General features: G+C 35.6%; 2 protein-coding genes and 1 non-coding gene across 3 annotated transcripts; 1 reads left to right on the top strand and 2 right to left on the bottom strand.

The window, feature by feature from the left end:
• The first annotated feature begins 19,585 nt into the window (after window positions 1-19,585).
• Zswim2 (zinc finger SWIM-type containing 2) lies at window positions 19,586-43,376 on the top strand. Its single transcript, XM_046447150.1, has 9 exons — window positions 19,586-19,750; window positions 20,917-20,993; window positions 22,761-22,801; window positions 25,669-25,876; window positions 26,927-27,178; window positions 29,012-29,096; window positions 29,770-29,885; window positions 41,545-41,698; window positions 42,567-43,376. The coding sequence occupies exons 1-9, from the start codon at window positions 19,586-19,588 to the stop codon at window positions 43,374-43,376; spliced, it is 1,908 nt and encodes a 635-aa protein (XP_046303106.1).
• A 24,453-nt stretch (window positions 43,377-67,829) lies between these two features.
• Fam171b (family with sequence similarity 171 member B) lies at window positions 67,830-130,365 on the bottom strand. The gene is made up of 8 exons (XM_046447637.2): window positions 130,031-130,365; window positions 90,662-90,895; window positions 84,416-84,508; window positions 81,642-81,800; window positions 77,548-77,718; window positions 76,384-76,500; window positions 70,401-70,524; window positions 67,830-70,181 (listed from the first exon to the last, which is right to left on the bottom strand). The coding sequence occupies exons 1-8, from the start codon at window positions 130,251-130,253 to the stop codon at window positions 68,837-68,839; spliced, it is 2,466 nt and encodes an 821-aa protein (XP_046303593.1). The 5' UTR covers window positions 130,254-130,365; the 3' UTR covers window positions 67,830-68,836.
• LOC124094721 (U6 spliceosomal RNA) lies at window positions 113,726-113,832 on the bottom strand. The gene has a single exon (XR_006852312.1). It is a non-coding gene; the product is annotated as a U6 spliceosomal RNA (small nuclear RNA).
• Window positions 130,366-144,179: the final 13,814 nt, after the last annotated feature.

Below are 144,179 nucleotides of genomic sequence, written 5' to 3'. Positions count from 1 at the left end.
TACTTAAGTGATCTTGGATAAACTTTTATGCACATTTCTATAAAACATATTAGCCATTAGTATAATGCTTAAATGAGAGCAGGGTTGGCTCAAAGGAGTGAATGCAGTAAACACTAAAATTAGATAACTTGTCTTAAAAATTTATAAATGAGTTTCTACAACAGTACTCTTTTTTTAATTAGTTACACATGACAGCACAATGTTCTCGACATATCATACAGGTGAATCAGATGGGATATAATTTCTCATTTTTCTGAGTGTACAGGTTGCAGAATTACATTGGTCATGCAGTCACGTATATACCCACAGCAATAATAATGTCTATTTTAGTACTCTTTCTTGATTTGGTTCACATGGCAGTGTTTTTGCGAAGTTAATAACATGCTAAGTAGACACAACAGTGAATTTCAATAGAATCAGGAACTTGAACATGTCTATAATTTTAAACCTCTTGACAAACATTTAAGTGTTTAAATATTTCTTCTTTGCTTCATCCAGATATTTTGGAATTTTACAGAAAAGTTAGGAATGAGAAATAATGAGACTAAAATACATCACTCAGAATTTTTATTTTAAGTAGGTTTTGAGAAACAGTCACTAGACATTTGAATGAATATTTGTGATTTTGAAATAATCGCCAATCTTCATTATCTATTCTAAATCTTGAGCAGCTATTTGCTACTGCTTTGCATGAATCTACTCCCTAAATGTGGTCACTCTTGAAAGGTCATATAGAGATCAAGAGTACCCCATTAGTTTAGCTTAGCTTTAAATTGCCTAGTAACTCCCAGGTTTCCCAAGCTTCCCTAGTTGAAGATTCAAACATAATACACTAACAAACACAGAGGTTCTGCTGAGTCACCAAACTTAACCTCTTTAAAACAAAGCATTTCTATTAAAATAACTTGTTTGGCACATCATTAGGGTTGTACTATTATTAGTTCCAAGCAAACAGATGTCTTCCTGGATAAAATCCAAGCAAGGCATCCTTTTTATTTTGGCAAGCTGGTAACGTGTTAAATTATACTTTTTCCAGCTTAGTAACTTTTTAGCATCAGAAAAAGATGCAATCTTGCAGTTCCATTAGAATTGAATTACTAACTTACCCTTTTACAGTAAATATTATAACAATTTTGATTCCTTACAAAAACAAGATAGTAAATTCCATCTTTCCTAAAGATGTAGATATATTACTAGACAATGGCATTAAAAGTATAAGACCACAATATTTGTAATTATTTCAATATCACAATTCCATTCTCTTAAAAATTAAAACTATGCTAATGTTCTTCCTAAAATGTGCCTAGATGTCAAATCTTGAAGCATTCCCTAACAGAGCCACCATATGCAAAGGACTCTAAAATCTACTGTATATACACACTGCAACATTTTTCTTTTAATCTAGAGCAGAAATTTCCTGTTTCATTTTCCCACATAAACACACATTTCAGCAGTGTTTTCTGTAGTAAAAGTATTTTTTTAATTTTCTACTTAAATGATTTTATATAAAAATTTAGAAGTATTGCTGAGACAACCATTTGTCCCAGGTACAATTGGACCTTCTTACTTTCAGTAACAGAACACCTCTGAACTCATGTGAATGCAGTTGCCCAACTAGATGTCATTCTCCTAGCCTCCGTTGCCAATATGAATGGTGATATGGCCATATTCTGGCCAATCAGATATGAAGGGAGGTGATGTGAGCAACTTCCCTATTCTTTCCATAAAGAGAAGTTACTCTCCCCACCCTTTCCTCCTTCTCAAGGGCTGCTGCCAAAAAGCTTGCTTCAGCCTTTGGTCATGGAGAATGCAAAGTTAAAATAACCTTAAATCCTGAAAAGCCACCTAAACTTCCAGAATGCTTCCCTATATCTAGAATATTCCTAGAGATACAGTCTAATATGAATCACCATATATTTCATTTTCTTTGCTACCTCTGCTTCATCGATTTTATGCATCAGTGTTTATAATATGGTTAATCAGTATAAACACAATATGTAAAAATGTTGCTTTATCGGCTAGCGATCCATTTGGGGTATTTTGAATCCTTGTGGTTCAGCTTGGGATGCCTCTGTCATCATTCAGTCATCCAAAATTAATGTTGAAATGTAAGCTTCAAAGCAATAGCATTAATAGGCAAAGTCTTTTGGAGGTGCAATTAAAAGTGATAATGGCTTCACCTTCATGGGGTTAGCATCCTTGTACAGGGGCTCCATGTTGAAGGGAGCACCATTCTGCCCTTCCCCACCTTCTGTAATGTCTCCCCCCTCCCCATGCTGCACCACATTCACCACCTTAGATGCAGGGAAAGTAAAGTTCACTGACACCAAACCCAAAAGCATCTTGATCTTGAACTTCCCAGCCTCCAGAACCATGACACTTAAGTTTCTATTTTGTAACAAATTAAAGTCTGTGGTAATTTGTTATAGCAGCACCAACAGGCTAAGACACCAACTTTTTCCACAGGAATACAAAGATCACAGTCTCTTCATTCAATACTACACTGCTCTATCATGAAGGATGACTGTTTCAAGCTGGACATGTGACCCACACCAGGCCAAAAAGCTCTCCTAGCTGTTTTTGCTAAAACTGCCAGGAAAAAAAAAATCATTTTCTCCATTGGAACTTTAAGGGTAAGTACCACACAAGTTTGGAGACTCTTAAGGCTCTTGACCATCAAATGGGGTAAGTCTGCCTAGAAATCAATGCAACACAATAGAAAATTGTTCTAGTCAACTTTCTTGCTGCTGTGACTAAAGGACCTGACCAAAACAATTGCAGAGGAGGAAAAGTTTATTTGAAGGCTCACAACTTCAGAGGTCTTAGTCCATAGAAGGCCAGCTCCATTCCTTGGTGCTTGAGGAGAGGCAGGACATCATGGCTGAAAAGTGTAGCAGAGGGAAGCAGTTCACATGGTGATCAGAAAGCACAGAGAGGGAGACTTACTTGCCTAATACAAATACATACCCCAAAAGCCATGCCCCCAATTAACAACTTCCTTCAGCCGCACCCCACCTGCCTCCATCACAACACAGTTAATCCCCATCAGAGATTGACCTACTGATTAGGTTAAGGCTATAACCCAATCATTTCTCCTCTGAACCTTCTTTCACTTCTCACACATGAACTTTTGGGGGACACCTCACATCCAAATCATAACAACAACAACAAAAAAAAAAAAACAAGAATGCAGGAAAGAACGTCCTCTGGATTTTATCTTTTAAACCTTTGCATTCTGCTATGCTAAAACTAGATTAGATGCTCCCTGGGTTTCCCAGTTTTATGGGCCAATTTTCATTTGGGCTAAAAACGAATTGAAACTGTGTGTGTGTGTGTGTGTGTGTGTGTGTGTGTGTTAACATACCATCAATTCATTCAACAGAAAATATCTGTGATCTTTATATTCCTGTGGAAAAGGCTGGTATCTTTGTCTGTTGGTGCTGCTATGACTAAGTACTGCAGATTGTAATTTATTACAAAATAGTATGCATATATACAAAATAGTGTATGTATGTGTGTGTGTGTGTATTCTCTCCATATATATACTTTATTTTTTTTAACCAGGGATTGAACCCAGGGACATTTAACCACTGAGAAATATCCTCCCCAGCCCATTTTTTTGTTTGTTTGGCTTTTTTCTGAGGCAGGTTTTCAAGAAGTTGCTTAAGAGCCTCCCTAAATTGCTGAGGCTGGCTTTGCACTTATGATTCTCCTGCCATAGCCTTCCTAGCTGCTGAGATTCCAGGTGTGCACAACCACAAAAAAACTGGATTTCTATAAATTGCAACTAAACAACTCTTCTTAATTTTTTTCCCTTTCCCTTTTTTTTTTTTTTGTTTGTTTTGTTTTCTGTGTGTGTGTGTGTGTGCGCACGCATGCATGCGTGTGATGCCAGGGATCAAACCCAGGACCTCATACCTATGCACATGCCAAGCAAGTACTCTACCACTGAATTATACCCCTAGTCCCTAAGAAACAGTTGACTATAAAATAGGTGCTAATTGTGATCATTTTAATGACCAGAAAATATCATTTTCTAATTTCTAAAAATAGTTCTTAACTTCAAAGTTATCCACATGTTTCCAAGAATGTCAGTTGAAGATTATTTCTGATCTTCTTAATTTACATGATCATTTGGGTCTATTAAAATCAAAATCTGGGAGAAATTTATCTTCATGATACCAAGTCTAATTAATGCTTTTAGCCTATTACTTCTCTGCTGTCAGTCAAACACACAAATACTCTTTTCCTTGACACACATTGACATAAACAAGTACTCTAGTATATAGAACTTAATTTAATTAATAGTATTATTTGAATTATAATGTTTTCCTCTTTCTCCTAACAATATATATCACCCCTATCTCTATATCTCTTTTTTGTTTTAACTAATGAAAGAGATGTGAAAACTTTCAAACACAATAAGCTTTATTCAAAATTGACCACTCAAATTAGTTCCACCAAGTAAAGACTCAGGAGTCTTTGGCTATTTCCAATGACTGTCAGTTCATTCAGCAGAAAATATCTGAGAAAACTGTGCCAATCAAAGTTTGAACATTGAGCATACAGCACTGAAGAAAGCCATCAAGCTCTTACTCCACGAGAAGATTGTTTTCTGAGATGTACTGAATTTCCTCCCACCACCTAATGAGAAGTTTCTTTTCAAGATGGATCTATTCCCAATCATTGTTGAATGACTTCCTAAAAGTTATGAATTCTGAAGGGAAACTAGTGTCACAGAGTTTGCTTCATTGGACAGCTAACATCACCTGAGGCCTCTGTCTACATCTGCTTAGTGCTCACAGACCTTGAGGCACTAATCCCATCCTGTCACTGTTCACCCAGGACAGCACCAACGCAAAAGTCCTACACTAACCTCTCCTCTCCCCTGTCCTCATTCCCACACACCAAACCCTCTTCTCTTTCCCAACACTTTCCTTTGTACCCTCTGGGGTTTCTTCTCTTTTGTCTTTTAATTTACTTATGTAGCAGTGAATAAATATTATTTATGTAGAAGACAGTGTTCAACATGAATTTAATTTCCGTTATACTGTTTTTATGAATACTGAGAAAAATTGTTCACATAACAATGTGGGATGGGACAAGTAAAAAGTTTGGTATTAGCAACATAATTCAACTATTGAACTTCTTTCACATTATATGTCACAAATAATCTACAGCTCTCATTATATCATAATCTATATCATATTATGTCATAATCTATCACAATCGATTACATCATAATCTATCAGTTCCCCCAATTGTTTTGAAAGCAAAGAATTAGAAAAACTCCAGAGTTTCCAAAAGGTTTCTTTCTGAGAATTAGATACATTCACTCCCTTAACATCGATAAATAATTTTCATTTTGTCTGGAGTCCCCATAAATTTATACCTTGAGGTGATGAATATCAGATTAGAGATAATATATAATTAGAGATGATATATAAGATCTTATAAAGTGATAGAAATGTGGTTGAAAAACTAAGTGGAAAAAAAAGAAATGCATGCTATTTTAACTGAAGTTCTCAGATTGGTTAATATTAGGAAAGAATGTACATAGGAAGTGAGGATTCAGACACTGAATCTCTTAAAATTATTCCAGGCTCAGGTACTTGGAAAAGTTTCTATGGACCTTAAGACATACACATATTTAAGTTTGAACACTGATGATCCACTGTCCCATAAAATTCCAACTTTGGAGTAGATTAGAAAACCATGAACCACCATATTCTTTTGCTCTTTTCCTTTAAATATCCATAATTCACCAAAATATATTATATATTCACTATTTTAACTTCCTCATCTTCTACTTGGTTCTCAATCATACTTAAACAGTAACGCATTCTTATAACTTCACTGAACCAGCTCTAGTAAGAGTCATCAGTAATTTCCTAACTCACAAATGCATGACTTTTCATTGCTCATGACTAGATTTCTTTATGGTATTTGATCCTGGTGACCATTCCACTTATCTTGAACTTCACTACTCTCTATGCTTATTGATTTATTCCTTCCTGTCTGCTTGTTTTCCAGGACCCTCCTTTGTTGTGCTCCTAAAATTTTCTTCGGCAAGGTTTCTTCTCTTGGCCTTTTTATTCTCCTCATTGAACAAATTCTGCCTGGATGTGTTCTCATCCACCTTTCTGGCCCTTTCTACATCATGATAACTTTTGTATCTCCAGCTCAAACATTTCCACTAAATGCACATGCTTTACAACAGTGTTTGTTAGACAGCTTCACTTTGGTGTCAGCTTGTAATGTCTTAAAATGCCAAAATAGGAATTCATTCTCTTTCCTGCCAAATTTTTGCCTGTTCCTCAGTCCCAACTAGTTATGAATGTCACCACCAAGGCTTCTAAATTAGAAAGCCCTAAGAGTCCTAATTCCTCAAACTTCTGCTTCAATAATTGACCAAGTCTTTTTAACTATTGCACAAAAACTCTATTTGTATCTTTAATTCATTCTTTTAACAAATATTATTGCATACCCATTATGTTTGGGGCATGATTAAAATTATAATAAATAGAGATTTAAAAGTAGGCATGCTCCTTATATCTTTAAATGTTTTGAATATGACTATGTATGTAGATGTACACATGCACATACATATATATTCTCCACCTTAGAATTATGCCATATAAAAGTTTTTCAATACAAATTTTTAAAAGATTGTTATATAAAAAAGAAGAGGATTTTTTAGATATATCTATTTGCCCAATATTTCTTTACACTTTTTCCTTACAGCCTGGAATAATCTAATCTCCCAAAATTTCTATAGTTTGTGTTGTTTAATATTGGCTTTATGTCACTTAACTGATTAATATTCTGAATATATTAACTTTTAAAATAATTTTTACTATGAGAAATAGCACTGTGAAGCATAATTTTTCTATAAGTTTTGAGAAGAAAATTCAAAGAAAAATTACAAGATTATAACTGACAATCATTAATGAGAGGCTCAAAATACTTCAGTAAACTCAGATTACCTTTCCATTGAATATCACTCTGTTCCTTTTCCTTGTGTCTTAAAACTTAAGATGTTGACCACCTTAAAAACAAGTGCCTAATATTGCATGTTTTAATACATTTTGATGTATTGTTAATTGAGAAATACTTCAGCATGTAATGTTTTCCTTTAAAAAGTAGTAAGAGTGTTATTAGGCAAAATGACAAATCTTATACATAATCAGGCAGACAGAAATGAATAGGAAACAACTTTCACAAACACTCATCTGTTTCTACCTGGTGAAAGTATGACTCTGGTCATGTTTGCCCTATTTAATTTAAGTGAAGCTTACCTTCAGAAGAATCAAGGTCAAGTCTACACAAAGCCAAAGCAAATGATGCTACTTGGAGTAGTGACAGGGGAAAGAAATAAGTTAAAAATATCTAGCTTATGAATTACCCAATGCATCCTCTTAACAAGAAAGCTTATCAGTCACCATGGCATTAAGCTACTCAATTATGGCTCATATCCTTTAAAGCATATTTATAAACTAGACAACAGAAGGTGGAAATGTTATACTTTTGATCTTCCCCGTCGGCCAAACGTCTTTCATAACCATTAAAGAAAAAAGCCACTGACTGAAAAACCCAAAATACAGATACAGGAAGCAAACCCATTACTGTTATTCCTGTGTTGTAGGAAATTGCTTTCTTTTTCTATTCTATTGATGTAGATTAGCCTCAAGACTTAATGAATTTAAGCAGCTGACATTATTCTGAATAGGTTAAAAAGTTGGGTAGACAATAATAGTTACAATGCACAGGACTATTGCATCATTGTATTTACATTTTATATCATCCTCCTTTGGAAAAAAAATAAAACCATGTTTATGTACAAGGAATGATTGAATAATTGTTAAGCCCAACAACATTCAGGTTCATAGTGATATACTGACACCTAGTGGAATAAAAATAGAATTCCAATGCTGCCAAGAAATCTGTTTTTAAGCTTTTCACACTTAACTTGTAGAATAAATAATATTCTCTCCCTCTCTCTCTCTCTCCATATATCACAAACATATGCAAAAACACAAGATGGCCTTGATGCCAATGAAGTATGAAATTACTTGAAAGCAGACACTATCAGATCTCAAAAACATCTCACCAAATTCTGAGAAGTGGCTTATTTAAAAGCAATCAGTATTCTTTATTTTTACTTTTGTTTTAATCAAAGTTTTTAACTAAAATAACTTAAAAAATCAATGTTTAAAACAAAAGTGTCCCTTGTCTTTCAATGCCTTATTGTCCCTTTGACAGTGGCAAATGTGTGTTAATGATTTTAGTTGATTCTTTTTATTTTTATTTTTTATTTTCTGGGCTGAGTGCTCCATTCTGCAGGACCATCTCCACAGTCTGTATATCAGGATAGTCTGGAGTGGGGGCAGGGAAACAATCTACCCACCACTTCCTGTTTTCCTCTAGTCTCCCAAGGACCTAAAATCCCCCAACATTTCCAAGCCCTGGTTTTACCAGGTTTAGAATGAAGATCCTGCTTTTGGAGCACCACCCTCAGCCCTCAGGCTGACAGCCACAGGTCACTTTGAGGAATGGGAGGCCAGAAACGCACAGCCTGGTGTAAGATGGGGTGCTAACAGTTTTCACTCACGTGAGATTGTCAGTCCTACTGCTTCTGGGATGATGCAAGTACCCAAAGGCCCCCAAAAGAGCTGTGGCCACGCTCATCTGAGGTAGTTTATAAGAGAGATGGAAGATAATTTTTTTTTCTTAATTTCAGTCTCTATCTCTGATTCAACGAGAATCTCTAAAAACTAAATCAAAAACATCATATAGTCTATCAGTTTCATCTTATTCAAGATAACAAATCTGTAATTTTCTCAACTGCTCCAGTCTGGGCTCTTCCACTGGTGCACAATAACTATCCTGGAGATTTCCCTCTGTCCATTTCTCCTGTATGATTCACTGTGTCCTATGTCCTCTTAGCGGTGTATCTCTATTTTGCTGGAGCACATACTCTAGTAGCTTCCTGAGGGAAGGTAAACAAAAGGGAAAAGAGATTGATGGGAGGTAAATATTTTAAAATGGTGTATGTCTGAAAATGGTTTTCATCTGCCTAATACTTAGTTTGGCTAAGAATAGAACTCTAGGGTAGAAATCATTTTCCTTAGAATTTTGGAGACATTACTTCAAAGTTGTTGACAAATGAAAAGCAATTCTGATTGCAGAACCTTGAGTCTCTCTCTCCTTATTTTCTCTGTCTCTCTCTCTCCATCTGTCTTCCCTCCTCCTCCTCCTCCACCTTCTCTTGTTCCTTTTCTTTCTCTCCATCCTCTTCCTCCATGGGCCTTGGCAATTCAAGTCCAGCTCACAGGTGTGTACTGCTGATCTCCAGTTATGCAAGCAGGGTGCTCCCCTGAGTGGTTCTCCTACCTATTTGCTCACATTCAACAGACAGATTAAACTTGAAGGGCAATTTTGGCTAGTTCTAGCAAATTTTTAAAAATTACTTATTTAAATTTCATCCCATTTCTTTTCTCTAGTCTCTTTTTGTAGTTTCTATATTCTAGATATTGAGCTCTAAGATTCTCTTACAATACTTTCTAACTTGAATTTTTCTGGGTTTTATTTTTTTTTTTTATTTATTTTTTTTTTTGGTGATATTGTTGATGGTAGTAGTGGTGAGGTTTAGCTAGGTTTTATTGTTTACTTTCTTTCATGGGGCAATTTCAACAACTCTTACAAAATTCTTGAGTTTTCTTTTGTCATAATTTAAATTGCTACAAACTCTTTTTCATCCTCTTAATACTTCTTTCTTATAGCATTCTATTCTTTTTTTTTTATGGGTTCAGTAGACATCTCTGAAAAGATGGTGCAAAACTTTTCATGTTTCTCTCACTGCAGAATCTCTTCCTCACAGATTTTTGCTTTCAGGAGTTGATCTCATTTAGGCTAAATTTCTAATCCTTAGTTTCCAGCTCATTCTTCAGAGGGGACAGTGAGAAAACCCCAGCATGAAACTACAGGCTCAGGTGCTTCGTGACTGTAATACTACAGATGATCTGGTCATCACCGAGCCCCTTTCATTACTGTTGTGAGCTGGGCAGATTGTCTGAAGAGTCTTCCTCTCTTCTTGGAAGGTAAATGCCTGACCACCAGAGCTACAGTTTGGGTGTTGAATGCCCCTGTGTTGAAGGCTTAGTCTGTACAGTACCACTATTGAGATACCATGATCCTTTAGGAGGTGGGAACTATTGGAAGGGCCTCAGATTATTGAGGTGAAGGCATATCCTCAAAGGGATTTTTGAACCCCATTCTCTTCCTTTTCCTCTTTCTCTCTTTCTTTGCTTTTCTTTTTTGTCATTCACCCCACCACCACCACTGCCCTTTAGCTTTATAGGCAAGAGGTGAGCAGTTTTACTCTACCCTGTCACTTCTATCCAGAATGCCCACCAGAGACCCTAAGTAGTGGGACTGTTTGCTCTTGGACTACAACCTCCAAAACTATGAGCCAAAATAAATCTTTTCTCTTTTTTAAAAAATATTTATTTGTTCTAATCAGTTATACATAACAGTAAAATGCTCTTCGATTCATTGTACACAAATGGAGCACAATTTTTTAATTCTTTGGTTGCAACCAAAGTAGGGTCACACCATTCATGCAATCATACATGTACCTAGGGTAATGATGTTTGTCTCATTCCACCATCTTTTCTACCCACATGCATATCTTTTCTCTTTATAAGTTAATTGTCTCATATATTTTGTTATAGTTATGGAAAGCTGAATAACAAAACCAGTGATCTAGTTACAGAGTAAAGTAAGTGGCTTAAATGCAACCTCTAAAATGCGTTATGTTGACTTCAGAACATTTTTTTCCAGTCTGATAGAACTACTTTCATTTATGCATGGTATCCTCCAATATAAAGCCCTTCTTTTCTACTTCCTGCAGAGAAAAAAATCTCTGCTGATTTTCCTGGGTGGAGGCAGTTGCGTAAATGTTCACAGTGGGAAATGGGAACTAAAGAATAACTCCTTCCTAAACAGCTTTCCATCAGCTTCCCTTATTTTAAAATATCATTCATGGCACTCTCTAACTGCCAATGGTAACTGTGCCAAATCTTTAGGTTCTTGGAAATCTTCAGAGTAAATGATTCTGTCTCACCTTCTCAATACAGAAGCTTTCACCAGATTGTTCTCATTTCTACCACTCTTCAGTCATTCCATTTTCCAAACTTATATAGCTATTGTCTCTATTCTGGTTCCTTTTGTACTTGTGGGAGTACTACACCCACATACATCCTCATGTGCACAAATATGCACATACACACACACACAAACACACACACACACACACACCCAACAATAACTTCCCTTCGTGTCTTAGTTCAGTTTCCAACAAATCCAGCCTACTAGGTCACCTTCGTGAAGCCATACCACCAAAATCAAACTGATCTATGAACCCTTGTTCAGTACATGTCCACTCCTAATCCACCTGACTATAATAGGAGGTGGTGATGCAGGCTGCCTCCTATCAACAAATATTGTAGAAGGAGAGAGTTACTGAGAGGCAGGCATGGATGTGCAGTAGAGCTCTCTCTTCTTTTCTTTGTCTTACTTACAGCAACATTATCCAGGCCTACATAGAACTATACCATTGGAGTGCAAGAAACAACTTTTGGAAACCAAAAGATAGGATAATATTCCCATAGGGATATTTACTTCAAGTCATCATCTCATTTTGAAATTTCTCCCAAGACTTAGGTCTAATTATCATACACTCTTCCTGAATCTGAAAACACATGCACACTATACACACAGAGATACACATTTCAAATCCTTTTGCCTAGGGAATGTCATATTTTTCTGTTTATAATCATATGTTATGGCCCTGTCCTGAGAATGGAAGGTGTTGTCACTTTTTACAAAGGCAATATTTGATAATATATTTAAACCACAGATCAGCTAAATTCAGTTCCTACTATGCAGATGAGCATAGTGCCAAAAATCACACCAGAAAAATCACCACCTGGATGGTAAAGAGAAAAGATAAACTAGATTTTTCCAGGTTAATGACTAATTGAGACAAAATAAGATGAAATTTTATTTAATATTAATTTAATTTTTTTATTTACATAGATCCTATATTGAATATTTACACTGGTGACATTCTGGCCCATGAAGTCTGCAAGAAAGATTCTCCAGTGAATAAGATACTCAAATTTACACATAGAATATTGAAAGTTGTACATCTATTTAGAGAACTCTCAAGATGTTTTTATTTGATTTTCTTTCAATATGGTAACTAAGATAATATTTCCCTATATTTATAAGAAGATTAATGAATGCTACTGAAAATTGTATAACAAATCTTAATTTAGACATAACATATATGTCTTCAATAAAACATGTTGAAGTTATCCTTCAATGACAAGTAACAAAGAAAATATTCTGTAACAACAAAAGGCTCACCTTTCAAGAGGCAGAGGAAGGATATTTTTAAAAAGACATTATAAATATTAGATTGCATATCTGCTTTATATGCTTGGTAAAATTCATGAAAATATGTTGTCTATTAAAAAAGGGGGAAATAGTGATATGATAACTGTCTGCAATGAAAAAAGTGCCTGAGATGAAAGGAAAATTATGTGAACAACAGGCATATAGCAAATGAACAATAAAGTGTTATAAAATAAACATGTCATGTAATAACTTTCAATGCATTAGAATGAAGAAAAATATTAAAAGCTCACTCGAAAGCAGAAGAAACAGAAAAAAACAAGAGACAATAACAGATAAATACAACCAAAAATTAACAAATTCAGCTATAAAACATAGCTATTTTGTGTCCCTTCAAACAATAACTGGAGGACTGGGGCTCAGTGGTAAAGCACTTTCTTCGCATGTGTGAGGCACTGGGTTTGATCCTCAGCACCACACAAAAATAAATAAAGATACTGTGTGTTCATCTACAACTAAAAAAAAACTTTAAAAAAAAAAGCAACGGAACAGAAGCCATAATCAACAACATCACAGATGAAGACATTGCACTGGCCAAATGCCAGGAAAATTTAATGAAAAACAACTTATGAAATGATCTTGCTTGGAATCTTACACACAAAGAACATACAAGCTTCCAGGAATAAAAGGGCTACCAATATATATAGATTGAAAATTCTGGTTTCAGACTTATACCCTGTATATTATGGCTCATTTGCCAAATATATAGCAATTATGTTTATGGTTAAAGAAAAAGGAGATGAATTTAAGTATTTTATAACCAAGTAAAATGTCATTCATCTGTGAAAACAATTTTGAGAAAATTTGGATTATTCAAGAATAGAAAAAGCATTTTCCCTGCAGAAATTATTCAAGAAGTTGTTCAGACCACTAAAAAAAATGAACCATATGTCACCATTTCAACATAAAAATAACAAGTCTGGTTTTTTCTAGTATAATTCTCTATTGTTTTAATCACTAATCACGAGTAGTAGATAAGCTTTCTGAATCCTACATGAATGAAAATAACTTTCTTTTGTCTTTATGTTAAATAACTTAGAAAGATATAAAATTCTTTTGTCAATTTTATTTTCTCTCAGAACATCTGCAAGACTTTTAGTATCATATAATTAAATGAAAATTCTAATACTTATCTAGTTTTGCCTTTTTGTACCTATTTTTGCATTCTGTGAATGGTCAGATTTTTTCTCTTTATCTTCAACATTCTGAAATTTCTCAGCCACTTATCTAGGTATGAACCATTATTTATTCATATTGCTTAGCACTTCATAAGCCCTTTCCATTTGAAAATATAGTTCTTCTAGTAAATTTCCTCTATTATAGAAAATTTCCTCACCATTTTCTTTTTTGAAATCATAATAATCTGAATTCATACATCTCAAATTAACCTTCCTCCTTTCTTTTAAATATTTTTTTCTTCCTTTTGGCTCTATATTTGGATCAATATCTTTCAATCTTTTATTGAACATTTTATTAGTCAATCATTTTAAAAATAAACTTTTCAAGCTCTTTCTTATTCTGATTATTCTTTTCTTTTAACCCATCTTCACCTTGTCACTAGTCAAATTGCTTTAGCCTCCTCATCTCTTCACCCCTTTTGGAAGCTCTCCAAATTTTTAACACCACCTTTCCATATTCCCCAAGGTTTTTTTTTTATCCTCCAGATTTAAATTCATAACTATCTTTTGCCAAGATTTGAAAGACATAGTGAAGCTCTAGAGAACATGAAGTCCAAATGCAATCATAGTTGTGAAGTCCTTTACATATTACACAGCAAAGATAATGGAGGTATGATGTTTCTTGAATGACTCAAATGTATTTGACTGGGAAAATCTGTTATGAGTGAACATTTCTCCTGAGTACCTCAGAGATCAAATTTTGTGGCCCTTCCTTTTACACTGTTGGTGACATTGTAAATTAGTACAACCATTATGGAAATCAGCATAGAAGTTCTTCAAAAGACCTTATGACCCAGCTATCCCATTCCTCAGTTTTATCCTAAAAAATTAAAGTCATCTTACTACCAATGATATATACATACCCATGTGTATAGCAGTACAATTTATAATAGCCAAACTCTGGAATCAGCCTAGGTGTCCATAAACAGATGAGTAGGTAAAGAAAATGTGATATATATATATATATATATATATATATATATATATATATATATATATATATATATATGTTTTATTCAGCCATAAAGAGAAATGAAATTATGTGATTTTCAGGAAAATGAATGGAATTAAACCATTATGTAAAGCAAAATAAGCCAAATTCACAAGGTTAAGGATCATATGTTTTCCCTGATAAATGGAAAGCAATGGCCTCATATCCACTTTTTGTTACTGTATAAGAAAATTACCAAAAACACAGTGCCTTTAAAAGAAAAGAAAAAGAAAGAAAGCCTGTTTCCTAATCTACAGGCCTGTAGGTCAAAAATCTAGGCAGGCTCATCTAGATTCTCCACTAGTGTCCCGAAAATTTGAAAATCAATTTGTCATTCAAATTGTGTTCTTATATAACAAATCTGTGCAATAATATACTTTTAAACCAAACCCATTTAGTTTGATGGAAGAAATCCAGATCCTTGCTGACATATATCTAAGGACCACCATGTTCTTGATCACTGTCAACCAGAGGCCCCAGAATTCCTTGTAATGTGACCTCTTCCATCTCCATCTTGATTACCAGCAAGGTAATAACTCTTCCATTCTTGTTTCTCTTTTTGCTACAAGCTAGATAAAACATCTCTGCCTTTAAAGGATTCTTAAAATTGGATTAGTCCAACACAAGTTATCTCTCTTTAACTCAAAACCAACTAAATTATAACATTTTCTTTAAAAATGTTTTAATTGGTGATTTTTTCAATGCGCTATGATTTTAACTCATACATAATAAATAATAAGACAAAAAACAACAACAACTGATTAATAACTTTAATCACATCTGCAATGGCTCTTTTGCCAGGTTACATTACATATGAATATGGGAAGAACTTATACAATGGCAAGTGACATTGGGTCAATTCAAAGAGTTCTGCATACTTCAGCCTTTTTAGTTCTCTTCATTGCAGTAGTTCAAATCTTTTTTTTTTAACTTGAAAAAAAGTGCCATTACCTATCCAGTTTGGCATCTTCAAATAAAAGCCCCAATCTCACTAGTAGCAAGTTGTTCATTTATTTATATTACACATAGTGGCACAAAAAGTTGAAGTGTGTTTTCTCCATAAATGATTAAATCATCTTTGGTACCCTCCACTATCCTTTATCACAAAAGAAAAAAAAAAAACTTAGTAAAGTATAATCTAGTCTGATTTAATAATTTAATTGTCTTCTTAAATAAGTGACATTTGTTATCAAAGAAAAATTGCATTATCTAGAGTTAAACAGGTTTTGTCAATACTATTGCACAAAGGGAGAGAGAGCAAACTCAACTTCAGTTAATAAAATACAAGTTTTTAAGCATTGAGATGAGCTAGTGGGAAAATACTGGAGGGCATTAGGGAGGAGGTTGGTCCATGTAAGTAAGCCATCTGCATTTGTTAATTGACACCTATTCAAGTTAGTCTCCCATATTGCCACAAAGTCCAGGATTTAGGAGCCCTAACTTTCTTGATGATTTCATTTCAAAGGGATGGCTCTAAGGTTCTTGCCAAAAAAAAAAAAAAAAAAAAAAAATCGCTGGGTTTTTCTACTGGCAAGAAACTTGGAGAATATTAGCACCTCAGTGAGAAAAAAAATTGAAAATTTTCTACACTCATATTCGAAGACCAGGAATCTACATTGAGGAAGGAGCTTTCTTTTTTTTAATATTTTTTTAGTTATAGTTGGACACAATACCTTTATTTTATTTATTTATTTTTATGTGGTGCCTAGGATCTAACCCAGTGCTGAGGATCTAACCCAGTGCCTTGTACGTGCTACGCGAGTGCTCTACAGCTGAGCCACAACCCCGGCACCAGGAAGGAGCTTTCTTAAAGTTTAGTAAAGTTAAATGGAATGTTAAGACTATCTTAATCAATACTAAGTATAAAATGCTTCAAATTCCAGATTTCCACACAATCTCTATTTCTCCCCAAATATGTATGTACAATATAAGAAAACTGAAGCTTCATAATCCTGTATCTGATAACAAAAAAAATGTCCCCTAGATTCTTGCTGGTCTCTTCTGCAATGTGGCCAATCTGAACTGGTCCCTGTTGGTAATTGACCCTATTTGACTTTTTTAAAAGTTGTCATATTGGCACCTCCCACTGGGGTCCTTGGTCATGACTACATGCTTTCAGTCTTGAAGTCAGTGAATTCCATATTTTTTTTTGTCAGACACCAGTATTCTGCTTTTCTTTGTACCCCTTCACTGGAGTTAAACACAAACTACTATATTCATGGCACGTCTTTAATCCTTGAGAACCAAGGCATTACATCCAGTTCATTTATCAGTCTTCCACAAGTAACTCTTGCCGCAGTCTGGGCCACCAATTGCCGCAGTCTGGCTGGGCATAAATCACGAGCCACTCAAGAGGAACAAACTTTATTTCTGAACTCCACCAGCACACTCCACACATGCTCCCCAGGAACTCTCCCGAACACCATGCGGCTCCTCCAGGAACCACCAACCAGAAATCCCTCCTCTGGCACTTTCCCAACCAATGCAAACTCTTCAGGAATCCCCGCGAGAGCTCAACCGGAAATCAACGGGAACTCCAAAAGTCATCATCTTAATGGCTCGCTGGCGTCACCTCTCAACCACTACTTCTGGCAAAAATGCCGACTCGGCTGTGGCCCTCAACAAACTCTGCCTATTGCTTACCATGTGTTAAACATAGCAAAAAGCTGAATATTCTTAGCAGATTACCTCTCCATAACTAAATTCCAGAAGTATGCTCCCCCCCCACACACACACCTCCCAGGTATTCTCAACCATCCCAAACCCACCTCAATCCATAACTCCACATAGTCACACCCAAACTTGTGCACATCTTTGTTGAACTTGGCAACTGACTTCTTCCACTGGCTTCTGTTACTCTTCTTTCCACCTTTCTAAAGTTAGTCTAACTTTTTACAACTTAAATTGGAGCTATAGTAATTTATTAATTTCTGTCTTTCACAATCAATTGTATTGCCAAAAAGGCTAAAAGTTAGTACACGAAATTCAAGTTTATCAATCCTAGAAACTCAGATATATTTGTTTCTAGCAGTGACCAGCTCTTTCTTCCCTCAGGCAATATGTCTCAAAATATACTTTGGAGGAGAAGATTATGAATTTAAGAAGAAAATTAACTCTCAAATTTAATATTTATAAAATATATCCTCTGTTGCACACTGTTAAAAGATAAAGCTAACATAAGGGATAGTCACCTGGCTATAAAAATGCTTCCAAAGTTTTTACTGACAGATATAAAAACAAATGTCTTAGAGCGAGACTGAAATTCTGTCTAGCAATCTGTGCCTTCTCCTAACTTTCATGAGGGCATGAATATTGTTATTTTATCAAGCCCCCAAAATGGAATTTATGAACCTATATTCAATTTATATAATGACTATTGTGTCTTAAGCACATGACTTTTTGGAAAAATGGTGTTTATCATTTACACATGGATCAAGTATCACTAATCTAAGTAAAACACAATGGCTTTAACAATTATTGTTATGCTGATTTTTAAATTCTTAACTATGTATCTATTTATATACTATATATGGCACATATTTGTGTATATAAATGCCGCATACACATATATATAACCATTTATATATATATTATACATACACACAGTGGAGAGGATGATGAACAGTGATTGAAGTGCCTTAACTATGAAACACAATTTATCTTTTTATACTGGAAATATGAATTATAATTTTAAGAATTCAAATAAATTAATAAGTATTAATATAGAAAATTAATTTAATTGATAATTTTTGTTCTCAGTATGAGATTTTTTTTCCAGTGTATTTTATTTTACTTTAACATCTAGTACCATTAAGTTGATGTTAATGTTGGAAGTACAGTAATATGCATATTAGTTGTTATTACTCGAATATAGGAGCAAAAACAATATTTGGTGGGTTAAAATGTTAGACCTAGGGCCAGATGGTGTTTATCCAGGTATCTCACACATGAAAGCTGCCATTTCCATCATCTATTTTAGTATTGTGGTTATCCATTTTCTTCTTTCCTGATCTCAACATAATGCAGTTGTGGCTTCCTCCCATGATAAAATAGAACAAATATCTGTGTCCTTGTCTGGGTCAGCAATTGATACTATCTCCTGCTTTTAATTTCTTAGATTCCAGCAACATGGCTTCTTTCTCGGTAATTATAGCTCAAATGTTGACCAGTACTTTATTACAGCTCTCCTTGTGGTATGTGATAGGAAAGCTCAGAGACGACTTACATGATTGGGTCAACCTTGCATACCCTGAAAATACTAGAGGCTTACAAACGTAAAGGGCATGTATCCATAAGTCAGCAGATTCTCTACTACCAGCCCCAAGTCCCAATCTCTATTCAAACATGAAATTTAGAGATTTCTCCTTGCTTTACAACACACATACATACACACATACACACACACACACACACACACACCACACCCCAACTTACAGCTCCCTAGGGGTTAGCCCTGCTTTCTACAGACCTGCCTATACACATTGTGAACACTAGGGAAATGTTTACGAAATATGGTTAAGTCCACAATTACTTCAGGCTTTCCAAGGAAGATGATGAATCACCATTCAGAGCCCAAACTGTTACTGGGCTTGCAACTGTCCTAATACACAAGATTTCATCAGCCCAGCAGAAGGAACGCAAGAGATTTGACAGATAGGCCTTTGAGGACCAGCTTTCAAGCCAGTCAGTTGGTTATTTGAAACACTTCTCAGTCAGGAGCCTCACTTCAGAAAGCAGCGCAGGTAAGGAACTGCAGAATCCACACCCTCCTGCACCCTAGTCTGGAGCTCCACCACAGCGCAAGGCACGCTGGGAGGCCATGGAAGCTAACCTCCATCACCAAGGCAACCGGCTCGCAGCACGCCATTGTCATGGAGACCCTAGGGCGCCTCCGAAAGCCTTGCCGAGAAGCCGCCCCCGCCTGCACCCAGGCAGGATGCTTCGCGGAGGCTACCGGCCCTCTGAAAGGCGAAGACTCTTGAATGACAGCCTCAGCTGGCAACAAGACCAGGCGTTGAACAGCAGCATCTACCTCCTACGACAGATGGGCCCCACCGGCTTCCTGCTGAGGGAGGAAGAGTCAGAAAACAGGGATTTCCGAGTAACTACCGCCCCCAATTCACCTTGCGTCCCCCCAGGCCCGCCCAATGAGTTTAGCCACTGCAGACACTCGCTGCCTGGCCCAAAAGGTGTATCCCTGCAAGTGTCCCAGACTAGAAATGTACAAATTACAGAAGGAAAAAATATTCATCAGATTAGTTTGTATATGGAAGTTAGGACCCCAAATTGCCTCCAACTCTTGTAAGGTAATGGCCCTTGATCTTCAGGCTGAAAATGTCTGGTTTTTATAGACACGTTCGTTTTGCATTTGTACGTTCTGTTATTAGAAATAACAGTAAATTAAGCAAAATGGAAATCCTAAAAATCATCTTAGGTAATGTAAATATTTACTAAATAAATAAAATCAGTTTCTCTTTAAAAATATAACAAGGCCTCGTTAAAGGATATTAATAAATGGTGGTGGTTTGGATAGATCTTAATGAATAAAAGTTATTTATTATTTTGCTGAGGGGCCCATTCTCACCAATCAGAATCCAGTCACCACACCACCTGCCAGGTGGTGAAATTTTTAACTTAAGGCTGAATATATTTTAGAGTACTGAATATAACTTATTAAGCTATTCTTGTCCAAAACACTTTTTTTTTACTGTTGCTTATAACGTTTGCTTTAATACTCTTCTGTCCAATAGTTTTGGTGAATAATATTAGTTCTCTTGAATAAAATGATATTCCAAATGCAAAATAAAAATGAACAAATAAAAATGGAAAGTAAACTACCTTACAGAGAGTTTTTAACTCCACTCCAGCTAGAATGTCCTTACAGTTAAGAAATTTATAGTTTCAGGGGGGTGGTGTTTGGTTTGGTTTTTTGTTTGGTTTGTTTTGGGGATTTTTTTTATTTCATTTTATTTTTATGATTTCAAACTTTATTTTCATTAGAGTACATATTACTTTTTTAAAAAACTGTCTTAATTCACACTAAGTCGTTAACTAAGACAAAGAATATGGAAGTGAAAAATTAGCCCATAATGAGGGGTCAAGAATTAAGATTTCCCAGTAGACTCAATTCAATAATAGACTGAGTTTGAAGTTACCTAAACCAAATTACCTCTTCAGATCTCTTTTAATCAAATTATATACCAACTCAGTTTTGCTCTCTCAAAATTACCTGGAATGTTTTAAAAGCATACCTTTCCTTTTTTAAAGGTTTTTCTAGGAAATCCTCATGTTTGTAACTGTTCCACATTTCTGAAAAAAGGGGAGCTTTGTAAGCATATATGCTGGTAAGTGACTTTTTAATGAAGATCATTCACAAAGGACCATCTTGAAAGATTACATATTTTATGATTTTTCATGGTTTAAATACAACAAAACCAAACAAATTTAGTGTTAAGGAAATGTAAAGATAAAATGTTCATACCTTTCTAATTTATTCTTTAATATTTCCTTTCATTCTGAAAACTAAGTTTAAATCGGCAAACATTTAATAATGTAATTATTTTAAATTTACAAAAACAATGTTTAGATTTTCATTCTGTGTATAAATGTAAACTCTTAACTACAAAATTGGGCGGGGGAGGGGGATGCCTGATTCACACCACTAATGATAACTATGGTTCATTTTGAGACATTACTATGCTTTAACAAATTTGTGTCTCCAAAAATACATTTTCTTAAAAATCAAAAGTGTTCTGTCTTCTTTACATAGACATAGGATTGGAAAATATTCACCCTTTTCATACTTGTATATGTTGGTCAAGTTTAATAAAGTTTTCCTGCTCAATGAACATTTAGTTATGAAGCCTTAACGATAGAAGTAGGACCCTATTGAAGATCATTTTTCTCAAATCTGAAATTTTTCTTTAAGTTAGGAACCTATTTGTAGGTTAATTGACCCCATAAATGGAAACAAAACAATCTCCATTTAGTTTAAATCCAATTCAATTCAATTTGTTTTGCCTGCCTATATTTTTATTAACAAATCATTAATTATAAATAATTTATAATTGATATTTGAGGGGGGAAATAAAACCAAAAAAATGAAACTCTGTATATCATATATCTAATGCTTTTCTTCACAGAAAAATAAAACAGTATATATCTTTTTTTTTTCTAATGCTTTTACTCACAAGTTTTTTGCTGTTTCATTTTGGTAAGTTTTTATTAAGTATGTAGTGACAGGTTATTTACGCCTGTTAACATGAAGATAAAAATATGATCCTTTTAACACTTGCAATTTGGTATGATTATTATACTTACAATAGGTTTTTACATTCTTATTTTATGTCCATTTTTATTTTATTTTTATATTCTGTTCTGATTTAATATTTGAAACTCATTTTGTACAGTATTTTAACCATAAACTAAATGGAAACATAATTCAATATTCAGTATGCAAAAGTATATTTAATATATTTAAATAAGAACTTAAAATGTATTTCCCACTTTTTAAAAAGTCACATTTCATTTGGTGAGACTTGAAAATATTTTTCTATTATCCATTAAAGTGGCATTTGTAGAAAAACAATTGCTTGACATTCTATCCAGAAAATTCCTTTGTTTCCAGGAAATTTTTAATTTTTAATTTTTTTTTGTAGTTATACATAGACAGCATACCTTTATTTTATTTTTTATTTTTAATGTGTGCTGAGGATAGAACCCAATGCCTCACATGTTCTAGGAAAGCACTCCACCACTGAACTACACTCCCAGCCCCTGTTTCCAGGGAATTTTAAAGGTAGTGTGATGAATATGTAAATTTGCTCACTCTCCTCTCTCTGAAGGACTGTATCTTATAAGAAACACATGGACTATCTAATAAATCTCTTCACTACAGATGTCTTTTGTTTCCATTAATCATACTTTTTCACATGTTTACTTTAAAATATAAATTTAACTACTAGGATAACAGAAATTTGATGAGCTTTAAATTTATTCATAACATTTTCAGCGGTGCAAATTCTGTAATGCTATTTCTATTTTAAATTTTTGAAAACTCTATGGTTTTGTCAAAAATAAATATTTTACTTTTTTCTACTTGTTAATATTAGGGTCTTATTGAAAAAATTCAAGCTTCCAAGGAATCATGAATGTAAGTGTTCCGTTTGTTGTTGTTGTTGTTGTTTTACTAATTTAAAATTAGCAAATAGAAGAATTTTTATTTAAGCATAATATAAACTTAGAAGCTTATTTTTCAGGAGAATCTGATACCTATTTGTAACCCAGCTTGTTACACTTAAAAAAGTTGGAACATTTTTCTTCTTTAGTAGAAAATGTAACTTTATATGACATTTCCAAAATTAAAGGCACTTAATTAAAAACAGGTAAAACAATGGCCAGTTATTTGATAGAAAATAACTTTCCTAATCCTAAGCAAAGATTCACAGTATGTTTGTACTGAAAGCTATTTTTATCACGAGAAATATAAAAATGCAGTTTTTCCAATCCTACAAATAGATAACATGACATATAATATCACTCAAAAAAGTAAACTAACTGAGCCGGGCACCGAGGCGCATGGTTGTAATCCCAGCGGCTCAGGACTGAAGTAGGAGATAGTGAGTTCAAATCCAGCCTCAGCAATAGCGAGGCACTAAGCAACTCAGTGAGACCCTGTCTGAATAAAATACAAATGGGGTGAGGATGTTGCTCAGTGGTTCAGTGCCCCAGAGTTCAATCCCCAGTACCAAAAAAAAAAAAAAAAAAGTAAACTAATTGAACTTGTTTTGAAAAAAAATATTTTAAAAAAGTAGTTTTCATGTCAGTACTTAAATAAGAGTTTAGAGTCAGGCATATAATTATATAATCTTAAATTTCAGAGTCCTCCAAATAAAAGAAAAAGAAATACAGTTACAGATCATTTAAATTTTTATATTTTATAATAAAGCTACTATCATTATGAAAGTTTTCTCTGCAATAGAGGAGTTGATTTATCTATACTAGACCCATCTAATTTAATAAATTTTAAAATTTATTAATAAATGTTCATAAAATCCCTAAAAAATTTAAATGGTAAACAGTTTTCACATTTTTTTCAATTCAAAGGTTCTATTTATACATACTCATGTCCCACCCCCTACTATTATAGAAAAATATGTTAAAATTATATTAGGAAATAATTTAGTATTAGTGTTTCACAAGGATTTTCTTTTGTAGTCTCACTTTACATGCTCTCTCAGATATTCAGTTGTACCTACTAAATTCTACATATCCTATTTCTCATATGTTCTAACATGGCTCAATCTTCTTCAGCCTTTAGTTATATTTCTGTGCAGCTTTACTGTTTTCAGTTCCTGAACTTTGTACCTCCTCCTTCACACTGTAGACAGAAAAAATATTTTTATAAAAATCTCACTCTGTCCTTAATTCTCCCTTTGAATCCCTTCATATGTGATAACTGGGTTGTTCAATTTCATACATATTTGCTCATCCATCCATACAAAGTTAAATGTTGACCGCCTCTCCAAAGGCTTAGTTATTCTTAACATTGTGTATCCAAATCATTTTCCCAAGCTTCTACACTGAGAGGGTTCCAAATAGAAATAAATATAAGATGAGCCAAATAAGTAATTTTATAGTCATTTGGTAAGAATTTAAAAGGAACAAGGAGGAAACAACTTTAATAACATTTTAACTTAATGTAATGTATCAAAATATTATCATGAGAGCATGTAATCAAAGTAAAGATTATGAGCCATGTTATTTTTGTTTCCACACTATCTTTTTGTTTTTATACTATCTTGTGTGTATGTTACACTTACAGTGCGTCTCTGCTCAGACACTATATTTTTATTGGAAATATTTTATCTGAATGGGGACTTCATAAACTTTTCAGTTGAAAAATAGATTCACAAAATACACAAATTGTTACAAACATTTATAAAGTTTTCGTAACTTTATAAATGTTATAAAGTTATAAATTTAAATTAAACAAAATTTAAAAGTCAGTTTTTCAGTCACATTAGCTAAATCGAAATGCATAATAAAATTCCTTGTAATAATTTTTTATAAGCTTCAAAGATAAAAAAAAATCTCAAATTTCTCATATATAACACTAATGTGTAAAATTATTGTTCCTAAAATCCTTTTAGAAAGAGTATATAAATGATGTTCAAAGCATTCCCCCTTCAGTATTAATTCCACCCCCTCCACACTTATTTATGTACTCTATATAATTCCAATTAAAAACTGTTCATAGCTTTCTTTGAATTATTTAAATTTTTGTGCATATTTACTATTGCTTTAATTTTATGTGATAAACATCAAGGTCATTAAGCTTTCTACTTTTTTTGAACATTCCTGTACTGTGTATAATTTAGGATTTTCTTCATGTTAACTAATTAAAACTTATTTTAAATATAGAAGATATGAAAAATCTTTATTTTAGTAGGAAGTATACATTTTCAAAATTAATATACATAATTAATTTAAACTTTTAAATATTCCCTTCTGGTTTTTATAAAAAGAATAGTTTGTCTTCAAAAAGTGCAAAATTGTAATGGGTTGTACCCCATGTATGTATGATATGTCAAAATACACCCTACTGCCATGTATATCTAAAAACAACAAATTTTTAAAAATACCTATTTATTGCATCTGTGCCCTATTTCTTTTAATACTTTCGTATGCAATGAAATATTAGCTTATGGACAAATGAACAGATCAAAGTGTAGGACATGATTATGACACCAATCTGAAAATAAACATTATCATATCCAAAACTCTTATAATGCAGTTTGTCCTGACCCTTTTCACTAAAAGAAAAAAAAAGAGATAATTTTTGTTCTTTTTATAAATGGTTCTTTTCTGGCATTTTTGTTATAAAGGAGTACAAAGACATGGTCAATGTCAGTATAATAATTCAACTAAAGCTTTTTGATATTGGAAAGAAAATTCTAACTTTCAGCATATATTTCCAAATTTGCCACTGAATTCTACTACTTTGGGATTTTTCACTAGCTGCTTTCCAGTTAGGTCTTGTAGAAGGAGAAATAAATGACTTGCTACGGGGAATACATCAAGTTCAAACTCCCCAACCAGGAACAAGTGAAAATGCACATGTGAAAGAAGATGGGTATATTAAACAGAAGGAAATTGATTCAGAGGATATCTGCTCTATTTGTCAAGAGGTGCTTTCACAGAAAAGGCTGCCTGTCACCTTTTGCAGGTGACAGTATTTTCTCTTGTGATTCTAAAAACTTGTGAAAATTTCTAATTTAACATGTTTCTAATTTATTGCATTATGATATATGTTGATGGAAAAAATAGAAATCTTTACCTATGACTGATATATACTTCCTTAGTGTTCTTTTGTTTCCTAATGTATATCTCATGAGAGGTTCTATTCTTACTCTAAATATTCCTGAACTACATTTTAAGAGTGAAAATTTGAAACATTACAATTAGTTTTCCCTCTATTTAAGTAATTAAAGTAGTACAGTTTTTCATGTTTTTGTTTCATGCACATGAATAAATGACTTGGCTCAGGGTAGTACAAAGATTTTGAATTTATTTTGAAATTATAAAAATTCTCAGATTTTAAGACTTCTATCTTTAAACTTAAATAGTTCAAATTTTGCTTATGCAAAAATATGTTCATTGAGAGGCTCATATTCATACTATTCTTCATGACACTTTAAAGTTAGACTTAAAGAAATTAGGCATCTATTACTACTGAAATATCTCATTCTTTTTCCTCCTGATTATTTGACAAAATTTTCATCAATATTATAGTTTTTAGTGTGTCGATTTCTGTTGTATATTGTAAGATAATTAGTTATTTCACCAAATATTATTTTCCCCAGCAGATATTTCTTAGGGGTTCATTTTAGCAGATATTGTATGTTTTAAAAAAAATTGTACCCCTGCTCTCAGTGAAGTATTTTATTTAAATAATAATTATCATTATGATTTTTCTTGGTGTGAAACTATATTCATTCTCACTCTACAAATTTCGATGCAAATTCCATTTTATTGGGAAATAAATTTCCCAATAAATTTATATTTGGATTTCTGATACACTAAATTAAAGATAGTAAATTAGATTTGTGTGTGCATGCATGTATAATCAAGCTATATCTAGGAAATTATTCCATAGTCTAATTTTATGGTAAATAAACATTGTAGCACAAATTCTTGTTTATATGAATATGTACAATGTATATATGGATATAGTTTTCTCTATGCAAATGGTAAACTTAAATTTTATTTCTGATAGATTTGGCTGTGGCAATAATTTCCATATAAAATGCATGAAGATCTTAGCTAATTACCAGAATACGGTATCAAACACTTCCACGTTGAAATGTCCTCTGTGCAGGAAGGAGTTTGCACCACTGAAACTTATTTTGGAAGAATTCCAAAATGCTAGCAACCTTGTGACTGCAGCTGAGAAAGAACCACTGCACAAACACCTTGGAATTCCCTGTAATAACTGTAAACAATTTCCAATTGAGGGGAAGTGTTATAAGTAAGTATCACTAGTAAAATTAGAAGTATGAGAAAAAAGTTTTGTTTTGTTTTGTTTTGTTTTTAACAAACTTTAGCATTAGAGTACCTATCTTTAATATTGCCTTCTTCCTCCTACACATATGGTATTTTCCCTATGACAGCTTATTTGGGATTTCTAGACCTGTTATTCCTTTTTATTTTCTTCACTTTGCAAAAGTAGTGGCTTTGCATTCTTGTCTAGGTTGAATATGAAGTAGCACCCTGTCTTAGCAGGATGCTTTGGCCTAAATAAGGTTCCAAGTGCAGAGCCCTGCTGGATCTCTCACTCCTTCTAAAATGCTTTGGTCTATCAATGAGGTCATTGCTAGAATCTCCTAAAATTAAGCTAAAAAGATATTGACATACATTGACTGAATTTTTTAATTCAGTTTTATCTGTTCCAAATAGCAAAGAGTGTAGATTTTTTTCTTTCATATCTTATACCTCAACAATAGCAACAAAGCAAGATAATTAGTATGCTAATAAAATTTACTGCTATTATGAGTAACTCCAAACTTTCCTACAATTTCCACAATTAAACATCAGCTAATTGCTATGCATTGAATATTGTGTTTTCTTAGTTAAAATTTTTTTTAATATTTTTTAGTTGTAGATGGACACAATGTCTTTATTTTATTTTTATGTGGTGCTAAGGATCAAACCCAGGGCCTCACACGTGCTAGATGAGTGATCTACCACTGAGCCACAACCCCAGCCCTAAATTTTTTAAGTTAATGATATGTTAAGAAAATATTTTCTTTCAATATTTATTAAAAATTTTTCTGAAATGCATTTACTTTTCTGTCTTCTTTGAATTACATTATGATGAGCCCAATTTGAATTATATGTTTTAAATTTTCTCATAAAACCATAAAACATTTTTTTACACCCCAACTACAAACATACGTTTATCCTTTGGATTTATTCCTTGGTTTTCTGTATGTGTCACACAGAAAATCATTAATCATTAGTGAAAAAGTCTTTATCGGAAAATTGTTAGCCTGATAAAGCTCCAAAGGAGTACTGCAGCTTGAGGAAATAAGGCGGAATTTTGACAGACATTTAGCAGGAGATGTTCAACTAATTTAAGGAATATTGATTAAAGAGGATTCTAGGAAAAGCATAACCACAGCCAGTGTTTGTTGTTGGGTGTTAAAAAAAAAAATCCTATAGGAAATTAGAGAAAGAGATGACTAAAAGTTGTTCATCCAGGACAGCATCATGAAAGGAGCATGCGGTAGGTACAATAGTGGTATCCTATGTATTTCAATACCCTTATGCCAAGAACTTTTAGGTTAGACTACAGGTCATAGGGGAATTAGGTTGCAGATGGAATTAAGGTGTCTAATCAGCTTACCTTGAAATAATGAAATTATCTTGACCTGAGTAAACCCACTATAATCATAAGCTATCTTAAAAGTGGAGGAGGGTGGCAAGAAATTCAGAGGAAGAAAGGCAGAGAGATACTCCATTTCTTGCTTTGAAGATGGAGCAAAGAAAAGGTCAAGGAATGGATTCTTCCCTAGAGTTTCAAAAAATAACACAGACTTGCCCAATGTCTTGTTCTTAGCACATTGAGGCCCATGTCAGACTTACCTTACAGAACTCTAAGATAATAATTTTGTGTTGTTTAAGCTAATAAAGCTTTGGTAATTTTTACAGTAGCAGTACAAAACTATTACACAGTGAGACTTGAAATAGGCCTTGTCATGTTTGGATGGTTCCCAGAAAGTTTTGATAAGAATTTTCATGAAAAGCCATCACAATAACTGGATTTTTTATTCTTGCACATTATGGTGTTTTGCATTTGCAGGTGTACCGAATGTATAGAATACCACTTATGCCAGGAATGCTTTGATAGCTACTGCCACCTTTCTCACACATTTACATTCCGTGAGGTACAGTATCCATATCGAATCTAATATAGTGTTTTATTTATTTTGTTGTAAAGCTAAGTAAATCAAAGAAGAAGAAGAATAGATAACACTGTAATAAAGATTTTTTTAAAATAAAAACCTAAAACCATATACCCAGGAGAACACTTTGTTACAGGAGTACAAAAGGTACAAAAATTGCACTGGTAATTTATTAAAACTAAGCATCTGATGACATAATAAATCTTAAGAAGAAGAACTGTAGCCATCACAGTTGAAAATTAGTTTTAAAATATTTCAGCCTTATAAATTGGCTTATCATAACATCAGTAGTAAACTTTATAGTTTTCTCTTTAAATTTTTTAACCAACAATAATGAAACATGGAACTTTATAAGATCATCTGAACTAAAAAGTATCTCCTAGTGCTGAATAATAACGATAGCTTTTCTTTCGATTATCATGAATATTTTTACCTTAAAAATAATGTCATCACTGTAGCTGTGTAGTACATGAGACTCAAAGACTTGCTAACAATTTGTAATCTTTAATATAGTAAAAAAAAATAATAGATATGTTTAAAAATAATGAGTATCATTCACATTATTATCTTATTGATGTACAGCCTATTAATTTTAATCCACAAAATAAAAATCCCATGATTTACAAAGTAACATCTACCTTTTTACATATTATAGAAGAGAAACCAAAGATGGAGATCATTAGACAAGAGACTGGATGAAGGTGTAAAATATTTAAATGTTAAAAATGAGATAGAAGAAGAAGAGATGCTACATGTTCAGGAAAAGCAAGGGTGAGATTATCAGTAAAAAGTACATTTCTTGTATGGCTTGAAATTTTTGAATAACTTTTCAGTTTTAAAAAATTTGTATTTATTCCTTGATTTAATACTTATATAGTATTTACCATATTCTAGGTGACATTATAGCATACAAGTGGAAAGCAAGACTCTGAAGTCAGACTATTTGAATTCAATCCTAGTTCAACCACATGTTGTCTATGTAAATTTTGGGCGAGTTACTTCTCTTGGCTATATCTTCCTCACCTTAAAAATGGGAATAATTATAAAATCAATCTCATAAGATATTTTATTATGAAATGAGTTAATACACATGTAAATAGTCAAATAACCTTGTCTATTATTAATTCTATCAGATTGTACTAGGTTGAGGATACAGCAGTTCTCTCAGCAAATAATCATCTAAGTAGATGTTAAACTAAAATTATCATAAATTATATAAAGAAAAGATATAAAGGGATTTGGCCTCTAGGAGAGGGAGGTCTTTGCTGCTTCATTCCACCCTTTTACCTGTCTACTTCAGCCCATCAACAGATTTGTCATATTTCAGAACATAGATTGGACTGTTTATAGTGGACGGATCTCCAGAACTTTTATCATATTCCTTATCATTTAAATAAAATTGAACATTAATAATATTGTTAATAAATTATATGCATTGTAAAACATATTCTAAAGAGACTATTTTTTAAAGGATAGGGTAAAATTGAAATTTTTTTAAAGTTCTAATGAATTAACCAAATAAAACTTATGCTTATTCTCATTTAATATATAGATATACATATAATATACCCCACACACACACCACTACCACATATACATATATTCACATATACATGTTTCTATTCAAACCTCAGTGGACATTTAACTTATGTCCAATGGATATAGCACACATTTTGGAGACTAAAGCCCCTGTGGGACATATATTTAGCTTATTGAAAGGCGCTTCATCTTCATATCCCCTTCAGGTATCACATTTCATCCTATTAATTGTATAACTAAGAATTGGATTAGAAGATAAGGGAATAGAAGGTTTAGAGAGAGAACATTGGAGTTCTAAGAAGGACATTCTAAGCAGAGAAAATGGAGTAAACAAAGGAAATAATTTCAAGTTAAAAAAAAAGGGGGAATAACCTTAGGAATACTATAAACAAACATGTTTAACTGAAATTAGACGACCTTTATGAAAGCAATTTTATAGCATGATGGGAACACATCTGAACAGTAATGAGAAATATGAGTTTTTATCAAGAATATATGGAGCCCTAATATCCAGAGTATACAAAGAACTCAAAAAATTAAACAATAAGGAAACAAATAACCCAATCAACAAATGGGCCAAGGACCTGAACAGACACTTCTCAGAGGAGGACATACAATCAATCAACAAGTATATGAAAAAATGCTCACCATCTCTAGCAGTCAGAGAAATGCAAATCAAAACCACCCTAAGATACCATCTCACTCCAGTAAGATTGGCAGCCATTATGAAGTCAAACAACAAGTGCTGGAGAGGATGTGGGGAAAAGGGTACTCTTGTACATTGCTGGTGGGACTGCAAACTGGTGCGGCCAATCTGGAAAGCAGTATGGAGATTCCTGGGAAAGCTGGGAATGGAACCACCATTTGACCCAGCTATTGCCCTTCTTGGACTATTCCCTGAAGACCTTAAAAGAGCGTACTACAGGGATACTGCTATGCCGCAGTCTGGCTGGGCACAATCAGGAGCCACTTGTCAAAAGAAACTAACTTTATTTTTAGAACCACACACGCCAAACAAAACAGCCTCTCAGGAAAAACCCTCAGAGCCTCAACTGCCACCACCGGCTTTCCACAAGCCTCTCTCTCCCACACAAGCTTCTCTCCACCTCCCACAATCCTCCTGCTCTTGAGGCCGATTGGCTGGGTCACGTGGGCGGAGCCAAAAAAGTCCCCCAATGAGCAGCTCCGTGGTCTGAAAGGGCAGGGAAACAACCCAATGAGCATCACCGCAGAGGAGCCAATCAGCTAGATGTTGCTGGGGCCGCTGTGAGCCAATCATCAGCCGGCAGCTGGAAGTTTGCTGGCAGCTGGAAGTTTGCTGGGGCCCCTTAGGCTGTGGCTCTCAACATCTCCCCCTCTCTGTTTAAACAACAAGTATGTGGCTTAGGGACCGTGCCTGCCTTAGGTTGTCCAATAGTACATATGGTCCTTTGGTACCATTGCAATTGGATCTTACCCGTCACTGACTACCGGTCCAGTATACAGCCACACCTGTGGAGAGGTCTTTGTACCAGCGGGGGGGTGAGGTTCTTTGCCTCGCCTCTGTTGGCCCCCAAATTTTAGCTGGACGATCATGACAAGCAGAAGGGAGGAAGATACACCAAGCCAACTGACGGCTCCTTTTGGAAAAATTGTACCACCAATGACATCATCAGCAAAAATACCCCAACACTACCACAAGTCGCTGCACCAACAGATAGTTCACAATGCATACAGGTGAGCTCACAATGTGTCCAGGCAAGTTCTGCAAGCAGTTCAGTGATGGCTACTGTAGAAGCTGTAGATTGGTTTTATCTTTGACTTCACCAGCACTGGGATGAAGATAGGAATTCTGGCAATAATGGCTAAAGAAAAAATTATGTAATATTACAGAAGGCACTAAAAGAAAACAATTTTCTTAACAATTTACATTGTCTTCACCGGCACTGGGATGAAGATAGGAATTCTGGCAATAATGGCTAAAGAAAAAATTATGTAACATTACAGAAGGCACTAAAAGAAAACAATTTTCTTAACAATTTACATTGTCTTCACCGGCACTGGGATGAAGATAGGAATTCTGGCAATAATGGCTAAAGAAAAAATTATGTAACATTACAGAAGGCACTAAAAGAAAACAATTTTCTTAACAATTTACATTATCTTTAAGAGAATTATTAAATATAATGAAAAGGAAAGGTGAAAGTAAACAAACAGATCTGTTAACCTTCTTTTTTGTTTACATATTAAAACAATCCTCAACAGTTGTTTACCCAATTTAAATTAAACCATATAAATCACGTGAAAAAAATATTTGGATCCATTTTATCATGAGCGCTCATCATATATGATATATGGACATACGTACATTCAAACATATAACACAAAACACAAGTGTGCACACATAATATAATACATACAATACATAACATTATAGTAAAGGCCTTATAACTTTTTATAGGTGAAATCTCCATTGCAATGTTTAAAAACTCTATAGTCAAAAAATAGAACTGATCAGCAAAACATTAACCTAGGTCTGTATGAGCTCAAAAAACAAAATAGAACTTCATGATATGGCAAAGGGCAATAATAAAATAGATATTGAAAAAAGCATCCTGGTTCTGTTGCAGATGTAAGAATAGCCAAACTGGAGTTTTGGATATCAGTTGTTATGGATTTGAGCCAAATCATCTTCTTTATGGTCTGTAGAAATCGCTTTAGTTAATCTTTCTGGAATCCAAATCGGCTGCTGTTCTCCCTGTGGAAACACACAAACAGACCCCTGACTCCAGACAATTACTGGGTCAGGACCTTTCCATTGTCCTGTTAGAATATCCTTCCAAAGTACCTTGGGCTTATGCACATTTTTTGGACACATATGCCTTTCCGCAGCACTAAGTCCTGATGAATCCAAATTTAAAAATTTAGAGTAAAAAGGGTTATTTTAAGTTTATCTTTGGGGAATATATACCCCTTCCCAATTCCTTCTTTTTGCTTTAATAACTACATTTTAATAGTTTGATGAGCTCTTTCAACTATGCCTTGTCCCTGTGGATTGTATGGGATTCCTGTTATATGAGTAATGCCAAATGTTGAGCAAAATTGTTTAAAAGAGGTAGAAGTATAACCAGGGGCATTATCTGTTTTTAACTGTTTTGGAACACCCACAGTGGCAAAATTTTGTAAGCAATGAGCTATAACATCTTTAGTTTTTTCTCCGGCATGAAGGGAGCCCATCAAAAATCCAGAAGAAGTATCAACTGTAACATGCAAATATTTTAATTTTCCAAATTCTGGCAAGTGTGTGACGTCCATCTGCCAAATATGGTTAGGTATCAATCCTCTAGGATTGACTCCAAGATTAACTTGTGGTAAAAAGGTCACACAATTTTGACATTGTTTTATTATTTGTCTAGCTTGTTCCTTAGTTATTTTAAAACGCTTTTGTAAAGTATTAGCATTGACATGGAACTTTTTATGAAAATTTATAGCTTCTTCTAGTGTAGAAAAAATATGTATGTCATGTGTAGTTTTATCTGCTAAATCATTGCCCAAACTAAGGGCTCCAGGCAATCCTGTATGTGCCCTGATATGTCCTATAAAGAATGGATCTTTTCTGTCCCAGATTAGACTTTGTATAGTGGAAAGCAAAGAGAAAACAGTAGAAGAAGGGGAAATCCTATCAGCATCTTCAAGAGATACTATAGCATTAACTACATACTGACTATCAGAAAATAAATTAAATACAGAATCTTTAAACATCACAAAAGCTTGTAAAACTGCATTAAGCTCTACCTTTTGAGCTGATTGTTTGGGTACTAAAAATGTAAAAGTTTGATCAGGGGTAACTACTGCTGCTGTACCATTATTTGACCCATCAGTGAATATATTTGGAGCATTCATGATAGGTGTTTTTCTTGTCACTTTTGGAAAAATTACAGGATGCAATGACCAAAAAGACAATAAAGGATTAGATGGTAAGTGGTTATCAAATGAAACATTAGATTTGCACATGATTATTGCCCAAGTATTTAACTCATTAGCTAACTCATCAATTTGATTCATAGTATATGGAGTAATAATTTTATTGGGAGAAATTCCAAACACTCCCTTTGCTGCTTTTATTCCTTTGAGTATTAATTGTCCTACAGCCTCAGGATACCTAGTAAGAATAGTGTTAGGAGAATAAGATAAATGTATCCATAATAATGGACCTTCTTGCCAAAATACTCCTGTAGGAATATTTTTTGTTGGTATTACAATAAATAATAAAGACAAACTTATATCAATTCTATCCAAATGCATATTTTCCATATATGTTTCAATGATTTTTAATGCCTTTCTTGCTTCAGGCGTTAACATTCGGGGTGAATTTGGATCTGATGGACCTTTTAGGATATCAAATAAAGGTCCCAACTCTCCTGTTGGTATACCTAAATAAGTCCTTATCCAATTTATGTCTCCTAATAACTTTTGAAAGTCATTAAGTGATTTGAGTTGATCTACTCGTATTTGAATTTTTGGTGAACGGACCATGGTTGAGGATAATAGAACTCCTAAATAATTAATTGGAAAATTTAATTGTACTTTGTCTATTGCTATCTCTAGATTATAATTTTTTAATAAGTTTGTAAGTGTGGCATAACATTCTAGCAATGTGTTTTTATCTTTGTGTGCTAATAATACATCATCCATATAGTGAAATATTTGTAGTTCAGGATTTTGATTTCTAAGTGGCTGGATTACTTTGTTAACATAAATTTGACACATAGTTGGGCTGTTAGCCATCCCTTGAGGGAGTACTTTCCATTCATATCTCTGATCAGGACCTTCATGATTCAGTGCAGGGATAGTAAATGCAAAACGTGGACTATCCTCAGGATGAATTGGAATTGAAAAAAAACAATCTTTAATATCTATAACTAAAACATACCAGGTTTTTGGCAAAGCAGACAACTGAGGAATCCCTGATTGAGCAGGTCCCATAATAACCATCTCATTATTAATGGCTCTTAAATCTTGCAATAATCTCCATTTACCAGATTTTTTTTTGATGACAAAAATGGGAGTATTATGGGGAGATACAGAAGGTTGTATATGTCCTTCCGCTAATTGTTGTTTGACCAGGTCATGGGCTGCTTGTATATTTTCTTTAGTCAGGGGCCACTGAGGAACCCATACTGGTCTTTCTGATTTCCAAGTAATTTTGATTGTCTCAGTGGCCCTTTCTGAAAATCCAACCCATGTCTTTCTGTTCCTTGATCTATTTGTATTGGTGCTGCTATACCTTGTTCTTGTTTTTCTAATCTTTTTCCTTTCCTAAAACCTTGTCTAGTCATAATAGTGGGTGCATTTTGGTTGATGTTATTTGTTAATGTCAAACCTAATTGATCTTGGACATCTCGTCCCCATAAATTTATAGGAAGGTGATCCAATACATATGGCTGTATAGTTCCTTCACATCCTTCAGGATCCTTCCAATCTAATACCATTGCACTTCTATGGGGATTAGTCACCACTCCTAGGCCTCGAAGCGTTTGAGTGGCTTGTTGTAATGGCCAATGTTTTGGCCATTCTTGACGAGAGATGATGCTAAGGTCTGCACCTGTATCCAGTAGCCCATTAAATTCATGTCCTTGAATATTTAGTTTTAGCATTGGGCGAGAATCTAAATTTAAAGAAAGCATAGCCCAATCTACACCTGTGGAGCCTAATCCCTTGGAACCTCTTTCTACAGCACGACTGGAAAATTTATCATGTAGGCTGGGTATTATTAGTAACTGTGCTATTCTATCTCCTGGTGAAATTACTGATATACCCTTTGGAGAACTGGCTATAATTTTTATTTCACCTTCATAATCGGGATCAATTACCCCAGGACTTATCATAAGTCCTTTTAGAGTAGAAGAGCTGTGTCCCAATAATAAGCCTACTGTTCCTTTGGGAAGAGGTCCTTTCACCCCTGTGGGAATGATTTGAACTCCCATCTCTGGAGTTAGTACTGCTCTGGCGGAGGCGCAGATGTCCAACCCTGTGCTCCCTCTGGTTTGTCTGATGAGGGATCTGATGGACAGTGTGTCCTGGGCACTACCCTGATGGGGTTGCTGGGTTCCTCCAGTGCTCCGTATATTTGTGGTTTTGGGCCCCGGAGCATTGGGCCCCCCTGTCCATTTTTTGGCAATGGAGCCCGATGCCTTTCTCCACAATATCGTGGATAAACACCTGGTCCTTGTTCGTTTTTTGATAATGGAGTACCCTCTATGGTGGTTTGAGAACGGCATTCATTAGCCCAATGTCTCCCTCTACGGCATCGTGGGCAAATACCTGGTATTCTACTCCTTTGATACCTAGTTTTGTTAAACCCTCCTCCAATGGGGCAATTCCTTTTAAAATGTCCTGTTTGTTCACAATTGTAGCATGTTCTTGGCCTGGCATCTAAAGCCTGTTTTACTGCATCTGCCACAATTTGCCCTTGTTCATTAATGTCTCTGGCATCTAAAGCCTGTTTTACTGCAGCTGCCACGACTTGCTCTTCTTCATTAATGTCTCTACATAATTTAATATATGTGTTTAAATCTTCATGTTTCCATGGTCTAATGATATCTCTGCACCAACGATTCGCTTGCTCATAAGCCAGGTGTTTTAGTAATGGCATTGCTTGTTCTGTATTCCCAAAAACTCTGGTAGCTGTTTGAATAAGCCTATCTACAAATTCAGCATAAGGTTCATTAGCTCCTTGTATTACCTTAGATAATTGACCTTGTAAACCTCCATGTCTTTGTAAAGTCTTCCATGCCTTAATTGCATCTGCAGCAATTTGTGCGTATACGCCAGGATCATATGCAATTTATTGCTGCTGATCCTCATAAGGTCCCTTTCCTAACAACATATCTAGATTTCTCTGAGGATAACCAGCTGCTGCATTTCGCCTAGCCGTCTCCTTGCAAAATTCCTCATTGGCAACCTTCCATAACAGGTATTGTCCTCCATTTAGCACAGCTTTACACATATTAGCCCAATCTGCTGGCGTCATGTTCAAGTTGTTAATGGATTCGACCATGCTTACAGTGAAGGGTGCTTGAGGACCATAGGTTGTTACAGCCTCTTTTAGCTGCTTCACTGTTTTGAAATTTAAAACTTGGTAAAATCGCTGCCCTCCTGCCTCAAATACAGGGCATGTTAATATTTGAGATCTTGTCTCAGGATCCCAACTATCAACTGCGGGGGTTGGGGACCTGCCAGCATATGGAGGTGGCCTTGTTAGTTGGACACTTACGTCCTCTGGTGATAGAAAGGTGTTAGTAGCAGTCTCCTGTTGTAACTTTCCCCCTGATGGCTTTTTCTGTTTTACACTTTCTTTCTCTGTCTGACTAGCTTGAGAGGCCTTCTCTTTTACTTGAATCTTTTCCTCTGTCTGACTAACTTGAGAGACCTTCTCTTTTACTTGAATCATTATGTCTTCTCCTTCCTCTACCATTGTCTGAACTGAAGGCTTTGGACTAAGCAAACAAGATATGAACGTCAACAATGGCAATGTGCCAACTGGCAGAGTCCCTGGGCTTTTCTTTTCTATTCTTTTTAAATCTTCACCATGATGGTTCCATTGCGATATATTTAACAACTCCTCCTTAAAAAGCCATGGGCTACATTTTTGTATTGTATCAACGTATGCCCTGATTGTTCTTGATTTTACTGAGATGTCTCCTTCCTCTAACAATTTACTTAACACTCTTTCAGTTTGTTTTTTACTAATTTCTGATCCCGTATTTCTACTATAATACAACCCAACAAGATAACGCCTAACAAAACTGAAACTGAGTGAAACAAAATTGGAACAACACAAAATCATTATAATAGCCTCCTGAAATGTCCATCCGTCCTTTCTCCCTATCTGTTCCTCAGATGTGAGCGGTTTTTCTTCCATCTTACACATCTCCAGGGACAGGCAACTTAAAACAAAAGTGAAACAAAATAACAAAAGAAGTATCTTAAAATGGCTACCCATCCTCTCGCCCTGCCCTCAGGGGCGAGCAGTTCACTTACCCTCAGTCGCTCCCCGTGCGAGCCACCAAAATGCCGCAGTCTGGCTGGGCACAATCAGGAGCCACTTGTCAAAAGAAACTAACTTTAACATGAAAAAATGCTCACCATCTCTAGCAGTCAGAGAAATGCAAATCAAAACCACCCTAAGATACCATCTCACTCCAGTTAGATTGGCAGCCATTATGAAGTCAAACAACAACAAGTGCTGGCGAGGATGTGGGGAAAAGGGTACACTTGTACATTGCTGGTGGGACTGCAAATTGGTGCAGCCAATTTGGAAAGCAGTATGGAGATTTCTTGGAAAGCTGGGAATGGAGCCACCATTTGACCCAGCTATTCCCCTTCTCGGTCTATTCCCTAAAGACCTAAAAAGAGCATGCTACAGGGACACTGCTACATCGATGTTCATAGCAGCACAATTCACAATAGCTAGACTGTGGAACCAACCTAGATGCCTTTCAATGGATGAATGGATAAAAAAAATGTGGCATTTATACACAATGGAGTATTACTCTGCATTAAAAAATGACAAAATCATAGAATTTACAGGGAAATGGATGGCATTAGAGCAGATTATGCTAAGTGAAGCTAGCCAATCCCTAAAAAACAAATGCCAAATGTCTTCTTTGATATAAGGAGAGTAACTAAGAACAGAGTAGGGTCGAAGAGCATGAGAAGAAGATTAACATTAAACAGGGATGAGAGGTGGGAGGGAAAGGGAGAGAGAAGGGAAAATGCATGGAAATGGAAGGAGACGCTCAGAGTTATACAAAAGTACATACAAGAGGAAGTGAGGGGAAGGGGAAAAATAATATAAGGGGGACAAACGAATGTCAGTAGAGGGAGCAGAGAGAGAAGAGGGGAGGGGAGGGGAGGGGAGGGGAGGGGAGGGGGGATAGTAGAGGATAGGAGAGGCAGCAGAATACAACAGACACTAGTATGGCAATATGTAAATCAATGGATGTGTAACTGATGTGATTCTGCAATCTGTATATGGGGTAAAAATGGGAGCTCATAACCCACTTGAATCAAATTGTGAAATATGATATATCAAGAACTATGTAATGTTTTGAACAGCCAACAATAAAAAATTAAAAAAAAAAAAAAGAAAAGAAACTAACTTTATTTTTAGAACCACACACGCCAAACAAAACAGCCTCTCAGGAAAAACCCTCAGAGCCTCAACTGCCACCACCGGCTTTCCACAAGCCTCTCTCTCCCACACAAGCTTCTCTCCACCTCCCACAATCCTCCTGCTCTTGAGGCCGATTGGCTGGGTCACGTGGGCGGAGCCAAAAAAGTCCCCCAATGAGCAGCTCCGTGGTCTGAAAGGGCAGGGAAACAGCCCAATGAGCATCACCGCAGAGGAGCCAATCAGCTAGATGTTGCTGGGGCCGCTGTGAGCCAATCATCAGCCGGCAGCTGGAAGTTTGCTGGCAGCTGGAAGTTTGCTGGGGCCCCTTCGGCTGTGGCTCTCAACACTGCTACATCGATGTTCATAGCAGCACAATTCACAATTGCTAGACTGTGGAACCAACCCAGATGCCCTTCAATAGATGAGTGGATAAAAAAATGTGGCATTTATACACCATGGAGTATTACGCAGCACTAAAAAATGACAAAATCATAGAATTTGCAGGGAAATGGATGGCACTAGAGCAGATTATGCTTAGTGAAGCTAGCCAATCCCTAAAAATCAAATACCAAATGTCTTCTTTGATATAATGAGAGCAATTAAGAACAGAGCAGGGAGGAAGAGCAGGAAGAAAAGATTAACATTAAACAGATACATGAGGTGGGATGGAAAGGGAGAGAAAAGGGAAATTGCATGGTAATGGAGGGAGACCCTCATTGTTATACAAAATTACATATAAGAGGTTGTGAGGGGAATGGGAAAATAAACAAGGAGAGAAATGAATTACAGTGTATGGGGTAGAGAGAGAAGATGGGAGGGGAGGGAGGGGGGATAGTAGAGGATAGGAAAGGTAGCAGAATACAACAGTTACTAATAGGGCATTATGTAAAAATGTGGATGTGTAACCGATGTGATTCTGCAATCTGTATTTTTGGTAAAATTGGGAGTTCATAACCAACTTGAATCTAATGTATGAAATATGATATGTCAATAGCTTTATAATGTTTTGAACAACCAATAAAAAAAATAATTTTTTTAAAAAAAGAATATATGGAGACTATTCTGAATGACTTTTGAATAATGGAAATGCATCTGGCCTTTTAACTCAGCTTTTGTTTTTAAATATTTGTGTTATCTATTTTGCCAGTTGCTAATGGAATCAGATTAGGTTCATTATCAATTAACATATCATCTTCATTATGATGGTTAGTCTAACAATATTATAGTAAGCATATACCCCAAGGGGAAATGAATTTCCTCACAGATTATGATTACCAATTTAACAGAGTAGACCAGAATATGTAATGTGGTTTACCTGTGTACCCCACTTCCTACCAGTTGACAAAGTAAATTGGATTTAATTTTTCTAAACATACACTGAGTGTTGACTCATACTGAAATAATTTGAGTATGTAGCTCTCATCAAAATTTTGTTCTAGTTTTGTAATTTAGATTAATATATAGATGTATATATATATATATATATATATATATATATATATATATATATATATTTAGACTAACTAAACTTCATTCTTTATATTGTTGGATCCATCATCTTCAGGATAGATATAATAGACTTTTTAATTCTACAATGTATGAGATTTATTATCATTGGTTCAAGAAAATCTTGGGTTCTGTTGCATTACTTATGTAGAAAATCTGTAATATGGATTACTTTCAGATCTATAATCACATATGAACATTCAGGTATCTCTGCATTTTCTCCCTCAGTCAGGTTTACACACCAAAACAGGTTGTAAAGTCACTACCTCTCCTACTAATTACAAAAAATAGTAAGCTGCTTGCTCCAGGGTACCAGTGTCGACTTTGTTTGAAGTCATTTCATCTTGGTCAACATGTAAGACTGCTACCATGTATTCATAAGGTAAAGTGACATCATTTTATTTTGACTTCCCCCATGGGACCAGCTTTCACAAACAAAGTGACAATTTTAAGTTTCTACTTTCATTTTTTAAGTTATACTATGTGCAGAGATGTTCAGATTGCACAATAGAGGTAGACAAGCTGCTGTAGGGATTTCTGAGAAGGCAACTCTGCCTCCTCATGATTAGGACTCACTTCTGTATATGCTGTCTAGGAAATATGAATGGTATTAGGTTCATTATCTGCTTTGATTATCTGTAAAAAGAAACAGAATGCTAACATTTTGTTATATATTTTTATAATCCTTTAGGTGAAATAAATACCTAAAATGACATAGTTAATTGTTTCACATAAACTCTCTACAATAAAAGTCTTAGTATTGCATTATTACTATTTAGTTGATAACCAAGCTTTTCCCAAAACAAAATTGTTTCAATAAATACCTTTGGGGTCACCCATACTTCAAGTAGCTGATAACTCCTTTTATAATCAAAAATGTGATTTGTTATTTTACATATTACTATTATCAGATCAATTTTTAACTCCAATTGGTTAAAAATTTCTAATAATTTTTATTCACTAGAAATAATTACATAGCATGAAATTAATAGCTTGAATGGTGAATTTTTTACTGACTTGATATCCATACAAGACTTTGCATTTTATTATTGAAAATTGGAGATAAGTCCATAAATCATTTGTAAGTAAACTTCAAAATATTTTCATAAAACTTGATAAATTACAGTTACCTTCAATTTTTTTCTAAATAATTTTAATACACAATTATGAAGCTGGGAAATTTTGTTTAAAAAGCAGATTTTAAACATGATAATTATACCTCTAATTAACTTATAATCTTTTGTTTTAAGTTTCATAGGAAGTGTATTGACAATTGGTTATTCCACAAGTGCAATTCATGCCCTATTGATGGACAAGTCATATATAACCCTTTATTATGGAACAGTACAGCAATGAATGGACAAGCCCATCAGTCTGCTTCAAACACAGACATCGCCCATCTGTCAAAGCAAGAAGAACCAAAACTTTTTGTTCCTGGTACTGGATTAGTCCTAAAGACAAATGAACTTAGAATCTTACCTAACATATCTCAATGTAGTTTTGAAAAGTTACATACACTTCCAAGTCCAATAGATACTTATCAGAACATAACAATAGATGATCTATGCTCAGTCAAATTAAGTGATTCAAATTCAAGAAAATTAATCTATAAACATAAAATTAGCCAACATTTCCCCAGGCATCTTCAAGATTTACCCACTGGATCTTTTGGAGACATATCTCAAACATTCCTTCCTTCTATTGCAAAAAAGAATATTATGTGTCCCACTAGAATAGAAAGCCCATGTAACAATGAAAAGTGCCACGCTGGTCAAAATCAAAAGATGGCCAAAAGCCGTAGACATATTACCCTTGATCCAAAGAAGACTCTTGGTACTAAAATAAGGGAAGACAACAGGAAATCAAATACTTTACTTCCAGAAGATTTAAATCTTATTATCAATTGGGGTAAAACTAAACTTAGTTCACCTAAAAGGTATAATAATTGTATGGGGAAAATTAGAAAAAGATGTAGTCACCTATCAAGACAACCTGTATCTCGCCCTTTAAATACAAAAAGTACTGAGCTATCTTTAATAATGGAAGGAGTTCAGTTGTAAAAAAGTATTTTTGATTGACACCAGAAAATATTTCAATATTCAATATAAAAAATGTTTTATTTATAGAACATAAAAACATATACACATTCTTGACAAATGTATATAAAATTCTGTTATCCTCTTTCCTATTTGTCTATGAATAACTTACCATGCTTAAAGGAAATTACCCCATTACTTACAAGACAAGGCCCTGTCTTAATGAATATGCTCACAATATTATAAATTATGAATAATTATTAGAGCTTTCATATTTTATTTTACACTGATTAAATTTCTTATAAAGATACAGATTTTCTCTGCTTTGAGTCACTGCTTTCAATTGTTCCACTTGAACATAACAACATATAGGGATTATTTCCAGGTACTTGTATAGTTTTGTTTTACTTTTTGCCAATAATTACCACAAACCTATGGAAAATCCAGATCATGGTTTTATGTTTTACTTTATTTCCTTGAAGGAGGTTTCTTATACATAAAACAAATGTCAATTATAATGCTATAAACATTTATAATGTTCTTACCATTTTAAAGAAATTTATGTTTTATAGGTACTACCAAATTTTTTGATACCATAATTATTTAAGGAACTGTTTTGTTGTCGTCGTTGTTGTTGTTGCAGTTGATTTTTTTTAAATTTTTATTTATTGTTGGTTGTTCAAAACATTACATAGTTCTTGATATATCATATTTCACACTTTGATTCAAGTGGGTTATGAGCTCCCATTTTTACCCCATATACAGATTGCAGAATCACATCAGTTACACATCCATTGATTTACATATTGCCATACGAGTGTCTGTTGTATTCTGCTGCCTTTCCTATCCTCTACTATCCCCCCCCCTTCTCTCTCTACCCCCTCTACTGTAATTCATTTCTCCCCCTTGTATTTTTTTCCCTTTCCCTTCACTTCCTCTTGTATGTAATTTTGTATAACCCTGAGGGTCTCCTAGAGCAGATTATGCTAAGTGAAGCTAGCCAATCCCTAAAAAACAAATGCCAAATGTCTTCTTTGATATAAGAAGAGTGACTAAGAACAGAGTAGGGATGAAGAGCATGAGAAGAAGATTAACATTAAACAGGGATGAGAGGTGGGAGGGAAAGGGAGAGAGAAGGGAAATTGCAAGGAACTGTTTTTATAAACCCATTCTATTCTTAAAATAACCATTTCTTCAAAATTCATTTGAAAAATATAACCCTTAGATTCTTATTTTGTTTAAATTTTAATTTCTATGTTCTATAACTCAGTGAATTTTCAAATATCATTTTTTTAAATCAATGATATTGATTTTTATTATCTGTAAATAGGGAAAAAAACTTACATGGTATTTTTTGTCATGGTGGTAATGAAATATATACTTTTATGAAACAAATTTTGAAGACATCAAGCAAAGCTCTATTAAAATAGCATTTGAATTTAAATAAATGATTGGATTGAAGTTAATCAGACAAAGTAAATTACAAAAAAATGTAGTTCAAAAACTTTACTTGAGAGAAAAGGAGTTGCGTTTAAAATTGAATGAAATTGTTTTCTTGTTTTTGATGTATCAGCCATCTAGGATTTTAACAAATTAATTGCCTTGAAAAATAGGTTTAAGGAAACTGCAAAATAGTTTTTCAATTAACCAAATATTATTTGTGTTCTAATAGTGCAGTTTTCTTTTTAAAATCATCCCTCAAAAGTGAATAAAAATGCTTAGGAAGCAGAACACTTAAAGAGCTATGAAAGAACAATAAGAATTTGGGATACTAGTGGAGAAAAACAATGCCCCCAAGTTCATTATTTATAAGAAAACTGTAATAAGGAAACTGTACTTGTCAGGCTTGTTAATTAACATCCTGCAGTTATTTCAGTCTCATTTTTCAGTAATATATTGTATACAAAGTGCTCATGATTATGCTGAGCATGCTGGAGTATGCCTTTTAATCCCAGTGACTTGGGAGGCTGAGGCAAAAGTATCCCAACTCCAAGGTGAGATGCTGTCTCAGAACAAAAAAAAGAAATTAGGGATGTAACTCCGTGATATAGCACCCCTGAGTTCAATTCCCAGTATGAGAAAGATAGAAAGGAAAGGGGAGGGAGGAAAGGAGGAGAGAGAAACAAAATACCCCTAATTATGAGAGGAGAGTAGAAGTTATTACAATAGCAATTCCTTATGACTACATGAGCAAACTTTGCTTAGAATTAGGGTGACTAAAAGAGGGAAGTTAACTAATTTTTTTGTTTGTTTTTGTTGGTGGTGGTCAAAATAAATTTTACAAAGTGTGTCTTCCTATTTGTGAGGAAGAAGAAGTGGCCCAGTGTTAGTATAATGCATACTCAAGGGCAGTAGCAAATGACCTAACAATCTATCCAGGACCCAGGAGAAGATGAGAAAATTGTAGATAACTGGTCTGGGGCATGTGGATGACATATGGTCTAGGGCAATGCCAAAACTCTACCTGCTGGGAGGATTTTCTCTCCCTGTTTTTTAACACTATTCCTAGTAACAAAGAGCTGTTGCCATCCATCTTTTGGTATATACCCATATACTCAGTTGACCCATCCAGAAACCAAACCTAAATTTTTTGCTCCTCTGTCACCTCTTCATAGATGTGAGCCTAAGTAAGGTCAACAGTCTAACACTGGTGGATAATGGGAGGCTGGACTCTGCTCAAGGAATTTAACTGCAGTAAATGTTGGGTTTTGTAGATTCCCCATAGATAATAATCATCTGATAAGACTCCTGGACTTAAAAAGTTTATGCACTCTAGTATGTCCACATCTCTGAATTTTTAGGTGCACCTAATGTTATGGCATTCTGGTATCTCAGCTTCACTTAGGAGTCATCTTGTAGTGACTATGCACCATCACCTGGAATGCTTACCAAGTAAATAAACCCCATTTCACAAGAATACTCTCAAGTTAGAAATTCTACTCTGCCCAATATTATTTTGTGACCTTCTGATTAAGTACACTCAGAATTCAGATCCCTAGGTTCTATTTCAACACTTGCCAATACACAGTGTCTAGGATATGCAACTTATTTCAAGGATTAGGCCTTATTAGAACAGGCCCATCCCTGGCTGGGTTATGCTATGATGGCTAATAATATGCCCTGCAGTCATATAACAAGGGGTAAAGGTAAATCCTGAAGAATATGTGATATTTTATGGGGGAAAGGATTCTGCATTACATTCAAGCAAGAAAGATGGGCTGCTCCTGTATTTTCAGAGTTCAAAAGACTCTGGACGCAAATATTTCAGAGCCACCCACCTAGGTATTCTCTTTTCAGGTGTCCAGGTCCCTGTCAGGGGCTGGAGCGGGGTGGGGAGGGGACAGACTCATTTTTTTCTAATGGGACTCTGATCTTGGCATAACCTGCCTAATCTAGTTGAGCATCCTTGGGGCAGGCCCAAAATGGCTATAGTTAGGCCCCTTCACCAAGACTTCCAAATGGGACTCTCATCTTGGCATAACTTGCCTAATCTAGTTGAGCATCCTTGGGGCAGGCTCAAAATGGCTATAGTTAGGCCCCTTCACCAAGACTTCCAGCAGGCTATGTTGTTTTATGTTGTTTTTAGTGTAGCCAGGGCTAGGAACCATCTACGTTACAGTTTATCAAGGCCAGAAACACACTGATTCAGCATATATACTCAAGGTCATAAATATTAACTTGCAAAAATGCATCTCCCCTTATGTAACCTGTTGGCAATGTGCCTTATTTGAACTGTACATAAAACGGGTCTATAAAAATAGCTTGGGGGGCTGGCCAAGGACTATGGCTACCTCCGAATAAAGGATGACCAATATCCCCACCATGCGTCACATCTTCTTTCAACTGCTGGATTCTCAAACCTTGGTTCCTGGGTTTCAGCTTTGCTCTCCCTCTGACAAGCATTTGACCTTATGTGGAGCTCTACTGCACAACTAAAGTCTGGTCCTCAGCTTCCTCTGCCTTCCCGAGGTACAAAAATGTTTCTGCCCACTACTAGGAAAGTCCACTGGCTTTCATGCTTGGTGTTCCATTGCCCACCACCTTTCATTATCTTGCTCTAGGGTAGGTAGAGATTAGCAGTAGCCATCTATTTCCATTGTCATTGTAGTTAATATTTGTCCAGTATTTCTCAAACACTTCTCACCAACTACTACATACCCTCCTGCTCCAGTGGAGAGTTTCAATAATTGGACATCTTACCTTATGCACAGAGATGTCTGAGTTCCACTTTTCAGAGATGGGCTCCTCATTGCAGCTGGGCTGAAAGTGTTCCAGTTCCCAAGGTATCAGCTGCTTTTTCAGACCTCTTCCATTACCAACTGTAGAAGGTTTTTTCTTCCAACAGGAAGTGGCTAAACAGAATTCAGTAGGTAGGCTCTGTGTTAAGCATTGACACCTGTGAAAAGGGGCCTGCCTCTTCCTGTTTAACATTTTGATGTTTTGTTCATGTCTCTTCACCTTATTCCCTTTTTCTGGGGAAAGCAAACAAGATTTGGCAAAAGAAGAAGTAGAACCCTTAAGTCTTAGTCATACTCCTGCCTCAAGCAATTAAGGGATAGAGGTCATTACAGGAAGGGTAGGCACTTGGGTTAGGTTGTGCTCTGCAACCCAGGCAGAAATTGAAGAAGCTGACAGCTGCAGTCTATTGGCTGATAGCATTCTCAGCAGCAAAGCCTGCCTTGGAGACTGATTAGGCAATATATCCACTATAAACAGAAAATTAATTAGATGGTGATAGATCAAGGAGGAAAAAGAAATTCAAACAAATTCTTTTTGTGGTAGGTCTTGTACACCTGGTTCCTTCCCTGATATTTTCCTGTGAATTACATGATTCACTCTTCATTATGGATGAACAATACTCCATTGTGTATATGTACCACATTTCCTTTATTCTTTCATCCACAGATGGATATCTATGCTGATTCCATAACTTCGCTATTGTGAATAGTGCCATGATAAACATGGGTATGCAGGTATCTCTATTGTGTGCTGACTTTGATTTCCTAGGGTATATACTCAGGAGTGTTATAACTGGACCACATGGTAATTCTAGTTTTAGTTTTTCTGAGAAATCTTCATACTGATTTCCATAACAAGTTTTTGTTGTTGTTGTTGTTGTTGGTTGGTTATTTTTTTGTTTATTTGTTTTAGTAATTTTGTTTTCTTTTTTTTTTTTTTGGTAATTTTGTTTTCTTTTTTTGTTTTGTTTTGGTAATTTTTCTTTTTTTGTTTTTGTTTTTGTTTTTGTTTTGGTAATTTCATTTTCTAAGGGGTAAGATAAAGTCTAAAGGGTAAGATAGAATCTCAGTGTAGCTTTGATTTGCATTTCCCTGAGGGATAAAGGTGTTGAGCATTTTTCATCTCATTAGTAGCTGTTTGCACCTCTTTTGAGAAGTGTCTGTTCAGCTTATTTGCCCATTTATTGATTAGATTTCTTTTGAATTCTTTGTATATTCTTGATATTAATCCTCTATCAGATGAATAGCTGGCAAAGATTTGATCCCATTCTGTAAACTGTCTTCACTCTGTTGATAGTTGTCTTTGCTGTGCTGACCTTTTAATTTGATGTAATCCCATTTGTCAATTCTTGCTCTATTTCCTGAGCTATTAGAGTCCTCTTCAGGAAATCATTGCCTACAACAATATTTTGAAGTGTATCCTCTATATTTTCCTCTATCAGTTTCAGTCTTTCAGTTATCAGTTTGAGGTTTTTGATCCATTTTGAGTTCAGTTTTGTACAGGATGAGAGATAGGGATATAGTTTTAATCTTCCAGTGTGGATACCCAATTTTTCCAGCACAATTTGTTGAAGAGGCTTTTCTCTCAACATGTTTTTGACTACTTTGTCAAGAATCATATAGATGTATGTGTGTGGGTTCATTCCTACTTTATTCTATTCCATTGGTTTACATGTCTATTTCTATGGTAATATGATGTTTTGTTATAACCGATCTATAGTATATTTTGAAATTGGGTATTTTGATGCCTCCAGGTTTGTTCTTTTTGCTCAGGATTTGCTTTGGCAATTCAGGATGTTATTATGCCTTCATATGAATGTTAGGATTATTTTTCTAGTTCTTCTAAGAATGCCATTTTTTTATTTATTTATTTTTTTTTGGTATTTCATGTTTTTTTTTTAATTTTTTTTCTTTTTTTTTATTGGTTGTTCAAAACATTACAAAGCTCTTGACATATCATATTTCATACATTTGATTCAAGTGGGTTTTGAACTCCCAATTTTACCCCAAATACAGATTGCAGAATCACATTGGTTACACATCCACATTTTTACATAATGCCCTATTAGTAACTGTTGAATTCTGCTATCTTTCCTATCCTCTACTATCTCCCCTCCCCTCCCCTCCCATCTTCTCTCTCTACCCCATCTACTGTAATTCATTTCTCTCCTTGTTTATTTTCCCATTCCCCTCACAACCTCTTATATGTAATTTTGTATAACAATGAGGATCTCCCTCCATTACCATGCAATTTCCCTTTTCTCTCCCTTTCCCTCCCACCTCATGTATCTGTTTAATGTTAATCTTTTCTTTCTGCTCTTCCTCCCTGCTTTGTTCTTAGTTGCTCTCATTATATCAAAGAAGACATTTGGTATTTGTTTTTTAGGGATTGGCTAGCTTCACTAAGCATAATCTGCTCCAGTGCCATCCATTTCCCTGCAAATTCCATGATTTTGTCATTTTTTATTGCTGTATAATACTCCATTGTGTATAAATGCCACATTTTTTTTATCCATTCATCTATTGAAGGGCATCTGGGTTGGTTCCACAGTCTAGCGATTATGAATTGTGCTGCTATGAACATCGATGTAGCAGTGTCCCTGTAGTACACTCTTTTAAGGTCTTCAGGAAATAGTCCGAGAAGGGCAATAGCTGGGTCAAATGGTGGTTCCATTCCCAGCTTTCCCACGAATCTCCATACTGCTTTCCAAATTGGCCGCACCAGTTTGCAGTCCCACCAGCAATGTACAAGAGTATCCTTTTCCCCACATCCTCTCCAGCACTTGTTGTTTGACTTCATAATGGCTGCCAATCTTACTAGAGTGAGATGGTATCTTAGGGTGGTTTTGATTTGCATTTCTCTTACTGCTAGTGATGGTGAGCATTTTTTCATGTACTTGTTGATTGATTGTATGTCCTCCTCTGAGAAGTGTCTGTTCAGGTCTTTGGCCCATTTGTTGATTGGGTTATTTGTTTTCTTATTGTTTAATTTTTTGAGTTCTTTGTATACTCTGGATATTAGGGCTCTATCTGAAGTGTGAGGAGTAAAAATTTGTTCCCATGATGTTCCCTATTTACCTCTCTTATTGTTTCTCTTGCTGAGAAAAAACTTTTCAGTTTAAGTAAGTCCCATTTGTTGATTCTTGTTATTAACTTTTGTGCTATGGGTGTCCTATTAAGGAATTTGGAGCCCGACCCCACAATATGTAGATCGGAGCCAACTTTTTCTTCTATCAGACATAGAGTCTCTGATTTGATATCTAGCTCCTTGATCCACTTTGAGTTAACTTTTGTGCATGGCGAGAGGAGGGGATTCAGTTTCATTTTGTTGCATATGGATTTCCAGTTTTCCCAACACCATTTGTTGAAGATGCTATCCTTCCTCCATTACATGCTGAATTCATTTATCAGTTCTAGTAGTTTTTTTGTAGACCCTTTTGGGTCTTCTAGGTATAGAATCATGTCACCTGCAAATAGTGATAATTTAAGTTCTTCCTTTCCTATTTTTATGCCTTTAAGTTCTTTCGTCTGTCTAATTGCTCTGGCCAGTGTTTCGAGAACTATATTGAATAGAAGTGGTGATAGAGGGCATCCCTGTCTTGTTCCAGATTTTAGGGGGAATGCCTTCAATTTTTCTCCATTGAGAATGATGCTAGCCTGAGGCTTAGCATAGATAGCTTTTACTATGTCGAGGTAAGTTCCTGTTATTCCTAGTTTTTCTAATGTTTTGAACATAAAGGGATGCTGTACTTTGTCGAATGCTTTTTCTACGTCTATTGAGATGATCATATGGTTCTTATCTTTAAGTCTATTGATGTGGTGAATAACATTTATTGATTTCCGTATATTGAACCATCCTTGCATCCCAGGGATGAATCCTACTTGATCATGGTGCACAATTTTTTTGATGTGCCTTTGTATCCTATTCGCCAGAATTTTATTGAGGATTTTTGCATCTAGGTTCATCAGAGATATTGGTCTGTAGTTTTCTTTCTTTGAGGTGTCTTTGTCTGGTTTCGGAATCAGGGTGATGTTGGCCTCATAGAATGAATTTGGCAGAGCTCCCTCTTTTTCTATTTCCTGAAATAGCTTGAAAAGTATTGATATTAATTCTTCCTTAAAGGTTTTGTAAAACTCTGCTGTATACCCATCCGGTCCTGGGCTTTTCTTGGTTGGAAGTCTTTTGATTGCTTCTTCTATTTCATCTATTGATATTGGTCTGTTTAAGTTGTGAGTATCCTCCTGACTCAGTCTGGGCAAATCATATGACTTAAGGAATTTATCGATGTCTTCACTATCTTCTATTTTATTGGAATATAGGTTTTCAAAATAATTTCTAATTGTCTTCTGTATTTCTGTAGCGTCTGTTGTGATATTGCCTTTTTCATCCCGTATGTTAGTAATTTGAGTTCTCTCTCTTCTTCTCTTCATTAGCATGGCTAAGGGTCTGTTGATCTTATTTATTTTTTCAAAGAACCAACTTTTAGTTTTGTTAATTTTTTCAATAGTTTCTTTTGTTTCAATTTCATTGATTTCCGCTCTGATTTTAATTATTTCTTGCCTTCTGCTACATTTGCTGTTGTTTTGCTCTTCCTTTTCTAGGGCTTTGAGATGAAGTGTGAGCTCATTTATTTGTTGGTTTTTCCTTTTTTTGAGGAATGACCTCCAGGCGATGAATTTCCCTCTTAAACTGCTTTCATTGTGTCCCATAGATTCCGATATGTTGTGTCTGTATTTTCATTTATCTCTAAGAATTTTTTGATTTCCTCATTTATGTCTTCTGTAACCCATTGATCATTCAGTAACATATTGTTCATTTTCCATGTGATGTAGGATTTTTCCTTCCTTCTTTTATCATTGATTTCCAGTTTCATTCCATTATGATCAGATAAAATGCATGGGATTATCTCCACCCCTGTATATTTACTGAGGGTTGCCCTATGGCATAATATATGGTCTATTTTTGAGAAGTATCCATGTGCTCCTGAGAAAAAAGTATATCCACTTGATGATGGTTGATATATTCTATATATGTCAGTTAAGTCTAGGTTGTTGATTGTGATATTGAGTTCTACAGTTTCTTTATTCAACTTTTGTTTGGAGGATCTGTCAAATGGTGAGAGAGGTGTGTTGAAGTCACCCATAATTATTGTGTTGTGGTCTATTTGATTCTTGAACTTGAGGAGAATTTGTTTTATGAAGGTCTCAGCACCATTATTTGGTGCATAAATATTGATAATTGTTATGTCTTGTTGGTGAATGGTTCCTTTTAACAGTATGTCCTTCCTTATCCCTTTTGATTAACTTAGTCTTGAAGTCAATTTTATTCGATATGAGGATGGCCACCCCTGCTTGCTTACGAGGACCGTGTGCGTGGTATATTTTCTCCCAACCTTTCACCTTCAGCCTGTGTATGTCTTTTGCAATCAGATGTGTCTCCTGGAGGCAGCATATTGTTGGATTTGTTTTTTTAATCCATGTTACCAGCCTATATCGCTTTATTGGAGAGTTTAAGCCATTAATGTTTAGAGTTACTATTGATATATGGTTTGTACTTCCAGCCATGTTTGATTGTTTATCTTCTTTTTTTTTATTTAATTTAGTTTGTTTCTCCATGGTTAGCTTTCCCCCCACCCTCTGTTTTTATAGAGGCACTTCCCACTGATGGTTTTGGTTATTGTTTTTCATTTTCATTTCTTCCTCGTGTAGTGTTTTGCTCAAGATGCTTTGCAATGTTGGTTTTCTGGCTGCAAATTCTTTTAGCTTTTGTTTATCATGAAAGATTTTTATTTCGTTGTCGTACCTGAAGCTTAATTTTGCTGGATACAGAATTCTTGGTTGGCATCCATTGTCTTTCAGTGTTTGAAATACGTTCCAGGATCTTCTCGCTTTCAGCGTCTGTGATGAAAAATCCGTTGTTAACCTTATTGGTTTACCCCTGAATGTAATCTGCCTCCTTTCTCTTGTAGCTTTTAATATTTTCTCTTTGTTCTATATATTGGATATCTTCATAACAATGTGTCTTGGGGTTGGTCTACTGTGATTTTGTGTGCTCGGTGTCCTGTATGCATCTAAAATTTGTATATCCATTTCCTTTTTTATTTCTGGAAAGTTTTCTGTAATTATTTCATTCAGCAGGCTACTCATTCCCTTGGTTTGAATCTCTGTACCTTCTTCTATCCCAATGACTCGTAGGTTTGGTTTTTTTATGTTATCCCATATCTCTTGGATGTTTCTCTCGTGATTTTTAACCAGCCTTTCTGAGTTGGCTAGGCTCTTTTCAAGATGATATATTTTGTCTTCATTATCTGACGTTCTGGCTTCTACTTGCTCCACTCTGTTAGTGATACTCTCAATTGAGTTTTTAATTTGGTTTATTGTTTCCTTCATTTCTAGAATTATTGTTTGATTTTTTTTTATAATCTCTATCTCCTGATAAGGATGCTTAACTTCTTCTTTTATCTGTTTATGTAATTCATTTTCAAAGTGTTCTTTCACTGTTTGGATTTGTTGTCTCGTATCCTCTTTAAGGTTCCATTCCATCTGTCTAAGGTATTCCTTGAGTTCTTTATATGACCATTTTTCTGCTGACTCTAGGTCCTCCTGAATATTTAGGCTGTCCTTCATTGTTTGTACCCCTTTTCTTCCTTGCGTTTTTATGCTGCTCATGTTACTTCTTGTTCTGTTTGACTGCTGAGTTACTGTTTACTCTTATAAATTTATTTGATGCTTGGGAGGAACGATATTAGAAGAGAAGGGAAGAAGTCACTAAAGAGAATGAGAGTAGGCAGGTAGAATTCAAGGAAGGGGGAATAAGAAAATTGAAAAGAAATGAAAAGACAAAAGAAACAAAAACAAAACACACACAATAAAGTTAGAAAATAAAGAAAGAAAGAAAAAAAATTTTTTTTACAAAAATAATAATGATAATAAAAATAATGAAAATTAAAATTAAAAACATTATAATAATAATAAAAAAAATTAGAAACATTGAAAAAGTTAAAGAACAAAAAAAAATTGAAAATGAAAGAAAAAAAAGGAAAAAGGAAAAAAATGATAATAATAATAATAATAATAAATGCAGTCATAGAGTTTGATTAATTTCTCTTCCAGTAGGTGGAGCTGTGCCCACTGGGTCAAGCTTCTCCTCTCACTAGGTGGGAACCAATCACTGTGTAGCAGCTCTTCCTCACAGACTGGGTGGGTCTCCAATCCTGAGTGCCTAGGGCCTTCTCTTGTGTTTCCTTAAGCCAGGCCGCGCTCACCTGTGACGCTCACCACAATACTGGCTACACGCCATGTCTGCTGCTCCTGGGAGCCCTGTTGTGCTGGTTTCAATGCAGTTATCTCCTCCGCCCGTGACGTCAGTTCTCTGCCAAGGTGGTATCACATGCAAATGGTGACCGTTCGTTCCCTTTGCCGGGTGACCAATGCAACGGGTGGGTCCTGACTGTCTCTCCCAATCCCCATTTCAATCCTGTGGCCACTGCCTATGAAGGCTCGGTTGGTTTTTACCTCTGAAAGTTCATAAGGGCAGACCAGTTATTTCAGCGGGATTGTTAGTGCTGAGTCACGAGAAGCAGGCGAACCAGAGCTTGAATGCAGCCGATCAGGGCTCGGTGTGTGTGTTCTGAGGGGCCCAGACTGTACACCCCAGATCCACGTCAGCTCAGCATTGCCTAGTGATCCTGAGCAAACAGCATTTATACAATTTACAGCTCCCTATGCACGCGCAGTTGAAGAGGTCAGAGACTTGATCTCTCCCCGCCCGCTGCCATGTTAGATCTCCTCAATGATATTCATGTTGCCCTTACAGCTTCCTGACATAAGCAAGTTCTTGGGATTATACAAACTGCTGCTTCTGTTTCCAGTCCAGATTTCTAGAAATTAAACCCTGCCGCCGTCACCTCTTCCCCGGGGCCACGCTCAGGGGCGCCGCGCTCGTCCGCAACCGTAGCTGTGCCACCGACCGGTGCCCAGCCCCTGGGGCCCAAGCGGCTGCTGCCGCGGCTCTCCAGCTCCCTCCTCTGAAGCACGGGTCCCCTCACAGGGGGATGCGGAATGACCCCAGAGCAGGCTCTGCCCGAGGGTGCAGTGGCGAACAGGCAACCCAGGCGCTCAAGGCTGCGGTCCAGCCTTTGGAGGACAGGGCTCGGCAGGCAGCCCAGCTCCAACCTCTAGGTGCGGCTGCCGGACAATGTAGACATAACCATCAAGACAGCTAGCAGAGAGCAAATGGCGGCTCCCGCGGAGTGGATTTTCGGCACAGAAACCGCAGCCCAGCCAACAATCCCAATCCACAAACTCTCCCTGTATAAAAAATATTCAAAAAGAAAAAAAAAAAAGGCAGGGCGTACTGAGCTTTCTTTGCCTAGGGTACTTACAATCCACTGCTGATTACACATTCACCTTCTCTGCCCGGAGCGAAGTGAAAGAGGAAGCAGATGGGAGCAAAGCACCCGCGGCTCTGGGCGGCAAAGCGTCCGGGAGCCAAGCGTCTCTTTTTCGATCTCTTTGTTCTTCCTGCTACTTGGCAAAGTGGTCCGCTACAGATTAACGGTGAAAGGAGCTCTTACACGCTGTGCGAAATCTCGATTAAAGCCGCTGCTCTGAGCACCACGCTCAGCACTTCAGCAACCCCCGTGCGCAGCGGCCATCTTCTCCCTGAAAGAAGGTGATGTTGTTGAAAATCACAATTGAACTGGATCTCCATGGACTGAATATGGACACCTCAGGGAGCAACTGGAGAATTGTCATTTCTTCTGTAAGATTTTCTTGTCCACAAAAGGGTCTGAGACCTGGAGGCAACTTGGCACCACTGGGCTCAGAAGGGAATCATTGTGCAAACTAGAGATGTAATTTCTGAGACTAGTTCACCAGACACAGCCTCTCGAACATCTCCCTGGCTGCCTATCCAGACTCACCCGCAGCAAGCCAGGCCTGCCATTGTTTTTTTGATGGGATGGCATTGAATTTGTGGATTGCTTTTGATAGTTTGAACATTTTGACAATATTATTTCTCCAAATCCATAAATATGGGATATCTTTCTACCTTCTAGAGTCTTCTTCAATTTCTTTCTTCAGTGTTATAATTTTTCATTGTAGAGGCCTGTCACTTCCTTGGTTATGTTTATTTGTAGGTATTTTTTAAAAAGGGTATTGTAAATGGGATTATTTTCCTGATTTCTTTCTTGGGAGTTCATTATTGATGTATAGGAAAGCTACCAATTTTTGTATGTTGATTTGTATCCTGCTACTTTCCTGAATGTGTTTATCAGTTCTAGGAGACTTTTGGTGGATTATTTATGTTTTATTGGTAAAGAATCATATCATCTACAAACAGGGTTAATTTTACTTTCTCTTTCCCTATTTAAATTCCTTTTCTTTCTGTCTCATGTCTGCTTGCTCAGACTAAAATTTCCAGTATTATACTGAATAACAGTGGTGAGAGTGGATATCCTTGTCTTCATTTCTAGTTTAGGAGAAAATATTTTCAGTACTTTTCCTCACTCTCAGTACAAAGTTGGCTCTGGGTTTGACATGTATTGTCTTTATTATGTTGAGATATGATCCTTCTACACCTAGTTTGGTTAGTGTTTTTATATCATGAAGGGATGACAGATTTTGTCCAATGTTTTTTCTGTGTCTATTGAAATGATCATGTGAATTTTATCCTTGATTCTATTCATGTGAATTATATTTATTAATTTGCATAAGATGAACCAAATTTGTGTCTCTGTAATAAAACCAATATGATGATGGTTTATGACCTTTTTAATGCTATGTTGAATTTGATTTACAAATAAATCATTGAGGAGTTTTGCATCTATTCTCATGTAGCATAATGGTGTATAGTTTTATTTTTCTTTTGTGTCCTTCCTGAGTTTTGGTATCATGATAAAACTGGCTTTTTAGAATAAGTTTGGAAGGGTTTCTTTTCTTTATATAATTATATGAATTGTTTGAGGATCATTGATATTAGCTCTTCTTTAAAAGTTTGGTAAAAGTCATCAGTGAATCCATCCAGTCCTGAGCTTTTCTTTGTTGGGAGACTTTTTATTATTACTTCAATCTCAATGCTTGCTATTGATCTGTTTTTAGATATCTTCTTGGTTCACATGTGCCTAATAATATGTCTATTTCCTCTACATTTTCTGTCAGATTTTTTTTTTAAATATCCCTTAATCATTCTCTGGATTTCAGTGGTATCTGTTGCAATATCCCCATTTTTGTCTCTGATTTTATTTATTGGATTCTTCTTTCTTGTTCTTTTGGTTAATTTAGATAATTGTTTGTTAATTTTATCTTTCCAAAGAACCAAGTCTTAATTTCATAGATCCTTTGCATGGTTCCTTTAGACTCTATTTTGTTTATTTCTGCTCTATTATTTCCTCTACTATTTTGGCGTCTGGTTTTATCTTTTTTTTCCCTAAGGCATTGATGTGCAGCATGAGGTTATCTCTGTGAAATCTCTCTGTTTTTCTAATATAGGCACTTATAGCTGTAAACTTTTTTCTTATAACTGCTTTCAATGTGTCCCATAGTATCTGATAAGTTGTGTTATTATTTTCACTTGATTCTACAAATTTTTAAAGTTTTCCCAAATTTCTTCAATGACCTACTGCACATTAAAAAATGTGTTGTTCAATCTTCATGTGTTTGTATATTTTCTGCAACTTCTCTTGTTGCTTTCTGATAATATGAGAAATCATTTCAATTGTTTGTGCTTAAGATTTGCTCGACTGCCTAAAATGTGATATATTTTGGTGAAAGTTCTGTGTGCTGATGAGAAGCATATTATTCTGTAGCCACTGGATAAAATATTCTGTAAATGTCTGTTAATACCATTTGATCTTCAGTGTGATTTTGTTGATTTTGATATATTTCTTTGAAAAATAGAGTGTGGGAAAATGATTGAGAAGTTGTTTGAAATATTCCCTTATTTCCTTGGAGAATTTCATGATTAACTGCAGACATACACTTTTCTTTTTATATGTTTCATGCAATATTCAAAACATATTCAAAAGGAGTTTTGGAATTGTGATTGTTTCCTGCATATATTGAAGCTTTTAGGAAGTCAATTTCATCAGTATGTGAGTAACATTAAAGTTAACATTGTCTGGACCAATTTTATGTACTTTGATTTAGTTGTATTAGTTGTCAATTTGAATACCATCTTATTTACACAGGAGTTCTTATCTCCCCCAAATTGGCACATCTTATTCATTTCCTATATGGCCCCTTCTTTATAGCAGGCAAATTTCCCAAAGAAAATGAAATCCAAGAGGCATCTTAGAATAATTTCACACATCACTCTTTTCAAAATTTGAGCAAGTTTCTTTTTCCCTTACTATGAAAGTGAAATTAACAAAGTCTTCTTCCATCCAAAGCCCTTCTTCAGCTATGTAGGTTTGTAAGTTACCCCTAGTTTTTATTTCCATATTCTTAGGTAGGGGAACAGAACTAATGAAGTATGAATCATTTTTCATTTTTAAGTTTTAAATATTCTCCTCAGAGCAAACTGGGAGAAAATAAGATGTGCATGTGAGTGCTATAAAAATTAAAATATGGGGATATTTTCATATATTCCCAGTGAAGCTTGGGACTGATCTATTGTTTGTAGCATCTAAGGATTGGTTATGGCCTCATGTTTGTAGCACATGATGATCTAATCTTTCTCATTACTATGTTATAGTTTATTGACAAAGCTCAGAGAAAATCAGCAATTTTGATATTCTTTTTTCCACCAATCATCTATTTTATTTTTCTACCTAGCTAGGGCTAACATTAGAGTAAATATTCCAAGGAATTTACAAAAGTCAATCTAAAGTCTAAATAATTAATATTAAAACTATTTTGTAGCTTTGGCATTTATACTTTTTGTGTCTCAGTTTCTTTATTTAAAGACTATAGATGATTATGTCAATCCAGTGTACTACACAGAATAATGATTCTCAACTAAAATAGAAAGTATGAAAGGTCTTTATAAAATTGACAAGTGCCATATAAATCTGGGATACCATTCATTTTGTTGTGATATAAAGATGTGGATTCCCTGTTCTGACTTCACTAAAAGTCAGCAAGGTGATGAAGAAGGCTAAATTTGGATTAGATTTCTTTCTACTACTAATATTTGTATATCTCTATTTTTTAATGTATCAAACTTAATCATAATTTCAAATTTATGCATCCCCTTTCCTTAGGACCACATTCTTATCTTCAGAGAAAGAATATTTGGGCCAAATTCGGTAGTGCAACTTTTAATCCCAACAGCTCAGGCTGCTAAGGAAGGAAGATAACAAATTCAAAGCTAGGGTCAGCAAGTTGGAAAGGTCCTAAGCAACTTAGCAAGACCTTGTCTCAAAGTAAAAATACATCAATAAATAAATATCTGGGGATGTGGTTCAGTTGTTAAGCACCCCAAGTTTCTATCCCTATGAAGAAGATGTAGAAGGGCTCAGGCAGTCCGGACAAGATGGCAGTGAAGAGTTGAGCGCAGGGCCATAACAAAGGATCATGGAAAGTGTCTTTTGATGAGTTTAACTTCCTGCTTGAATAAAGCATTCATGAACACAAGTGGAGAAATATCAGACAGACACTTCCCCCCCGCCCTTTTTTTATGGAGTATGCTGGATGTCTCTACAATTTTGTTCAGATGACTGCAGAACTTGGAAAAGCTATAGCTGTTATTGATGCATAACATACTGATGTTGTTAGTTTTTTTATATGAATGTATATATACACATACATAATAATTTGAAATTTTTGAAACTTTAGCTGGGCTGTCAACTTCATAAAAAGTATCCCAGTTTACTGTGTTGAGTTGGTATGGTACAGAAATTAACAGCTACATTGATCTACAAATGTTAAACTTGATTTTTTTTCCATTTGTACAGGGTTAATGCACTGTGCTAAATATGTAAGGTTTTATCTACTTGGGTTTGATTACAGAAACTAATATTCTCTAAATAATGAGAAAAACCACTTCAGATATTTTCAATTAGACAAAAACCCATTATATTTTTTTGATCTGTAATACCATTGAATAATATTTATTGAGTATATACTTTATAAAAAGTATTATTGGGAACAAAGGGATTATAAAGCAGTTTCTGTTCACAAAAGTCTTATGATCTAAAGAAACAAATACAAATATAATTATCAGTTCAATATAGGAATTTAGTACATTCATAAGATAACACATACATAATTAACATGGAGATTTTATTTTCTTTAGAATCGAAGCCAGGAGGGGCTGGGACTGTGGCTCAGCAATAGAGCACTCTCCTAGCACAGGCAAGGTGCTGGGATCTATCCTAGGCACCATGTAAAAATAAATAAATAAAATAAAGGTATTGTGTCCAACTACAACTAAGGGGAAATTTTTTTTTTAAAAAAAGTGAAGTAAGGAGTCTGTCTTGGAGCAGATGAGATTTTAGAAATTCTTTTTTTTTTTTTTTGTTAATGTAAACTGGGGTTTTTTCACATTTTTTTAATTTGTTCTAATTAGTTATACCTGACAGTAGAATGCACTTCGACACATCATACACAAATGGAATATAATTTCTCATTCTTCTGGTTGTACATGATGTAGAATCACACTGGTCATGTAGTCATATATGTACATGAGATAATGATACCTGATTCATTCTACTATCTTTCCTTCCCCCATACCTCCTCCCCTCCCTTCACTCCCCTCTACCTAATCTAAAGTACCTCTATTTTTCCCCTAACCACTTTATTGTGAATTAGCATCCGAATAACCGAGAAAACATTCGGCCTTCGGTTTGGCGGGGATTGGCTTATTTTGTTTAGCGTGATATTCTCCAGCTCCATCCATTTACCAGCAAATGCCACCATTTCATTCTTCTTTAAGGTTGAGTAATATTCCATTGTGTATATATACCACAATGTCTTTATCCATTCGTCTGCTGAATGACATCGTTCCATAGTTTAGCAATTTTGAGTTGAGCTGCTATAAACATTGATGTGGCTGCATTACTATAGTATGCACTGATTTTAAGTCCTTTGGGTATAAACTGAGGGGGATTTGAGAAATTCTATTATTCGGACTAAATTTGTTTTACTAAGTCTAATTTTAATAGTATTAAATTTCACCTTCACTTCTACAAGGAACAGGAATAGTTTCCAATATCAAGAAGAATAATTTGTTTATTACAGCTTGTCTCTATGTCTCATCATAAATTTTCTTTTGTAATTTGTTTATTACAGCTGTCTCTATGTCTCATCATAAAAAAAGAAAATGATGGACCCATAGTAAGGTTGTATTTTGAGAAACCAGGGTTTTAGAAGACAAAAATACATTAAAGATCATTAATGTAAAATTCACTTTTAGAATTTTTTACCATTTTATTTACACATTAAAAAAATAACTGGGTACAGTGGCACACACCTATAATCCCAGTAAATCAAAAGGCTGAGGCAGGAGGATGGCAATTTCAAGGCAAGTTTTAGCAATTTAGTGAAGCCCTAATAAGCAACTTATCAAGACCCTATCTCAAAATATAAAAGGACAAATACTCTAAGAATTCATGTCACTCCAGTCAGAATGGCAGCTATTAAGAATATAGACAGCAATAAGTATTAGCAAGGATGTGGGGGAAAAGGCACACTCATACATTGCTGGTGGGACTGCAGCCAATATGGAAAGCAGTATGGAGATTCCTTGGAAAACTGGGAATGGAACCACCATTTGACCCAGCTATCCTACTCCTCGGTCTATACCCAAAGGACTTAAAAACAGCATACTACAAGGACACAGTCAAATCAATGTTTATAGCAGCACAATTCAAAAGAGCTAAACTGTGAAACCAATTTAGATGCCCTTCAGTAGATGAATGGATTAAGAAAATGTAGTATATATACATGGTGGAATATTTTTTATTGATTTTTTTAAATTAAATGACAGTGGAATGCATTACAATTCTTATTACATGTATATAGCACAATTTTTCATATTATGGTTGTATATAAAGTATGTTGACACCAATTTGTGTCTATATACATGTACTTTGGATAATGATGTATATCACATTCCACCGCCCTTGCTAATTTCCTGCCCCCTCCCTTTCCTTCCCACCCCTCTGCCCTATCTAGAATTCATCTATTCCTCCCATGCTCCTCGTTACCCCACTATGAGTCAGCCTCCTTATATCAGAGGAAAAAATCGGTATTTGTCAAATTGGTATTTGGTTTTTGGGGATTGGCTAACTTTCACTTAGCATTATCTTCTCCAACACCATCCATTTACCTGCACATGCCATGATTTTTATTCTCTTATTGCTGAGTAAAATTCCATTGTGTATATAGCAGCACAATTCACAATAGCTAAATGTGGAGCATATATACAAAGTGGAATATTACTCAGCATTAAAAGAGAATAAAATCATGGCATTTGCAGGTAATCGGATGGAGTTGGAGAATATAAGGATAAGTGAAGTTAGCCAATCCCCCCAAAAAAACAAAGCCAAATGTTTTCTCTGATATAAGGAGGCTGATTCATAGTGGGGTTGGGAGGGGGAGCATGGAAGGATTAGACAAACTCTAGATAGGGCAAAGGGGTAGGGAGGGTAAGGGAGCAGGCCTGGGGGTAAAAAAGATGGTGAAATGAGATGGATATCATTACCCTAAGTACATGTATGAAGATACGAGTGGTGTGAATATACTTTGTATTAACATTAACACCCTCTATAATTGTCAGTATTCATAGTTTTATTAAATAATCCATATAATAATGTGAAGCTACTCATTTTAAAAAATTAGAAATATAAAATGAACAAAAGGAGTAACAATGAGAAAATTACCTATAAAATGTTAACAATTAAATTTTTTGTATTTACTGGTTACAAATCTTTCAGAAATTATCTAAATTAGAAATTTGGGTCACAAAATAGTATGTATTACACAATGTTGGATAACAGAGATAGAATTTAGCTGAAAACCTCAGCAAAGTACTTTCTATGTAAAACAAAAGTATTTTCTGATCTGAAATAGGAATACATAAAAGTTTTTCTGGGATATTTATTCCATGTTGCTTTACACCACAATTGTGCTCTTTAGTATGTTATTTAGGAAAGGATTTTAATGAAGCTGTTCAAGAATAATAAGCCCAGAGACTCCTGGGAATGTAATTATCTGGTTTGTTTTGAATCAGACTGTCTGCAGTTCGTCTAGTGTTTTAATAAGGTCTACAAGGATTAGAACCAGTCAACATATGAATTATGAAAACCCTAATCAACCTGAAAAGGGAAAAAAGACCAAATCATGTGGGAAATGGGAGAGTCCTTACAAAACCTTGGAATGTTACTCATAAATATATCTACTATACACTTGAAAATCAGGAAATATGGGGATCAACTAAGAAAAGTTTGTCAGCATGTACTTCTCAACATGTGAGCCTTCCCAACAGAAATAGGAAGGTATTATGTATATAACTAATGAAGTGGATAAAAGTGAATTGCAATATTTTGAGAAGCAACACAGGTAGTAAAACCTGAGATCTTTAAGCTTAGCTCTTTCAAAAAGATAGTTACCTCATTTTTTTCCTATGAAATTTGTCATTGTATATTTGATGATGTTTTTCCATGTGTAATCGATTTTTATCAACTTTTTGGTATTTAGCCATCATAAACTGCAACCAACTTCTAGACAATTTTTCTAGGGTCAAATTCTGACAATATGCATCAAAGTGCATTCTACTATTATGTGTAACTAATTAAAACAAATAAAAATGTAAAAATCCTGATAGAAGTCTACAGCCCCCAAATAAACTAGGGCTCAAAATAAAGGAAAAGAAAAAGGAATCTCTATTTTGATGGAAAGGACAAATACAAATACAAGATCATTGGCAGTTTCCTCAGAAGAAATTAGCTCTCCAATTGATTTCAAAGTAGGCTATTATCTCACTGTGTATCCTGATAAATATAGCTATAAAAAAGTGGCCAAAATGTTGATTTTATGGTCTATGTAATGCAATGTTGTGGCATAGTTTAACATTTTCCAATATATGGTTCAAAGGAAGGGTCCCTAATTATCTGTCACAATCATTAGTACTAATAGGTGAATCGCTCTTGATAAAGTAAAATATCTCCTCTAACTTCCTTTTCTAGAATCTATATTTCCCATAGTTTTTCCCACATCAGTTTTCCTTCTAGGATGATAATGTGATGACCAGCTCACTAATGTCACCTGTTTGGCAGTTGTGTTTGAGATTCAGAAAATCTTTTGTTACAAACCAGTTCCATGTGAGCTTGGGTTCCTAGGTGACTCATTCTGGAGGCACATCACCCCTGAGAAGACTTAAGACTCTCCAAAGTGGAAACCTGGCCCTAGAACAAGGGCAGCTATAAACTGGCTGGCACCTACAGGGCTCCAAGCGGAATCTCTAGCTCAATGCCAGTGGTGGGGGTCATAACGTCCAATTAGAAGTGACCAAAGGTATTTCTACTAACATATTAACATAAAAGTTAGGGTGGGCTATAGCACAGTGGCAGAGTACTTGCCTAGCATGTGTGAGGCACTGGGTTCGATCCTTACCACCACATAGAGATAAATAAAATAAAGGCATTCTGTCCATCTACAACTACAAAAATTAAAAAAAAAAAAACTATAAAAGTTATAGGAACTATCTAAAAACATGGCAGCCAGGACAATTCTTAAAACTAAAACTCCCAAACTGCCTGAATTTAAATATTGCTCAATTGACTAAGCAGAGGCTCTCAAAGTCGTAACACTGCAAGTATAAGCAGCCTTTGGGTTATCAGCTTTAGTTATCAAGTTCAAATAATATTTGAAATGGGTGAATACAGGATTTTTGTATTAAGAGTTTTGGGGAGTTGTAAATTATTTTGCATCTATTGAACTCTTTTAATCTCACTGCATGAAACAATTTATCCACACTCAGCTTCAACAGTAAAAATGTGAACTATAGAGACATGAAATATATAGAGATCTAATTTATTTTATAAACAGGTTTACTTTACTATGGAGAGTGGAATGAATAAAAAGTAATGAATATTTATTAAATTAAATGACAATATAGGAAGCCCTTGCATTTTACCAAAAATTAAACAGCATATCAAGTATGCTTTTAAATTTATTTTATTATTTTTTAATGAACTATGTTGAACATTTTACAAATCTTCAGACTGTTACAGTTTTCAGCAGTAAATATAGTAATAACAGCAATAAGTACATTGAAATATGAGATTTCTCTGATCAAAGAATACAAAAGAAAGCAGTTGGAAATGAGGACAAAATGCAGACTCTAGATCTGAAATAGAAATTAATACAAATTCCTTTACAATGTTGGTGTATGGAGAGGTGAGTAATCCATACCTGATAAATGAATGTGTAACTCTGAGCTTCACCTTTCTGGGAAGTTTTGAGGGGCATTATTTGGCCCCCATCTCTCTAAAACCCTACAATATGTATTGATACTAGAGAATTCAAACACACAGAAGGCGATCTGAAAGTGATTGCCAAAACAAAGAAGTGCTTTTATTCCTCAACATCTGTGATCTTTGTGATAGACTGTGTATTATAAAAGGGCATAATCCCTATACAACTGCATAAAGTCATAAAAATTGATTTTATAAAGTCTCAAGATCATAATATGTATTCAAAAATACATATAGCTGTGCTTTAGTAAAGGAATCCAACAGTTGAGTGATAGTTTTGCCTCTTATATCCAAAGTATATACAAAGGATCCACAAATGTTAACAATTCATAATCAAAATTACCTAGGTTTATATTTGCAAAAGGCTGTTGGTTTTTAATTTAAAAATTTAAGAAAGTAGTGAATATTGTTTATCATCACTTGGGCTAAGAAAAAGTAGATGGCTTCCACTTTTTTAAACAGGAAATTTGTAAAGTATTCACAAATAAGTCATATTCTTTGATCACTAGAAAAGATAAACTGCCTATAATTCCCAATTGAAAATGGTATGTGCAGTGTCCAAAAAGGGGGGGGGGGGTTTGTTCTGAAACCAAACAAGTAGTTCAAGAAAAGCCCTTGGGATACATTGTTTCATTTCCTTTACACAGAATGAATAAAATAAGTGGCATACCTGAATGGTATACCTATACCAATAAATCTATTTCAATACCAAGCTGAGAAATGAAACATTCTTACTTAAAGGTGGGGAAAAACATACATGCAATACATTGAGGAGGTACAGTATTTTGCTATATTGTTTCTAACTTCATTCCAACATAATTTATTCCAACATAATTTATCAACATATGCTGAATTTTTTAAAGGTATTAAATACACAAAAGAAATATGACTTACATGCAAAATTCATTGTTCCAACATGAAACACTAGATCTATATTTTTAAATAAAAACTGCACATCTTTTTAATTTGGGTAACAAAAAAAATGTACACTTAAGAAATATGTTATTATATCCTTCTAATAATGCAAGTCTGTATCAAAGGCACTTCCACAGAGCATTAACTCCTTAACCTTTTCAAAAATCTATTTCATTCATGCTACTTTTACTGTATTGTTCTATATATGACCAATAAAAAGCCTCCTCTAATTGTGAGCCTTATCGGTATTTAAAAAAAGAAAAAAAAAGTAAGCCTACATATTACCCAACACATTCATCTCTTCTATGGATCAGGGTACTATGTAGCAAACATATGTTCAGGTCTTTAAGTTCTTTGGGATACCAGAGAAAGGGAGAACTTATATGACAGAGTAGATGTTTCAGAACTGGTTCCAGGAGAATAATTGGATGAAGTCTACTCAGGAGGGAAAAGCTGCTGTGTCTCATTGTATATCTACCTACAATTTTACTAAAGCTCCTGTGGCTGTTTTCAACTCTTTACTTGTTTAAGTGGCTTGAGTCTGTATGCTGCTTCTATGTTGAACAGTAGAGGATATGAAATAAAGCAATTTAGTTTCATTTTTCCTCCACCAAGAAAAGAAAAAGGTACACCAGATGGGTCTTCATGCAATTTTTTAAAAATGGGATGGGACCTTTATTTTTTTAGGACTTATGAATGATACCTCAGAGCTGAAGACACATAATTAAAAATAGATGTTAACTGTATTCACACTGCATTCTTTGCTATGATGAAAAGGATAGGGATATAAGACTTCCAAAACTGTGGGGGGGGTGAGGGGGGAAAGCTGCAAAAACTACAAGTGAAACTGAAACTGTTTTCCTCAAACATCTTTTTAAAATGTCAACATTTGACACATATAAATAATATCCTGAAGATATTTTTTTTTAGCCTCAGGAAAATGGCATTTCTTTTTCTGCTCATTGACACAAAACGATTATTTTTCTCTGCACATTTTGTTACTTTAAAAAAAATTATATCATTTTAAAATCAAGTTTTATAGCCTTAAGTGACTGAGTTTGGATTTTTAGAATAAAAGAAATAAAACTCATTTGAGCCTCCATGTTATCAGTGAGCCTTAAACTAAAGTAATAGATTTTTTTTTCCAGATTGGAAAAAAATTGATATCTAAGTCTACTTCATTTTTAAGGAAAAAAAATAAGAAACCTTAAAATTCAAATTCAGTTATCAGAGCTTTCATTTCTCAAATTTCTATGTAACTTTGATTTATTATGTGAAGTTATATCCAAAACGTTGGCACTTCCCCTCTCCAAGGACCAAGAAGCTTCTTGCCCATCTTCCATGAGTGTAGGATTTACTTTGGGGATGACACAATATACATGCTATTTATCTCAAAAAAGAAAATGTTCTCTAGTCTCTACAATAACATCAGTGAAAATGTTTATGTGGTGGCTTTTGAGTGCAGGCAGAGAAGGACATCATAGTGACATTTTACAGGGGTGATGCCTGAAGAAGACAGTTTCATTTCTAAGGGATCCATGGGGCAGTCACCAAGGCAGAGGTGACAATTTGGGGAACAGCTTTAGAAGTACATGTTTTACTATCTTAAGAGTCAGTACCAAATTGGCTAACATTTTCAGATACTAACATCTTGACACTATTTTACACCTTGAAAGCTTGGATACTTTAAATTCATCACTCAAAATTACAGAAAATAGGCCAGAAAAGGCATTCCTCAACATCATTCCCTCTGATTACTGAATTATCATTTTACTATTTACTCTGCTCAGGGCATGTCCAGGGCCAAGAAGAGGTCACCCAGTCTCAACTTCTTAAGAAGTTCATACTGCAGTTTATAACAAGAAGCAAGAACGCACAGCACAAGACAGCAGAGACACAACCACCTTTGGAGCTAATTGATGGGAATTAGGGGGCGCTCCTCTCGCTTCTTCCAGATGTTAGTCTTGCTATCTCTTTTGGCTAGCGGTGGTCTGCCCCGTCTTTTAGTGGGAGATATATTGGCTTCAAAATCTTCAGCAGTGCTTTTTCTTCCTGGAGATTCTTCCCCAGGGTGCTCCATAATAACCCCACTCCCTCCATCTAAGATGTGCCTTAAAGCCGGGTCTTCTGGGGAGCAGACAGTGGTGCCACTCTCGCTGCTGCTCAGGTCTAAATCTTCTAAGTACAGGATCTTGGGCTGATGCATGCTTTTGATGAATGTTTTCTCCCTCTCAAGCTTTCTACTCAAGTGATGCTCATTCATGTCCACCCCAGAGTCTAGACTCGTATCATTGCTCTGGGTTCTCTTGCCCTTTTTCAGGTCTATAAAGGAGTGCCTTACTTGTGCTACTGGCTTTCCATCAAGAGACACAAACCATGCTCGGGGATGGGGAGAGGGCTTTCCTTTGGACAGCTCCAGGAGGGTCTGTTCTGAAATCCCTTGAAGTTCCGATGAAAATGGAGTCATTACAACAGCTTCATTCAGTGTTCCAGGAACAGAGACAGATTCCAGCAAGCTGTTGGAATAGCGGCTCCAATCTGAGGTCTGAGAAGGCAAGCTCTGTTGACCTTCAAGGACAATATCCTCTTCCCTGGCATCTGGGGTCTGTGTATGGGAATGCATTGGCATTTTGGGCAATGTCTGCGTAAAGTTCTCTCTGTTTACTGGTTCCATCAGTTGGCCATAGACTAACTGGCCCTTTCTTGGCAAAGTGGCTGACTTAGCAGCATGTAACTGCTCTGAAGTAGGGAAAAGATCAGATGTTTGAAGGATGGCTATGGGCTGGCTATAGATATGCATAAGCTGCTCAGGAATGTGGGAACGCCCATACCCCTCCTCATCACCTGTAAGATACCTCTTTTCCTCTTGAGCATCACCTAACGATGAAGATAGATTGTTGCTGATATGTTTTGATTGTTTGGTCCCAACATTGGGCTCCAAAGACTGTGTTGGGTTTCTTGAGTAATTATTTTGATTGACTGATAGAAATGAAACATCTTCATTGTAGATTTTGAAGTTGTCCCGGGTTTTTACCATGGAAACTCTTTCATCTGCTTCTGCCTTTGATGGTTCTTTTTTCTGAGGGCTGTAGGAGGAGTTTTTGGCATTGTATAACTGTGACTTGTCCTCAGCTTTTAAAGCAACTTTAACTGAACTTATATGATTTATGTGTGTTGTTGAAGTTGTCTGATCTCTTTTGAGGACCTCCAGTTTAGTGATATTTCTTTCTCTTTTCTGTGGAGTAACACACTTATCCCTAAAGAGGAGGAGTAGGCAAAAGTTATGATCAAGAAGGTTAACTTTTTAAACACATCACATATGTAGTGCTATTGTTAGAATATATTTTTATTTCCAATATACAAATTTTAAAGACTAACCTATTTCTACAAACTTTGTACTGCACAGAATATGCTGAAGTGATACTATAATTTGATAGTTTTCTGGGTTTATGCATATTGATTAATGTTGTTCTTACCTGCAATAACAAAGTAGTACAGCAAAAAATCCAATGACAATAACTATTGTTCCTCCTAATATGGCTGTAAGAAACACTGTGTGATAGGCAGTTATGTCCTTGGAATCCTCATTCAGACCTGAACCTAGATGGTTCAACATAAACCAAAAAACAAAGAGAAAACATTATTTTAGGTCAAATTTTCAAGTATGTCACATCCTAGATAAGGCAGATTGAATATGTATGCACACTTTTGTTTGCTTCCCTCTGATGTCAGAATTCCCCGTGAATTAGCATGAAGTATGCTTTCCCTACCTTTTGAGATTAATCAACTGGTTTGCTTTGACCAATGAACTATGAACACTTTAAATTGATGGTATAGCTCTACCCTCTTGCTAAGGCACTCTAATATATGAATAGCATATCCCAGAGTGTATGTAACTAATCCTTCAAGCTGAGTTCTGGAATGAGAAAATAGGTTAAACTGAACCAAGACAAATGGAACAGTATAGCAGTCAGCCTAAAACACTTCTACAAGCCTGGTGCAGGGATGCACACCTATAATCCCAGCAGCTCAGGAGGCTGAGCCAGGAGGATCACAAGTTCAAAGCCATCCTCAGCAAAAGCAAAGCACTAAGCAACTCAGTGAGACCCTGTCTCTAAATAAAATACAAAAATGGGACTGAGGACGTGGCTCAGTAGTCAAATGCCCCCGAGCTCAATCCCTTGTACTCCCCCCAAAACAAACAAACAAACACACTCATACAATATGGAAAGCAAATAAATGTTTGCTACTGTTAGCCACTGAGAGTGCAGGTTGGCTGTTACAAACAAAATGGAATCTGGATGCTGAGATGCTACTATAACAAAAACCTAAAATATGTAAGAATGGCTTCCAGAACAGGCAAAAAGCAGGGACAAAATTGTTTCAGAAGGCAGTAAAAATGGTGATTTAAGATATAACACAGTAACAAAATATTTGGTAAAATAAACCAGGAAAAAAATATTTCTAACTAATGTGGGCTTTGTTCAATCAGGTTTTGAGACAGAAGGTTGTGTTGATTATTAGTTGCATTTAATTTAAAAAAAAAAAAGAAATTTTAAAGACATATTCAAAAAATGCTAAAGCAAGCAGGAGTATAAAGAACAGAAAAGTCAGAAAATCCTGGGACTTGAACTAAAAGCTGCAACTCCTTCTGTCTGGGCTCTGCAATAAGAAGACATTGTGATCCCAGGTAAGTTGAACCCAGCTGGGGCACAGTAGACCCACTATCCTCTTGTTCTGAGGGAGCACACACCTGCAAATGCTGTGTAATAAGTTTTATTGCAGCAAAAGCTGGCCACGACAATAGGATGATCAGTGTAGGTTAATAAAATCTGCATAAATGTGAATTCTACTGAGAAATAATTTATGAAGACTTCATTTTCCTCTGAAAAGTGTACAATAAGACTAGGTCAGTATCAACTAGATTGCAATACGTATTCAGGGTGATGGTACAGCTGATTTTCTGATAATCTCTACCATGAGAAAACATCCAGAATAAGGACCCTAAGTGCACCAAGGACACTGGAAGAAAGTGAGGGACCACAAGGTCTTTAAATCTATCCTTTACATTTTGCATCATCCAATTTGAAAAAAGTGAAGTAATAACAGCGATATTAAAAGATTTGGAATACAGCATTGTGGTTATGCATATAAACCTTAGAACCAGAGTGTGTGAATTAGAATCCTGGCCTTGCCATTTATTTTTCCATGGTCTTGTCAAGTTTCTCTTCTTTGTGACTCATTTCCATCATCTATAAATCAGCAATAACAAAAGCCACACGTAACCAATGTGGGTTGTTACAGCTTAAATGAGTTAATAGTTATGAAATACTTAAATCTGTGCTTGGCATGTTAAGCACTCAAGTGTTAGCCATACAACACCACGGTTATTACAGAATGAAATGTTAAGGTTACATAACAGGCACTTTTGTATTAGCTACAGATTCACAGATGGTGACTAAAAATAGTGTATCATATCTAACAAGTAAATAAATACAGAATTGTTCAATGTAATTTCTCTTAAAAAAAACAAAAAACAAAAGTGGCTTATTCATATCTGTAGGACCAAGAGCTACAACAGAAAAAAATATCAATTAGGCAAAAAAGCAATTTTTGTTCCTAAATATACATGAATATATATATATATATATATATATATATATATATATATATATGCCTTTACAATGGAGTGCCACTAATAATTAACACTTCACATGATTCTAGCAGAACTGATTCTGGAAATAAGAGGTTGGTATTGTTGGACTGGCTCAAATCTTACATGTGTGACAATAGCAGAAAGTATATGTCTGCTCCTATGCTTGTTAGGCACATAGAAGAGGTCAGAATGCTAAAAAAATCACATATTAATTCAAATATATATGAAAATGCATATTTGAAACATTAATAAGTGGTTGTTTATTAAACTCTGCACTCATTCACCTATTTTCCTTTAGCAGTCTGAAAAATTACTTTTAATCTCTTAACCATTTCCCCCCCCCAAGGAATTCTAGAATTCTATATTAAAATGTTAAAAACAAATTCAGTATACATTTAACCAAATTGTAACCAAAGTAACTCCAGCATACCAGACACTAACCTATCATGGGACTAATTTTGGCTTTACAGTAATATATCCTAAAATATTTAGGGACATTAGTGATTGCGACATTAAAAAATATATATTTAATCTCTTCTGCGGGTTCCTGCCTCGGAGCTCCTAAAAACCCTTGGGATTTCCTAGGTTATAGGAGTCATTTTGTTCTAATGAGATAATTCCTGGTGGGCTCCTGGAAGAAGGATGATCACCAGAGTGAAAGCCCAAACCATAAGAAAGATAGGAACTTGCAGACCAGTCCCACACCCAGCCTCCAGAGTTTTCCACTGAATTTTCCTCCAGAGTTTCCAACTCTCCAGAATTCTGTGAGCTAGCACAGCAAATTATTAAACCTAAAAAGGCGATTGTGGGAACTCCCAATCTGAAGCCAAGTCATACAGAAGTGTAGGTAACCTGGGGAATCTGCTACTTGCAACTGGCGTCTGAAGTGGCGGCAATCTTGAGGGATTGCCTTTGGTGTATGAAGATAATTCCAGGTAAGTACTGTCAGGATGGTAGTGTAGTACATGCAGAGAATGTTCACTAATAACTAGAGAGTCATGCAGTGTAAGGAACCCCCCACACACACACAATTTGTGTCCAAAGTGTTCTGTGGTAACATTAAAAAACAACAACAAAAGTTGATTTCTCCCTTTTCAGGGATGACCACATCTGTTAGCCCTAACATTCATATATTGGATCCTTAGCTCCCAGTGTTACCATATTTGGAGACAGGGCCTATAAAGAGGTAATACAGATTAAGTGAGGTCATAAGGACAGGGTCCAAATCAGATAAGACTGGTGTCACTGTAAGAGGAAGAAGAGACACCACAGAAGTCTGTTTCCATGTATGCACAGAGGAAAGGATATGAAGACTTTATAAAAAAAACTATCATCCATCAGCCAAAAAGAGAGGTCTCATCAACCCTGAGAGCACCCTGATCTTGGGATTTCCAGCTTTCAGAGTGTGAGAAAACAAATTTCTGTTGTTTAAGCTGCCCAATCTGTTGTATTTTGTTATAGAAGCCAGAGCAGATAAATACAATATCCAACTCCCCCTGTTTAAGAACAAAAAAATGAATACTCAGATGAATACCTATTTCTTGCTTACTTAATTATGAGCAAAATCAGAGATATTATCAAGTTATACATACTTCTAATAGTGGAGTGTTGCTTTGACTATTATGTTTGCAGAATCGATTTTTCAAAGGCATTACTAGAAGGTGTCTAAGTGAGAATCTCATAATTCTATTTTAGTACTCTGTCACACACAAAATCTTTTACAATAAATAGATAAGCTAGAAAAGAACTTTTGGGCTGAAGGTTTAGCTTAGTAGTATAATGCACAGGATGCTCTGGGTTCAGTCCCCAGCACCAGAACAGTTTAAATTGAACTTAAACTGTTTTTAAAAATTATACTGGCTTTTGTAATTCAAATGATCACATAGAAACTAGTCCTTTCGGATATATATTTTAGTGGAAGTACACTTTTCTGTAAACCTCAAATATTCCTGGGTTACTTTTTACTTAAAATGAAATAACTAGATTTGAGTTTAGGCATTAAATATTAATTGTTCTTTTTAATCAATATTTCATTATTGTTGCAAACTGAGAATAGGATAAGGCCAGACAGCTGGCCAGACTGCATGATATTTTACAACATGAAGAACAAAGGTAACCACCCTCTGATTTGTGAATAAATAACCTCATAAGCACTAAGTTCAAATAGAAACAAAGAATATCTTTCTTGATCACATATGGCTAATGGCTCACATTTCATCTATTGGAATACTAAATATATTGCTTTCGTTTTTTAAAAAACAGCCATGTTATCTTGCATGTTTTAAAATTCAAATGTTGCCAATGTCAAGTAAAAATCAAACTGGATTAAAAATGCTTTTCAGAAAAAATTCTGAAATAATAATTACTATAAAGTTAGATTAGAGAATACTACAAAGAAGTATGTGTAAAATGTCATCCACATCCTGGATCAGAGTGTGTACTGCAACTATTTTTGACTAGCATGAAACAGCCAGGGAGTGGCTGCCTCTCAGCTAGGAGAAAGTGTGAAATATGATATATCAAGAACTATGTAATGTTTTGAACAGCCAACAATAAAAAATTAAAAAAAAAAAAAGCCAAAAGAATGATCTGTGGTACTCGATTGAAGATGGAGGAATTATATATGTATTTAACTTTCAATCCCAAGTCTTCCCTAAAACAACACTAAAAGTTTCGCTTTGTTTTGATCCTATAAATACACAATCTACAAAGATAAAAGAAAATTGAGATAACGGACAAGAGCAACAAAATGTTGAAAACCAGAAAGTTGACTTAACAAAGCTTGGTGTAGGGAAAGCCCTGAAGCAACTCGATTTCTGCCAGCAAACACCCAAAGGCCCAGAGAGCGGTAGCAAGCCCACCATTCAACCAGTCTGGACGACAGCAGGTTTGAGGATCTTTCTTTATTCATGAAAATTTAATGGATAAAATAAGCAGATATTCAAATTTTTGAGAAATTTACTGAATGAGATTAATGTAGAGTCTTCTTAGGCTCAGATTATTTAGATCATCTGATGCCATGTTAAATGGAAGAAAATAAGATACTCATTTATCCTAGAAAATTATAGTTCTTCCCTAGTGAAAAATTCTTGGTTTGTAGCCACCAGCCCCCACGCACCTTCTGTTAAAAATGTCAGGTCAATTTTCATTTGGTATATCACCTATATTCTCTTCAAAACAGTCTGGAGACACTATTCTCCAAGAGCCCTTTCTTCCCCCATCTCCCACAAGAGATGTGCTTACTACCCAAGCAAATTCTTCACCCCCAGGATAATCAGGAATCAAATGAGAAAAAAATGCTGGAAAGCAGTGGATTTGGCCATCACACAGCAACAACCTGGCAAGGACAGCAGAGAGAGTCCCCTAACCAGCCCCTGTGGAGTGCAGAGATTCTGCCTTTTAGCATCTGGTTGTCAACCTTCCCTAGGACCCTATAAATTCCCCATATGCTTTTAAACTTGTTTTAAATTATCCAAAATGTTTCTGTTGCTTGCAACGAAAAGCATCAACTGATCTAGACAGAATTTATTCATGAAAAAATGTAAACTAAGAAATATTTGATTTGAATAAACTTCATTGTTTGCAGACTTATGGGACACTATAAGGGACCTTAGAGTTTATGGAGCTTAATCTTCTCTTCTGTGCATGAAAAAAAAAAAAAGAAAAAAGAAGAAGAAAAGGTGAAGATGAGGAGATTAAGTGCTTTTCCAGTATCAGCTGGTAAGTGGCTGAGTGGTCTATGAATATCAAATCCAGCATGATATCTAGATTATTTTTAAAAATTACTTTCACTTTCACAGTACCTCTAGTTCCTGGAAGTGGAGCTGCTATCCAGTAGCCCAAATGTGGTGCATCATAAGTCCAAATTAAGTGATTGTTATATTCTTTGACCATTCCCCGGCCATGGTTTACCCAAGCACCTGAAAAGAAAGGTAAGCAAAACACTAGTTAGCTTCTATTATGTATCTTTAGGGTGATAGGAATTGGTTGATAGTAATGTGAAGAATACAGTACTTTTTGAAAAATTATGAAAACCATGACAATATATTATCAGGTAATGCATATTAAACATTAAATTATATTTAGAATCTATTATAATATGTAAAATAGAATTATTTGAATGATGTTATGACCAAAGGAAAAAAAATCATTATAAATAAACTAAGAATGCAGACATACTTAGAAAAATCATGACTTTCCAATTAGTGTTCAACTTGTGTATGCTCAGATATCTTTGAAGGTTATAAGTAGTGGGATCCAATTTAATCAACAAATGATTATTGGTCCTCTGTCCTGGGAATTTGATTAAAAACTAACAGTGTATGTTTTATGACCTTATCAAGTTATTGAATATTGTTTTGTTCTAGTACTATTGGTATAGTTCTTTAAGAACTTATTTTTTTAACTTTAAAAAAATGTCATCTATTCTAGTAAAATCTTGCCATCTAGAGAAAACAATTCAGTAAAGTCCTTACCTTTTATGAAGTTTTATGAATGTACAAATTGCATAATAAAGCTATTATAGGTTTGTTGTATAGGTATATATTTGTATTTTGTTGTATTGACTTGTTATAGTAAATTATTTACAACATGTAAAACAATGTCTATTTTTCAATTGACACATTTGTAAATATTTATGATAATGTGATACATGTAGACAATGTATAAACATAAATTTCTCAATTGCCTTAATCAAATTTTTAGATAAGCTCACATTACCTATCAGGAAAAAAAAAACTAAGAGGATAATTTTTAATCTTTTTGTAAGTAATTAATGTTGTATTTTTTCCTGTACATTATATATTCGCACCAATTCCCCCGTGGTTATATTAATCAAAGTAAGGCCGACTTTGGTCACTAAACTTAGTGCATAAGATTATGTTACTGAAAACCTAGAACTGTACCAAATTCTAAGACAAGACATTCAACAGAAAAATATTCAAAATATATTCACCTAGCTAACGTACCTGTGTTCATATCAAATGTCCAAGCAGGTATTCGATCCCCCACATTTATATCATTTGTATGTAAAAGGGGAAGAGAAACTTGAATGGAGCCATCCACCTTTAATTCTTTTCCTCCAGAATATATTTTCACACATACTGCAGCAAGAGGAGTCAGTTCAATATTTTCAAAACCTAGAAAAGACAGTTTAATAGAATCATGTACAAACAAAGGTTGCAGTTATATAGTAATTATTATGGATCTAAACTATCTAATTTCTCCATTTCACTCAGGGTTATGCATCCTTTTGGGGGGCGGGGGTGTTGGGGATTGAACTCAGGGGCAATTGACCACTAAACCACATTCCAAGCCCTATTTTGTATTTTATTTAGAGACAGGGTCTCACTGAGTTGCTTAGCACCTTGCTTTTGCTGAGGCTGACTTTGAACTCACAATCCTCCTGCCTCAGCCTCCTGAGCAGAGTTATACATTTTAATGTCAAATAGTTATTGAATCCACATTAAGGATTTTTATAATGTCATTTCAAAATACTTTATATATAATTTATGCAATGTAACACTGACAAATCAGTAGGAGTCTCAGTTTCTTAATTTTCTCAGAGTCGTCTGATTTAAGGGATCTTGAATCTAACTGAATGCTTTTAAAAATGAACTAAAAAATAAACAAACATGCCCAAATAAGGGCTCTACTGTACCATACCATTAATCCAGTTACAGGTTTGAAGCATCTGGCCCTGCTCCTCCCAAGACCATCTGTTTCAAGGAGGGCCACAACAAACAGTCGTGACTGCACTACTTAGTAAAAAGTATTCTTATTCAAAATGCAATTTTTAATGGCTAGGTTTGGCAATTCAACATAAAACAAAACCACCCATAATACCATTATTTAATGAAGGTGATATGCTTTGATATGTACTAATACTATAATGAAAAGAATTAGCATAACTGAGATTAAGAAACTTAGATTTTAAATATTAGTATCACTTAATAATTCAATGCCCCAAAAGTAGGAGAAAAGCAGGTTAATAGAAGGTTGATTTTACTGTTTTCCTAAAGGGTTTTGTTTTGGTACCAGGGATTGAACCTAGAGGTGTTCAATTACTGAGTCATATCCCCAGCCCTTTTTATCTTATTTTGAGAAATCGCTAAATTGCTTAAGGCCTCACTAAATTGCTGAGGCTGGCTTTGAACTTGTGATCCTCCTGCCTCAGCCTCCTGAGCCACTAGGATTATAGTCATGTGCCACCCTGCCCAGCTGCTTTCTTGATATTTTAAAGATTTGATTATATAATTGGTAGAATGACTTCTGAAATATCAGGAGCTATCTACAGACTTTGACTCTGGAGGAAAAAGCGTAGAAACTGCATTTCTTTTGTTTTTGAAATATAAACAAAGCCCAAATTATAAGAGGTACCAGAATATTTACAGTAAATAAGAATATGGTTAGATGCATAATGTTAAAATTCAAGTTTTAATTTCTATAAATAACTAATTATAGATTTTCTAAGTACTTTACTAACACATGAGAAATAGAAAAATTATACTTTTTACATCTTATTTGCTTTTGGTCTAAACTTTTTAATCTTTGACTTCAAAGCTTAAGTTTTATGCACTCAGTTACTGTTTATTATAAAACCCCAAAGGTACCACACATTAATATGGATCACAAAGATATGGTAAGTACATGATCTCTTTTTGTATCACCTACTATATATTTTTAATTGCTTGCTACTATCAAAAATCTTTGTTTCTTTAATCATGGTCAGCTTCTCTCCCACCTGAATGTAAACACATGACAATTCAGAAAGGCAATGAATTAGGTGATCTAGGAAGAATCCCAAGGAGGGACATTTGAGCTACAGCCATATGGTAAGGAGCTACCCAAGCAAAGACCTCAGAGAATACCCTTCCAGGAAGAATAAACAAGTACTAAGCCCCCAAACCAGATGTCATCCTGGTAGGTATAAGAAAGAGGTGGCCCAGGGCTTGGAAAGCAAAAGGAGAGAGAAGCCACAGTGCAGGGCCTTGGAGAATATGGAAAGTAGTTCATTCTCATTATTACTACTACTACGAGACCTAGGTCTTCAGTTAGTAGAAAGGGCAAATACTGAATCACTGAAAATGTTCAGTTAAATATAACAATTTGTTGTAGTAAATTTCCTGAATACTAATATCAAATAATCATAGTGATACCATACATATTTTGTAGACTAGTTCACTTGTTAGTAATCTAATGTTAGCACAAACCAAGTATTATATAATCTGCTGAGTAACTATTTCAAAATACATATTAAAGTACATCAGCTGGCTTTCTGAAGTCCCTGCTTCAACCCCATCCCTCAGCTCTACGTAGTCAGTGGCTTCACAAACTATAAAGATTGACGCCCCATTTGAGACAATGTCAACTCAAAGGAGGAAATAAAAGGAAATGTGTGAAAGACAATGAAAAAGTCAAAAGAAACTTTTGACTTACAGAGCTCTAGAACTGCACAGTCCAACAGAGTAGCCACCAACTGCATGTGGATATTTAAATTAAATCCATTTCCTTGTTAAATTACTAGTCATATTTCAAGGCTCAATGGCCATATGTGGCTACTGGCTACCATGCTGGACAAAGCAGAAGAACATTCCCAGCTGGGCAGCACTGCTCTATAACTTGAAATGATAGTGACATTCTCAGGATAATCAAACATTTAATGAACAATTTCAAAAGCAGGTAGTAGAGAATGTTAAGACACAGAACTCATTTTGACCCCTTCCCACTGTATCCAGTGACTCTTGTTCATAATACCCCCAACACAACTGGAGCTTCACTGCCACCATCCTATACATGCTTTCATTATGAGCATGCTTTAATTTACACCTAGGGAAATCTTGTCAGGTATCTTGGATTGGCTTCCTCAAAAAGCAGACCATCAGATAATCCGAGTTTAGACTGTTCATTTGGAAGGTAATCTCAAGAAGCATCTCCCATTCAGGAAGTGGAAACATCATACTGAAGGAAGCCAACACAGGACATGTCAATAAGCAGATTATCACTGTGGCAACTCCAGCTCAGTCCCACTAGGGACAGAAGCCTAGCTTAGAACTGTCCTAGCCAAAGCAAGGAAACCACAGTATTTATGTGTCAAGTCTCCTTTGCCCCCTGTGAAGGCCAAGCCTGCTTGCAGGACCAGGGAATGCCGTCAGGCAGTCACAGATGTGTGCAATAGGAGACAAGGTGATAGCAGAAGAGTGGGGGTCATATGGCTAGGCACTGGTACATCAGCTATGGCAGGTTAGAAAAATACCTATGTACCCCAAAGGCCCATTTGCCTGTCTTACTCTCATTTATAACTGCTCAAATGAAATGAAACAAAAATTTGACATAACCGAAACCACCAGAATTATAAATTGTTTGAGGTGATTATACTCAGTGGAATTTCAGTTGTGTTTCAATAAGTGGTAGAAATCATGGAACAAATGTGGATATATTCTTAAGTGTGAAATTCCACCATTCCCTTAACTTTTAAACCATGACTAATATTAATATATTAAAGCTGTTGACTTTGGAAAAGATATATTTTCAATATTTATTTGTATTTCACCCACAGAGAATAGTATATATATATGAAAAAAATTACAATATTTACTCCAACCTATAAACTTAATAATCTTTTTTATATCTTAATAATCATGGACACTTCTCATCAGTTTAATAAAATTGAATAGGAGGTCAAATTACAAAAAGATATGTATAAATATCTTTGAATCTATTTGTGTGTGTATTTTTTAATTTGCTATGTTTTATAATAATCAGTTATTTTTATATTTTGCTTACATGTTTTGGATCAAATGAAATTTAATGAACTAAAACAAAATTTTCATTAATTTGAAATAATGCATGCCAAAGACTTAGGTATAATTGTTTTTTCATTGAATAAATGGGAGTTGCTTATAAACATTTAACTCAATTTGTTTCAAATGTGACATGTATTCTCTAAAGTTGAATATCAAATTTCTATTAACTATCTAAATATCCAAATACATAATGTTTGGTTTATGTGTGACTATTTCTTATAAGTAGTATTACATTATGTAAAAACTAGAAAAAATACCTGGTTTATTGAGAGTAATTCCAGTGGTATACAGAAAATTGTCCACTTTCAAAAATTGTTGTAGAACTGTAAGAAAGCCGGTAACGTTGCTAATATGATGGTTGTCAGGAAGTTTAATTAAGGCTTTTGAAAACTGAACACTTGGTTGAGATTTGGCATCTGGAAAAAGGAAACCTCATTAACAAATAGATAAAACAAATGCATGTTAAGTATATCACCATTCGTCAGGATTTCACTTGAAAGGAAGTGGTTATAATTATTTTTAAATGTCACTATCATGTCCTCACATAATTATTTTAAATTCAGAACTGAGTAAGAAGTTGTCCCTTTCTTCAGATCACACAAAAGCACCTTTGTACTGTTTTATTCTTTTGCCCAGAATTTCTTCATCGTTTTTTTGGATTTCACTCTAAGGAACCGCATACTGACCCTTTTTAGTTCATATGGTTCACTTGGGGTTTCCTTTATTTTCCAAAATGAATGGACAGTGTATGCCAGGAAGGCTGAAACTAGTCAAAAGCATTTTATTATTCTCTTGGCCAAAGTGATTTGTCCAAAAACAGGCCTTTTCCCAAGCAGAGTAATGAGATATAATGTGAGTTTTGCTTGAACATTGTGGGAGTAGGAACTTGGTTTACCTCTACAGGATTTTCTGTGAACAGAAATATATCTGGGAGTAGCAACAGCTGTCTTGTGACCAAAAATGAGAGCTTGTTTAAAAATTGAGGCAACATTCATACAGTGGAGAGTTTAGAAACAGAGAAAAACTAGTTTTCGGTAATTTCAACTAAAGTACTGATCAAGCACATCTAAAGTGGATCCTGCTAGGGGAAGAGAGCTTCCCTTGGGTGCAAGCTTGTTTAGGACTATATTATCAGCTCTTTGCAACAGAAGGTGTCTTTGATGACATTTGGCCCCATACTTAGATGGGTAGGTTCTCTATTAGATACCCAAGCATTCATTAAAATTCTTCCAAATGCCAGTTCCTCAATTTATAAATATTATTTTATTTCAATAACTTTGAATTGACTATCTTCTAACCTTTATCAACTGAGAACTAACAATACTGATATTTCTGTAACCAATACATTTATTTAAGTAAAGGACCAACTCCTTAATAAAATTAGAAATTATTAGAAACATCAACTTTTATTTTGGACTTTATTAAGATCACTGATAAAAGCAGAAGAAATAAGTTGAATTATTAATAGAATGGGAAAAAAGCAATTTTTAAAGGGTTGTGTGATATTAAATAATAACATAATGTAAACTAATTCTCAAAATCACTCTCTAGTTGATTTTTGATGTGTAAAGCTAGAAAAATAATTCCCAGAAAATAGAAGGTTAAATAAAAAGAGCACAATCACATATAACTGTTCCCTTATTTGACAGAATAACCCAATACCCTAATATCACTTACAAGTACTATCTACAACTTACTGTTAAAATATGTGGCTTAATTGTGTTAATATACCCTTGAAAATGAGCACTGTATGTAAAATATCCAGTTGAGCATCCTGAAGGATTCCCAAAGTTTGATTCATCCTTTCATCACAAATACATTCTCATGCCAAACACTTTATCACTGTACAAACTGAAGAGCTTTCTGTTTATAAATTTTATGAAAAAAAAAAATGAAAATGTACAATGTCTACAGAAGTTTTAATACCACCAGAAACACCCATCCTTTCTTGCTTGCCTTTAAGGTCCCCTCCCAACGGGACCTGCCAAGGGATACCCAATACTGTCCAGACAAATGAGTCCTCCTCACTGCTTGGTACAGAGGCCAAGGAGTGGACAGGACATGCTCAGACAGGTCCAATGCATGGATTCCAGCAGAAAGAACAATTTCTAATAGGGCTTGAAGAAGCCCATAAGGGGTAATAAAGTGTAAAAAGACCAAACTGAATAAACCCAACACATAAGTGGGCTATGGAGAACCGTATTTTAATAGGGCCCTAGCAACATAAAACGTGACCTCTGAAGATATGTGGTTCCTACTTCTTCTGATTCCTCCACCCACAATTCCACATCCTCCATTCTGTCATACCCCAGCAGAATTAGTGGTTCAAAATTCTGCCAAATTTCTTGACAGCTCAGTAAGTGATCTACCACCTCACTCCAAGATTAACCAGGCCCAAGTTCAATGTCCCTGCTCCCCCCCTAAATAATAGTATTAAGTTTTCTCCTAAGTACCAATTAAAGGGCCTGGGGAGTTAAGGTAAGGACCAAAGGATCATCTTCATGGTTGGAAAAGAAGAACAGGAGGACTCAGCTTGAATCAGTACCCAAATAAGGCCATTTGCATTCTTTCCTTTGGGATATGCAAGTAGGGCAAGCTGTATCTGCCTAGCAGATCCACTACCCAGTCTGAGACCTCTCTCACCCAAGCAGCAAGGTTAACCCAAGGGACAAAAAAGGAATGACCAGCAATCAGAGAGCCCTGATGGTCTCTGGAACCTTTTCGTTATTTCACCAGCCACAATGCCCCAGTGAGAGAAGCGATGTAAAGTGCAGACAGACACTGTTTTCAGTATTTTCTAAATCAACTATTCCCATTTGGGTGTTAAAATAGTAAAAGAAAAAAACAATTCCCAGAATTTTGTATATATATAAATAAACACATAATATAGTTTTATACTAAGATGAGAATCAGTTCAGATTATAGTCAATACTAATCACTGACCAATTTAGGTTTTTCCCAAGTTATACTCCATATTAATTCACTTACATAATAATCATTTCAAGTATTAAGTAAGAATTTCTGTACTTACCAGCTAATTTTCCAGTGATCAAAACAGTGTCTTCAAATAGCCATATATTTGCTTGGCTTTGTGGGAACAGTGAAAGTGTAATTGATGAATAAACTGTGAAATATAGCACAATTAAAACATTTAATGTAGGGGAAAAACTGAGACCAATATAGTTCCATCATCAGAAAGTCCTAAAAAATGGAAAAAAGCAAACTACTTGATGGGAAGAGCAATTTAAGACAAAGGAAGAATGGATATGAAATATGACAGAGAAAAATAATACAAATAGAAAAAATGTTGACATCACTATTTTATTCTATTGGTCTTTTCTATTTCAAATAGTTTGTATCAAGGTGACTTATGAAGTTCTATAATGGGACCCAGATGCAAATGATGAAGTGCTTAAATAACTGTGCTATTTTCTCTGTATAATTGTTATTCAGTTCTTAGGATTTTGAAAAAACAAATTTTGGCTTCATGACTCAAGGTTCTTTAGCTAGAGATATTTATGACATACCTACTCTTCACTTTTAACTGTTCATATAAGAGCACAATACTCTTCTGCTTACAAGTTAGTGTGTCAAACGAACTCAGAGTTGGCAGAGGAGGAACCAATTTAGCACACAGAAAATGATTCACAGGCAACATTTAGTAGTAATGCCGGATGAGTAAAGGTGGATCATTTGAAACAACTTATTTTCTCCATTTTTTATTGGCACATTATAATTACACATAATGGAATTCAATATGCTATATTTGTACATGCACACAACATAATTTGATCCATCTCATTCCCCAGGACCTTCCCTTTCCTTCCCATCTCCCTGCCCCCAATTCACTTGGTCTATGTTACTGATATCATTATTTTAACTAGTATATTATAACTAAATTGTTTCAAGATTGGGGTCAAGAAACTGGGACAAAATACATCTTATAAATAAGAAATCAAAAAAATAAAGCACACGCCTGTAATCCCAGTAGCTTGGGAGGTTGAGTCAGGAGGATCATGAGTTCAAAGCCAGCCTCAGAAAACATTAGTTGCTAAGCAACTCAGTGAGGCCCTGTCTCTAAATAAAAAAATACAAAATAGGGCTGAGGATGTGACTCAGTGGGTCAAGTGCCCAAGTTCAGTCCCTAGTACAAAAAAAAAATAAGAATAAGTTTTGAGATACTATCAAAACCACAACTTCTCATTTTGTATCTTTGCTCTATGCTAGGTAAACATCTAAAATGAAGAAAAATAATACAGTATCCTCAAACCTCTTAGAAGACAAAACACATTTACATGGAAATATTTTAATATTTTTAGATATTTAAAAGACCATTAAAGGAAATATGAAAAAAGGGGGAAAATGCTAAAAGCATCCAATGATGGGTGAAAGTAAAATGAAATATACTTCTAGTTACTTGCACAGAAAATGACTTGCCAAATGAAAGTGTAATTTCAATTTCAGGATACGTTAGGATTTGAAGTAGTGGATTTATTATACTGGAAAGGAGGTGGAGAGGTTGTAGCCTGGACCTCAGGAGGATTACAAGCAGGGCCTTAACCCATATTTGTATACTTTCTTTGTAAGAGGGATTTCCCTGACAGCTTCTTAAGGCTACAAAACCTGAGGAGAATCTTTCTAAAACTCACTAAAATAACACTTTGATTTCTTTTCACTTAAAATTTTTTTCTTACTATAAAAGGGATATAATCTCCATGGTAAAAATGTTAAGAAATATAAAATGATGGTTATTGCAAAACCCCACAATCATTAATATTATATCCTTTGATAATTCTTACTGTGATTTTTAAAATAAATATAATATACAGAATATTTTCACACTGCTTTTGTCATTTAATAACATCAGCACTTCTGTCTCTAAACAGAGTCTTTTCATAACGTATCTAAGGCCACATGTCTCATTTGTTAAAGCATCAAGGTTTATGTAAGCCCTATACTACCTGCAATAATATTATAGATTTCGATTTCTAATAGTTCACTATTATTACAGAAATATTAGAACATTCTGGTAGACGAATGTCTGTCCACTCTATTATTTGTATGTATGTTTTCACAAGAGATTCTAGTAAGTTTGTTGATAAAGACTCTGAAGTCATTAATGCTACCACCTGCTGTTTCCTTACCTGCATTATTGCTCTCCTTTACAAATCTATTAGTTCAACCAAAACACATAATGCAAGTTCCCCTGACACTAATCTAGGTGCAGGTTTGAAACTGGAACTCACTTTTTAAAAATTTGTTCTAACTAGTTATACATGAGAGTAGAATGCATTTTGACACAAACATAAATGGAGTATAATTTCTTATTCTTCTGGTTATACATGATATAGAATAACACTGGTCGTATGACTATACAACCTAGGGTAATAATGTCCAATTCATTCTATTATCCTTCCTACCCATCTCTCTCCCTTCCCTTCACTCCCCTCTACTTTAATCTAAAGTAACTGTATTCTTCCCTAGCTCCCCACCACCACCATTATGGACGAGCATCCACATATCAGAGAAAACATTCAGCCTTTGGTTTTCTGGAATTGGCTTATTTTGTTTAGCATAATATTCTCCAGCTCCACCCAGTTACTGGCAAATGCCTTAATTTCATTCTTCTCTACTTTTTAAAAACTTTTCCATGGTGAAAATCTTAGAAGTGTGTATTTGGTGTTCAGCTCTTGGTTTATTAGGAAGGTACAGCATGCTATTTTGTTAACCAATCATTTGTATTTCCATTTTTGAACCTTGTTAGGTCACCACATGGTTCATTCACCTCATTTAGGGAGGGCATTGGCACTTGCTTACTAATTTGTATAAGTTCTTCCATATCAAAAACATCATCTCTTACTGTTTCACATACATTTCCAATCTCAGTGGCTCTTTATGTACAGGAGTTTGAGGGCCTTTTGCTGTTGTGGCTTTTTGATGTACAGGAGTCTGAGCCTTTTGTTGTTTAAAAATGATGAACTAACTTTCATGACATCTTTTATTGCGTTTAATTTAAAAGATCAGTCCTAATTCAAAGTTCAGACAGGTTTTTTCTTTATATTTAATATTATTTGATTGCATCTGCTCTCTTTGAACAATGTATGTTGGCATATGGATCAAATTAACTCATTCCAAACAGTTAACCAAAACAGCTCTATACCATTGATATTTCACTTTTCTCAATGATTTATAATGGTTCCTTATCCGAGAATACATATTTATTATGTTCAATTTGTATCACAATACAATTTCTTAGTCTGGAATGGCAAATGGCCCCTAGCAAATCTTTTTTTAAAAAAAATGAATTAAGACTATAAACCAATTTAAGGAGAAGTGAATCTGGGATTATGGTTCAGCAGTAGAGCACTCACCTAGCATGTGTGAGGCCCTGGGTTTGATCCTCAGCACCACATAAAAATAAATAAACAAAATAAAAGTATTGTATCCAACTACAACTAAAAAATAAGTATTTTTAAAAAAAGAAGAGTAGTAGTAAAATCATTACCTATTCAGGCTTCCTAAAAAGAAATATATTTTTCCAGTTATCCAGGATTTTGGCTTACTCAGTTTTTTGGTAGTGGTTGATATGTGTGTGTGTGTGTGTGTGTGTATTTTTATGTCTGTCATATTTGGTAGTTTTAGTTTCCTACCACAAATAGCCGTTTTAAGGGTTTTTTTGTTTGTGTTTTTGGTAGGCTGCCCTGCATAACCTTACTGTCCTGAGAGAGATTCTTATTATTTTTCCTAACTGGTTACTATTGCTGAAATATAAGAACACATACTAATTTGTACAAATGCTAATTTTGTGATCAATAAATCTTGAAATTCCATTGATTTTAAGAATTTTAAGATTGATGCTCTGTAATTTTCTAGGAATATGATCATATCAAAAAATAATGGGAGCTGGTGTACATGCCTGTAATTCCAGCAGCTCAGGAGGCTGAGACAGCAGAATCATGAGTTCAAAGCCAACCTCAGCAACAATGAGGCACTAAGCAACTCAGTGAGACCCTGTCTCTAATAAAATATAAAATTAGGCTGGGATGTGGCTCAGTGGTTGAATGCCCCCGAGTTCAATGCCTGGTACCAAAAAATAAAAAATGGTTTGATCTTCTCTAATAGTAATTAATCCCTTCCCCCCCCCCCCAGTAACAGCTTTTTACTCTAAGAACCTCTACAATGTAAAATAGTATGAACATCTGTATTTATTTATTTTAGGATCACGTCTAATATTTTAATTAGGTATATTTGTGAAATCCTTACCATGTTAAGTATACCTTCATTATTATGGGATTTTAAAGACTTTATTTACATATAGATCCAAATATTAATATTATAAGACAGTAGTTGCAATCTGTTCTATTAATATGATACATAAAGTTAATAGAGTTTAACATATAATTATCATCCCACAATCCTAAAAGAAAAAAAAACTACTTAGTTTTAATAGGATGTTACACTTAAACAATGATAAAAAACTTCTTACTATTCTGTTTTAAGAATGTTTCCTTTGGAGTTACAGGTAAGATTGGTCTATAGAAGAAAGAGAACACACACATAAGAGCATCTATTGATATCACCACTATTAGATCTTAGGATCACAGTACATTAGTTTTGTGAAAAATTTGGAGTACTTTTAAAGTAATCTTTGAATCAGGTTATTTTTACCTAGAATATTCTGTGTAATGATTATTGGCCTACTTCATCAGAAACCAGTATAATCATTTGTGTATCAGAAAGTTATTCATTTTATTGAACTTTTTAAGCTTACTGCCAAATTTGGTGTAGAACATTTTATGACTCTAAAGTTTTTATGTATTCCTCTTCTTTTCCTTGTCTTTTATTGCCTGTTTTCTGTTTAGGTTAGCCAGATACTGTGTTTTCTTTTTAATTTCAAAGAATCAGTATTTTGTCAATTATCTCTTTTTTATATTTTCCTGTGTATATCAATCCACTTTAATCTTCATTAGTTCTTTTGGATCGTTTTACCTGGTTTCTTCTTTCATTATTGTTTTTCTGTTTATAAATAGTGTGGTTAATTTCTTTCTTTGGGAAAAAAAGCATATATTTAAAACACAAATCACATTAAGCTCATTCTTATTATGTTTTTCAGGTTATGACTTTATTCAAGTTTTACTTGTGCAAATCTTATTAATTCACTTTTCATTTTATTTATCATTATCAATTCAAGAATTCAAATGTTTTCAATATGAAGCCAAATGAATTATCTAAATTCTAACAAGAACCCTATAATAAAAAGAGACTGATAATATAATGGGTCATCCTTCCAATCAGTCAGGGTTGCATTTCAGTATCTTATGTGGCACAACTTTCCCAATATCCAATTAGTCACCCTAAGCCCTGCCAATGCTTTCTTCAGTTTGTCTCTCGTATTCCCCTATACTTTTCACTCCTTCTCCTAATCCAGGCTGTTGTCCCTGTACACCAGGAGCGCTGTCACAGTTTCTCAGTCAGGCTATCTGAGACAAGTTTAACACTGTTACTTATACACTGTTGCATAGATCCAGTTTCTATATTTAAACTCACTGTGCTCAAGAATCTAAAATAACTGCCTTACTATTTAACATACAAATCTAATTCTTTTGTCTAATCTTTTCCAAAGGTTCTTCCATCATCTATCCCCACTGCCTGGCCCACCCTGCTTTTTACTAATCCTTTGAAAATGCCAATCAATCTATTACCACCTGCAGACAAGCTGTGTACAGAGCAGAGATCATGCTCACAATTCCTTTAGGCTTCTTTAGAAGAAAAATGACTTCATGATTGCTATGGTTTGAATGTTTATTCTCCCCCCCCCCCACCAATTATACTGAAATCTAACCCCAAGGTGATGGCATTAAGAAATGGGGCCTTTTGTGTGGTAATTAGGTCAAGAGGGGAGAGCTTTCATGAATGAAATTAGTACCCTTTAAAAATAGGCCAAAGGGAACTCCTTTTGGCCCCTTCCACCAAGTGAGGGCACAGTGAAAAGGTGCCATCTACATCCAGACCCTCACCAGACACCAACTCTGCTGTTAGACTTCCCAGCCTCAAGAACATGAGAAATAAATCTGTGCTATTTACAAACCACCAATTTTCAATATTTTGTTATAGCAGCCCAAACAGACTATGTTTTCTTCACTGGCCTCCCTTCTTACCGACTTCAGTAGACTTCTCTAAGAGAAAGTCATTTTCAGCTTACCAGAACAAGGCAGTCCCAAGAGAGAAATCACATATCATTTACATTTAGTGAATGCAAAGCAATTTAAATGCTTACTTGGCATTCTTCCAGTCTTCCAAGGCAAAGCAGTCAACACGTAGCCATCTTTGTAAGCAATAATGGTTAAGCTGAGGCCTAATTTATAGGGAACTTTTATCAACACTGCTCCATTGTTTTTAGTTACTGTGGAATTTGTCTTCGTGTAGTTTACAAATACTTCAACAACTGCTTGACTCAGGTATTGACGACTGATGATGTCATTCACCTGAACTTTTAGCATAAATACAGACACTGGAAGAGAAAAAGGCAGAAATTGTAACTTATTAGATCCTACAGTGCATGTCACTGTACTATAAAATGTCCCTCGACTCATTGAGATAATAGTACAAAACTGGTTAAAGAAATATTGATGAAAGGATAAAGAGAAAAAAATTCAAGAAATTCATTTTTCTTCCTAAAGCTAAATAGATTCAAACACTTATTTTTAATAAGGCACAGTATTTTCTCCATTTTCTCTATTAAAAGAAAGCAGAACCCATTTCTTTTGACACATAAATATACTTTTACCCTGTTTCACTAATTCTAATGAATCAAGTTACAGAAATTTAATACTAATTCCAAATGCAGTCCAAATTCTTAGATAAAATACATCTGAATACACACAGAAGTGCATGACTAATTCCTTTATTTTGTTGTGTTTTCTGGGAAGCAGAAGATGCTTTTTAGTTCCTAATATACAAAGTATCAAACAGAAATTATTCCCTAAAATATCAAAAAGAATTATGCATTAAGTACAGAAAAAAATTAACATAAAATGAAGAAAATTAGAGTTAAAGTAGTCTTACTCCTCAAGTAACAATCTTGACCATGTGTTTGCTGGCTTTCCTAATGATAGCGTCCAGCTAAAAAAGAATTTGTACCACTCTAAAAATGCCTTTGCAAGCATTCATCACAACGTCTTTGCCAAGCAATCATACATGTGCCTAGAATAATGATGCCCATCTCATTCCACCACCTTTCCTAACCCCATGCTCCTTCCACTCCCCTTATTCCCCTCTACCCAATCCAAACTTCTTCCATTCTTCCCCTGCCTGCCCCCATATGGATCAGCATCCACACATCAGAGAAAACATTTGGCCTTTGATTTTTTGGGATTGGCTTATTCTGCTTAGCATAATATTCTCCAATTCCACCTATTTACCTGCAAATGCCATAATTTTATTCTCTTTTAATGCTGAGTAACACTCCATTGTGTATATATACCACAGTTTCTTTATCCATTCATCTGTTGAAGGGCACCTAGGTTTGTTCCATAGCTTAGCTATTGTGAATTGAGCTGCTATAAACATTGATGTGACTGTATTACTGTAGTATGCTGATTTTAAGTCCTTTGGGTATAAACCAACAAGTGGGGTAGCTGGGTCAAATGGTGGTTCCATTCCAAGTTAAGAAATATCTTTTAAGGATTAACTATTTTGCTCTATATCTGCATAAACTGATTTTCACCTAACATTTTTTCTTTTAGCCAAGAAAAGCATGTCAGATAAACATATCCTAGTCAATGTTGACTATGCCATGATATTAATTTTAAAAAGGCCACTAAGCCTTGTCTATTCTTTGTTAAAATACACTGGACTTTAAATTGCTTTTGAATAATAGGCATTCTAAGTACAAACAGAACCAATTAATAACCACTCAATCCTAGGGAAGGTACAATGAAGAAAGTTAAAAAAAAAAAAAATTAGCTCTGATCCTTTACAAACCCTCACTAGAGAGACAGTGTTGTTTTCTTCCTTCTTACATATATTGGTAACAGAGAGGTCCGACTACTGGCCACAGCTAACCCACAGCAGATGGGACAGGCATAAACTCAGGACTGCTCTCCTCAAAGCTTGTGCTCTTTTTTTTTTTTTTGGCGGGGGGTGGCAGGGACTGAACTCAGGAGCACTTGAACACTGAGCCATATCCCCAGCTTTATTTTTTGTATTTTATTTAGAGACAGGGTCTTACTGAATTGCTTAGGGCCTCACTGTTGCTGAGGCTGGCTTTGAACTCGCAATCCTCCTATGCCTCCTGGGCCACTGGGTTTACAGGTGTGCATCACCGCACCCTGCACAAAACTTGTGCTCCTAAGCCACTGCACTGATTATGTGCTTTCAAGCAATACTAGCCTCAGTTTGGAGGGTGGGGAGGAGAAGAATTGATTGAGAAAATGTAAGAGAAGGAATCCATCAGTCCTTAAACTAAGGATCCATCAGTCTGTGTGAGGCCTTGCTAATTTCCAAGACAGCCAATCTCACATACAGTCCTGTACTCCACAGTAACGTTTTGGTCATGAGCTAGCTACATGAATGCCAGTGGGCTTCTCAGATTGTAATACAGGTGAAGAACTCCTATTATTTATGGACAACATGGCCATCATAATGTCAGAGTACAAGACTTTCCTTGTGTGTTTGTGGATATGCTGTTGGAAACAAACCATCTGTGCTGCCAATGCTATAAAAGCATATCACATACAATTGTGTACAATACGTAATGCTTGATGACAGGTAACAAGCAACTATGTTTCTGGCTTATGTATTTACTATGCTATTTACATTATTTTAGAATATACTCCTTTGACTTAGAAAGTCTTTTGTGAGATAGTGTGTCATGTTATGCTGACAGCAGACTATCTCACATCTACTCTGTCCAGCGGTTTGTGTGAGTACATTCTATAATGTTCACACAATGACAAAATCACCGGATGATGCATTTCTCAGAACATTCTTGCCATCAAGAAATGTATGACTATATACAAGTAAATCTAAGGAAGAATTTCAAGACAAAATGTTGAAAAATGAAAGATATCCACAATTCTGTTTTCTTTCACATTTTTAATACTAGCCACGTGGGAAGTCAGATTATTTGTGAGTAGTCATTACTATCATTACTTTTTAGATTTTTAGTAGAGTGCTTGCCTCACTTGTGTGAGATCCTGAGTTTGACCTCCAAAACTACCAAAAATAATAAAAATAATGGAAAAATAAATTTAGGAATGCCTGGTACTAAAAAGATCAGTTGAACTTTGGGTCTTAATGTCATCTGGTCCTCAACAATTTTTTTCCATCATATAAATGCAACTCATTAACTAAAACCATGTAATAATTTAAAATCATATATAAAGAACTGGGAATATATATACATTTCTGGTACAAAGCCTTTTATACATATTATCACAAAAAATCTCAATATTCCTTTGTAAAATATATTAAGTTCATTCTGCCAATGAAGACATGAGGATTAAGACAGGTTAAGCAAGCTTCCCAAAACCACCAAGAACTCCAAAGCTATCTTTGTACCTTATAACACTGAGGTTTAGGGTCATATTACTAAAATTAACCCAAAGAACATAGGATCATGATCATCACTGAGAGTTTCAATTCTTATCTGACATCAATTTATAAGAAAAAACAAAATGTCTCCTAGCAACACACATACACACTTATAACAACCTATGGCCTCAAATTAAATGGGAAATAAGACTCTTGGGTAAAAAATAAAGTGTTGTATTGTAGATGACATGATGAACAGTTGAAAAGGTTCATCAGGTACAAAGAACTGTTGAGTACAGACTACAGTACCCAGCCACCCATCCCCTAATCCTCTAGTCAAAATTTACTGAGCCACTTGCATAAAGTACCCCGCTAATACAGACTGCCTAGACAGAGACTCTCAGGACCTCAAAATGTGAATAAAGACACACAGAGGCTGATGGTTCTAGAGTTGAATATCCTAGAAAGGCCACAAGATCCTACCATTATGCTTTGCGCTCTGCCCTGGTCCTCTCCTACCAGAGACTGGGTTGTGCAGTCCTCTGGAAAATCTGTGAGCTCCACCATAATCCTTCCTGTGAAGTCCCTTTACTTACTGTAGCAACAGTCAGTTCCTGGTGCTTGTTCCTCAAGCAAGTGCCTTAAATGATATATACAGTGTATTTTATTAGCAGGCCACTCACTTCTCTAAGAGAAAGTAAAAGAAAGGAAGGATAATATTAAATGCTTTTCTTTGACATAAGGAGGCTGACTCATAATGAGGTAGGGAGGGGGAGCATGGGAGGAATAGACAACTCTAGATAAGGCAGAGGGGCTGGTGGGGAAGGGACCGGGCATGGGGTTAGCAAGGATGGTGGGATGTGATAGACATCATTATCCAAAGTACATGTATGAAGACATGAATTGGTGTCAACATACTTTATATATAAAGAGAGATATGAAAAATTGTGCTGTATATGTGTAATAAGAATTATAATGCATAAAAAAGGTATTCAGTTTGGGGTATTAGAGCTCTAACTGGATTTATTTGCATTTAGGAAGAGTAATCCATTTTTCTTCATTGTGGTAGAATTAAAAAAAAAATTATTTTACTTTTATCTACATTAATATTGATTTGTAACTATTTTTATCATAAAACAATGACAGCTGAAGAACTTAAAAAAAAATAAAAACCATGACAAATCAGTTGAGAGAGAGGTTGGACATAACTGAAAGTTAAGGGGAAAATAACTAAAAGTTAATTAGCACTCCTTATTTAAATTTGATAATTGTGTTATTCAAAACAAATGTGCTTAAAATGGCTTCTTTGACAGCATATCAAGAAATGAGATTCCATGGGGAATTTATTAATTTGTTTCAAATATCAATTTCAAAAATTCTCAGTCTTTGGAATCTCAAATTCCCCAAGTGTGGTAAAAACCTCAGTTAAATTCACAAAATAACTACATGCTCCATCTGTTTCATCCTTGAAAAAATACAGTTGCCAAAATAAACCACACTCAACTCCTGACAATCTGAAGCTGTGTTTGATTCATAAAATGTTTTTTAAAGGTTTCCTGATCCAGAATGTATGATTTTATTTTTTTTAACATACAATGTTGCAAATTTTATGAGAAAATATATTTAGAAAAAAATTTTACAAAGGTCAAATTTTGATTATCGAAAATACTCTCCCTCTCTGATGGGATCCCCTGTAGCTGTACCTTTGATGGTTCAGGAGACAGTGCCTAATGGGAGATGGACCACCAGGGTCCTTTCTAGTTCAGCTTGGAAAAAGATAACTAGCTTCTGTCCTGAAATTGTTTCCTCCCCAATCCCATGGACACCATAAAAGCAGGAGAGACCGACACATACACACACATTTTATGTGAGACACACACAGATATCAGGCCCAAGGCCGAATATTACATATGTTAACCAATTTCATCCTAACAAACCTGCAAGACATTTTCCAATGTTAAAGCAAGGAAATTGAGGCTAAAGCTGCAGAGTTCACAAGTTCTTCCTAGTCCACATCCCACCGTCTGTGCTCCACACTCTCTCACTGACTTGCTCTCAGCATACTTACTAGTGCACTCATTTTCCCTCAATCAATTCTGAGAAGGAAGTGCTCATTTACTATCTCTGAGTCTCTTTTCCCCATCCTGGAACCTGGTTTATCACTCACCCCAGTGCAAGCACAGCTAAAGCAGCATGAAAAAAATAAACAAACCTTGGTCAAAGCAATTAACGAGACATGAACCTCACTTTATCCTTCAAATAGAAAGGAAAATTATAAGAATTATGTGCTCATATCTTAAATAGGATGCTTCTGACTTTTGTGGTGTCAACAGTTTGATCATGCAAATACCACTAGCAGCCATAAGCAATATATATCCACAATAATTTCTTTACTAGTTTTCTCCTCCAACAAAAGTACTTTGACATTTAGACTGGGCAGATTCCATGATTAAACATGTGATTTCAACCAGAAATGCAATTGTCTCCATAATCTACCTACTCTGCTCCATTGTGTATTTCAGCTTTTTATGAACATATTATTTTCTCTGTCACTTAATTATAATCATTATGTTTTGCCCACAAAATCTTCTTTTCAATATGTCACCCTTGGTTTAAAAATGGTCCAATATCAAATGATTTCAATTGCACCCTTAGGAAACATATAATTTAAATGTTGAGTAAAAATAAAATACATATCAATGAGCTAGGTCCTTTGGTTGCTGGTTACTATTTATCACATGATTAGAAGAAACATTATTATGTAGTTAGAATCACTAATATTTGAACAATAATGAATAAGTAGGTATAAAGGAATTTATTTTATATGTGTATCAGAACCAAGACTATAATGATTTTGTTATTTAAAAAAAAAATAGGTCAAAACTCAAAGTTTAGAAAGGATTTTTAAAAATACTGCTAACTATATACTTGGGTGACAGCTATATCTTTATTTGGGATGGACTGATAACATTATAACCCCACCTCTTTTCAAGAGAATCTGACATCAAACTATTATGCTGTTATCATTGTGTAGGTTACAACTGCACATATGGAGAAACGACCTCATTTTCAGATTTCTGCTATAAAAATTTAACTTACTTCTTTCTTATTTGTGTTGCAAGCATCTTAATAATCACTTAATAATGAGATTATTGTAGATGCTTACAACATAAATAGAACGTTTTTTTCCTCTTTAGGAACATACTACAACTTTTTATCTCTATAGGAATAAAATGCTAAAATGGAAGCTTTCATAAACAGATAAACAGACCACGGGTCAAATTTCTAAAAATAAGTAAATAAATAGTTTGATGAAATAAATTCAAAAGTCTTTACTAAATTTTAAGTACTCTAATGAGAACTAGGAAAAATGAAGAGCACAAAAATATAGCTGAATAATGTATTTTTCTCAGAATAATTAGAAATATTACTTTCATGAATTCACTAACAAATATTTAATGACTACCTACCTTGGGTCAGACCTACAGTCTGATTAACAGAACACAGTCTTGCCTTGAGGACAATTTATTCATGGAAAAAAAAAAAACCTGCATAAATTCTAACAGTAAAGGAGTTTAAAAAGTAATGTTGAAACACACATAAGAACTTTTTATAGTATCTAACATAATCTATGAGATTTAGACACTAGTTTAGAATATGCATAATTCCAATAAGTATCCAAAAATATGGATCTAATATCTACTATGGAATTGGTCCATGCTGGTTTTCTGAACAGGGAGATTGGAACAACAATAACAAAAAATAGACAATCAGTTATACATGACAGTAGAAAGCTCTTTAATTCACTATACACAAAAGGAGAATTTTTCACTTCTCTGGTTGTACGTACGTTTTTAGTTCAGATCTCAAATTCAAAGACCTGCCAGGGGTGTGTTTTGCTTTTTTCAGTGTTTGTCTTTTCTCTCCATAGAGAAAGCTTCTTGAAAAACAACAGTGTTTTAAACTCAGCCCTGTGTTTTGCCAGAGTTCAATAAGGGATGACAAATAAATACAGAAGAGAAAAAGAGACAGGGAAGGAGATGAAGATGAGGAGAGAAAGAGTGAATGAAAGGAGAAATGGAGAGGGAGGAGAACGGAGAACATCAGAAATGACCAGTCTCTTCTCTGGGAGAAAATGACCACTGTAGGATTTGCCCAGGAGCCATCTGAAATTACAGTTAGCTTTACAGTGCCAGTATGATGTGCAAAATCATGAGTTTATTCCCACAGTTGCCAGTGAAAATATTTTACTTTACTACAATAATCACAAAAATAAATACACGTTAAGATTTCTCTTGATTTGGGAAATTAATACAACTTTTCTTTCTTTTTCTTGAGCCATCTAGCCTGGACATTTTAACTAGAGAATGCATAATAACAAAATTTCTTAAATAAATATAAGGAAAACAATCACAGTGAAGATTAAATTTTATCCTTATTATTAGAAACCAATACCAAAAAAAAAAAAAGGAGTTCCAGAGGTCTTTGTCTCAGGGTACTAGTACAATTTCCTTATTTAATTGGAATGAAAGCTGAAGGTTTAGAGAAGAGCCAAGAACAGCAAAAGAGATTATGAAAAGAGAGGACCTTATAATTATGCATTCTGTAAAGCAGAGAGGGAAAGAAAAACAGTTTAATCTTAACAGCATTTCAAATAGGGACACACAAGCCTCCTTTTAAAGGAACAAAGGGTGCTGAATTTAAAAAAACAAAAACCCAAGTAGAAAAGATTCCTTTTCTTTACTTAAGTCCCAGAACTGGATCCGAAATTCTTTTTGGCTTTGGAGTTTAAAAAAAAAAAAGTGTGCATGTTTGAGGAGAAAACATTTATTTGCAGTAAACTATTATTCATTTCAAAGAAAATGTCAAATCAAAGAGAATAGGGACATAATCTCCAAAGGCGAAAAATACTATGGAACAAATAAAATACACATTTTCCTCATTAGAACTGAAGGCTTGAGTAAGTGTGGTTCATCAAAACTAATGAAATGGTAACATAAAAGAGTCTTTATAATTTAAGAACTAGCACAATGACAGACAACTGAAAAGGAACAAATGCGAGCACTGAGCCATTAGTATTTGGACCCAGATGCTTCTTGCCTACCCAAAGGGTCCTTTTCCTCAATGAAAATAAATAATCTGATTCAAGGTCCTACAACATACTGTCCAGGCTCACTGCACAGGCATTTCTCATCCCAACTTTTTTTCTTCCCAATTTTTCACCCTGCTTTTAATAACTTATGAAATTACTTACGAATGTATCTAACACAGGTTTTTTCTTGTTGTTGTTGTTGTTGTTGTTTAATATGTTTTGGATTGCAGATGGACACCATATCTTTATTTTATTTTTGTGGTGCTGAGGATTGAACCCAGTGCCTTCCACATGTGAGATGAGCACTCTACCACTGAACTACAACCCCAGCACTATTTAACACAGGTTTGTTAAGTATACTGTATGTGAAGTCACAGAATACAGAGCATCAGAAAACTAAAAAACATTTTGTTAATTAAGGTATTTGAAAAAGCATTAGTCATGGCTGCTATGGAAGTACTAGATACCTCAGTCAAAATAAAGTATAGAAAAGGGTTCTTTTGTGGAGACCAAAGTAGATGTTTTTTATGGTTATAGTGATTTATGAAATTGAGTTTTGAAGGCACGTGGGAGAACTGTGAATAGGGTAGCCCTCTGAAATCTGGGAACTCAATCACCCATCCTTAAGATGGCTCAGTCATCCGCTCTGCACCGAGGCCTTCTCCAGAGTGGGAGGGGATGCTGGGGGAACTGGCCTTCCTCTTCCTTTGAACTAACAGGGCTCAACTCAACATCACCTAGGTCAGGGTGATGTTGGCATCACAAATGAAGAGAGAGGGGAAGTAGTGAGCCTTTTCATCTGAATTAATTCAGAAAAAAAAAAATGTAAAGACTGAAAAAAGACCAATCCAGTTATGAATAAGATTGAAAAAAAAAAAGACAGAAATAAGTAAACTGAGAAAACATGAAAAACAGCTATTCCTTACTAGAGGAAGGAGAGGAATTTACCAATTCATCCAACAAGCATATACTAACTCACATCATCTACCCTAAGAATGAATGTCCTTGTCTGATGATGTGCCCCACTGTCTCTCTGGGCTTATTTCCCCTTCTTTACCCTGACTCATGCTGATCCACTGTAGCCTCCTTAAACTTCCCTGAACATGCCAGTCATGCTCCCACTTTGGGTCTTCACACAAGCTGTTACTTTTTCCTAGAATTCTATTCTCTTAAGTATATAAATGGTTCATGCCCTCATCTCCTAAAGTCTGTCAAAACGATACTTCTCATGATTCTTATTCTCCCAAGCCCTTTACCCTGTGTTTCAGAAGTCCCAGACTACCGTCAAGTGGTGATTCACCAAAAGATCTCATGACTGGATGACAGGTTATACCCACAGCTAAGGTTTATTATAGCAAATTGTAAAGAATAAAACAGGAGAAAGATATGAATGGCAAAGTTCTCAGAGATCAGCATAGGATTCTGAGTCCTTCTCATTCTGGGATTACAGACCACGTTTTCTCTAGTTATAAGTTACAGGTACACATGTAAAGTGTCTCTGTGGAAGGAAGGCCAATCAAGTCTTAGGGTCCAAGGCAGTCATAAGACACATTTTTGTTATATAGCAACTCATAGTAGAAACACCGGATCCTGCATAAGTACCAGGAGCATATCATAAACTTGCTAAATAATCCTGAGAAGTCTTGACACGCTGAAAAGATGCCCTATTGCTCCAGACATATAAATCATCATCATCATCATCAATTAATAACGTAAGAACACATCCAGGGCTACTTCCCAAGGAGCTAGCTGAGGACAATCATGGTTCCAGGCTTCATGACACACAAAAACTGAGCAACCAGACCTGCTATATTAACACTCTCCTCATGCTCTGATCTATTTTTCCATAATTACTTCCACATTATCTTCTTTACACATGTATACTTGACTCATTATGATCATTTTCTGTCTCCCCAACTAGAATGATAACTCTGCAAGGTCATGAGCTTTTTCATTTACTGTGATAGCCTCAAACATCAAGACTCATTTTCTAATGAATGAATAAGTGAATTAATAAATGAAGTCCTTTCTCTAGTGCCATCAGTTGGGACCACTTGATTCAGAACCATTTAATGATTGAAAGGAAGGATGTACGTATGTAAAATGAGGTATATAAGCCTTAAGCAGGGGGTATAACAAGGAAAAACACTGCATATGCCACCATTTCTGTGCACAGACTATCTATAAGTTAAGTACTTTAGCAAAGTGCAAATTTTTAAATTCTTTACCACTTCCTTCAGCAACTTTTAAGAAGATTATTAACTCTTGTGATTTTGAGAAATGACTTCAAAATACAAAATTAGGAGAACTGTTGTTGCTTTCCATAGAAAAACAAATGTGATTACATTTTATCAATTAACTACTACATGATTTTAAATAATTAATTGAAAAAACATTGGAACCAAAGTAGAAGCTAGCAATAAAATGAGAACAAGCAGTACAGCTGGGGGTGGGGAGCTAGTGCTAGACTTAAGTTTCTTAATAAACTGCTATTTAAAAGGAGTCATTCACCAGGAATCTCTGAATAGTACATTTTCCCCTTAGGTATTTCAAATATACTGATGATAGAATATGTGGCAAAGACAAAAAGACCTTTGGGGAATCAACAATTACTGAATGTTACCTCTCATGAATCTAACAATGTAAGTCTGGTTAATTTTCTTAGCTAGGGTACAATGCCCCCTTGGGGATGAATTAAGAGTGAATTACTTGAATTGAATACAAGTACTCTAGACTCCTTTGCAACACAGTGACACAGTGTCCTTAAGTATGCCCAATTTAGTGTAATTGATGGATAGACCAGAGAGAACAATATCATCTCCAGGCCAAAAGGAGAATCAAGTGATTGCTATTTGCATAATTAACACCCTGAAAAAGGATTTAGCTTCTAAAACTGTAAATGTTACTCAAAAACTATCCCCCCACCTAACAATTTTCTCTCAAAGTTTCTAAAAAGGATGCAATATCTCCAAACAGCAAATAATTGTAAAGTATGAATCTGTTTTGATTACATAACTCTAAACCAGAGAACCTGGGGTCACAAAAGAAGTGCTTACTCCAGTCCATGGTTTAACCCATTTAGCAGAATGAGCTTTAAGGTGAGTCTGTCTTCCAAATGCAAAGACCAGTGACCTGCACCACATGCCAAGAAAACTTTGCCCTAAGCTTGACATCTCTAAATTCCCAGTCCCCTGTATTCTATAGCAGTGTTTTCTTTATCATTGGCATAAGCTGCATTCAAATTTCAAACACATTTAATGTTTGAAAAATGTAAAAATGTAACAAAAAAATAATGTTGGTCTCAAAGAATGTGATACTTAAAAATGCATATTAGCACAGTGCCTTGAATTTAGTTTTTTTCTTCTTTTAAGTACCCATTTTTAGTGGTTCCACATCTTAATGCTGAAAAGAAATAGTGTAGCTAGTTTTCTCTCAGAATGTACACAGATGTTTGGCAATCATATATCTAACTGAATCACTTGAACAACAAAAAATTATAAATAAATAGTGTAAATGCCTTTTCTAAAAATAAATAATCACATGCCTAAGATTGGAGGCCAGTTTCCAAACTATTCTCAAAGTCACCAAAATGAAAACAAACTCACAGGAATGCCAAAAGATATTTTTAAATTTTTCAAGCAAACACAATGATACTAACATTTGCTGGACACCACACAAACTCAAGAGAATTTTCAATCTCAACGTTAGAAAATAATACTCAATTCAATGGCATCACATTTTTGTGAAGTTGGGTTTTCAGCAACTGCTCTGAGAGCAAACACTATATTAAAATGAAATATGAACAGGAAATGAGAGTGGCAGGATTCAATCTTACACAAAGTTGATGGTCATACAGTGCTTGACACACGCATCACATCAAGTAACAGCAAATATGTGTTATTTGACTACTAGGTTATTAAAAGTTTTTTTTTTTAATAAGAAAAATAAGAAACTTACTAGGGCACTAAGGAAACAGAACCAAAAAAGTTAGAAGTCTCTGTTTGTGCAGTCTTTATTGTCCACACTTTCATTAAGCACCTACTACATACAATATCTATACTAATCACTGAGAGAAAAATCAGTTACCTTCAAATACAAACATGAATCAGTTGGAGAGATTCATAATGAATGCCAAGAAAATTACAGAAAATGTTTGAGAGTTCAGACTATACAATTAAATTATACTGGTTAACAAAGTTAAATGAGAAATATGTTACATATGAACTTTTAATGAACATCTTGCTAAAAGGTACTATTCACTTTATTGCCTTAGTAAGAACATTCCGGAAATGTTCTTTTTATTTGAAAAAGTCTAGTATCATAAATATGCACTTACTTAACTATTTTCTGGATGCATGACTGATTGAGTAAAAAGTGAAATGTTGAATGAGAATCTTCCAAAAACTCAAAATTAGCAATTCCTATAACATGTTACTATTGTTACCTTCTCCAGAATACTCAATTCTCTTGGCTGAGGACAGCAGTGTTGAATCCTGATCACATGTTAGACTAACCTGGGGACTTCTGCTGTGCTCCCTGGCCCCAACCCAGTCTAATTATGTCAGAATCACTGCAGATGGGGTCCAGGGAACTGTATTTTTAAAAGGTCCCAGATGATTTTGGTGACTGTCCAAGGCCAAGAACCACTGAGATATAATAGGTCAAAGGCATAAACTGTTAAGAGCTTCTTGACATGTATTGCTAAAATGCTTTCCAGAATGTGACCAATTCATACTGTAAAGAGGAAAGTATTCCTATTTTATTTTACCATAGTCAATTTATCCATGTGGTTACTCCTGTCTCCCTGGGGAGTGAATGTGAGAATGATTTTAAAGCTTTACTGAAAGTTCTTTCTGTTTTCCTTTAACTTACCTTTCATTCACGACATTGCTAGTTGTTTTATTTTTTTTTTCACAACACCCTCTTGATAAGTTGAGAAAGCCCTTACGAAGAAAATCAAATAGACAAACAAAAGCCTGACAAAGGACAATGAGAACCCAATAGATATTCTTTTGTTCTTTTGCAATTCCATCGGTGAATTCACATACTTCATTCACAGTAAAATAAAGTGGAAAGGACTTAATAAACATTCATTTTTCCCTTTTACCAAAGTGTTCTCTCCTTATTCTATCTGCATGCAAAATATGTTTAAATCAATGAAAGAGAAAATGGAACTTACTTAGAAACTGCCAGACACACACTTCAGCACGTCATTTAGAAAGGGTCTAAAACCTGCTGTCAGCATTTCATTTAAGCAGATGATTGAGACCCCTATGCTGAGAGTGTGGTTAGGTTTAAACAGAAGGTGTCTCAGAATTCTCCCTAGTGTTTCTTGAACACCTTAGTATAATGTAGCATTTTTCCCTGTAATTTGATATATGAAAGGAGCGCTGACAAGTAAATAGAGACCCAGGTGCCATAAGAACAGGGTGTGCCTGAGATGTTAGCCCAGCAGGAACAGTATCCTATATTGGCAGACACTGCCAGTGTTAAAAGCAGCAAGAGAGAAGAATCAGACAAAAATAAATAAATAAATAAAAATTTGTTTAGGATCTGGCAACTGATGCAATATTGAAATTTAAAATGTGCTGAAATTTAAGAAAAGTAACCATTCTTAAACTTATTTCTTCAATGAAAAATATTAAATCGAAAGATCTTAAAATAACAAAGCAGGTATGACACAATGCTTATGTTGTACATATTTTGTATGAAAGGAAAGCCCATTGGTAGCACCTCAATAGTCTCAAAAGATAAAACAGCCATTAAATTTACTCCAGCAAACATTTATTGAGGCTGATCAGGCATTAAGAAGGGGCAAAGCCCAGCAGAAGCATATATCACAACAGCTTCTGTTTATTCAATACCTTGTCAGTACCTACATTAAAATTTTCATGCATTTTAGTATATTTACTCTTCCCTGATTTCAAGCCTAAAGAAGTTAAAAATCTACTGGAAAGAGCATATTTTAAAAATGAGACTAACATAGTGTTAATGGGTATACAAAAAAAGAAAGTATTAATTCTGAGGAAATTTGTTATATTTTCCGTTAGGAATTAGTTAAGATTGAAGTTGGAAGAACGCATTTTCAAAATCTAGAGTTTAGGCAAGGACATATCAGGAAAAAAAAAATAACAACATGAGAAAGATTACCAAGGTTTTAAAATTGAAAAAAGGAAAAGAAATGTGGTGTTAGTGTAATGACAGCCAGATGTAGCAATACAGATAAATTAGTCTGGGAACAATGGGAGATGACTGGATTCATTCCACCACCGATGCAATGAAGGTCGATCAGTGCATGACAAGATCTTCCTTTTATAAAAGGACTTCTATGGGAGCAATTTGTAAAATGAACTCACTAGTGAGACACTGGAGGTAGCTACTGAAATAGTTGAGAAGCAAATAAAGTCAAGATTAGAGCAAAAGCAGCAACAGAGAAGAATCAGACAAAAAAAAATCATTTAGGATCTGGCAACTGATGCAATATTGAAATTTAAAATGTGCTGATAGTTTTGTGCTTTAACAACTAGAAAACCAACTGTAATATTACTCAATAAATAAATATTACCGAAATGTCCAGCAAGGTGACAGGTTGTCTCTGATGGTCAAACAGAAAAAAAAAAATAACAATAATCTCTAATCTATGAGCTAGATAGTCTAATGGGAGGCCAAAGTCAAATCAATAGGCCATTTCAACCGAGCAGACTGTGCTTCAGTGACTCAAGTGCTGTGGAAACACATAGCAAGGACAAAAAAGCCAGACCAGCAGGATCCAGAATGACTCCTCATAAAAATGAAAGCAGATGCCACAAAGTCTCTCCTCACCTTAACTAGCAGTCTCTCCAGACAGTACAGAGTTCTAGGCTGGCAAGCAAAGACACCAAGGTCTAAAACAGCAGAGAACAGGAACTGCAGGTAGGAAAGCCTCACTACGGCAAGGAAAGGAGGGAGGAGCATGAAAGGTAGAAGCAGCATCTGAGCAAAAGCCCCTATAATGATACAGTCATCCACTGTGTTAGAAAGAAAACACAAATGATCTTTCAAAGTTTGCTCATCCCAGTGAATCTGACATAACACCATTTAAATTCTCTCTCCATCTTATAGCACAACAGTAATTCTTTAATCTTTAATGCTATTGAGAATCTAGTTAATCAATATGATCTCTCCTTATACTCCAAAAATAAAAAATCCCATATTCCCACAAATACTCTATGTGGGAATTCATCCAACAGACTCCCATGAACTAAGGTATTCTAAGTATTGATAGGGATATCATCACATTTCATGGTTCACATTTTTTCAAACAAGAAAGGGAAAGATTGTTTTAACTACCACTGCTAATTTTGTGGATAAACTCTGTCATTCTCTTATAGAATGGCTCTTGCCGTAGACAACAGAGCCTAACAGCCAAAGTTCTAACCAAGGACCATCCCCATTACCTGGGTCATTGTGGCAAGTTATACAATCTGTTTGAATTTCATAGGTAAAATTTAGGCAATGACAGCACCTAACAAATATGCCTCAGAAGAGTAATGACAGAATTATATGAAATAACATCATCAATGTACACAGAACAGCACTTAGCCCCAAAGTATATATTACTAGATTTTGGTATTATTATTCCATACTTATAAGTATTTATAACTTTTGAACATACATCTCCTGATATTTTTGAAAGGATGTTTTGACATTTCCAAGGGCCCCCTCAGAAAAATTAGCACTTATGTTAGTGTGAATAATTTGACTCTTCTGGAAATTTTTCTTTCATTTTAAGGAAGTCTATAGAAACACTATTTCTATGTAACTAAACCTCAATAAAATATTTTACATAAAATAACATTTATGATGTAATGGAATGGGAATGTTGGTATTTACTAAAAAGTCTTAGAGCAAATTTTGATAAATGATTCACATTTGTGAGTTACCAAAACATGTGATTTGTTTTTATTATTTTTTTTAGGCAACAATATTAATCTCGTATTTAAACATCAATTTAATTGATCTGGGATGAACTGGAGAGAAAAGAAAGTCTAGTTAAATAAGAAATTTTATGTATTCAACAAATATTAAATACATAAGAAATGTTAGCACTAGGGTGGATTATAACACTCTTGCCTGATGAGTCATTATGTTCTAGGTAATCTCATATATTAGGTCATTTTAAGTCTCAAACATCTTAGGCACCATTCTTCCCAATTTAAAAATGACAAATAGGGGCTGGGATTGTGGCTTAAAGGCAGAGAGCTTGCCTAACATGTGTGAGGCACTGGGTTCGATCCTCAGCACCACATAAAAATAAAGGTATAGAAAAAAAATGACAACTAATTTGCTCAACATCTCATTCCTAGACAGTCAGGAAGACAGTGCCTTGTCAAATAAAAATATCCCTTCTCAAGTTGAAAAATTGGGGCACCCCATGATGTGACAGCAACCAATAAGAAGATTCTAGAATATTAGATGGACTTTCACATAGTTGTTTTTGCTAACTCAAATAATGCCCCAAGGTGTATTGGAGCAAATTTATTAAATACCAAGTAATATAGTCTTTTTCCACCCCCAAATCTAAATATAAGTTGCTCTGAAGAAACTATATAATAATCTAATTTTTGAAGGTGTCAATTCAAAGTATGCTACATACAAGAAAAGAAATTCCTACACTCCCAAGATAGGGATTGTTCTCTAACCATTGTAATAACAACAACAAAAAAAAGAGCTTTAATATTCTTCATCAATATATGACAATCCTGCGGCCTTGGAATCACTGGAAATGTTTGAAAGTTGGTTAACCAATCATTGGGAACCTGTCTCAGTAAGACAACCAATCAGTGACCAGCACCCCTAAGCATAAGCCAATCAGGAATGTACTCATTACAGTGATCTGCTTCTGAGTACCAATCCAACCAGTCTCCCACCAGAAGGCAGCTTCCACAGCCAACATATTCCTACCATCACCATGGGAAATCCTCCAGTCCCAATATTCAATGCTTCCTCAAAAAAAAAAAAAAAACCTTATTATAATCCACAAGAAAGACTGCCTGACCAGCAGAGCTCTCCCTATCAGCAAATAAATAATAATTCAGTTTTATTTTTTCAGGTATGATAGTCTCATTCTATGACACACACTGTGTTGTTCCAGACCTTAGCAGACACTGAATACAGTATTTCCTACATTACTAAATAATTTGCAAACATTCTTCCAAGCCTAGAATTAAATCTCTCACACCAATACTATGTATGACATGAAATCATTTGCCTTATAGATCCTTTTCATTTTGAATGCTTCTAAGACAATATTACTTCATACATAATTTAAAAGAATATAATACATATTTAAACAGAAATGATGCAACAATTATATTGAGGATTTAAAAAGCATGTATGCTTTTAAATATTCCAATATTTCTCAAAGCTTTTTCAGAACTAGAAAAACAACATGCAAAGTTTTTAAAGTTGTATTTTTGTTGTTGTTGTTTTCTTCTGTAAGCAAGTTAGATTTCATGTTAAAGATAATCTTGTTAAGTATCTGGGGAATGAACCTGGTCTACATTCTTCTAAGGGGAAATCCTTGACCCAATATTGAAATCAACAATGGAGCAGGTTACTGGGCCCCAATCCAAGATCAGATTAGTGGGCAGCAAGACCTGGAAATCTGCATTTAATTTTTTTTCCAAGGATTTAAATCATTTCATTATGTTTCTATCTTACACTTTTGCTATGGTTTAGATATTAGGTGTCTGCTAAAAGCTCATGGATGAGACAATTCAAGAAGGTTTAGAGAAGAAACCATTGGGTCATAAAAGCCTTAATCCAATCAGCGAATTAATCCCCTGATAGGATTAACTGAGTGTAGGTTGAAGGCAGATAGGGCGTGGCTAGAGGAGGTGGGTCATTGGGGGCATGCCTTTGGGGTATATATTTTGTATGTGGCAAGCCATTTCCTTACACCACACTCTTCTGCCATGATGTTCTGCCTCACTTCGAACCCCAAAGAATGAAGCCTGCTGTCTATGGATTGACACCTCTGAAACTGTGAGCACCCAAGTAAATTTCTCCTCTTCGAAAATTGTTCATGTTAGGTCTTTCAGTCACAGCAGTAAAAAAGCTGACTAAAACAACTTTATACAAAAATAAATTCCAAATAGGTAAAGATTTAATTATGAACAGAAACAGTTTTAGAATCAAGTTCTGAGATAGTTGTTTTGTTGTTACATCAGATTAGATAAGGAAGTATTAAACTAAATAGGTGAATGTGATGATTATTAAATATTGCTAAATTAAAATGTAAAAAATGCTGCCACAAGATTCTAAAAAGCAACATTAAAAGCAAGTCAGATACTAGAAAAAGCAACGTACAAAACATATAAACTAAAATATTTCTATTCAAAAGAAAGAAAGAACTAAAAAGATAACTCACACAAAAGAAAAATGGAAGAGGAATAATGGGGAGAATATACTGTGCAGTTACCTCCAACCAGAAAATACAAAATTTACCACTACTTCTTTTTTAATTGTTTAGTTGTTGATAGATCTTATTTATTTATACTCGGTGCTGAGAATCGAACCCAGTGCCTTGCACATACTAGGAAGGCACTCTACAACTGAGCTACAATCCCAGCTCTTTCCACTACTTTTGAAAGCTATTTGGACACATATAGAAACATAGAAACACTGAAAATGTATACCCCATACAAGCCAGCATCCCATTTCTTTTTATGAACCCTAGATAAATTCTTCTACACATCTAAAAAGAGACACCTACTAGATGGATCAAGCTTCCTGCATAATAAAAAAATAAATAAAATTTAACTGTAGTCTATCAGAGTGGCTTATTTATATAACAAAATGTTATGTAAAAATATCAATTAAAATGCTTAATTTTGTTTCTGGTCCTGTGATGAGGCAGTACCTCAGGACAGAAGAAAATGACACAGCAAAGCTGCTCACATCGTTGTGGCCAGGAAGCAGGGAGAGAAAGGGAACAAGGAGCCATGGATCCTTTCGGGTCAGGTCTCCAGTGACCTACTTCCTCCAACTAGACCCATCTACTGCAGTTTCTGCCACTTCCCCAAAAAAATCCATTCAATGAATCCATCAGTGGATTAGTCCACTAGTGAGGTTAGCACCCTCAATTTCCAATCATTTGCCAAAAGTCCCTCCTTTAAATACTGCTGCATTGGGATGGGGATGTGGCTCAAGCGGTAGCTCGCTCGCCTGGCATGCATGCGGCCCAGGTTCGATCCTCAGCACCACATACAAAGATGTTGTGTCCGCCGATAACTAAAAAATAAATATTAAATACTGCTGCATAATACAAGCTTTCAATACAGAAGCCTTTGGGGCACATTCCAGATCCAAACTATAATAATGTATATGTACAGCTATTATAATTTTTAAACACAAAAAGATTGACACCCATTTCAGGACAGTTATTAATTCTGGGTAAGGATAGAAATGGAATGAGAATGGGGCTTGATTCCATCTTTAATTTCATTTCTTAAAAATGAAGGAGAAAGGGGCTGGGGTGGTGGCTCAGTGGTAGAGCATTTGCCTAGCATGTATGAGGCACTGGGTTTGATTCTCAGCACCACGTATAAATAAATGAATAAAATAAAGGTCTATGAACTAAAATATTTTTAAAAATGAGGGCGAAAGAAATGTGAAGCAAATATAACAAAGGCTAATACTGGATTAATCTTAATTAAGTACCTAGGTATTTATTTGGAATCTTTTATAATTAATTTTTTTAAAATAAAAATAGTAGTAGTTGGGGAAATAACTATCATGGTGAATATGTGAGAAAATATAAATCAAAATCTTAGTTTCTATTTCCTTAAGTTCTACCAGCTAGCCTTATATTTAGAGACAAACAGAAATATAAAATTCTCCTTATTCCTTTCTAGTCACCACCATTTATGTTGGTTCTAAAACAGTGCTGACAGTTCACAATAGCAAGACTGTGGAACCAACCTAGATGCCCTTCAATAGACGAATGGATAAAAAAAATGTGGCATTTATACACAATGGAGTATTACTCTGCATTAAAAAATGACAAAATCATAGAATTTGCAGGGAAATGGATGGCATTAGAGCAGATTATGCTAAGTGAAGCTAGCCAATCCCTAAAAAACAAATGCCAAATGTCTTCTTTGATATAAAGAGAGTAACTAAGAACAGAGTAGGGACGAAGAGCAGGAGAAGAAGATTAACATTTAACAGGGATGAGAGGTGGGAGGGAAAGGGAGAGAGAAGGGAAATTGCATGGTAATGGAAGGAGACCCTCAGGGTTATACAGTGGAGGAGGTAGAGAGAGAGGAGGGGAGGGGAGGGGAGAGGTGGGGAGGGGGGAGGGTGGAGGATGGGAAAGGCAGCGGAGCACAACAGACACTAGTATGGCAATTTGTAAATCAATGGATGTGTAACTGATGTGATTCTGCAATCTGTGTATGGGGTGAAGGTGGGAGTTCATAACTCACTTGAATCAAAGTGTGGAATATGATATGTCAAGAAATTTGTAATGTTTTGAACAACCCACAATAAAAAATTAAAAAAAAAATAAAAATAAAAAAAAATAAAACTGTGCTGATAAAAAAAAAAAAAAATCAAAAAAGAAATAAACAGTTGGGAAATCAGTCCCGTAATAGTTTAAAATTTGTCTCTCCTTCCCTTTTTCCTTACTGTACTTTAAAATGCTAATAGAGCATATTATGACAACTTGCCATCTATTTATATATGTGTATGCCCTCTCCACCTATAAATATTAAAGAGAAAATAAAAAAAAAAAAAAACATGCTCTTCAAACTCCTTTCAAAAAGCCAGAAATTCAGTGCTTAGTAAATGTTCACTTGCATTTGCTGTGTTAAATTTGAATATTGCACCACAGGCCCATTTCTCTGCTTCAATCTCTTCCATTTGAACAGTTTGGTATAACATCTATAAGGTGCCATTATTGGACCTTACAGACTTCAAAAGAAATTACTAAAGTAAAATTTTACTAAGTCTTTCTCTGATGACAAAGCCTGAGGGAATAATAGAAAACTGAGTGACAGGGTTCAAATCTTTTATTTATCAGGCCTTTCAATTTAGACACAGCTGCCTTATTGACCTTTGCCACCCTTATCAATCAGTTCCATCTAACTGATCAAGAAGTAAAAGTTTATCCATCAATCTAACCATCCAAAAAGCTATTGCTATAAGCCCAACACAAGGGCAGGGTTGATACTGTCTTCCTGCTATTTGCCAAGCACTGGCTAGAAGCACAGGGCAAAAGACGTCATTTAACATGACTGAATCCTTTGTTTTCAGATATAGCCAATGTGGACTAAAAGTGATTCCTAAATAATGCTCCCATTTCTTTTTGTACCACCAATTTTTCAAACCATCATCTGATTTGTTACTTTAATTTGGACATAATCCATATCACAACTAGGAATTTTTAGTAACTTCTGATGAATCCTATTTGGCCTTTATAATTCATGACTTTCTCCTTCGTGTAGATACAGAATGAAAGGTAAATAAATTCTGAACAATTTTCTCTTGAAGTACAGTTTCTAATCATGATGAAAAAAACATTCTTTTACTTGTGAATATTGACAACATTTGAAAAAATTTTGTCTGGATGCAATCAGCTTTGGATTTCACAGAACATAATCTTCTAGATCAAATCAATATATTAATCAATCAACTGCCTCCATTAGGATATTAATGCCCTTCTCTTCTGTGGAGTGGTAACTGCAATACTAGAGAGAAACATAATTGACAACTCCTTTGAGGTAAGTGTTCAAAATAAAAAGATTCCAACTACTTTGCAGCAGAATTCACTTCTCAAGAGACTATTCCAAAACACACCATCTTAATGGATATATGATACAACCCAACACAGTGCCAAAGCTAGCAAGGACAAAAGAAAACTATAAAACATTCTGTTTTTTTCCATAAAGAAGAAACACTCTCTTTTTCAATAAAAAGTTTTTCAAAGCACCACAGCCAGCTTTTCTTGTATGCTGAGAACATTTTAGTGCAAATTAAGAATTTATAGACAGAATAATAGTAACAACAACTACTCTTACTTGGATTCTTTTTTGTTGTTTTAGTTGTAGATAGATACAATACCTTTATTTTTATTTATTTATTTATTTTTATGTGGTGCTGAGGATCAAACCCAGTGCCTCACATGTACTAGGCAAGTGTTCTACCACTAAGCCACAACCGGATTCTGCCTTTCTTAAAAGCCAATTTATCTTCTCTTTACAAAAGGGACCAATAAAACAGTGAAAAACTGAAGCTTACAGATGAATATTTCACTAATTTGTGTTTTTAAATATATTTTCCTTTCTTGCTTGATCTAGGTGATGTTTCAGAGAAAATATGGTTTCTCAGTTGTTTTCAAAGAAAAACAGTAATTTTATTCCACATATGCTTACTATAAGAAGTTACTTTTCCTATTTTTAACCCTATTTATTTTATCTTATAAATCAATAAGATAAAATTTCATAGTTCTGAAGAATATAATTTTTTTAAAATTTTTTATTGTTGGTTGTTTAAAACATTACAAATTTCTTGACATATCATATTCCACACTTTGATTTAAGTGGGTTATGAACTCCCACCTTCACCCCATACACAGATTGCAGAATCACATCAGTTACACATCCATTGATTGACATATTGCCATACTAGTGTCTGTTGTGCTCCGCTGCCTTTCCCATCCTCCACACTCCCAAAAATATGGAACACTTCACGAATTTGCGTGTCATCCTTGCGCAGGGGCCATGCTAATCTTCTCTGTATCGTTCCAATTTTAGTATATGTGCTGCCGAATCGAGCACAAAGAATATAATTTAACAAAAATTATTCTCAGTAATTGTTTGATGAGTACCCATTGAGTTCTACATATTTTACATACATCATCTCTAATATGGCAGTTTTGCATGTACATGTGATTAACTCCATCTCTGAGTTCAAATCGTTTTCCAAGAATAGATTTTCTAACAACAACAAGTGCTGGCGAGAATATGGGGAAAAGGGTACTCTTGTACATTGCTGGTGGGACTGCAATCTGGTGCGGCCAATTTGGAAAGCAGTATGGAGATTCCTGGGAAAGCTGGGAATGGAACCACCATTTGACCCAGCTATTGCCCTTCTCGGACTATTCCCTGAAGACCTTAAAAGAGCGTACTACAGGGATACTGCCACATCGATGTTCATAGCAGCACAATTCACAATTGCTAGACTGTGGAACCAACCCAGATGCCCTTCAATAGATGAATGGATAAAAAAAAAGTGGCATTTATACACCATGGAGTATTACGCAGCACTAAAAAAATGACAAAATCATGGAATTTGCAGGGAAATGGATGGCACTAGAGCAGATTATGCTTAGTGAAGCTAGCCAATCCCTAAAAAACAAATACCAAATGTCTTCTTTGATATAATGAGAGCAACTAAGAACAGAGCAGGGAGGAAGAGCAGGAAGAAAAGATTAACATTAAACAGAGACATGAGGTGGGAGGGAAAGGGAGAGAAAAGGGAAATTGCATGGTAACGGAGGGAGACCCTCATTGTTATACAAAATTACATATAAGAGGTTGTCAGGGGAATGGGAAAATAAACAAGGAGAGAAATTAATTACAGTAGATGGAGTAGAGAGAGAAGATGGGAGGGGAGGGGAGGGGGGATAGTAGAGGATAGGAAAGGCAGCAGAATACAACAGTTACTAATAGGGCATTATGTAAATATGTGGATGTGTAACCGATGTGATTCTGCAATCTGTATTTGGGGTAAAATTGGGAGTTCATAACCAACTTGAATCTAATGTATGAAATATGATATATCAAGAGCTTTGTAATGTTTTGAACAACCAATAAAAAAAAATAAATTTTACCTCTAGTTATTAATATTAAAAAAAAAAAGATTTTCTTGAACACATTTTGAACTCTAAATCTCTAAACACCAGAATCCATCCATGCTCTGGCTACAAAACCACATAGCCCTAGAATGAGTTCTCTGCGAGTAATCAACTACAGAAGCCCAGGACAGATCAGAGAACCTGAGGCTCTGCCTGACCATACCCAAGCTCTGCCTCCCAGCCCAGGACCCTCTCATTTCACTTGGAGGCAGACACACTGGCCTTCTTGCAAGTCTCAGATTCACCCACTTACTTCTTTCCTATCCAACCTTACAATCATAAACTGATATTTAGTTAGCCACTAGTTTTTTTTTTTTTAATTGCCAAAAAAAAAAAATTATTGAATGACTGTCAGTTGGCTTTTGTGGCAAAGGATAATTTGGTAATCATTGATGACTGATTAGCGAAATGTACTCGTTTGCAATGAGATTTAGAAATGTATTTTTATAAGCCAGAGGCCCTTGAAGAGTATTTAAGGAGAATAAAAAAATTCTGTGTGGAAGAGAGACACCTAAGGACATCTAAATTAGTACTGCAAAGTGAGGGGGAAAATGAAAGTGAGAAAAAGGAGGGGAGCAGGAGTGAGAAGGCATGAGGTTACTGTCATGGACTGAAAAGTGACAAAACTAAGTGCTAATAAGAGACAAAAAATAAAGGTAGAAATGGGAACAAAAATATAGAACATGGGGGAAAAATTACTCTGAAAAAGTGTTCCAGATTTAAGAATTGTACTTTAGTTCATTAATACCAGGATTGACTGGTTTAACATCAGGTTGACTAACAGGGCTAATTCTCAAAGCATATTTTGGTGTTGTGCATCACCTTCTAACTTATTTAAATATCAATATTTTGCCATGAACTCATAAATGTGAGAACATATTTTAAAATTCTGGAGTCCTTAGTGTGTGTCTAGCATTGAGAGAGGCATGGAGATACTGCAGAAGACCACAGAGATAGAGCTCCTGGGCCTTACTCTAACAAGACAGCCCATATAATCCCATTAAACATATTTTCCACTGAGTGTTAGATTTGCTGGGATATAAAGTGGTGAATGAATACATCTATGCTATGAAGGATTCCAGAAGCTCAAGAGAGTCAAAATAAACATACCAGAAACAATTAGAAACTAATTTTAAAAACATATTAGCAAATACTGAATTATCAAATAGAGCGTGTATGTGAGCTGGTGAGAGAAAGATAATCACAGACAAGAAAAGCTTCTTGGGGAAAGGAGGGCTAAGTCAGGTTTTGCTGGAGTTAGGGCTAAATGCAGGTGGGAGAAAAATGTGTCAAAAGATTTAAAATTTGCTTAGAGTGAGGACATCTGTGGGAAATAATATGGAGAGCTAATTAGGACTTTGGCTTTAATAATTAAGGAAATCCAATAGTAATTTGATGAAGCAAAAAATATATGAATTTATCAGCTCATGGAATACCTGGAAGGGTTGGCAAAGCAAACCATGCTGACAACTGTCCAGCCTGATCTTGGGAAGGACTGAAATCAGGAGCTCCACTTCTATGTGAGATTCATCCTTTCTGTTGTCCTTGGCTCTCTCCACCTGGTGGGGATCGAGGCTTACAATAGCTCAAGGGTTTTACCTCTTGCCATCTCCTTCATCAAAATTGGAAGAGTAAGCATGGCATAAGAAGAAGAAAAGGAAAGAGAAGTACTGGAAAGAAAGTTCTGATACCCACCATAAAAACTACATATAGCAGAACTGACCAAGAGGAAATGACCCGAGATTGGCCCCAAATGACCAAAGAACAAAATAAATTGGAGCCTTGGCAGACAGTACTGTAGCTAAAATGCTACCTTTATACAATACTCAAGTCTCACCGCAACCTTATGGGCATATAACTTAAATGTATTATTTGCACAAATACACGTCAATCAAAGTGAACCTTAAGAATCTACCAGATGGGCTGGGGCTGGGGCTCAGTGGTAGAGTGCTCACCTAGCACGTGGGAGGCCCTGCGTTTGATCCTCAGCACCACATAAAAAGTAAACAAAATAAAGGTTATTCTGTCCAACTACAACTAAAAAATAAATAGTTTTCAAAAAAGAGGCATGCTGAAGCTTTTAGGGATAAAAAAATGTTTACATATGTGTATATATACACACACACACACATATGCACACAAAGTTTATATTTCTCTATAAAAATGTATATTTCTATATATATGGAACCAACCAAGTTTCAGTTGGTTCTAAAATAGTGTGTGTAATAAATAGCAATAAAAATAAAGCAAATGACACAATTTGGCAATTGTATCTTGGTGGAGAATATATGGATCACCACTACTCTATTTCAATTTTTCAGTCTATATCAAAATATTCATTAGAAACAATTGGAGGTAGGTAGAAACCTGATAGAGAATTCAAATTTTAATGGCAATTATATATATTATATATATATATATATATATATATATATATATTATATCATAAATCACATTTTCTGAAACCGCAGTTTCAGGAAGATGCATGCAGAAAGGTCATGATTTAAGTTGGAAGAAAAAATGGGGAGATCAACAGAGTACTATACCAGATTGAGAGGGGACCTGGACAGGGAAAATGACCATAAAAATAAAATAGCAGGAAGAGACACTAAAAACTCTGTGAATGGATACTTAATATGTGGGAAGACAGACCCAGTGATAATTCCTGGTTCTCTCCGTGAGATGACTAGAGACACAATGGAAACAGAGAAGGCCCAATGGGGGAGCGAATTTGTAACGACAGTGTCGTTTATTAAATATATTTATAAATGGCCTCATCCACATAAATACGGTTCTCTCTCTCAATGGTGGCTATGAGGTGTCATCTCCCACTTAGCTCTGAAAGCCTAAAAAGACACACGTCACACAAGTACCCTGAGAATGCTGGGCCAGAGCCCAAGGGAGAGCAGCCACAGTCGGCCCATATGTTCCCCGTTAGGCCACCTGTTCCCTGTCTCAGTTCCCCCAGCCTGCAAGATTTACAGAATTTCAGAGATTTTTTTTTTAACGAAGAAACTGCATACAGGGTACTCCAAGTGGTAAGAGGAAATATTGGTTGTATTCACAAAAATACTTTAAGCTATATACATTGATGTATGTGAGTGTGATAACTTTATTATTTCTATTATTGGTGTGGGTGTGTGGGTGTGTTGCTAGGGATTAAACCCAGGGCCTCTCACATACCAGGCAAGCATTGTACCCCTGAGCCATTTTTGAAACTCATTTTAGGTATGCTTTCTTCTAGGAAAGTCAAGCAAAATTACTGTCTCCAAAACTTGTTTCCACAGTAACCTATATATCCTTCTAATATACTTATCATACTCTATTTTCACTTGTCCCCACTATTCTCTGCAAGCAGTGATAATGTATTTTATTTCTATATATTTGATACCATGCATAATGCCTGGCAAGGAGTAAACACTCGATGACCTTTGTTTAAAAACCTGTGGGGCTGCTGGGCATGGTGGCACATACCTATAATCCCAGTGGTTCAGGAGGCTGAGACAGGAGGATCCTGAGTTCAAAGCCAGTCTCAGAAACTTAGTGAGGCCCTAAGCAACTCAGTGAGACTCTGTCTCTAAATAAAATACAAAATCGGGCTGGGGATGTGGCTCAGTAGTTGAGTACACCTGAATTCAATCCCCGGTAATCCCCCCACCAAAAAAAAAAAAAATGGGGGGTTAAGCCTGTATCTCAGTAGTGAAGCACTTGCCTAACACATGCAAGTGCCTGAGTTTGATGTGCAGCACTGTAGAACTAAATAAAATATAAATTTTTAAAAAATTAAATGAATAAAATTATTTAAATCTTGTGTTATTGCCACACCCATATATAAATCAGCATTATAATGTGTTGAATTCAAGTAAATAGCAGTTCTTCCTCCTGTATATATATTTTTTAAAACCAGCATTGCTCTGTATCAAGAACTATATACTTTGGCCACATCACTCCTGAGGACCTTCAGCCTTTGCCCTATGAAAATCCTTTAAAAATCAGCTCAAGTGTGAGGATGAAAAAATATATTCCATCCCCCAAACATTTATTTATATGGAGTCATTTATTCAATAAAAAACTATATCGGTATATAGCCCCAAACAAAACAATTATGGCACCTGGCCTCATCTGGCTTCCAATCTAGAGGAAAAGACAAATATGGAAATATGGAACAAGCGCCTAGCCAAAAATGAATTATAGACCTTGATCAAGTAGAAGGTACTTATGACAGAGGGATCCAGTTCAGACTGGAAAGTCAAAGAAAGAAATATTTTAAAAGAAATGGCATTTAAATAATATCTGAAGTTTGAATACAATTATCCAGATGACTGGGGTATGTCTGGGGGAAGTTGCTAGATGATAGAAGAGTCACAAGCAGACAAACAACCTGTATAAAGGCCCTGAGGTACCTGTTAGTCTCTGATGAATCACTCTCAACACAGAGAATTTGAGCATAAGGGTGAAGAGAGAAGACAAAGCCAAGACTGAAATAGCAAATCAAACAGAGCCTTATAGGCCATGTTAAGGATTCTGACTTGGCTTTCAGGGTAATGGCTCTCAGTATACAAATTTGTACTTTAAAATAATCACTGTGAAAGGAGGATAGATCAGGGGAACAATTCCATGACTTTCCTGGGGAGTATGGATGTGAGAGCCTCTAAAACAGACATGAGACAGTACGTTGCTATTTGTATCAGTATTTCCATTGTATAAAATGTAAATGAATTTAATATTTGTTTTTTTATTTTTTTTCTTGATAGTTGTAGATGGACAGCATTCTTTTTTTTAAATGTGATGTCGAGAATCAAACCCAGTGCCTCACATGTGCTCTGCCACTGAGCTACACCCAGCCCAGATTTAATAGTTTGAATGTTAAAAAAAAAAACAAAAAACAAAAAAACAGACATGAGGGGACCAGTTAACATGCCAAGCTGCAGGGGCAATGAAAATTAAGAAAAGTCAACAAGTGAGGAATACTAAGGGGTAGACTACTAGACTTGTTAGATGAGTAGAGGAAGGTAGAGCTGGTGGCAAGAACAGCACCCATGACTCTTTCATTGGCCAGTGAGGCACATCTCTGATTTTTAATGACAGTAAGGAAGGAAGCACTTATTCTGTATGATGTGGTGGAAAATCAAGAGTCCAGTTTTAGATGTGAGGAAACAGATCCCTGTGATATATCCACACAACGAGTTCTAGGGAACCTTAGCATATAGCTGATATTTAAAGCAACTGAAGTGGATGAGATCACTTTTTCTGCTTTTATGTTTTAGAATATAAAATATAAAGATGTTTTAATGGTTCATATATTATAATGCAAACATCTCATGGCTCTAACAATATCTAAGTACAAATCTTCAACATAATTATTAGGTAACAAATTATTTAGGTGTTATCAAGTTTATATTGTATTGATGGGAAAGGAAAGGGAGCCAACATATTTCCATCTGACATTGTCAAACCTCTCTCTAAGCTACTGGACTCATGATGTCCCCCCACACACAATCCCTGTATGAAGTCCTAATCCTTACATACAACAAGCATCATGACCACACTAGGTCTTGGATTTTTCAGGGACACCAAAGTCTATTTTCCCCTCATGTCTTTGCCCCATGCTGTTCTCTGAATCTGCAGCTTTCCAAGTCTCAACACACTAATATTTACCTTTGAAATATCACAATGGGTGGAAATACAAATTTCTGCATTTGGATTTTCAAATGAAAGAAAAGACTCTTCAAGATAGAGCGAGTCCTCAAAATAAGGAAATCCTTCACTCTGCTTTTCACTCTTCATAGTATCTAGCTTTTCCAAATGCAATCAGTTACCACTGAAGCCAAGAGAGGTGTGAATCAAAAAACTACGAAAAATATGGGCTTTAATGAGTTTAAAGATATTAACTCCAAAGTCTGAAACGATGTTGGTGACAAAAACAGTACATTACACTACATATCTAAATCACTTTTAAGCTGAAATTACTTCTTGGACCCCAAAATTGTTTAAAGACCAAAGTTTAATATTTGTTTCAGCAGGTGGGAAAGGTTTGGGTTTTTATACATGCCTTCCTAGGGATTACAACCAAGGTAGGCATGCTAAAACTATTTGAGACTTGTCAACACATCTCAAGGAAGAGATGACTGGGGACTGGGAAAGCCATCCGAGCCCATATTAATCATTAGCTTAATCTCAGCGACCTATGCTTCAGTACGGTAGCCAAGAGCAAGATGCAGAGTTTCTGGGTTGACTGCCAAGGAACTCTTAACACAGGGTTTTTCAGCTATAAGCTATCCTACTGGTTTGTTACATAATAAAATCTGGATATAAAACAGTTCAAAGTCATGTGATTTATCAAACGATATTTATTACATATTGGTGGCCTCTGTGCAAACAGAAAGGGAAAACTAAAGGCTGAACGGTTAGGTATTTCCTAGGTACTACATGCTAAGCTTCACTGCTTGCCAAGATTAAAGCCTTCTCATTGAATTGGTTATACAGCCTATTTTACCCATCTCATCTGCAAAATAAGAGAAAAACCTCACACATATAAAACACATATAATAAAACACAGAAATGCTATTTGAATCAAACCGTTGTTTTTTGTTTTGGTTTGGCATAGCAGGGATTGAACCCAAGGGTGCTTAACCACTGAGTAACATCCCCGGCCCTTTTTATTTTCTGTTTTGAGACAGGGCCTTGCTAAGTTGCTGAGGCTGGTTTTGAACTTCTGATCCTCCTGCCTCAGCCTCTTGAGCTGCTGAAATTACAGGCATGCGCCACCATGCCCAGCTAAGTGTATTTTGAGTCTGAATGTTACCTTTGCTCTTTTCTTACTGAGTCCACTGACAAAGGCCTAATTAGCCATGGAGGTTTTCTTGACCTTTTAGAAGCCAGGAATTCCTTTGAAAAGCTCATAGACACTGAACACTCGACAACTTCGGATTGTAAAATTAACTTCAGGGTTTTTATGAACCCTATTCACCCCCTCTGCCCCCCCATTACAGGTTCCCTAGAACCTCTACATTATTAGACATAAGGAATAGGGAGGACCTTACACATCCAGAAGAGAAACAAGATTCCCCACTTAAGAATATTTTTATCTCAGCAAACTTGACTTACCTGACCCCCTCTCGACACAGTGATTCGTAGTATCTCTTCTCTAGGGCTGCCAAAATCTTCACTTCCCACATCTTTACTTCCTGTATTTGCCAAGCTCTGTTGAATCACAAGACTTTTTCCCCATTTGAAATATGATACAGAAGCAATTTTTAAAAGACCCATTCTTTTGGTTCACAAACTTGAATCAGGCAGTAATGAAAGTTTGAGATTATGAAAAAGCTCATTCTCCACCATACTTGCTACAAAGGAAACCATCAAATTATCCTTAACTAAATTCTATCAGACTTTGTAACTGCCAGGCAACACCAATTTCTTTCAAGGATATGTGGTGGCTTTCATCACACACTTTTCAAACATTGCCAGAGGAAAGCATTTAGGAGAAGGCAATTTCCATCTCATTCTAGTTCCTAAAGTTCAAGAAGGCTTATCATAAAGCATAGATGGCAGCAGAACCTTCAAAATGAACACTTTTGTTTAAATATGATTACATATTTTATAATTTGGACATGGCTTCATTGTAAGCAGCATTAGATCAGATATGTTATCTCATACCTTACCATAAAATATTTTTCTCATAATTATGACGACAAACTTAACTAATATAAAGGCTCATTTAAATTTGGAGACGTTCAAATCACAACATTCTTGGTAAACCTCTAGAACGTAACAGTACAAATATATCATAAAATAAACTCTGAGAAGTACTTACAATGTGACATGACACTATTTATCTTTCAATGTAATTATTTTTTAAAATACCAGTTTGTTGAAATATAAATAAGGTGACAAGATTTTAACTTCAGGTACACAAATTTAATTAACCATAATCTGTTTCACAACATGCTCTTGTCACTGAACTGTGGATGGTTTGTTCTACTTAAATAATTAAATAAATTCTACTACATTCATTATTCTTGTTGACATCTTTCCCTTACACAAAAAGAACGGTCTCCTATTTCATTTTGACAGTAAATGGATATTCATTTGGTAAACTTGTCTCAGCTCATTTATAAACAAACCCCACTAGCACAAATGTGAAAGACTAGTATCAATGTGTAAGTTTTTGAGGAAATGTAATCCACTTAACTATTCTGAGCCGCATTGTGACATCCCTTAATTTCTATCCTTTCCCCAAATATACGGGAGCAGGCAAGTGTGGAATGGGTTACAGAATCCAGTGATTCACAACATCCAAGACCTCTGCAGTCTCTATTCACCTTCTGGTTATAATTAACACATTAGGAAAAATAAACCTTCTATCAAACCATCTGTTTCTGTTTCTGTCACATTCCTATTTTTAAAAAGCAGAGGAGTCTGTAGATGGGAATAACGTTTTAGAAAGGCCAAAAGATACGGAGTTCTATAATATCCCTAAAGCATATAACTCAGATGGAAGCCAGAAGCCTGGCAGTATAAGGCACGTGACTATCAGCTTCCACCTGGTCAAATTGTCACCTTTTAAACTCCACAAGCATTTGAGTCCAAAGATATGAATTTTAATTTGCCTAGCCAGGTAAGTGTTCTAAATTTCAGCAGAACTAACCAGTGAATTAAAAATATTTTACAAATAATATTTCTTTACTGAAAAGTACAATAATTGATAATACTTGTAAATGTTTATTTAAATGTTAAATTATTCCCTAAAGGGATGTGACATAGAAACCTGATTAAGAAGCATATTAAATAGAAATTACTTATAAATCAAGTTAATTTTAAATCTTATCTTCTGTGCAAGACAGAACCTTAATATGGAGAACTTTGACGTCGAACTCAAGGTTTCAAGAGTCATGATCCATTACTGAAGCACAATACAGTCTTGGCTCATTAGGTCATCGAGGTGTATTTGACATGTTAGCAATGATGGAAACTGATTACTATTTCCCTCAAATCCACTGCCCTACATGAAATGGCAATCAGAATCACTCACTCGTTTTATGCCCAAGTGAACTAGCCTTTATATTCACAGACATCACCAAGAAGTATTTAAGAAAGCAATCTAGTGATTATGATATGGATAGTCATAAAAGAATTGAAAAGGCACAGAAACCCGATATGGCTCAGACATGTGGACTGTGCTTACACAAAAGGTCAATTAAAAAGGCATCTCCAAACAGAATCTTCAAAGCAAACAGAAGCTGTTTTCTTAAGCTTCCATTTCACTACCACACATAAACACATAGCTCTCATAGTTTATACTCTTCCAGGTAAGTATTCTAACGCACACTTTTTTCCAATTACAGGTGGAAAATACAGCACTGATCTCCCAGCTAGAGCAATTTGGAAAATGGAAATTAAGAAACATTACACTAAGCCATGTAAATGAATGACTAAACATTGCAGCTAACCTAGTCAGACAGAACTTTGAAAGGGAGTCAAGTTCAATATTTATATACTTGGGGGCAGAGTTTTGTTTCATAAAAATATTTAGTACAGTTTCTGTTCAGTCATATTAAAAACATTATAAAACCACCACTAAAACAAACTGGACTTAAATTCAACCTGTAATCAACACCAAAAAAATTGCTCCTTTTCTTTGTTAAAATCCTGGAAAGAAATCATATTACCCATCTGGGAATATGACCTTCACAGCATGAGTACTTTTAAAATAGTACAGTCAATGTCTAATCCCACTTTTCCTATTGGTTTTCAAGTTCCTTAAAGAGAAAAAAAGATAAACAAATATTTGCATAGGTGGGAGATTTAAATAGGGAATAAAATAGTGGTTATCAGGGGCAGAACGAAATGATAAGATGCAGGACAGGGGTACAAAGTTGCAGACATGTAGGGGGAGTAGGTCCAGAAATGCAACATTATAATATTGTATTGTATCCTGGGAATTTACAAAGAGTAGGGAGAAAAGGAAAGAAAAGGCTAACTATGTGGTAAGGATAGATACATTAATTTACTGAATGTAGTAATTATCTCCTTATATCAAGACATCACATTACATACCTTAAATGTACACAATAAAATTTTTCAAATAGGAGCTGGGGCTGTAGCTCAGTGGCAGAGTGTTTGCCTAGCATGTGTGGAGTGCTGGGTTTGATCCTTAGCACCACATAAAAATAAATAAATAAAATAAAACAATTATTTAAAAAAAATTCTCAAATAAATTTAAAAAGTTTAAATCAAGTTACTTTTTAAAACCATACATCAAGGGGCTGGGATTGTGGCTCAGTGTTAGAGCTCTTGTCTAGCATATACAAGGCCCTGGGTTCTATCCTCAGCACCACATAAAAATAAACAAAATAAAGGTATTGTGTCCAACTACTTCTAAAAAATATTTTTTAAAACCATACAGCAATATTCTATATTAAAGTTAGTATGAAACATTAATTTAAAGTTAATTTTGAATTTTTTAAATTATATTTTAATTCTGTGTATTAGACTTCATTATTTTTAATTAATAATTTTATTTAGTGACACAGGTCCCACCTACATGGAATATGCGGGGAAATCCTTTTAAACTTCAAAAGTATACCACTTGGCCAAGCAATTCCACTCCTAGGCTTTTATCCACAAGATACAAAAACATGTCCACATACAGACCTGTATAAGAATACAGCAGCTTCACTTACAATAGCTAAGGCTGGAGACAACACAAACACCCATAACAAAGGAAGCAATAAGCAACAACTATGGTGATTCATAGGATGGAATACTACCTGAGAGTAAAAAGAAACTACTGAATGTGTTCTAGTGAATGAAATCCATGAAAATCATGCTATGTGAAGAAGAGCTGGATACAAAGGATAACATGCCATCTAATTCCATTTTTTGAAGTTCTAGAAAATGCAAAGTTAATCTCTGATGAAAACAATCAGAACATCAGGTGAGAAGCAGAAACTGCCTAGGAAGGAGACTTGTGGAAACTTCTGGGTGACGTAAATGTATGTATCTTTTTTTAATATTTATTTTTTAGTTGTAGTTGGACACAATACCTTTATCTTATTTACTTATTTTTTATGTGGTGCTGAAGATCAAACCCAGGTCCTCACACATGCCAGGCAAGTGCTCCATCTTTGAACCACAACCCCAACCACAACCCCAGCCCCAAATATATATATCTTAATGGAGTGATGGTTACCTGGGAATCGTCATTGTTGAAAATGTGTAGTTAAGGTATTAATTAATGTGTAGTTAAGGAAATTATATTTTACCTCAAAAAAAAAATTCATGTAGTAGAAATAGGTAGAGATGTGGGTGAAATAACATGGCAAATTTTTAATCAATCATTGTTAAAACTGAGAGACAGGTGTAGTCATTTTTTTTTTTTTTTTTAGAGAGAGAGAGTGAATTTTAATATTTATTTTTTAGTTTTCGGCGGACACAACATCTTTCTTTATATGTGGTGCTGAGGATCGAACCCGGGCCGCACACATGCCAGGCGAGCGCGCTACCGCTTGAACCACATCTCCAGCCCAGGTGTAGTCTTTTATTATGCTATTCCTTTTGTTTTCTATAAATAAAGTTTAAAAATATACATCACTAAAATACACAATCAAAAAATTTTATACCACACAAATATACTTAAAGAATTTTTTAAAATTTTTTTTTAGTTGTAGATGGAAACAATACCTTTATTTTATTTATTTTTATGTGGTGCGGAGGATCGAAACCAGTGCCTCACACATGCCGGACCAGTGCACTACTACTGAGCCACAACCCCAGCCCCAAGAATTTTTGTATGCAGAAGGCATTCCTAAAGATCTATGGAGATCCCCTGTGTCCTATGCTTCATGTGGAGAATTTTAAATGTAGCTCATTATTTTCTCCAGCTTCCCTCACCCCAACTCCTAGCATGCCTCCCATCTAATGGACCATCAGAGTGAAAATATTATGGTTGTCTCAACTACCACCAGCCCCCAAATTAATTCTTCTCCAGACCCTAACTTACTTATTTCTAGCAAATATGGCACAGATGGAGAAATCAAAGCTGCTAGATATGCTGGAACAAACAAATGATTTAAAAGATCCCAGCCTCAATATTTCTTTATTCTCACTATTCTCTGAAGACAATGTTTGTTTTTACAAGTTATAGACATGAATTTTCAGAATAACGAAGTCCACAGAACATTAACCAAGGCAGATGATCAATTTCTCTACTATGGACAAGTACCAATCAGGGAATGTGTCTTAGTTTTCTAAGTTCTTCTAAGCTTTGCCTGAGAAAAATTCTATAGCTTTCATCTGACATGTCCATAAAATCAGAAGCACCACACAGAGGCAAAGGATAAACTCAGGCTCAAGCACAGGTGTTTAAAGGTATAATACGTTAATACCCTCCTTGGTAATAAGAGGATATTAAGTGCACCTCGGTAAAGAATCTTCATGACAGGACCTAGTAAGAGGTCTCAATTATCAGTATCAATTCATTCTCTATAGATAGCATAAAATAAACGTTGAAATTAGGTATAATTAAGCACCCAAAATTTATATACTTTATCACCTCTACTACAAATTTTTGTTTGTTTTTATTGGAATTTAGCAAAAAAATAAGAAAGTTTACAAGAAGTTAAATATTTAGAAAATACTCAGAAAGTAAAAGTGTTCATTGGTGCCAGCATATTCATCCATCCAGCAAACCATTAAATGTCTGCATACCAAATGCTCTTTACAGCAGTGAAAAAAGTCTATGCCATATAGAGCTAACATTCAAGTAATGGGAGACAGGCTGATAAGAAGGGCTGAGGTTAAGTACCCAGGAGAACAGAATAATCAGGGTAAGGTCCGAAGGATATGCATATTACCATACCTGGCCAGGAAAGCCTTCTCAGTTACAGTGATACTTGAGAAAACCCAAAGAATGTGAAGTTCCAGAATTCCAGGCACCTGAACCACTTTGCAAACTTAAGAGACATGGAGCCAGTGTGGCTACAGTGGAATGAACTGGGAAAGCACTGTGGGAGTGGGAAAAAGAGGGCAACTCAGGATTCAGACCACTCTAGGCCATTTTTAGATCTGGGCATCTAGCATGAGAGAGATTGTGAGCAGATTGGAGGATTTTAAGCAGAAATGATCCTATTTAATGCTTTTCAGAAGATGATGTTCTGTATGAGAACAGACAGGAGGGGAACAAAGGTTGAAATGAGGAACGAGAAGAGACCATAACGTATTCAGAGGGGTATGTTAACTTCACTTATTAATACGCTGTTTCATTATTCGACACCACATTCCAATAACTCAAACAGCAATCAACTGAATTGCTCTCATTTGCACTGGACAGGGGATTGGAGTTTTTGAGGAAGAAATAAGAGGCATATGCCGTTTTTCAGGTTCTAGTTTGACCTATTAGACAGTGGTTCCTTATGTCAATTAGTGTAGTAGGTAAATAAAACAAAGACTGCTAGCTTCCCGTTCATCCTTTTAAAAAATCTCTCTCAAAGGATCAGAAAAAAAAAAAAAAAAAAAAATCAATATTTTATTTTCATACTGGATTCAAAATGTTCATACTGCTATTATTCATAGCTCTCATCACAACATACATATAATGTTGTAGTGAAAACCCACTTAACTTATATTCCTGAAAGATAAATTGAAATAAATATATTGCAAACCATGAAACCCATTAACACTCTCCAAGACTTCTGTTTCATAGTTATTTATAAAATCCCTCCTGTAATGAAGACACTCAATCACTATCTCCAATTTCCTTGGTTTAGCATGTCTAACAGCAGCCTCGCCCACACCATGTTATTATCACTTTTGGGTACTAAAAGCTGGTTAGGAAAACCAACAAACACTGAACACCTTTCAATTCTTTCAGTTGAGCTTGAGTGTTATTAATTGGTTTAAGAGGGTGTCAGAAACACATGCTTTCCTGCACACTTTGGTGATTTCATCCTATGCTCAAAGCACTTCCATAAATTAAATCATCCTGGCTATGTCATGAATCGCAGCTGGCATGCCTGAGTACTGCTCTTTGATGATGAGCAAGCAATACAAAATAAGATGCTGAATCCACTCTTTAGAATTTCATTTCCAGCATCTTGTATGATGTTACTCAGCAGGATTTTAAAACAAAAATACACGTTATGATATAGTTCACTTTGGTTTTGCAAAACCTAAGCCCACTAGCCAGAAAATTGATGGCTTTTTCCCCTTTCCAAAAAAGCAGGCTACATCTATAGCTAGGAAGGGAACTAGGTTGGGGGCTGGGTAAAGGCTATTTAAATGGATAATCCAGCTTTTAGCTTACCAGTGGAGATTCAATGGGGGAGTTGCAGGCTGCAACTGGGAGTCTGTTACAGCCACATACACTGCACCCCTATTTCTTCACCCTCACTGGATGTGTCAAGAATCTGCCTCATTTAAGTTCTACTAACAAGTAAAGAGATTCCCCTCTCTGGGGGCAGGCTTGTGCTGCACTAATATTGTTCCAGACTATCTTATCTGTTCCCACTCTCCTTTCCCTTTAGTTACAAACTCCTGTTTCATTTTTATTTCATCTTATTGTATTGGAGACATTTTTTTTTTTCAAACTGCCTTAAACCCTTCCTGGGATAAGGAGAGAGAGAAATAAATCAAGATTTCCTTCTCCAGCTCAAAATTTAAATATAGCAGGCAAGGAGAAACGGCGAAAAGGGGTGTGTGGGTGTATATGGCAAGATTTCTCGGTATCTAAGAGAAAATGGATAGAGGGAGAAAAAAACATGCTAAAGAGATCTGAAAGCTGTGTATGTATACACAATCATTCCCAGAGCGGAGAGAGGAATTCGGTAAGAGGGGAGGGAAAAGAAAAAGATCAGTCGAAGCAGTAGCCCACCCCGACCCCTCCCAACCCACTGCAGCGCTCTGCGCTTCCCAGAAAGCTCATCCCCAAAGAGCAGATTTCCGGCGCCGAGCAATGGACCAAAGGGTGGACAGGCAGTCTGGGGAGGTCGGGAAGGATGGGGATGGATAAGGACAGGCTAAGGGATGTGTTCTGGCTAGGGAAGGGGCAAGGAAGCCAGGGAGGCCAGATGAGACCACTTGCCAAGATGGAAAGGCAGGCCGGGACTGCCAGCACCTACCTGGAATGGTCAAGGTAGAAGATGCCCCGGGCACCTCTGGCTTCTCCTCCTCAGCCTCCTCCCGCTGCTTTTGCTGCTGCTGCTGCTGCTGTTGTTGAATGAGGCTGAGGTCCGAGCGGCTGAGTTCGGCTCTGGCGGCCGCGGGGACCAGCTGTGCCTTTAGCAGCACCGCAGCTAGGCCGAGAAGCAGGGTGCAAGGGACGCGCCGGCAGAGTCTTGCCATGGCCGAGAGCCAGAGGGCCGCGGAGGCATATTGCGGGGATCTGGTCGGCGGCCGGCGCCAGGGCTGCGGGCTCCCGGCAGCGCCCGCCCGATCGCTCGCTCGCTCGCTCTCTCGCTCCCCCTCGCGCCGTCTGCCTCGCACACCCTCACCAGGAGGAGGAGGAGGAGGCCCGGGAGGCGGAGGGGGCGGAGGGGACGGCGGGGGGCGGAGGGGGGGGCGTCAGCATCTTCGCGCACGTGACCCGCCGGGAGGGGCTAACCAGTACCCGCGGCCCCGCGCCCGCCTGCCACCGAGCTTCCGCAGTGATGATGCTGGGGTCGTGCCCTGAATGGAGACAATAAGGCGAGACTTCTGGGGGCTAGAAGACCCTTTAATCCATACCGATGCGGCGGGAAATTTTCCAGAAAGTGGAATAAAATTGCTCACACCTGACCTCAAAGTCAAAAAGAGGTGGCATGTAGATTACCTTCATTTAACACTTAACAAGGCATCAGCGGATCCCAAAGCCTAGGTCCCTTCACCAAGTAGGTTCAGCGGCGTCAAGGTCTTCTTACTTAGCTAGAAGTTATCTTGAGGTTCCACGGATTTTAATAAACTTCCTTTTCCCGCCTGAGCGAGAATTTCTTTCTACTTCATAAAATATTCCTAATTTCTTTTTTTCCTAATTGTAACCTACACTTTTCATTTGCTCAAAAAAGGTATCTTAACCAAATACTTAACTAGGTGCTTACTATGTACCATCATTTAGTCAGGTGTTTGAAATAAGTAAAATAAAATCCCTGCCTTCTAAGAGTTCACCTGTTAGGGGAGAGCAACTTATCAACAAAACATGAGCTAATGTACTAGTTGCAATTGAAGAAACATGGCAACATTCAGAGGTTGCACAGAATTGGAAGGAATTAACTAACGTATGGAAGAGGGTTATGAAACACTGGGAAAGGCAGGATGTAAAGAAGATGATGAACCAGGCTCTCCTGTAATCCTCAGCCTCCTGAGATAGCAACTCAGGAGGATGAGGTAAGATGGCAAGTTTGAGGCCAGCCTCAGCAACTTAATGACGCCACACAAACCTGTCTCAAAATAAAAAGGGCTGTGAATGTAGCTCAATGGTAAAGTAGCCCACCCTCCCCTGCAAAAAAAAAAAAAAAAAGGTTCTGCAGCGTCTTGGTCTTCTTACTTAACTAGATGTTATCTTGCGGTTCCTGCCCCCACCCCCACCCCCAAAAAAGAGTTCCACACAGATAGGAGCAACCAGGTCATCTAAAAGTGAAATTGTATTGTTTGTGTGTGTGTGTGTGTGTGTGTGAGTGTGTGTGTGTGTGTGTGTGTGTGAGAGAGAGAGAGAGAGAGAGAGAGAGAGAGAGAGAGAGAGAGAGAGAATATGCTAGAGCGAGAGCTTGGGCGCCCAGAGGTGTATAATAGTACGGTGTACATGGAAAAACATGGAGCCTTGATTCTAACAGAGGACTGTTTTAAATTGAAAAGGAGAGGGGAGACCATGTCATTAAGAATAACAGCAAACTTCTATACTTCCATAGTACTAACTGTATCGGGCACTGTTCAAGTACTTTACATTAACTCCTATAATTACCATGGATACTTTATAAGGGAGTTAAAATTTACATTGCAGGTGACTATGAAAGATCTTAAACAGGGAAGATAATCACTACCATTCTTGCATTTTAGAAGGATTACTTTGCTATCATATGGAAGATGGATTCGAGGAGGACAGATTGAAGGAGAGCAGGCTAACAAAACCCCAGGAGGAGGACCTGTGAGACTGAAAAGGAGAGGAAAGGAATGAAAGAGATGATATGGCGGTATTAACAGGGTAGCCAATTTGGGTAGATGGAGGGAACAGGGGTCTATTATGATACCCAAGTTGCCAGATTGAAATCTTGGGTGACTGCTTAAGGTATTACCAAGCTTGGCTGGTGGTACAGACCACAAAATAGTTCAGTTGTCTTGTATTTGTAGTACCTGTGGGATATCTGTCTGGGACATCATTCCATTTACCATCACAGCCAATTCAGCTGATTGGCAGATGGGCTTTTTTTTTTTTTTGACCCTATATCATTCTTATGTGTGTCCCTCCTAATATTTCCAACTTGCTGGAAAACAACAGAATTCTCAGTAGTGGAAATTATTATTAATTTTTTTGGTTAAGGGTATGAAAATAATGCCTATATAACTATGAAGTAAAATAATAACAACAATAGGCACATTACATACATTATTTCATTATATCCTCAGAGAAGCTCTTCAAATTAACTCTCATTATTTAGCAGATGGAAACACTGAAGACCATAGAGGCTCCGTGTCTTGCCCAAAGTTACACTAAGTGTATGTGACTTCACCTTTTTGCACTGTTTGAAACTTCTGTCATGAGCTTGTATTAATTTTTTTAGTGGATAAAAAATAAACTATGTGGGTCAAATATGATTTGGAAAGTAGATGACAAAGTGAAGCCCCTCAAACTGAACACTCCTGTTCTGTCACAGCTTTGCCTCTTGTCTGAGCAGGAGCTATCCACAGAGGGTGCTTCTAGCTGAATGCAGCAAGTCTTCCTTAGTCTCATCAAGCTGTTTTTGTTGCATTCTTTTCCAAGTTAACTCTGCACCTGGAAAAAAGAAAGGGAGAAATAGAAATGGCTCCCAAAACTTGAGTGGTGGTGGTAAGGAAAGGAATGCTGGCAGGATTGTGATGGTGAAGTCATTGTCATATTTTAGCAGCCTTATTGGGGGGTAAAGCCATTGAAGCATAGCCCCTAGTACGGGGTGGACCTAAAATTCTCAATGTGTAGGGCTTGGGTGGTGGCTCAGTGGAGGAGCACTTATCTAGCATGCATGAGGCACTGGGTTTGATCCCCAGAACCACATAAAATTTTTTAGAAATGAAGATATTGTGTCCACCTAAAACTGAAAAATAAATATTTTTAAAAATTCTCAATGTGGTGGACTACTTAAAGAGAGAATACTTTTGTCAGTCAAAAGTATTTAAATGCTCTTTAAATGCCCCATTACTCATGTAGTTGAGGCTTAATGTCTATACAGTGAACAAAACTCATATTATCTGATGCACTCAAAGCATTAAAATAATTGGTTGAGATACATAAAAATCAATATGTTGAATGTATCTTAAACCTCTTATTTTACCTTAAAATAAGTAAACCTATTCATTCACCAGTATTTTGATGTAGGGCCAAGAATTTCTCTGAGCATCTAACCCCATTCTAGAAGCCATAAAACACAATCCTAATGCTTCCCTCTCATTTGCAGTTTTAGCCTAAGTGGGAAGAGGACGCTTGACAAAAAAAAAAAAAAAATGAGTGCCAGGTCCCTTGAAGTTCATTTATTTTCCCTAAACATTTACAATTTTGCTGGGCATGGTGGCACACATTTAGGAGGTTGAGGTAGGAGGATCATGAGTTCAAAGCCAGCCTCAGCAAAAGTGAGGTGCTAAGCAACTCAGTGAGACCCTGTCTCTAAATAAAATACAATATAGGGTTGGGATATGGCTCAGTGGTCAGTTGCCCTGGAATTCAATTCCTGGTACCCAAAACAACAACAAAATTTAAAATTTTCCCCACACATTTAGTATCAAATTTCACAGGAAAAATTATACTTCTTTGACACTCACATTTATTCATTCCTATAACATGCGGCACTACCAAAAAAATACCCTAAGTTTGTGAACAGATAACTGAAATTTGGTCTATGCACTAAACTACTGATGAGGGTAAAAACAAAGGGACCTTCAGGAAAATGTATCTTGTTAAATACATGTACCTCATCTGTTAGTCTTTGTGTTTACAAATGGATGAAGAATGCCAACTAATCCAGAAAGTTCTTTTCAGGTGCATAATCCATAATCATGTCAGGTTTAACACAATGTAATCATTAATGTTAGAAATTTTTCATTCTTACAAGAATACTGCAAAAGCCATCAGAAAGCAAAGTACAATACTATAAATATAATTCTTGCCTGCTGAGGTCTTTTGGTAACTTTCCTTTGCTCTTACATAAACTCCAGAATCTTTAACATGATATCAAAGCCATTTATACTCTGTCCTCTAATGACCTAAGTTCATCTTTCAATATTTTCTACATAACCCCGGCCACACACACACACACACACACACACACACACGGGATTAGGGATTCTTCTATTCCTTTGAACTAGACTTATATGAGTTGCCCCAAGACCTTTATAGTTGCAGTTGCCTCTGCCTGGAACTCTGTTCCCTCCCCCACATAATTGGCAAGCTCCCATAGAGCCTGAAGAGTTTATCTTCCTCTAAGCTATGTTTTCTGACTAACTTTGACAAGAGCCCCTGCTGTGGGCTTACCTTGCATCCTACATTTCCCCTTGTAACTCCATTATTTTAAATGGGTGTTTACTTGCTTGAATCCAAACAAGTGTGGGTTTCCCAAAGGCAAGGACCAGCATGTATGTTTACAGCTCTATCTCAAGTTCCTCTCACAATGCCTGACACTGTTTGATTACTTGTTTGGTTGAATCAGTTATACACTTTGAAGAGGCAAGACTGTTGGTTAGGGATGGAGGGCCTCAGAACCTGACTCCTCTGTTATTCACCACTTAAAAGTTATGTAATTCACATAAGATTTGAGGCTTCAGTTTCTTGACTATATAGTCAGAAAAATAACAGAACCTAAAAAGAGGTTACAAAATGAGATAACATATAAATTTCTTAGTCATAGAACTCTTCAGTATATGTCAGCTACTATTTCTTTTGCTGAAGTGATGTATGGATATTCTGTTTCATTTTATATACATTTTATGTTTATATAAATGTTTATGTTATAAGCAGCCAATTATCATCTTACGTGATAGTTACATCTATGAAGTCACAGCAAACATTGAATCAGCTACATGGAGCCATTGTTCCCAGGGCTCAATGTGAGGCTGAGTGAGGTTCCTGTGAGCCTCACTTCATATCATCATCATCAACTGATCAATATATCATCTTGTTTTATTTGTGTTTCTGTTTAAAAGCATCTTGTTTATTATACATTATTAGGTTCATTAACAATAAACTCACAACCAACTTGTGCCTGAACAAATCTTATCTATCACTTGGGTTCTCTCTGTAAGGCACATCACAGCTTTTTTATGGTTAGGGACATTAGACAGCACTGCAGCACTATTCTTGGGTCCATTTTACCCCACAAAATCATCAAAATAAAACAAAAACAGAAAACAACCCTGACAAGTGTGTCACTGAAGAGACCACACAAAGAAGGACACTTTTTCTCCAGTATGAGAGAAAAAAAAAAAAAAGAGCAGCACCTCATCTGACTTCAGCTGGGAAGGTCCTACATGTTGAGCTACAAGTGTTTTTCACTGTTTGGCACATATTCACGAGTAACATGAAAGTACTGATTTGGGAATCACAAATACATCTCAGCAAATATACAGAATTGTGAATAATGAAAATAGACTGCATTTGTGTGTATTTGTATGCAGTATATATAGCATTTCTTTTAGTGTAGAAGGGTTAAATAGAGGAGATTATAGGGGAGTCAAATAATTTTGGAAAAAATAGGAAGGGTACCAAGAATGAAGACATAATAACCACTGGCGGAGAGGTTCCAAAGTGCCCATTAGAGAATAAGGAATAAGGCAAAGCCCCAACTTTCCCCTACCTCCTATGGGAACCCTTTGGATGAACCTGTTTGTCACAATAAAATAGTCTATGGTCTCAAAGATGGTCAAGTACAGATGTGTAGAACCTATGATAGTCCGCCCCATACAGGGAGAAGCATTTTGCAGATGTGATTCAGTTTAAGAACCTTGAGATGCAATATTGTAAAAGCAATCTATGCTAAGCCTCAGGCTAGCATCATTCTGAATGGAGAAAAATTGAAGGCATTCCCTCTAAAATCTGGAACAAGACAGGGATGCCCTCTTTCACCACTTCTGTTCAACACAGTTCTCGAAACACTGGCCAGAGCAATTAGACAGACGAAAGAAATTAAAGGCATCAAAATAGGAAAAGAAGAACTTAAATTATCACTATTTGCAGATGACATGATTCTGTACCTAGCAGACCCAAAAGGGTCTACAAAGAAACTATTAGAGCTAATAAATGAATTCAGCAAAGTGGCAGGATATAAAATCAACATGCATAAATCAAAGGCATTCCTGTATATCAGCGACAAATCCTCTGAAATGGAAATGAGGACAACCACTCCATTCACAATATCTTCAAAAAAAATAAAATACTTGGGAATCAACCTAACAAAAGAGGTGAAAGACTTATACAATGAAAACTACAGAACCCTAAAGAGAGAAATAGAAGAAGGTCTTAGAAGATAGGAAAATATACCCTGTTCATGGATAGGCAGAACTAACATCATCAAAATGGCGATATTACCAAAAGTTCTCTATAGGTTTAATGCAATGCCAATCAAAATCCCAACGGCATTTCTTGTAGAAATAGAGAAAGCAATCATGAAATTCATATGGAAAAATAAAAGACCCAGAATAGCAAAAACAATGCTAAGCAGGAAGTGTGAATCAGGCGGTATAGCGATACCAGACTTCAAACTATACTATAGAGCAATAGTAACAAAAACAGCATGGTACTGGTACCAAAACAGGCGGGTGGACCAATGGTACAGAATAGAGGACACAGAAACCAATCCACAAAACTACAACTACCTTATATTTGATAAAGGGGCTAAAAGCATGCAATGGAGGAAGGATAGCATCTTCAACAAATGGTGCTGGGAAAACTGGAAATCCATATGCAACAAAATGAAACTGAATCCCTTTCTCTCGCCATGCACAAAAGTTAATTCAAAATGGATCAAGGAGCTTGATATCAAATCAGAGACACGCCGTCTGATAGAAGAAAAAGTTGGCTACGATCTACATACTGTGGGGTCGGGCTCCAAATTCCTCAATAGGACACCCATAGCACAAAAGTTAATAACTAGAATCAACAAATGGGACTTACTCAAACTAAAAAGTTTTTTCTCAGCAAAAGAAACAATAAGAGAGGTAAATAGAGAGCCTACATCCTGGGAACAAATCTTTACTCCTCACACTTCAGATAGAGCCCTAATATCCAGAGTATACAAAGAACTCCAAAAATTAGACAATAAGATAACAAACAACCCAATCAACAAATGGGCCAAGGACCTGAACAGACCCTTCTCAGAGGAGGACATACAATCAATCAACAAGTACATGAAAAAATGCTCACCATCTCTAGCAGTCAGAGAAATGCAAATCAAAACCACCCTAAGATACCATCTCACTCCAGTTAGATTGGCAGCCATTATGAAGTCAAACAACAACAAGTGCTGGCGAGGATGTGGGGAAAAGGGTACACTTGTACATTGCTGGTGGGACTGCAGATTGGTGCAGCCAATTTGGAAAGCAGTATGGAGATTTCTTGGAAAGCTGGGAATGGAGCCACCATTTGACCCAGCTATTCCCCTTCTCGGTCTATTCCCTAAAGACCTAAAAGGAGCATGCTACAGGGACACTGCTACATCGATGTTCATAGCAGCACAATTCACAATTGCTAGACTGTGGAACCAACCTAGATGCCCTTCAATGGATGAATGGATAAAAAAAATGTGGCATTTATACACAATGGAGTATTACTCTGCATTAAAAAATGACAAAATCATAGAATTTACAGGGAAATGGATGGCATTAGAGCAGATTATGCTAAGCGAAGCTAGCCAATCCCTAAAAAAACAAATGCCAAATGTCTTCTTTGATATAAGGAGAGTAACTAAGAACAGAGTAGGGTCGAAGAGCATGAGAAGAAGATTAACATTAAACAGGGATGAGAGGTGGGAGGGAAAGGGAGAGAGAAGGGAAAATGCATGGAAATGGAAGGAGACCCTCAGAGTTATACAAAAGTACATACAAGAGGAAGTGAGGGGAAGGGGGAAAATAATATAAGGGGGACAAACGAATGTCAGTAGAGGGGGCAGAGAGAGAAGAGGGGAGGGGAGGGGAGGGGAGGGGAGGGGGATAGTAGAGGATAGGAAAGGCAGCAGAATACAACAGACACTCGTATGGCAATATGTAAATCAATGGATGTGTAACTGATGTGATTCTGCAATCTGTATATGGGGTAAAAATGGGAGCTCATAACCCACTTGAATCAAATTGTGAACTATGATATATCAAGAACTATGTAATGTTTTGAACAGCCAACAATAAAAAATTTAAAAAAAAAAGAACCTTGAGATGAAGATATTATCCTGGATTATCCAGGTAGATCCAGCCTAATCACAAAATCAATGTATTTCCACACTCTTATAGTCAACAATTAAAAAAAAAAAAAAGAAGATTCCATTTACTATAGCTTCAAAAAGAACAATATGTGTAGGAATCAATTTAACAAAATAACTACAAAACTTGTATTCTGAAAACAATGACATTATTCAAAAGTCTTAGAGAAGATAAAATTAATGAGAAAAGTTCCACATTCATGGATTGGAATATTTAATATTGAAAAGATGATGATATTCCCCAAATTGATATATAGAATCAACAAAATGCTTATTAGAATCCCATCTAACACATTTTTGTGGCATGTCAATACATACTTATCCTAAATTTCAAATGGAATTACCTGGAACCCTGAATAGCAAAAACAATCTTGAATAATAAAACAAAGTAGGAAGATTCACATTAATTGATTTCAAAATTTACTACAGTAATTGTAATGCCAACACTGTGGTATTGGCTTAAGGATAGACCTACCGATCATTGAAAAACTATTAAGAGTGCAGTTTTTGTCACTATTCATTTGACACAAGCCAACTGATTTTTAACAAGAATACCAAAAAAATTAATAAGAGCGAATAGAATTTTCAACAAATGATGCTGGGACAACTGGACAGCCACATGAAAAATAAAAAAAAAATAGACACTTATTTTAACACCATTTACAAAAATCAGCACAAATTGAATCAAAGACATCAATGTAAAAGCTAAATTATAAAATTCTTAGAATAATGGGGATACATCTTTATGAACTTACATGCAGCAATAGTTTCTTAAACATGACACCAAAAGCCCAAGCAACAAGAGAAAAAAATTATAAATTAAAATTAAAACTTTTATGCATCAAAGGATACTATTAAGAAAATGAAAAGACAACCTACAGAATGGGAGAAAATATTTACAAATCATAAGAGTCCAGTGTTCACAGTGTGTGTGTGTGTGTGTGTGTGTGTAGTATCCATATCCACACAAACACAAAAAGATAACCCATTTTTTAAAATTACCAGAGGGCTTAAATAGTTATTTTTTCCAAGTAAAATATAGAAATGGTCAAAAAGCACGTGAAAAGATGCTCTGCATTATCAGTCACTAGGAAAATGCAAATCAAAACACAATAAAAGATACCTCTGCACATCAACTAGGATGACTATAAAAATTTAAAAATAAAAAAAGAAAGTGAGTGTTGACATTGAAGGATACAAGGAAATTTAAACTCCCATTTGTTGATGATTTAGAATGTAAAGGGGTACAGCCACTTTTAAAAACAGTTTGATAGTTCCTCAAAAGTTAAGCATAGAATTACCAAATGACCCAGCAATTCTTATTCTACATATATATCCAAAAGAAATAAAAACAAGTATTCAAACAAAAACCTGTAAATATACACTCATAGAAATAATATTCACAATAACCAAAAAGTGAAATAACCCAAAAGTCTAGTAACAGAAGAATGGACAGATAAATGTGAAATATCCAAACAATGGAATATTATTCAGCCATAAAAAAATGAAGTACTGATACCTGCTGCAACATGAATGGATCTTGAAAACATGCTAAGTAAGTGAAGCAGTAGCAAAAGATCACATATTATGATTCTATTTACATTAAATATTCATAGAAACATAAAACAGGTCAAGGATTGTTTAGGACTGAGAGTGGTGGTAGGTTAGGAGGGTGATAGTTTAAGGTCATGATGTTTCTCTTTGGGGTGATGAAAATATTCTAAAACTGTGCTGGTGGTTTTTTATATCTGTAAATGTACAAAAAAGACATTGAATTGTACACTTTACAAGAATATGTACAATTGGATGAATGGATGAAATATGAATTATGACTCAGTGAAACTGCTTTAAAACAGAAAGGAATGGGGCAGGAGACGTGGCTCAAGCGGTAGCGCGCTTGCCTGGCATGTGTGTGGCCCGGGTTCGATCCTCAGCACCACATACAAACAAAGATATTGTGTCCGCCGAGAACTAAAAAATAAATATTAAAAAAATTCTCTCTCTCTCTTTTTCTTTAAAAATATATACATAAAACAGAAAGGAACCAGGTATGAATTTTGAAATTTTCAATAAATGCAGATTGCAGAAGTTGCTCAAATTGAGAAACTGTCATTGCTCTAGAGAAAACAGAGAGGCTATACAAACTTTTGTTTATACCTCAGAAAATTCCTTTCAAGAGGCAAAGTATGTGACTCAAAGATTTTCACAGACATCAAAACAGAAGCCAAAGAAAGAGATGAAATTATTTATGAAAGAACAGCAAAGGAGTCTCGTGACTAATGGAGCAAATACCAATGTCATACACAGGAGACTCACAAGTTTTCTGTGAATTTTATATCAACAGAAACACAGCCAGCTTGATATGAAACGAAGAATGGGGAGAGAAAGAAATGAAAGGAGGATGGTCAGAATATTACTCTTATTGGCTAGAATAGTCTGATAACTCTACTCAGTTGCAAACACAGGATATAGTTCATGGGGAAAAAAATGAATCGGACAGTGGGGTCATGAGTCACAGAAAATTATTCACAGGACTTAAAACTAAATGGACACAGCAGTTTAGGAGGCTAAGACAGGAGGATGACGGGTTCAAAGCCAGCCTCAGCAACAGCAAGACATTAAACAACTCAGTGAGACCCTGTCTCTATAAATAATACACAAAATAGAGCTGGGGATGTGACTTAGTGGTTGAGTGTCCCTGAGTTCAATCCCCGGTACCCCTCAAAAAAAATAAATTAAATGGAGGTTGCCCAGTGTTTTGAAATTACCTGAACCAGTGACCTTTCCTCCCCGCTTCTATTTTCTCCTTTTTTGAACCAGAATATCTATCCTTGTATTGTACACCTGTCCCACTGTTGTATGTTTGGAGCAGATAACTGTTTCTCTGGCAATACAGTCCACAGATAGAGAAAATATATGTCCTCTAGGATGATGGATCACATCCCAAGCTTCACCCATACCTAATTCATGAGATACGAGATGTTTGCATTAATGAGATTTAGATGGGATTTTGAATTTTTAATTGATGCTTAGAGACTTCTGGGAACTTGGAGATTTTGTGTGAGATTGATGTGAAACTCTGAGAACCAAAGACAGACAGCTGGAGACATAATGCCCCCAAAGATGTGCAAAATCTATTTCACTGAACCTCACACAAAGGCAATTTATAGGTAATTAATTATCCAAAGCATAATAGCATGAAGCATATTTAGTGAACGAGAATGCAAGTAATTAAGGGGAGAACACGGAGTAGGTAGGGTGAAGAGCTGGATCTGGAGAACTAAGATGTGAAGAAGGGATGACATCTACCCAACGCATAAAGAGGTTCTCAGCTCTGTCACTGAATGGCTGCTCTACTCAGCTGCCGTAGGGTTCCCTCAAGAGGGTAGGCTGTCCTCTAGAAATACAGGGAAATTAATTCCTGCTATGTCATATTTATTACTTGCAAGTCACTGGACACCTGTGAAATGCTTGAGAAAAGACCATGGAGGTTCAGTTTGTGCTAGTCATTTAGCACCACTTGGTGGTGAAGTATTGAGTTCTAGTTTAGTAGTAAAGGTTCATATTACAAATTCAAAATTGGTATGACCTAGAAGAGGGAATTTTTTAAAAAATTTTTGGTACCAGGGATTGAACTGAGGGGCACTCAATCACTGAGCCATACCCCCAGCCCTATTTTGTATTTTATTTAGAGAGACAGTCTCACTGAGTTGTTTAGCTTTGCTTTTGCTGAGGCTGACTTTGAACTTGTGATCCTCCTGCCTCAGCCTCCCAAGCCGCTGGGATTACAGGCATGTGCCACCGCGTCCAGCTGGAAATTTATTTTTTGACCAACTCTTTTACCTTTTATTTCCTTAATAAAGAATACCAAAAGTCTCAAAATAATTTACTTATCTGCTAATTAGGTGATAATATCCTTAATTTTACAGATGTTTATGTCCCTGATAATTTCATCAACCTTTTTAACTGCATTATTCAAAGATGAAAAAAATTTATAAGCTATGTACCATATAAAATATCAACAATAATTTCTATTAATCTGGCAAATAGGACAATATTTCAAATTAAATACTGCTACTAATAGACATCAATTAGCACTTTTGTGAATGCTTTACAATAACTATTTAATATTCTGAATATGAGATTGTCTAAAGAGTAATCCCTAAAGATTTCAACACTCTGAGAAATGAAGTAATAGAACTTTAGTCTTAATTACTTTAAAGCAAATTAGATTTTTCAGAAAATATGGAGAAGGGTTATATAGTTCAGTGATAGAGTATTAGCCCAGTACAGGCATCTGGGCTTGATCTTGTAACACACACACACACACACAGAGTAAATTACTATGTTAAGGCCACATTTAAAATCTAAACACTATTTTTTTTAAAAAAATATTTTCTTAGTTGTAAATGGACACAATACCTTTGTTTTGTTTACTTTTATGTGGTGCTGGAACCCAGGGACTTACACATCTAGGCAAGTGCTTTGCCACTGAGCCACAACTCCAGCACATCTAAACCCTATTTTTATTAAAATAATTTATGCACTTTTTTATTCCTCAGAAAATAGAGATGACAAGGACAGGAAGCAACGATGCAAAACTGAATCTAAACATGTTGCTTTCTAGAGATTCCAGAATAGCAGAAAGTGAATAAAAATATTAATTGGAAAAAATAATCACATTGCACCAATTGGTATTTGAGCATGCCAGACTATTCACTTGATGATAGAGAATCTATTTTGTAAGTTATGCCTAGTAATCTAGGCAGCATCACATAGCACAAGGTGTACTGAAGCAGGGGTTGGAATATGTAAGCTTTGGTTCCAACCCTGCCAGTTAACTGCTTTGGACAGGTAATGAACTTTCTGGGCATCATTAGCATTTGGAGGGATTAAGGTAGACTCCTTCTATTCATAGTTCTAATTCACAGCAGTTTGACTATGATGTGCCTAGGGAATGTTTTTTTGTTTTTGTCCCATTTGGAGTTCATTGAGGTTTCAGGATTGTAGATTGTTATTCTCAAAAATCAAATTTGGAATTTAACTTCAAATAATTTGTCTATCCTATTTTCTGAGACTCCTCTTCTACCTAGCTGGATTGTCCCACAAATCACTAAGACTATTTATTTTTTGTAATTTTTTTTTTTTTTTTGTGTGTGTGTGTGGGTGGGTATTTCAGTTGGGATATATTCATTCTATTCATCTATCTCTAAACTCATAGGTCTTTTCTTTTTTTCTATTCTCTTTAATTCCCCGCCAATAGATTTCTGATTTCAAACATCACATACTTTTTTAACCCTAAAATATCTAATTGGGTCTCTTGTTAGTTTGCAAATCTCTCCTAAAATGCCCATCTCTTTACTGATGGTGATCATGTTTTCTCATAGACTCTTTAACATAGTCATCATTATTACTTAAAGTCATATCCTATCAATCATTTGTAAGTCTGTTTCTATTGATGGGTTTTTCTCAACAATGTAGGCCATATTTTCTCACATTTTTTTTTTGTTCCTTCCCACTTACGTCCACACTCACTGGGCTGTGGATTACACATTTACTGGGCTGTGTAATTTTACGCTAAAAAGATCTCTTCACTAGCAGACAGTTCAGGTACAGGTGGATCACCTTATACTTGGGGAGGCTTGGC

This window comes from Marmota monax, unplaced genomic scaffold (assembly GCF_021218885.2).
Source record: "Marmota monax isolate L192 unplaced genomic scaffold, Marmota_monax_Labrador192_F-V1.1 WCK01_AAM20220418_F8-fsc00007, whole genome shotgun sequence".
NCBI classification, from domain to species: domain Eukaryota; kingdom Metazoa; phylum Chordata; class Mammalia; order Rodentia; family Sciuridae; genus Marmota; species Marmota monax.
The sequence above is the reverse complement of the archived record's forward strand: the minus strand, read 5'-3'. Positions and strand labels throughout refer to the sequence as shown.

Excerpts from the sequence above, each read along its gene's own strand:
- Zswim2 (XM_046447150.1), top strand. The coding sequence starts at position 19,586 with ATGCTTCGCGGAGGCTACCGGCCCTCTGAAAGGCGAAGACTCTTGAAT. Across the intron at positions 22,802-25,668 it reads GCTTCCAAGGAATCATGAAT|CTGCTTTCCAGTTAGGTCTT; the intron begins GTAAGTGTTCCG and ends ATTTTTCACTAG. Across the intron at positions 25,877-26,926 it reads CTGCCTGTCACCTTTTGCAG|ATTTGGCTGTGGCAATAATT; the intron begins GTGACAGTATTT and ends TATTTCTGATAG.
- Fam171b (XM_046447637.2), bottom strand. The coding sequence starts at position 130,253 with ATGGCAAGACTCTGCCGGCGCGTCCCTTGCACCCTGCTTCTCGGCCTA. Across the intron at positions 84,509-90,661 it reads GAAGACTGGAAGAATGCCAA|TTTATTCATCAATTACACTT; the intron begins GTAAGCATTTAA and ends TATATTTCACAG. Across the intron at positions 81,801-84,415 it reads GATCACTGGAAAATTAGCTG|ATGCCAAATCTCAACCAAGT; the intron begins GTAAGTACAGAA and ends TCCTTTTTCCAG.